The sequence below is a fragment of the Acomys russatus genome, chromosome 19, assembly GCF_903995435.1.
Source record: "Acomys russatus chromosome 19, mAcoRus1.1, whole genome shotgun sequence".
Lineage (NCBI taxonomy): Eukaryota > Metazoa > Chordata > Mammalia > Rodentia > Muridae > Acomys > Acomys russatus.
The window spans coordinates 34,419,776-34,562,660 of record NC_067155.1 but is presented as its reverse complement, the minus strand read 5'-3'; the positions used below and the strand labels follow the sequence as shown (position 1 = coordinate 34,562,660).

Sequence of the window (142,885 nt, the reverse complement as noted above, 5' to 3'; positions counted from 1 at the left end):
TTCAGGAGAGGGCTCTGTTGGTACGGTGCTTGCCACACTAGGATGAAGAGCTGAGTTCAAATCCTTAGCACCATGTAAAAAAGCCCTGCGTGGAGAGTGAGATCACAACCCTATCAGTGGAGAAGTGGAGACACGGGTATTATGGGCAATCCCTCACTGGTTGCCTAGCTAGCCATTCTAGGCAAGAGTGAACTCCGGGTTCAATGACAGACCCTATCTTGAAAAATAAGGTAGGAAAATGATAACGAAAGATACTTTAAGTAAAACTCTGGCTTTCACCACACACACACACACGCACACACACACACTCATGCACAGAAAGCCATATGTATGATTTTGGTGGGTCCTGAAGTTATGACCCAAAGGGTGTCATCTGAGGACTATAGATGAAATCATTGGATGAATCCTGGGATACAAGAGATAGGATTACAGCTGAAAATGTCCCATCCTAGGGCAGAAGGGTGGCACAAGGAAACTAAGCTGTGTTTAGTGTAAACAAAGGTTTATAGTCATTTCTGAGTGAGAAGCACCTTGCTCATGTTACCTTAATTTTCCTTTATTTTCTCCTGCCTCAGCCCTGCCCATGAAGATCCTACCTGAGGATTTATACATAAGCTGAAAGTGTGACTTTCCTGGGGGGATATAAAGAAATGTCTATTCACCCTGAATAAAAAAACAACAACACACTAAATGAATTATTCCACTCAAATCTATCTTAGTGAGCGAGCTTACTGGGGCTACATACAGAACACAGAGGACTCAAAGGCAGCTATATCACTACAAAGCTCACCCCAGCATGAGAGACAACTCCCGAAAGCTGCTTCCCTGGGACTCTCTATACAACTTTCAGGCAGCTCAGTCAGATGGAGAGTCTCATTCCCTGGCAATTGTTGCTGCTTACATAACTTTAGGAAAAGGAACTGTGGGTCTTGTAAGTTTTAGGAACTTCTTAAGACTTGTACGTTGTGTTTACTTCTGGAAGTTTTAGGTGCCTTCCTCAATTCCAAGGAAAGAACTCCACACATGGGTGATATTGATAAATTATACTGTGTTGTTTAAGCCTGGGAGCTTAGAGGGACCAGTATGTTCAAGTGTTCTTCAAGACCCTAGGTTCCAGAAGGTAAAATATTTTCAATAGAGGTTACTATTGCTGGTTCCATAATATAAAAAATGCCTGAGGTGGAGAAGAGAAGGCGTAAGCTCATCCATGTTGAAAATGGTCTGCTCTGCCTAGAACAGCCAGTCAGGAATTCAAGCTGACTGTTTCAAGGCTTCCCAGCTGTTTCTGCTGGTTGGCTCTAAGGGTCTACTTCAGGATATTACCTTGCTGCTTTTATTTGTTCTTGCATTTGGAAGCCTCACCCAAGGGGACACTCTGCTCTGCTCCACTAGGGACTCCCTTTCAAAGAACTCCAAAAGGCTGTTTCAATGGGCTTCCCCAGGCAATTTTGCTGGATGTTTTTAAGCCTCTGATATGATCATGTTGCCTTTTGTTTGCTTTCAGTTGGGTCCTCTTGTCTCTCTGCGGGATGTGGTAGGGACCTGATTTGATGTTTTGCAATCCATCTGCTGCTTATATCTGTCTACTCTTTGTTCTCCATTCTTTTACTTTTGCTTGCTTAATAAATTACTTAATAAATGTATTCATTTAAAACTGAAAACATTATTGTCATAGATAATTTTCTGAACCACACAGAACACATGTTTCAATTTACTGTGTGTCCTAATTTCATCTGTTGCTGTGACAACTGCTATAACCAAAAACTGCCTAGAGGAAAAAAAAAATATTTACTCGCCTTACACTTCCAGATCACAGATCATCGTTGAGGAAAAGTCAGGGCAAGAAATCAAGCCTCTTCGATAGGGGATTCTAGGCAGGGGCTCTACCACTGAGCCATGCCCCAGCCCCTCACTGGGGGATTCTAGGCAGGGGCTCTACCACTGAGCCACACCCCAGCCCCTCACTGGGGGATTCTAGGCAGGTGCTCTACCACTGAGCCACACCCCAGACCCTCACTGGGGGATTCTAGGCAGGTGCTCTACCACTGAGCCACACCCCAGACCCTCACTGGGGGATTCTAGGCAGGGGCTCTACCACTGAGCCACACCCCAGCCCCTCACTGGGGGATTCTAGGCAGGGGCTCTACCACTGAGTCACACCCCAGCCCCTCACTGGGGGATTACAGGCAGGGGCTCTACCACTGAGCCACACCCCAGCCCCTCACTGGGGGATTCTAGGCAGGTGTTCTACCACTGAGCCAGACCCCAGCCCCTCACTGGGGGATTCTAGGCAGGTGCTCTACCACTGAGCCACACCCCAGCCCCTCACTGGGGGATTCCAGGCAGGGGCTCTACCACTGAGCCACACCCCAGCCCCTCACTGAGGGATTCCAGGCAGGGGCTCTACCACTGAGCCACATCCACAGCCTCTCACTGAGGGAGTCTAGGCAGGTGCTCTACCACTGAGCCACACCCCAGCCCCTCCCTGGGGGATTCTAGGCAGGGGCTCTACCACTGAGCCACACCCCAGCCCCTCACTGGGGGATTCTAGGCAAGTGCTCTACCACTCAGACACACTCCAGTCCTTCACTGGGGAATTCAAGGCAGGTGCTCTACCACTCAGACACACCCAAAGTCAGCAAAATATTCAGAACCCAAGAGCATTTCTAGGAAATATCTATTCATCCATCCAATGCCATGCTAGACAATCCTGAATATTGGCCATTCTATTAAACAGCGCAAGGAGGATTTGAAGAATGTGAGCACTTAAGATCATAGAAAGAAATATGATTCAATCTTTAGCTCCAAAGACATCTTGAATTTTAAATATTGCTATCAACTAGTCAATTATTTCTCAAGCAAGTACTGAATGGGGGCACTCCAATCCAAGCAGGGAGACTGAGGCAGAAAAATCATAAGTTCAAACCCAGGCTGGGTTTCATAGCACAAGTCTGTCTCAAAAGGAAGAAGATGAGCTGGGAAGATGGATTAGAAAGGGTATTCACTGTGGAAGCTTGGGGACTGGCCTGAGTTCAAATCCTTAGCACCCATGTAAAAAGCTGGGTGTGGCCACACACACACACACACACACACACGTCTACAAACCCAGTGCTTTTGGGGACAGAGACAGGAGACCACTGGAGCTTGAGAGCTGCCACCTACCTCCTGGTTCAGTGAGGGATCCTGTCTGAAGAGAATAAGGTAAAGACTGGTGGAGTAGGTCACCCAATGTCTTCCTCTGGCTTCTACACACACACACACACACACACACACACACACACACACACACACACACACACTATAAAGACAGAAACAACAACAACAAAAATGCTGGACCTGCAGGGTGGGTGGAAGCAGGAAATTTTTTTACTATCCCAGAATTCACATTGAACTGCTAGTGAATTAATAATAATAACAATAATAATAATTTCAACCGTTGCGAAGCTTGCAGCCACTGAGCTGGGTATGAAACGCCCTTTATTTCATTACCTTCCTTATTATTCCCAAATCACCAGTAAAGACACTGAAGCACAGAGAATTTAAGTATCCGTGTCTCCCAGAAGCTCTTTTCAATTGATGATTCATTTTTCTAACATTCAGAAACATTTTGGAATATTCGGACTCATGATGGCCTTTTTCTTCTTGGCTGTTTGTCTGCCCATTCTGACATCACTCCTCCCCCGCCCCAGCAAAGGTTCCCGGGACACGAAAGGTTAAACAGAATATTGGATAATGGTCATACATTTCCTCTTGGGCTGCTGATAATAAATGAATATTTTTTTTTTAGAATTAAAACTCTTGCCAAGGTCACACAACTTATAAGTGGCAAAGCCTAGCCTCAGACCTCTGCTGCTCAGATCCATACAGCCTGTCCTCTTGACCATGACATTTTCTAAATTAATCACATAAAGGCAGTTCACTGCAGCCAGAAACCCAAGCTTGCTCCAATTAACAAGAAGAGAATTGAAGGTTCTGACTCCATTCTCTCTACCCAGCTCCTGGGTCACGTTGCAGTGTTGTAGGCTAATATTTTTTAATAAGTGCTCTCTTTTTTTCCCCTTTCTTTGCCTGAGAGGGTGGGTGGTGGTATGCATGTATGCATGGGGGGGGGAGTGAGGGCGTAAGCTCACCTATGTAGGTTTAGGTGGAAACCAAGAGTTCAACATTTGGCCTCTTCCTCAGTCACTCTCCTCCACATTTTTTTGAGTCAGGGTTTCTCACTGAACCCGGAGCTCATCATTTTGACTAGACTGGCTGGAATGTGAACCCCAGGATCCTTCTGTTTCTGTCTGATCTCCCCAGTGCTCTACTCCATAACCAGCTTATCCTATAGGTGCTGGAGACCCAAGCTTGGACCTTCTTGCTTGTACAGGAAGCACCTTACCCACAGAGCCAGCACCTTGGTGCCCTTCCCTCTTTAATTAGATGAAATTCATATAGCATCTAGTAAAAAAAATTAAAGTATGCATTTTGGGCTGTTGGTATCTACAGTGTAATGCAGCCATCACAGTGTCTAGTTCCAGAATGTAACTGGGCCACCTGTTCTTTCCTTCCACTTTGTCTGTAAAGCCTCACTGAGGAAATGATGAGACATAACTGGGGGGGGTGAGGAGGGTGGTGGACAGAGTTTTGCATATGCAGAATCCGGATTTAAATATATCCATATGCATCAAAGCAGAAGGGAGGACCTTAAGGGGAGAGAGTAGTCTAAGGGGAAGGGCAAAAGCAGTACAAGGGGAAGTAATGGGTTTGACTGTCAGCATGATGGTTTGAATGTTGTCTCCAACAGCCTCAAGCATCTGAATGTTTGGCTCTGGTTGGTGGTGATGTGTGGTGGGCTTAAGAGGCATAGTCTTGTTAGAGGCAGTGTGTCAGAGGAGGTGGGCTTTTAAGGACTCATACTGTGTCTAGTGCACCCTCTTTACTTGGTACTTGTAGTTCAAGATGTGAGCCCTCATCTTCCTGCTCCTGTTGTGAGGACTTAGTTCTGCCATCATGGACTCTTCCGGAACCATAAGCCCAAATAAACTCTTTGTGCTGTAAAGTGCTTTCCTTGGTCATTGTGTTTCACCACAGCAACTGAAAAGCAACCATTTAATGTCAACTTGACTCAATGTAGAATCACTTGAGAAGGGAGTCTCACTAAGGAACTGTCTAGATTAGGCTATAGACATGTCTGGAGGAGGTATCTTAATTGTGTTATTGAGTGGGAACCCCACCCTTAATGTGAGAGCATCACCTCACAGGCTGGGCCCAGGACTGGATGAAAAGGAGAAAGGGAGGGTGGGGTGTTGAGCACCTGCACCCATGCATTCATTTCCTCTAGCTTGATTGTGGGATGTGTTGTGACTAGCCACTTCGAGTTCCCGCAACCTTAACTCCTCCTGCAGTGATGGACTGTAACTTGGGACCGTGAGCCAAATAAACCCTCTCTCCTTTAAGTTGCTTTGGTGGAGTGTTTCATCACAGCCACAGGAAAGAAAGAAAGACTCTCGAGTTTTCTTTCAACTGCAATGTAGATGATGGAAATGTAGATGCTCTGTGTGTGTGTGTGTGTGTGTGTGTGTGTGTGTGTGTGTGTGTGTGTGTGTCTGTGTCTGTGTGTGTGTGTGTGTGTGTGTGTCTGTGTGTGTGTGTCTGTGTGTGTGTGTGTCTGTGTCTGTGTCTGTGTGTGTGTCTGTGTGTGTGTGTCTGTGTGTGTGTGTCTGTGTGTGTGTGTGTGTCTGTGTACCTATAGATGATACATATGTACATATAGATGACTTAGATATGACGTGGAAGAAGAAAGGCAACTATTTCAGAGCAGAAAGGGAACCAGCAGGACAGTAAGAGGAAAAAGAGAAGGCAGTGGAGGCAGATATGGGACCATTTTGATACATGTTTGAAAATGTCGTCATGAAACACATTAGTTTGTATGCTAACTTTAAAAGTTAGTTAAAATAAATAATTCCTCTAAGCATGGCTTCTCTCTGGGGGTAAAGCTCTTCTAGTGTACCTTAGGTGCTAGGTTCTACTGAAAAGAGAAAGGGAAATGGAAGAGGGGGGAATCGAGAGGAATAGGAAAAGGAAAGGAAGAAGGAAGGAGAAAAACAAGTAAAGAATAAAGAATGAGGGAAGGAGAGAGAGAAATGGGAAAGGAAGGGGGGAAGGAAGAGAGGTGAGAAAAGAAACAGGACAACTCTCTAGATTGTGACGCACTTTGGTATTGGTTTTGGTTTGTTTTTTGTTTGGTTTGGTTTTAGTTTAGGTTTTGGTTTTTGGTTTTTTTCAAGACAGAATTTCTCTGCTTTAGCACTGGCTGTCCTGGAACTCACTTTGTAGCCCAGGCTGGCCTCAAATTCACAAAGATCCGCCTGCCTCTGTCCCCTAAGTACTGGAATTACAGATGTGTGCCACCACCCAGCTTCACTTCGGTATCTTTGTGGTTTGAATATAAAATGTATTGAATGTTTGATCCCAGGAGGCAGTGCTGTTTCTGAAGGTGATGGAAACATCAAAGGAAGTGGGACCTAGCTGGAGGAAGTAGGTCACACATACTCAAAAAAAAAAAAAATCATAATAGCTGGCCTGTCTGATGACACTGTAATTCCTGACACTGTAATTCCAGCACTTGGATGTTGAGGCAGGGGGATTACAAGTTTGACACCAACCTGGCCTAACTCTAGCAACCCCTCAGAAAATAAATAACAAATAAAAACCACAGAAGTATACTCCCCCCAAAAGTTAATTTCACTATAAATAAATTATATCTCATTAAAAACTAACATGTTAAAATAAAAATAAGTCATTCTTTTTTTTTTAAAACAGTCTCTATTCTAGTTTTATTTGTGTTGCTATGATAGAAACACCCTGACTGGGAACTAGAGAGAGAGATAGCACAGTAATGAGAAATTCATGCTGCTCATGAAGAGGACTCAAGGTCAGTTTCCAGTACCCACACTGAGCAGTTCACAACAATCTGTAACTCCAGCTCCAGGAGATCCAATTAATAACCTCTCCTGGCTTCTACAGGCACTGAACACATTGGTGAACACATGTGGTGCATAAACACACACACACACACACACACAAACTTAAGAATAAAAACAAACAAGCAAAAACTCCAAGCCACCCTGGGCCAAAAGCAACAAAGAAAAGAAAGGGGTCTGTTCATCTTACAATCCCAGACCCATTACCCTGGGGAAGTCAAGGCAGGCACATAAAACATTCCATCTACAGTCAAGAGCAGAGAGAATAAACTCATGGGTTTTTGCTTGCTGCTTGCTCTCAGCTCACTTTCTCCACACAGACAGTTCGCGATGCCCTGTCTAGGGAATAACGCCGCCCAGAGTGGGCTGTGTCTTTCCACCTCAGTTAACAATCAAGACAATCCCCCCACAGTCACGTCCATAGGCCAACGGATCTAGACAATTCCTCATTGAACATACTCGTCTCAGATGATTCTAGATTGTACCAAGTTGACAATTAAAACTGTCCTGGCCTCTTTCCTTTTCCAAGGCGCCTTTTCATCTTACACCCATTTCTTTTTTTTTTTTTTTAAGATGTTATTTATTTATTATTTATACAGTATTCTGCCCTCACGTGTGCGTGCATGTCAGAAGAGGGCACCAGATCTCATTACAGATGGTTGTGAGCCACCATGTGGTTGCTGGGAACTGAACTCAGGACCTTTGGAAGAGCAGGCAGTGCTCTTAACCTCTGAGCCATCTCTCCAGCCCCTCTTACACCCATTTCAAATGCTGCCAGTATAACCGAGGACGGGCACAAATATTTCTCTCCTGTTCCGTTTCCACCTCTCTCTGTTCACCAATTTTCTTTTGCCTTCCCCTCAGCATAGCCTTTCCTCTCTCCCCCTAACAGCTTCAGTCCCCTAATCATTCTGTTCTTTCAGCGCATAGGTTTTATTTCTAAGATGTTCACCGACGTGGCTTGCCGCATGACACTTTGATTCCCAGTTCCCTGATCACGGATTTTACAATCCTCCAGTGTGAAGAGGATCTTCTATTTTGGTAATGCCTCTTTTTATTCTCTGTCTGATGTATAAAGGGGTATTTATGCAGGCATTTTCATATCCCTTCGGGGTAGGTAGAGAAGGAAAAAGAGGGGTTTTTTTTTTCCAGATGGAAAAATACCTAGCCATGAGAGTGGCGCAGTGTGGAAAATAACCAGAACTGAGAATGGGGTAAGTGTACTGGGTTTACCTGGATGAAATTATGGGCTCTCTCTGGGTATCAAATGCAACCACATGGTATATCCACCTCCACCACCCCCAGCGACGGGTGCTGGGCCAGTGCCTACCACCACCACTGCCTCAGATAACTTAGTCCAAGCCAGAAAGCAAGGCAACACGGTGCCTTCACCCTAGAAACACAGGCCCTCTGTGTTGTTGGATCTGTCTGATGTTCCTCTTCTCTGGCAGGTATTGCCACAAAATACACTGTGCCCCTTGTCACGGAGCAACCTCCACAGGACTCAAAAGTCTCCTCCAGGGAGAGAAAAGCGAAGCTGAACCATCTGAGATTCACAGGGGCCCCTCCCCAAGACTCTGGGAGAGCAAACCAACCTGCTAGAGCTGTCTGTGATGTGACCAGCCACACTGGGGAGAGGAAACTCTGAGGCCCGGCAAGTCATGCAGAGAGTTCCAGGTTGCAGCTGTCACCCCAAGATACTCATCTAAGCATCCTTGTTAGTAACCCCAATAAACTCTCTGGTTCCCCAAATCAGGGCTTATAATCATTGCTTTTGATTCTGTAATAACTACAAAAAATCATTTGTTCATCTGTGTGTGTGTGTGTGTGTGTGTGTACATATATATGTGCACGTGTACACATGTGCTGCCTGTGTGAGTGGGTGTGTTGCTTACATGTGTGCATGTGTGCACATGTGTGCATGTGTGTGTAGCTGTGCATGCATGTTTATGTGTGCATGTGCACATGTGCGCACAGAGTAGATGCCAGAGGACAATTCTAGTACCTTTCCTTCAGGCTTGGCAGTCGCTTCAATAGTAGAACATGGTCCTCTGAACAAAGAAGCCACCATCTTCATTAGATGAGGGGGCCCACTTGCAAGAGTTCATAGGATCCAGCCTTTGGACCACTGGCATTCTCTCATAGAAGGACACAATGGGGAGGGTGATTGGTCAGTCACCTGAGACACACACACACACACACACACACACACACACACACACACTCCAACATTTGTATGCGATTCTCCCCTAATTGTACATGTGGCCTCAGGGCCTCAGGAGGTGCTAGAGTCTACTGGCTGCTGGGGGCTAATGAAAGGAGGCCATCTAGGTGGATTTGGGAAAGCCAGCATCCATGCTGGGTAAAGGGAATCCCATGCCGGTAAGTAAAGGCTAATGGGTTCTCTGGGAGTGAACTGTGGTCAAATGTACTTTGCTTTGTTGTGGAGTGGTGGGGAAGGTTAGGAGGAGAGGTTGGATGTTGTTTACATCCCCCGGGAGGCGATTCTCTACACACTTTTGAACCACCCCACATCAGCTCTTCCTAAAATGAAACCTTGATACTTCTCCTACGTAGCAAGGAGCCCTTCCACCCTTGAAGCTGGCCAGTCCTCTGTGACCACACTGACCAGTACAGCAAGGGGGAAGTGGCGCTTCGTGACTTCTAGAGACAGTAGGTGTCACCAGCCCAGAGCTGCTGAGCCGTCATGCTGCCTGAAAGCCCGGGGCTGTTTATACGGTTCTGTTCCAAGCCACCACCCATTCAGACAACCAGCCTCCACCAGACATGCGAGCCAGCAGGCCTGCTGGCAGCTCAGGCTCCAGACGTCACAGAGGCTGAGGTCCCTGACACCATGGGACTGATGTCTTTTTCCCATAAGTCCTCTTCTCTCTCTCTCTCTCTCTCTCTCTCTCTCTCTCTCTCTCTCTCTCTCTCTCTCTCTCTCGTTCTTTGACTCTCGCTCTCTCTTGCTCTCTCTCTCTTGCTCTTTCTTGCTCTCTTGCTCTTTCTCTCTCTCTCTCTCTCTCTCTTGCTCTCTCTCTCTCTTACTCTTTCTTGCTCTCTCTCTCTCTCTCTGGCTCTCTCTCTCTCTCTCTCTCTCTCTCTCTCTCTCTCTCTCTCTCTCTCGCTCTCTTGCTCTCACTCTCGCTCTCACTCTCGCTCTCACTCTTGCTCTCTCCCTCTCCCTCTCTCCCTCTTCTGCTCTCTTGCTCTCTCTGTTCCTGTCCCACAAACAATCCATTCAGTGTTCAACAGTTATGACCACCTGCACAACACTGAGCCCATCAATATTATAGTTGAAGGAAGAGAGGCTACAGTCAATAGCAGAACAGGCTCCTGAGAATCTGCACTTTGGGGATTTATAGGGAGTTAATGATTTCTGAAGAAGGGAGAGACATTTTCTTCAGTGGTGAACCCTGGTAAATTGCCCATCATGCTCCTGTAAACAACCCCTCATCCATGCTCCTGGATGCAATTTGACCAAACTCATTGGGTCATCAGCAAAGGGGCCTGGACAGGCACCTCAGTGGTTCAGTGGGCTGAGTGTTCTGGCTGAGGACCTGGGCTCCGTTCCCAGCACCCTCATCAGGTGTCTCACAACCATCTAGAACTCCAGCTCCACACACAGCCTTGGCCTCCTTCCAGCAGCTCCTGTGAGGGTGTCCTTGGGCTTCATCTAGTCAACCAGCCATGCAGCAGGTTTTCCCCACAAAGCCCCGCTGGAGGCTGACCACATCCGTTCACAGCATTACCACCACAGCCATCCACCGTTCTCATGTGGAGTCCTTCAGCATCCTCCTCCCTGGCCTGCCTGCCTCCCGGCAGACCTCCCCACAACTACCATCATGATCCTCCTTAAAACATATGGGCCAATCTCATCACTGCTCAGCTGAAACAAACAACAACGAACTCCCTTCGGAGTTCAAGCGTGTCTGCAGGCAGTGTGGCAGGCGGCTATTGCTCAGCTCTAGTGGAGCGCCTTGCACCCACTGTTGTACACCTTACCCATCCCTCTCGCTGTATCTTAACATGCACCCCCATGCCTGGATAATGCAATGCTGGGACCGAAGCCAAGAGCCTCTTGCAAGAGCAAGGAAGGTCTTTAAGAAAGGGCTTTTGTAGCCCAATTACACCACACTGTCGTATGTGCAGCCATCGGGTGGAGGCTGAAGGCAGCCCCTCCCAGAGCAGCAGGGCTGTAGGACCTCACCCTCACTGTGCACCAACACCAGTTGTGATGGCTGCTGAGTGCTAGCTGACGTGTTGCTCAGAATTATGACAGCAATCTCTGGACAGATACAGTTGGCACAGCCTCGTGGAGCAAGTCCTGCCCACCTCTCTGTCTGCTGCATACGTGCTCATGCAGGCCACCTCTACCTGGTGCTTCCTGGCCAGACAACTCAATGAAACCCTCTGCTGAAGGGGAAGTCTGCCACACTACTCAGGAAGAGAAAGCTCTGCCTCCTTACCAGAAACAGTAAGAGAGTAGTGTGGTATATGTCAGGGCTTGTAAGTATTTTTTTTTCCTACTTGTCATCCAGTTTGCCAACATTTACTGATAATAGATTATAAAGACACTTATTTTAAATGATTGGTTGTTGTGCATGCAATTTTACCATTTATTGAAGACACAAGCAAATTTGCATAGTAATAAAAAATTTTTAAAGGATTTTTGGATTTCGGGCACACGTGTGTGTGTGTGTGTGTGTGTGTGTGTGTGTGTATGTGTGTGTGTGTGTGTGTGTGTGTGTTATGCCTGTGGAGTTCCAAAGAGGGTGTTGGATCCCCTGGAACCACCATCTGGGTGCTGAGAATCGAACCCTGGTCCTCTGTAAGAGCAACAAGTGCTCTAAACCATTGAGCCATCTCTCCAGCTCCAGGACTTTTTTTTATTAATTTATTCAAATTACATCTCAATTGTTATCCCATCCCTTGTATCCTCCCATTCTTCCCTCCCTTCCGCTTTCACCCTATTCCCCTCCCCTAGGTCTGTGACTGAGGGGACCCTCCTCCTTCACTATATGGTTATAGGCTATCAAGTCTCATCTTGGTAGCCTGTTTATTCTTTCTCTGAGTGCCACCAGGCCTCCCCACAATGGGGAAGTGGTCAAATATGAGCCCCAGGACTTTTTTAAAAATATAGTAGAAATATTGAGATGATGGGTTTGAGCCTAAGAAGGGGTGAAGCTGGAGCAATCCGCCATTCCCATGGTCCCCACGATGCTCTCTCGGCCTGACCTTGGTGCTCCAACAACCGCCGGCAATCCCTATGCCCCAAAATCTCCCTGCAGCATCTGAGCCTTTGTACATGCTGCTCCTTTGCAGTAAATGCCACGCATGCACACAGGCATGCACGCACCCGCCCTCCGTCTAACTGTAACTCCGACCCTTTAGGAGTTGGCTTGAGTCTTACCAATGTTGAGTGGGAGCATTGTCTGACACACATCTCTCTAGCAACGCTGACTTCTTCCTCATCTATAGTCCTGTTTGACTTTGTCCCTCACATACACATCCGTTCCTCCTCTACCTTGGGCCCAAGGATGCTGAGGCCACACAAGATGTGAATGGCTATCATCATGAAAACACATGAAGGACCAGTGAGATGTCTCAGCAGGTAGAAGAGCCTGCTGCCAAGCTGGATAGCCTGAGTTCTATCCCAGAGATCCACATGGTGGAAGGAAGGGACTCCCTGAAAGTTGTCCTCTGACCTCTATCATGTGTGTACGATGGCAGGCATGTGAACATGTGTGTGTGTGTGTCTGTGCGTGTGTGTGTGTCCTACAGTTACAGACTGACTGCTGTGAGGTGCTGGGAATCTAGCCCAGGTCCTCTGGAAGAACAGGCAGTACTCTAACCACTGAGCCATCCCTCCAGCCCCTTATTTACTCTGTGGGTATGTTCAGAACAAATGTGTGCTGTGGTTTTAGTTCGGAGGTCAGAGGACAACTTTCAGGAGAGTCGGTTCTATCCTTCTACCATGTGGGTGGGTCCCAGGAATCGAACTCAAGTCCTCAGACTTGCCAATTAGTGCCTTTACTGGCTGAGCCATCTCATCTGCCCATCTTTCTTTTTCCATTTAGTTAGTTAGTTAGTTAGTTAGTTATTATACAGTGCCCTACCTGCATGTATGCCTGCAGGCCAGAAGAAGGCATTAGATCACATTATAGATGGTTGTGAGCTACCCCTCTGGTTGCTAGGAATTGAACTCAGGACCTCTGGAAGAGCAGCCAGTGCTCTTACCCTCTGAACCATGTCTCCAGCCCCATCTTTATTTTCTTAAGAGGACAAGTTCTCATTCTCACAAACAGCTGCTCCCATATACTACAAAATGATCACCTTCCTGTTGCTTAAGTAAAGCTTTTATTGCATCTAGCTGGCAGATGTCTTCAGTTCAGGGCTCCTGTGCAAACAACAGCCCAGAGCCAAGATGTTAAAGTTCAGCCACACCCTCAACCAGCCAGTCTCTGCAAAGGCAGCTGGGAAACTGGGGAAAGACAAACATTTGGCTCTGGCCTCCACTCTAGATATAAAAATGATGTACCTTCCCAACAGCAAACACCCCCCACCCCACCCACCCTCACCCTACTCTCCCCCGCCTTGCTTTTCAACCCTTGTGCTTATAGAGCTGGGAAGATGTTTCCGTTGGTTCATAAGCATGAGGACCAGCTGCGTGTCTCCAGAGCCCTGTGAAAAAGACAGGCATGGTGGGGCTGGGAAGGCGGAGACAGGAGGATCCCTGGTGCTTGCTGCCCTGAGGTACTTGTAAGCTCCCAGCTGGTGAGAGACCCTGCCTCAAAAAGCACGGGTGGTGCCTAAAGCACGGTAGTCAAGGCTGTCCTCTTGCCTCCATACACACACCTATGTGAGCTGGTATGCACACACACACATACACAGAGGGAGAGAAAATGGGCGGGGGGGGGGGTGACATAAAAAGAGAGAGAAAGAGAATGTGTTGAGTTTATGAAGCATCTAATCCCGCCAAAGCACTTTCTCACGCCAAGCCGATTTGTGCCTCACCACACCCCTGCACGGTGTGAAGGCCTGTAGATCCCATAAGATACTGGTTAAGACCTCCAAGTCAGGACAAGACTAAACCTATTCCAGCAGGAGTGCAGGCCAGGACGCCTCTCCGCCATTGCCAGAACCCCAGAGGACCTGAGACACGGGGGGGGGGGGGGGGGGGGGGGGGGGGGGGGGGGTAAGGTTGGGATAAGGATAACTTTAAGAAGCCAGGCATGTGCGTCAAGTCTGCAGGCATCTGATGATGGCTCCGGGTAGGAGACGACCCAATCGCAGATGATGCACAGACAGCTTGGCCCAACCCACCTGAATCCCCGCGCACCTCCAGATCTAGAACTCAGATGTAAAGCTATACGGAGAAAACCCAACCGGAGCAGGGAATGCCACCTCCCCGTGTGCTGCATCGAGTCCCAGAATCTTGTGAAAGGTGCCACGTTGTGAGTGGGGAAGGGGGGAGCTCTACGAGTGAACGCTCCACCTATGAAGGTCTCAGAACTCATGGCATCAAAAAAAAAAAAAAAAAATAGACCCTCTCTCCCAAAAAGGCGTGGAGGATCGCACGTACGGTACCAACACCTTTGTAACTACGAACCCAAGCGTCTTCACTTACAAGGTTCAGCTTTCTTTTTCCTTTTTTCTGTTTTTCAGGTGTGGGTGTGTGTAGTATGCCTGTTTGTGTGCTTGGATGCACTGTTTTGCGCTTTGTTGTTGTATACACGTGGGGTGCACGTGCATAGGTGTTGGCTTACTTTTACAACGTATTTTACCAGGCATGGTGGCCCACGCCTTTAATCCCAGCACTCGGGAGGCAGAGGCAGGCGGATCGCTGTGAGTTCGAGGCCAGCCTGGTCTACAAAGTGAGTCCAGGGAAGCCGAGGCTACACAGAGAGACCCTGTCTTGGAAAAAAAATGTATTTTTCTGTTGGGTTCCTTATATCTCTTTCTCCCTTTTCCTACCAAATACCTTCCAACACCCCAATACCAGGTACAGGAGAAAAGTTAGTGGGGAGAGGGGATGTAGTTTTCTTAGCTGCTTCCTGCTGTTTAGGGCCTTCCAGTTCCTTGGATCAAGTCCATTTTTATTTTAGGATGTCACCAATTTCTTCTTGCCACACTGCATCAACAGCAACCAGGAGCAGCAGGGGGAAACACCAGCTGCTTCTTTTTTCTCAGAGCCCCTAGTCTTGCTTTGGGTCTGGCTTTTATCCCTACTAACAAAGACCACATTCCCCCAGCACCAGGTAGTTCCCAGCTGACAAACATCAGGAGCCCTCTCAGGAGGCAGGTATCAGCTGTGGACACGCTGGACCAGCCCCCATAGCCCACACATGGGATGAAAAACAAAGTTTACACAGAACCCCTCAAACTTCTACAACACGTAGGTGCTCATGTGCACGGGTTGTCTTAGGTTACTACTCAGGGATGAAACTCCATGACCTAAAGCATGGGGGGCGGGGGAGAGTTTATTTGGCTTCCATGTCCAGAGTCACAGGCCAATGAGGGAAGCTCAGGCAGGGAGTCAAACTGGTTAGGAACCTGGAGGCCGGAGCTGATGCAGAGGTCATGGAGGGGTGCTGCTTGCTGGCTTGCTCCTTCCAGCTCCTTCAGCCTGTTTTCTCATAGAATCCAGGACCATCAGCCCAGGGATGGCACCAACTACCGTGAGCTGCGCCCTCCCCCAATTGATCATTAATTAAGAAACTGCCCTACAGGCTTGCCTACAGCTCAATCTTATGGAGGCATTTTCTCAATTGAGGCTCCCTTCTCTCCAATGACTTTTAAAGATTTATTTATCGCCAGGCGTGTTGGTGCATACCTTTAATCCCAGCACTCAGGAGGCAAGGCAGGCGGATCGTTGTGAGTTCGAGGCCAGCCTGGTCTACAAAGTGAGTCCAGGACAGCCAAGGCTACACAGAGAACCCCTGTCTCAAAAAAAAAAAAAAGGAAATGAAAGATTTATTTATTATTCATATAATATTCAGCCTGCATGCCAGAAGAGGGCACCAGACCTCATTAGAGGTATTTTGAGCTACCCTGTGGTTGCTGGGAATTGAACTCAGGACCTTTGGGAAACCAGCCAGTGCTCGCAACCTCTAAGCCATCTCTCTAGACCCTCTCCAATGACTTTAACTTGTATCAAGTTGGCATAAAACTAGCCAGCACTTGGGTGTACAAGGTTGATGGCCGGAATCATCCTCCATCGATCCCTCTTCCACCTTGTCCTGTGAGGCAGGGGGACTCACTCAAATCCAGTGTTCAATCATGTGGCTACTCTCCCTACCAGCCTACTCTGGGGATTGCCCGCCCCATCTTCACCTGGTTAGGCTGGATTACAGAGGGGTCTGTCAAACCCACCAGGCTTTTATGTAGGTTCTGGGGGCCCAAATTCAACCCTGCAAACTTCTGCAGCGACTGCTTTACCCACTAAGCCACCTCCCCGGCCCAAGGGGATCTGACTCTAAAGCCATTTGGCAGAATGTAGATTGATATAAATGGATTGTTTCGTTACACAGCCATCTGACATGGATCCTGGGAACAAAGTCCAAATCCTCTGTCAAGGCTGTGACCACAATTTGCGCATGCCTGCAACATTGTATCAGCTGCTTCTCTCATTTTGGTGACGAAACCCCTGACGAAGGATTTTTTTTTTTTTTTTAAAGAAAGGAAGGAGGGGTTGATTGTGGCTCACAGTTTGAGGGCACACAGTCCAGCATGGTGGGAAGGCAATGGCAGGGGCACAAGACAGCGGCTCATATGGCATCCACGGTCAGGACCCAGCGAGAGATACATGCTGGTGCTCAGCACTCTTTCTGCTTTTTATTCAGCCCAGGACCCCAGCCATTGGGATGGTGCCATTCGCGGTGGGTCTTCCCACCTAGGTTAACCTAATCTGGACCGTCCCCTCACAGACGTCCCAGAGGTTGGTCTCCTAGGTGATACTAGATCCTGTCAAATTGATGATCACTACTAACCACCATAGGCATCAGGCAGGGAGCATAAATAAGGAGAGAACTGGCCACTATATTGGCATCACACAGGTCGAATTCTCTATAGCCGTTGGCAACCGTCGTGGAGTTGGGAAGCAATAGGGCACGGCCAGGACTAAGGCTAATCAGAAGACATGTGGATTCTCTTAAGTATTATTATTATTTGGGGACAGATGACTTGACAAAAGCAGGGTGGCTCCCTGGAAGTGGGAGCAGGTGACTGGCACTCCTCACCTCCTCACGTTTTAGCAGAACCAGGAGCAGAGACAGGGTTGGAAGTGGCGAGGAGAGCTGTAATCCCCAAGCCCCCAGGGGCTGCCTCCTACCTTCCCAAAGAGCGCCACCTGCTGGGCAACAGTGTTGAAACACATTCACCTGTTTTTCAAACCCTAACAGTCAGCTTCACACTAAAACTTGTACATGCTCCTGCAAAGCAATAACCCTAATTAAACTCACTGGAACAGCACACGCATGCACACACACACACACATCACGGAGGGGTGAGAGAGGAGAGAGAAACACAGATACAAACACACACACACACACACACACGATGTTCAAAGGGACTTTGTTCATAATAGTCAAAATCTAGAAATCACCCGATGGATGCCCCCCCCATTAAAACTATAACATCACACCGTGAATGCTTAGCCCTGAGAAGAACAGACCATGATACACATAGAAGCACTGATAGGTCCCAGGGGAATTATACAGAATGCAGAGAAAGCCGGTCTCAAAGGGTTATACTCTGTATTACTCCATTTATATAACAATCCTTTAAACGGCAAAAGTGTGAGGATGGAAAATGGATTAAGGGACTGTGGGGTGAGGGATTGAGGGTGGAAGCCTGTGCAGCCATAACTCGTGTGGGAAGACCCATCCTGAATGCAGCCGGCACAATGACCCAGGCCAGAAGCCTGAGCATCAGGTTGGTCTCTCTGCTTCCTGACTATGGATGCCAGCTGCCTCGCACTCCTCATCGTGAAAGCCAGCTCTCAAACTGGGCTGACACAAACCCTTCCTTCCTTAAGTGCCTTTTGTCAAGCATTCTGTCACTGACAAGGAAAATAAAAAAGAACCAATACACCTTTCCTGCTCAGAATAGCCCGCCTTATACCCACGCTCCAGAGAAACACTTGGGGGGCGCATCTCTGAGGTCACATATTCTGTAGGAATAAAGTCATGCCTCCACCGTTGTCTGTATACCACTACCCACCCAGGGGCGCCCACGGCTGCACTTTGGGGTGGGCAGGGTCTCACGCCCTCTGGTAGTTCCTTTTCTCAAGTAGTTGAAGGGCACCCGAGCCCTGAGAGGTCTCGCCTCTCGGGCCTCTCTTCCCTGGCAGTCTGCGATAGAAAAACGCACAAGTCCTTGGGGGTCATAGCTCAGTGAGGTTGGAGCATGTTGGAGACACCCGGAAGCTGCTGTGCTGTATGAACAGCAAGAATAAGACAGGAGATGGCTCAGCGGTTAAGAGCACTGGCTGCTCTTCCAGAGGTCCTGAGTTCAATTCCCAGCAACCACATGATGGCTCACAACCATTTATAATGTGATATAATGCCCCTCCCTCTTCTTGTGTGGAGGCGTACATGCAGGCAGAGCACTGTACACATAATAAATAAATAAATAAATCTTTAAAAAAAAAAAAAAGAATAAGACAAGCCGGGCGTGGTGGCGCACGCCTTTAACCCCAGTACTCCGGAGGCAGAGGCAGGCGGATCACTGTGAGTTTGAGGCCAGCCTGGTCTACAAAGCGAGTCTAGGACAGCCAGGGCTATACAGAAAAACCCTGTCTCAAAAAACTAAATAAATAAATAAATAGAATAAGGCTGAGCAGTGGCCTGGGGCAGCTGTAATCCTTAGCAGCTACGGAATGTACCACGCTGCAGGGGGAATTCCTAACAGGTGCCTCTGACGAGACTATGGTCGCAAGCCATTGGTTCTTCTGTCCCAGCCAAGGCATGGGTGTAAGGTGAGTTATTGTCCTCAGGTGATAAAGAAAGATTGACTGCCACCTACCACGGAGTGTCCTTCTTTCCTCATCTTCGCCACCCTGATGCCTAAGTTCTCACCAAAGCTGGTCTCAAAGGGTTACACTCTTTTTTTCTCACCTAGAATCCCTCGGTGAGGGAGGGGGCGTGGCTTGTGGGAGATGGGCTGGCGTGACCTGCTTGCACCTGGGCTGGATTCGTCATCCCTTCTAGGCTGTCTGACTTGCCTCATCCTAACTGCTCTGCGGTGGGTTTTACTAGTTGCTAAAGGCATAGGCTGATAGTTCTCAGCCAGCACCAACAATTAGGGAGAGGCCCCGCCCCTTCCGCTCCCCAAACCTCAACTTCTCACCACTCATTTTCAAGCACTTTTACCTAGGTAAGGTAAGGAGCCATAGACCTTCTGGTAGGTGCTAACATCCTACAGAGGAGCAGCTTTGCCATCCCCACTCCATCCCCACTGTGTCCTGTTGAAAGGAAACAGAGGATTCGCAGCTAGGCGAGGAACGATGTCCCATAAGCCTCACCTGGACCCCCTTGGATACTCCTTTAACGGCTGTCACCTCAGCACCTTTCATAACCATTAGGAGGATAGAAGTCACACACGAAGGACTCAGACCGACACAGAGGCACTTGCCGAACATTTCTGAGACCCTGCAAAGAGCGATAGGCAGGGAGAGGAGGATGGACCGCGGTATCACATCTCAAGAGCTAGGAAACAGAGGGGCTCCAGAGGTGCCTGGGCAATTCAGAGCACACGTTGCTCTTGTAGAGGACCCAAGTTTGGTTCGCAGCACCTGTGCTAGGCAGATCACAACTGCCTGAAACTCCAACTCCAGGGGATCCTTTTGTTGTTGTTGTTGTTTTGAGGGGGTTGTTTTGTTTTGTTTTGTTTGATTTTTCGAGACAGGGTCTCTCTGTGTTAGCCTTGGCTGTCCTGGACTCGCTTTGTAGACCAGGCTGGCCTCGAACTCACAGCGATCCACCTGCCTCTGCCTCCTGAGTGCTGGGATTAAAGGTGTGTGCCACCACGCCCGGCTAAATAGACTTTTTTTCCCCCTAACTCCGGGGGATCCAACGCCCTCTTCCAGTTCCTGTGGAGACCCAGACACATCCCATACATATGCTCATAAACACAAATTTTTTAAAAGAGTTTATCCAAAACTGGGGCTACACACATGCAAACATGAGGATGCGAGTTCATATCCCAGGAACTCACTCACAAAACTGGACATGAACTAAAAGCGGGGTGTGGCCATGTATGGCCACTCACCCCAGCAGTGGAGGTGGAGACTGGTGGATCCCAGGAGCTCCCTGGCTAACCAGCCAGTGCAAAACGGTGAGCTTCTGGCTCAGAGAGAGACCTGTCTCAAGGCATTAAGGCAGAAAATAATAAGGGGAGACATTTGATTCCTCCTCTGGCTTCTGCACCTATGGAGGGGGGGATGGGAAAAAGCAGGAGGAAGAGGAGGAAGAAGGAAGAAGAAGAAGAAGAAGAAGAAGAAGAAGAAGAAGAAGAAGAAGAAGAAGAAGAAGAAGAAGAAGAAGCCAAAAGCCAAAACTATACTCAGGGAGTCATCTTGATTACATGACACTTCTCCTGAGTGCCTCTGGTTATCATCAGTCACTGATGTTGAAGGCAAGCCACACCCTTGCCTGGAAGCTGAGCTACAGGTTAGAACAAAGAGAGAGAGAGAGAGAGCATACAAGCCTGAAACAGTCTCTGCTTGGAAGGTGTGCTGGCTCCTTGCTCTGTCCTGATTTCAGAGAAACTGCCCTTTGGTCTCATAACCAGGAGCAATGACTCCACTCCAATTCATTAAACTTTTTCTTTTTGGGAAACTGGGCATGGTGGCTGGCATATGCCTGTAATCATAGCCCTGAATATGTGGAGACAGGAGGATCAGAAGTTCAAGGTAGTCTTCAACCACATAGTATATTTGAGAGCAGCCTGGGATACATAGGACCCTTCAGAGAAAAAAGAAAAAACAAAAAAACTTTTGGGAGACAAGGTCTTGCTATACAGCACAGTCCAGACTCCAACTCAGGATCTTCCTGTCTCAGCATCCTTCCATGTGCATCACTATGCTAAGACAAAACATCCTTTTATAGCCAGGCATGGTGGCATACGCCTGTAATCCCAGCACTCAGGAGGCAGAGGCAGGCAGATCTCTGTGAGTTCGAGGCTAGCCTGGTCTACAAAGTGAGTACATGCTAGCCAAGGCTACACAGAGAAACCCTGTCTGGGAGCAGAAGGGGGGTACAGGAAAGCCATCCTTTCATATTTATTGATTTGATTTGATTTGTACGAGTGTTTAGCCTGCATGTATGTATGTGCACCACATGCACAGAGGTCAGAAGAGGTTCTTGAGTTCCTGAAACCCAAGTTGGGATTATTGTGAGCCACCATATGGGTGCATGGAACCGAGCCCAGGTCCTCTGCACGTGGACCTTAACTGCTTAAAAGCCAGTAAACTTCCCTGCTGGGCCATCTCTCCATGGTATAAAACTTTTTCTTAAAAAAAGTTATAATTAAAAAAAAAAACAGAGCAGATTTAGAAGCACAAACCTAGGACCCCAGATTTCCAGGAGTCTGAAGTAAAAAGATCCCAAATTAAAGGCCTGCTTGGGCTACAAAGTGAGTTCAAGGCTAGCCTGAATAAAGAACTTACTTAGAATCCCCCAGTGAGGGCTTGGGGATGTAGCTCAGTGGTAGAGCACCTGCCTAGAATCCCCCAGTGAGGGGCTGGGGTGTGGCTCAGTGGTAAAGCATCTGCCTAGAATCCCCCAGTGACGGGCTGGGGTGTGGCTCAGTGGTAGAGCATCTGCCTAGAATCCCCCAATGAGGGGCTGGGGTGTGGCTCAGTGGTAGAGCCCCTGCCTAGAATCCCCCAGTGAGGAGCTGGGGTGTGGCTCAGTGGTAGAGCCCCTGCCTAGAATCCCCAAGTGAGGGGCTGGGGTGTGGCTCAGTGGTAGAGCCCCTGCCTAGAATCCTCCAGTGAGGGGCTGGGGGCATGGCTCAGTGGTAGAGCACCTGCCTGGAATCCCCCAGTGAGGGACTGGGGTATGGCTCAGTGGTAGAGCACCTGCCTAGAATCCCCCAGTGAGGGGCTGGGGTGTGGCTCAGTGGTAGAGCCCCTGCCTAGAATCCCCCAGTGAGGGGCTGGGGTGTGGCTCAGTGGTAGAGTGCTTGCCTAGGATGTGCAAGGCCCTGGCTTCCACCCCTAATACCACAAAGAAACAAGGGTGAGAAGAAGGAGGGGGAAAGAGGGTTAGAGACGATGATGCCAGGCTAGCAGTTCACCCCTTTGAGAGAGTTCAAGTGTCTGCGTCCAGAAGAGTCCTGCCCAGCCGTCCACCTAAACAACAATAACAATCCTGCTGGGTCACATAATGATGAATGGAATAATCCTTGATGTGGAAGATTTGAGGTTCCTAGAGACAGAGAAGCCATCCATATAAAGATTGGACAAAGTCATTAAGGTTACTAATCAAAGGATTATGGGAGAACCAAGAGTGAGTCTCAAGGTAACAGCTGACAGCTGCAAAGATGGCTCAGTCAGTAAAGCACTTGTCTCAAACATGTGGGGACCACTTAAGAGCTGTGTGCCTGTGATGATGGTGCTTGGGAGGGGGAGGCAGGCAGGTCCCTGAAAGCTCAGTTAGCCTGGCCTACGTGGCAAAGTTCCAGGCCAATGTGAGAGACCCTATCCCAAACAAAAGGAGGGAGATGTCTAAGGAATGACATCTAAGGTTGTCCTCTGCCTTCCACACGTGTGCCGTGCACACATACACACACTCATACACACTCACACTCATATACACACTCACATGTGTTGTGCTTAAAATACCAGTAAGACCTAATAATGTTTATTATTAAGCCTATAATTATTATTACGATAGTATAACCTGATAGCAATTAATCAAGACACAGACATCTGTTATATTTTAAAATAGCCTTAGTTAACCTGGGGCAGGGCAGATATGAAACCCTTAAACTACTTCCCGTAGTGGGGCAGGTATGGGATGCCTGCCCCAATCCCATGCCGTCTACTTCTAGTATTTTCTATCAAGCTACCTCCCATCAATAATCCCAAATACTTGTTAATGTCCTTCATCTGGGCCAAATCTCCATCCATGCCAGCCATGTGCTTCTCCACTTAACCCAAGGTGGCCTTCTCCTCTCTTCTCCTTCTGTCTTTCCCAAGATTCTCTCTGTCTCTCCAAGCCCAGGAACCTTAGCCACGCCTATCTCATTTGCCCTGCCCAGGTGTGATGGCTTTTTATTAATTAACATCAAAATACATCAGTCCAACTCCCAGCGCACATGCATGCACCCACACATGCACACGCACATGCACACGCACATGCACACACTCACACATGCACACACACACAAATAGGATCAGTGTTGAGGTCTTGCAGAAGTGACACTGCACCAGGGGACAATGAAGACAGAGCTTTAGAAGGAATATGAGACTGTTGTGAACGCCCTAACAAATTTTAGTCTGTGTGATTTTTGAGGCTTTTCGGCAGAGCAATAATATGTTCTTATCACGGCCACAGAGCAGCAAGTAGATTGCCCCAGTGGGAGAGATTAAAGGCTATGAAACCAGAGATATTTTTGTAATCGCTCACTGGGATACAAACTGCCTTTGAGGTCAAGAAGTCAGGGACACTATGAGAAACCACATTTCAGGGGACTACACCAGGCAGGTCTTGATGAATAAAAGGAACCCAGGAAGCTAAAGGACTGGGGAGACGCTCAGTGGCTGAGAGCTCTTGCTGAGCAAACCTGAGGACCTGAGTTCGAATCCCAGCATCCATGGAAAAAAACTGGGAGCCCAACACTGTAGAGAAACCAAGCCATGCCAGGGCTTGCTAGCTTCCAGCCTCCTAGCTCCAGGATCAATGAGACACTGTGTCTCAAGCAAGTGCGGAGGCACGTGATAGAGTAGAGCCCTCAACAGGCATCTCTGGCCTTCCCACATGGTCAAGCACCTGCGCACACACACACACCAAAAGTACTGTGGTGGTTTGAATGAAAATGCCCCCCCCCATAGGCCCATAGGGAGTGGCACTGTTAGAAGGTGTGGCCTTGTTTGAGGAAGTGTGTCACTGGAGGTGTACTTTGAGATCTCAGATGCTCAAGTCAGACCCAGCGTCTCACTCTCTTCCTGCTGTCTGGCAATCCAGATGCAGGACTCTCAGCTTCCTCCCCAGCATCACACCCACCTGCATGCCACCATGCTTCCCACCATGATGGCAGTGGACTGAACCTCTGAACCTGTAAGGCGGCCCCCAATGTAACCCATGTGTGAGTGTGTGTATGTGTGTGCGCATATATGTGTGTTGGGAGTTGGTCTGATGTATTTTGATGTTAATTTGTTATAAGAGTGGCTGTGCCAGGCAGTGGTGGCGCATGCCTTTAATCCCAGCACTCGGGAAGCAGAGGCAGGTGGATCGCTGTGAGTTTGAGGCCAGCCTGGTCTACAAAGTGAGTCCAGGGCAGCCAAGGCTACACAGAGAAACCCTGTCTCAAAAAAAAAAAGGAAGAAAAAAGAAGGGTTGCCGTGGGCATGGTATCTCTTCACAGCAATGGGGCACTAAGAAATGTAGTTACAACATATACATGAATCACATGAATGAAATAGAGTAAGATTAAAATGAGAAAGGAACTAATGCAAGATCTGTGCTATTAATAAAGTAGCAGATGCAGGATTGACTGGGGTCAGGAGAGCTTTGGGGGGCTGTAAGAACCTCTGGCAGGCATGGTTCACAGCTACCTGGAACTCCAATCTCACATCTAAGGAAGAGAACCAGATGAAGTGACACACACCTGTCATCCCAGTGCTGGGAAGATGGGGGCAGGATGACTGTAAGTTCAAGGCCGGCCTGGACTACGTATCAATACCTTATCTCAAAAATTAAAAATAGGGCTGGTGAGATGGCTCAGCTCATCAGGGTGCGTGCCGCCAGGCCTAGCAACCTGCACATGGGGAAAGAGAGAGCTGAGTCTGAGTCCCTCAAGTCGTTCTCTGACTGCCACATGTGCACACGCGCGCGCACACACACACACACACACACACACACACACACACACACACATACACACACACAAAGAAAAGATAAGAGTCTTTTATAAAGAGAATATCTTGTGTATTGTATGGATACATTACCTGTCAATTAAAAAACCTATAGCCTATAGGAAAGGATAGAATAGAAGGTGAGACATCTGGCAGGCAGAAAGGATTCTGGGATAGAGCCAGGTGAGGAAGATTAGGCCAGGAAGATGTGAGGAGGACAGACACATGGTACCCAAGCAGAGGTAATCAGCCATGTGGCAGAATGTAGATTGATATAAATGGATTGTTTCGTTACACAGGGTCTCTCTCTGTGTAGCCTTGGCTGTCCTGGACTTGCTTTGTAGACCAGGCTAGCCTCAAATTCTCAGAGATCCTCCTGCCTCTGCCTCCCAAGTGCTGGAATTACAGGTGTGCACCATCACACCTGACTGAATGGAATGTTTTAAACTATGAGCTAGTCAGAGAAGGGCCTAGCTATATGGCCTAGGTATTTGTAAATATATTTTGAGTCTCACAAGTCATTATTCTGGAAGCTTGGGGCTGGGAGGAAAAACATGCACCCTACTACATCAAATATTTTTAAATCATCTTGCTGGAGCTTCAAGGCCAGCCTGGTCTACAAAGTGAGTCCAGGACAGCCAAGGCTACACAGAGAAACACTGTCTTTAAAAAAAAAAAAAAAAAAAAAAAAAAAAAAAAAAAAAAATATATATATATATATATATATATATATATATATATATATATATATATATATATATATATATATATATATATATAAATCCTCTAAAACATTTTTTCTAATTAAATTAAATTCTAAACAGAAATGGAAGCCGGGGGTGCAGCTTAGTGTGTAGAGCACTTGGCTAACATGCACGAAACCCTGGGTTCCAACCCTGGCCTTGCATAAAATCAGGTGGGATGGTGCACTCTTCAATCCCAGCACTCAGGAGGCGGAGGCATGAGGGTCTGTTCAAGGTCACCTTTAGCTACATCTCCAGTTGGAGGCCAGCCTTGGCTACATGAGATCTTGTCTCAAAACTAGTAAATAAGGAGCTGGTAAAATTGATAACTAGAGCCGGGCATGGTGGCGCACGCCTTTAATCCCAGCACTCGGGAGGCAGAGGCAGGCGGATCACTGTGAGTTTGAGGCCAGCCTGGTCTACAAAGTGAGTCCAGGACAGACAAGCTACGTAGGAAACCCTGTCTCGAAAATTCAAAAGACAAAACAAAGCAAACAAAAACAATCCACTCTTTAGCCAAGGTGACAGTCCATGCCTGAAATCCCATCTCTGAGAGGACTGAGGGGGGGAAAAGGTGTGAGTTTGAGGCTAGCCTGAACTACAGAGCAAGGCCTTGTCTTTAAAGAAAAAAGAAAAAGAAACCTTCCTAAGATCTGCCCCCTGCTGCCTTACAGATAGTTCTTAATGGTGACCTCACATATCTGGGTAATGCTTAGTCACCATTCGTTTTCCGCATTGATTCTGTGTCACCAGCCCTTAGCAAGCTGCCTGTCACACCGCAGGAGGTGATCGATATGTGTTGATCCCCGGTGATCAGATGATTAAATGAATGTTCTCCCTCTACAGCCCACAAATACCGGTGTCCACACCACAGCCACCCGAGCTGTGCTTAGAGAGTCCCTCAGGACAGGGCCTACTCCGGGTGCTCCTTCTGTCTGCTCTGGGAGCCGGAGGTCAGGGCAGAAGCCTAGAGGATGCAGGCCAGCTGCCTAGGGGCCACCGCGTCGGCCTAGGGTAGGGCTCAGAGGAAAGCCGCTGAGAGGTTCCGCTTTGCTCCCACCAGAACCCAGGAGCATCTTCAGAGCAAGCAAAGCTGCTGCCGACTCGCTTTACAGAGGCAGAGCGTTGCAGTCCTGATGACGCTTCGGATCTGATGGAGACAACCAGCGGACACAGGACAAGTTCCATTGCTGGGCCTCAAGCAATCCCCACTTTGTTGTTTGAGACAGTGTCTCTCATTGGCCTGGAACTTGGCCAAGTAGGCCAGGCTAGATGGCCCACTAGCTTTGAGGCATCTGCCTGCCCATCTCTACTTCTCATCCCCCACCATTGGGATTACAGGCATGTGACACAGAGCCTACCCTTTTACTGTGAATTCTAAGGATCTGCGAGGCAAACTCTACCAATGGAGCCATGCCCACAGTCCTTCCCAACCTCTTTTGTAAAACAAGCAACAAGGTCGTGTTATCCACTCCTGAGTGGTGCTAAAATACCCAAGATTAAGCCGGGCATGGTGGCACACACTGTAATCCCAGCACTGGGAAGGCAGAGGCAGGTGGGTCGCTGAGAGTTCAAGGCCAGCCAGGTCTACAAAGCGAGTCCAGGACAGCCAAGGCTACACAGAGAAACCCAGTCTCAAAAAACAAAACAAAACAAAACAAAAATATGTATCTTCTGGGGCCTGGAGAGATGGCTCAGTGGTTAAGAGCACTGGCTGCTCTTTCAGAGGTCCTGAATTCAATTCCCACAACCACATAGTGCCCTCTTCTGGCCTGCAGGTGTACATGCAGGCAAAACACTGACTAGATAATAAATAAATTACTTCTCCCCACAAAAGCCAGCTCACTCCAGGGATTTGCAGTCTCCGGTTACTGGTTTTTGTTATTTGTTTTTCTTTGTATTGAGGCAGGTTATTGCTATGTAGCCCAGGTTGGCCTTAAACTCAAGGGCTTCCGTTCTCAGCCTTCCACAGTAACTGGTATGACTGGCATGCGCTATTACAGCTGCCAGGTGGGTTGTGAGTCCTAGGGTCCCACAGGAGCAATTCCTAGCCATCCCCCTGTTTCAAGTGACTTGTCCCCTTGCCAACAGAGCTCTGCACCAGGCTAGGTTCCAGCCTCCCTTGCAGTGAGTGTACCACAGAGATCTTGTGAGGCATGTCCAGCCAAACGTAATGACAGCATCTTGGGCTTGCGAGCAATTTCTTGCCATGGGGGGAAAAATGCTTGGGTGATGTCACGTGACGTCAGTGGCTAGGAAGAGAAGGCATCTTAATTGAAACATCTTATCTGTGAAAACTTAACCTTTCCCCCTATAAATTCACAGTGTGTTCAGAATTCCTAAAACTTATTTGGGGGTGGGGGTGGGGCTAAAGAGATGTCCTCCTCTAGAGGGCAGAGGTCACCACTGCCTGCTGTTCCTGAAGCGCTGTCCACCTTGTGGTTTGAGACAGGGTCTCACTGGCTGTAGCTCATCAGTGAGACTAGACTAGCCAGCTGGCCAGTGAGCCCAGGGATCTTGCCAGTCTCCTTCTTCCTAGGGCTGGGATTACAGGCGTGCACCATCATGCCTGGCATTTTTCTGTCGGCTCCAGGATTAAGCTTGAGTTCTCAGTGTTTACATGGCAAGCTCTTTCCCAACTGAGCCATCTACAGGGAGCCACTACTACACCCCGCTCGTTTCTGTTTCTTTGAGACAACGTATCACAGACCCCAGGCTGACCTCACTACCTATATACTCAAGGATGGCTGTGAAATCCTGACCCAGCCTCCCGGCCTCTACCTCCCATGTGTCGATATGGCAGGCATGCACCAGATCATGCAGGGCTGGGGCTTGGAAGCCAGGGCTTTGTGCATGCTAAGCAAGCACTCTACTGACTGAGCTCCAGCCACAGCCCTAGTGTTCTGATGTTTTTTGTCGTTTGTCATCCTGAAGGTCCTGAGCCACCTGTGGATATGAGGTCTGCTTTGATCATCCAGCACAACTGAACACTACCTCTGACTCACGACAGGTTGGGCAGAGGAAGACAGAGGGTCGTCATCAGGGAAGGACAACCCAACCTATGGCTTGGAATCCAGGCTCTCTCTCCCTAAGCCTCTAGTTCCCTTCTGTAACATGGGCCTAAGGGATGATGTACAGAGCCCTGGGACCTTCTATAAACATCCTTGCATGTGCTCCGCAAGCTGCTGTTAAAAATACTGAGCTGCAGGGCGATGGTGGCGCACGCCTGTAATCCCAGCACTTGGGGAGGCAGAGGCAGGCGGATCTCTGTGAGTTCGAGGCCAGCCTGGTCTACAAAGCAAGTCCAGGACAGCCAAGGCTACACAGAGAAACCCTGTCTCAAAAAAACTAGATAGATGATAGATAGATAGATAGATAGATAGATGATAGATCGATACATAGATAGATACATACATACATACATAGGTAGGTAGATAGATAGATAGATAGATAGATAGATGAATAAATACTGAGCCTGTACAGTGGATTTCTCATTCAATCTATCCCCTCACCCGCTCAAGCACCTACTGAGTCCTGGCTGGAGGCCAGAGCCTTCACTGGCTGCTGCAAATATAAGCATTAATAAGATAACTAAAGCCAGGCCCAAGGGTACAGGTCTACCACCCCAGCTACTGGAGGGCCTGAGGCAGGAAAATTGAAAGCTTAAGGTCTGCCTATTCTCCAGAGCAAGTCCAAGGCCCAGGCTGGGCAACTCAGTGAGATCCTGTCTCACAAGGGGAAGCAGAGAAAGCAGCTGGGGAAATGGCTCAGTTAGGAAGATGCATACGAGGACCTGAGTTCCATTCCCAGCACCCATGTAAAATACAGCTTGATACTAGGAAGGCTGAAAAGGGGGCAGGGCGGGGCGGTGTCCCTAGAGCTCATTGGCCGGCCAGCCTGCCCAGACAGTGAGCTCCTGGTTCAATGAGAGAACCTGTCTCAAAAACTAAGGTGGAAAGAGAATGAAGAAAACCTCTGGCCTCCCCATGTGTGCGCATGTGCATAAACTTACACACATACATATGGGGCGGGGAGGGGGCAGCGAGAACATTCTAACCACTAAGACTGACATGCGGGAAAAGTCACAGTGAGACCTTCCTGACATCCCTTCTAGTTCCCCATCGGCACCCGGCACCACCAGCCAACCTTGGGAAGGCGCCATCTTGGATGCCAAGCCCTACCCGGCTTTCAAACACCCACAACATCTAATAACCATTATAAGACTCTTAAGAAACTCTCCGGCCATAATCTTGTGATTCAAACAGAGTGACTGTTGTTTCATCCTGTTACACTGGGGTGCTTTGTCACATGAGGCATGCCTCTGGCTGCCTTGACGTCTCACCACCACCCTTTTCCTCACATGCCCTTCCACTTGACCTTTCTTTCTGTCCCTCAAAATCACCGGGTGATCCCAGACCTAGAGCCTCGTAGACTGGTTGCTTTCTCCAAGGAAACCCTAAGGGAAACCTCCAGCCCTCCCTGCGCTGTCTCCTTGTGACACGTGACACTGGTGTCAACACAAAGAACAAGCAGGCTCGGTAAACTCCTCACCATCTCCCGATCAGGTACAGACACTGACAACCTGAGTTCAATCCTTGAGACCCACATGGCCGGAAGAACTGGCTTTTCCAAGTCATCTTCTGACCGCTATAATGCGTGCATTATGGCACATATGTGCCCCCCAACACACACACACACACACACACACACACACACACAGGACCAACAACCAGATATGAAAGTTGATGTTTAATGGAGAAGGAATACCTTCTTGAGAAGGCACACACTTAAAAAACAAATGAATAAAAGTTGAATTAAGCCGGGCATGATGGCACACGCCTTTAATCCCAGCACTCGAGAGGCATAGGCTGGTGGATCGCTGTGAGTTTGAGGCCAGCCTGGTCTACAGAGCTAGTCCAGGACAGCCAAGGCTACACAGAGAAACCCTGTCTCCAAACAAAACAAAACAAAACAAAAAGTTGAATTAAAACCACCCTTTCTTCCTGCAGTCACCATTTGACAGTTTTCTCTGTCTTCAGCAACAATGGCCTCTCTACCAGGGTAGAAAGTCCATGCAGGAGAGTCCTTACCTGTGCGGGTCACCTACCTCCTTGCATAATACCTAGTGTTTAGTAAGCAGGGACACATACCAGAGATGGTGGAGAGGGGTGGTTGCTGCCCCAGGCTGTTGTTTTGGAGGTAAGAGACTAATGTAATAGAGGCTGAAACTGGGTCCTGGTTAGGGCTGGAGGGAGTCAGACTGACACAAGGTGACAGAGTGGTGGCAGCCTCTTAGCTCACAAAAAGGATGGGTATTGTCCATTTCCCAGGGCACAAACTCCTCACCTGGCCTATGGAATACATGTGGGAAGCTTCGCGATCTCTCTTTTGCTGTAGTCCAATCTAGCCTTGAACTTATCCTTTTGTCTCTGTCCTCAAAAGCTGGGATTACAGGCATGCACCACCACACCTAACTTAAGCGGTCTTGGGGTGCATTCTAAGCGAAGACTCAAGCCACTAAGCCACAGCTGGGACACCTTAACCTAAGCACAGTCTTGTGGCGGCAGTACATCCACACTGTTCAGTCAACACCACCACGCATGCCCAGAACTACTAACTTCCCAAGAAGGTACTCTGCCGGTGTTAAACACTTTCATTTTCCCCCTCTCTAATCCCTGAAGCCACCTTTCTCCGTCCTATGTATGACTGTTACTATTCCAGGGACCTCATATAAGCAGGCTCATGCAGAATATGGCTGGTCTCGAACTCGTCATCTAGGCTCAGCATCCCGAGCTGCTGAAATCAGAGGTGCGTGCCTGCCACCTTTTGCACACCGTCCTCAAGGCTCATCGTATAAGTGTTAATTTCCTCCCACTTTCGAAATAAAGCATATGTAATATACGCTTCCTTCCTCGTGTTGCATTATTGATCGGATGCTTCAGCTGCCAGATTCGCAGTGTCCACTGGGGGGACACTATGGTTAACGATGGGAGAAGGATTCTGACAACTGCTGGGTATTTTAACCTTCCCGGACCCCCACTTCCCGAAAGAGTTAGAGACATTGCGCAAAGACGCACTGGGCGGGGACAGCCACTCGCCTCTGCCGGGGCGTAGCGCATGCGCGGAGGTAGCCGTGGTTGCGCATGCGCGGTGGCTCCGTTCCCCCTGGGTTTGAATCCAGCGATCCGGGGTTTCTCTCCCACCGGGCGTTCTGTTTATAAACACACCGCGCGACCGGCGGCGAGGGATAACCTTAAGGCAGTGAGGTCGGAGGTCAGAGGTTAGTGGGCACACGGGCGCAGACAGAGGAGAACGGCTTCTGCCACCCACGCGAGCTGTGGGCTGGCCGACAGGGCGACCCTGACACGGCCCCGGGACTGCCGGGCGCCACGTGGTACGCACGTGGTCCCGCGCGGCGGCGGCGGCGCCGCGCCCCTCCCCCACGGCGCCCGCAGTGCCCCCTGGTGGCGCCTGTGCCTTCCTCCGCGCATGCGCGGAGCGCCGCGCCAGGCGTCTTCCGGTATCCTGGCTGAGAATGCATGTGGTTGCCTGACCCACGCGGGATGAGGGAACCGTGGTTCGCGGTCCCATGTGCGGCGGCTGCTGCTGCGGGGTGGGCGGGGCCTCGGAGAAAGCCCTACCATGCCAAGGAGGGACGGATGGATGGATGGATGGAGGAGCGAGCGCTTTGCGGTTCCTGAAGGCCCAGGCAGCAGCCGGATTCCACGCTCAGTACACGTTCAATCATAAACGAACGGTTCAAAGAGGAAGTTATTAAAACATTACAGGCGCCTTATTATAGCACTTAGTCTTTTAGGTGGTGTTTATGAGATCCTACTGACGACTCGGCTGCTGTCCAAGCATTCGATGCTGATTGTTAAATAGGTTATTGGTTCTTAGGTTGCTGCCCTTTTAAACTCTATGCACTATCCTAATGTTTTTAACGTTTACTTACTAGCTACTGCGGATGTGGAGATCAGAAGACCACTTACTAGAATCCGTTCTCTCCTACCATGTGAGTCCCATTGGCAGGCACCTTTGTACTAAAAAGACTTGATGTTTCCAGAGATAAGCGAGTATTCCAGGCTTGGTACTACACCTGCAATCCCAGCACGTGGCAGGCTGAGGCAGAGGATCGGAAGGAAGTACATGGTTAAGTTATCAGCTACCTAGCAAGAGAGGCAAACCTAGGGTATATGAGACCCTGCCTCCTTTTGTCCCGTCTCCCAATCTCTTCTTATACCAGGCAGGTTGGATTAAGTCACTGTGGTGACGTCACCTTCCCTGAATCACTTCTGGGATAGACCGTGTCTCCAAATGCGCCCATTTAGTAGACTAGGCTCCCTGGCTGGTGAACCTATCATGATTGGCAAGTTCCAGGGCCAATGAGACAAACTGTCTTTTTTTTTTTAAAAAAGGTAGGCGGTCCCTGGGAAAGGAGACTTGAGACATAGGGCATACAATTGTCCTTTTGTCTCTATCATATGTTGTGCTGGCTGGTTTTGTGTCAACTTGACACAGGCTAGAGTCATCAGAGTTAAGGGAGCCTCAACTGAGAAAATGCCTCAGGCTATGGGCGAGCCCATTGTGGGTGGTGCCATCCCCTGGGCTGGTGGTCCTGGGTTCTATAAGAAAGCAGGCTGAGCAGATCACTAGGAGCGAGCCAGTAAGCAGCACCACTCCATGGCGTCTGCATCAGCTCCTGGCTGGCTTGAGTTCCTGTCCTGACTTCCTTCAGTAATGAACAGTAGTGTGGAAGTTAAGTAAACCCTTACCTCCCCAAGTTACTTTAGTCATGGTGTTTTATCGCAGTCCTGGCCTTCACTAGGTCACAAATACACACATTTGTAAGCTTATGTGCGCCCACACACATACAAAAAGCATGCAGTACCTAGGAGATGAGTAAAGGACACCTCCCTGAGGGTGTTCCCAGAGGACACACAGGAGAGCAGCTGAGGGAGGGGCACACACCCTGAACACAGACAGGATTCTCAGTCTACAGGCCAACAAGGAACCACAGTGCACGAAGGAGCCGAGGCTGGCACAGGTCTATCAGCTCAGCTCTTCAAGAGGTTGACACAGGAGGATACTAAGTTCAAAGCCTGCCTGGGTAACTTAATGAGAGCATGTCTTAAAAGAAAAGTAAAAGAGGATTGGGTTGTAGTTCATTAGTAGAGGCCCTGTCTGGAATCCCCCCAGTGAAGGGCTGGGGTGTGGCTCAGTGGTAGAGCACCTGCCTAGAATCCCCCAGTGAGGGGCTGGGATGTGGCTCAGTGGTACAGCACCTCCCTGGAATCCCCCAGTGAGGAGCTGGGGTGTGGCTCAGTGGTAGAGCCCCTGCCTAGAATCCTCCAGTGAGGGGCTTGGGGTGTGGCTCAGTGGTAGAACACCTGCCTAGAATCCCCGAGTGAGGGGCTGGGGTGTGGCTCAGTGGTAGAGCACCTGCCTAGAATCCCCGAGTGAGGGGCTTGGGGTGTGGCTCAGTGGTAGAACACCTGCCTAGAATCCCCGAGTGAGGGGCTGGGGTGTGGCTCACTGAAGAGCATCCACCTGGCATGCCAGAAGCCTTGGACTCAATGTCAGCACTGTGAAAAGAACTGAGAAGAGGATAAAAAGAAGAAAAGAAAAGGAAAGAAAAAAAAAAGAATTTTTAAAGTGTTCCATTTGATGGGTGCTTTCATAGGTCCATAATAACCTTCTGGCGACCCCTGTTCCACTTCCAGGAAGCACATTTCACACACTTGTTGGGACCCATCCCATCTGCTGACTAATGTCCCCCTTCCTGTCTAATGCCATTCAATCTCATCACCTCTCATGAGCCCCCACAGCTTCTGTTGTGGGATTAGGTGAACCTCATACCCTGTCTGAAGGTTAGCAGCCGTGGAGCCCTGTGTCCTGCATCCTGTTCATAGGCCTTCCTCTTTTCTGGCACACTTCTATCACAGAAGGCCAGGGAAGAAGCCTGTTGTCCCCTTTACCCAGGACTCTCATGGTGACCAGCCCCACCCTCCCACATGATCCTCCCTCCGCAGGCTCTCACAAAAGAAATCCAGAATCCCTGTGCTCCAGCCCCAGCCCTGACCCTCCCAAGCTACTCAGGTCGTGAGATTGGCCCGGCACAGACAGAATGAGGACCTCAGATTGCAAGCAGGCAGCCACCAAGCCTTTATTGCAGATTTCAGCTGAACAAAGGCCTGGCCGGCCCTGGGAGTTCATGCTGTGGCCCTATTGAAATCTCGAGGTAGCCTTCTATTAATCACTCCCCCTGTGCCTCAGACACCAAAAAAGGGAGACGCACAAAAACCCTCTTTTCTAAGCAGGAAGAGCTTTGCAGAGACCCAGGCAGAAAGATTTCAGCCCCACAAGCCCGACTCTCTTGCCAACAGGGGGGTGGAGGGTAGGAGGTAAGCAACAACCCTGGGAGCTCCAGGAAAGCAGTGCGGGTGAGGGAGAGCCCTAGCCCGCACACAGCCCCTCCCTTGTCTTTTTAGAAATCAAAAAGATCTGATTGAATGATTTTTAGTGGGGGGGGGGGGAGGGGTTAGGTACACAAAGAGAACATAGGCAAAAACAAACAAAATCCTACTTCGTACAGAAATGAAGACAGGGAAAAAATTTTAGAGATCGCAAAAATAAAGAAAAATAAAATAGAAACAGAAATTCCACTCCTTTCTTCTTTCTTCAGATTATAAACTTAAATCACAGCTTGTCTTTGGCTCTCCCGTGTTCAGTATTAACTAAAATCTATTATTGCTCAGTCATCAATAAATGTTATGTTTGTAGGGAAATGAGGAGGTGTGCATCTATACAGAGGCCAACATCCAGTGACTTCTTTGTCTTTTGGATTTGTGTGTGTGTGCACAACACACACATACATATATGTATATATACATATACATACATACATACATATACACATATATATGCATATATACATATAAAGAGAGAGACAGAGAGATTGGTTATTTTAAAGACAGGGTTTCTCTATTTAGTCTTGGCTGTCCTTGAACTCACTTTGTAGACAAAGCTAGCCTGGAACTCAGAGAGCCACCTGCCTCTGCCTCCCGAGTGCTGGGATTAAAGGCGTGCGCCACCACCGCCCAGCTGATTCATTTTATTTTTAATTTATGTGTATATGTTTCTGTCTACATGTGAGTTTGTGCACCTGAGGACAGTGCCTGCAGAGTCCAGAAGAGGGTGCTGGATTCCCTAGATCTGGACGGCAGCTGGTAAGCCTCCCAGTGTGGGTGTTAGGCCTCAGGTCCTCTGCAAGAGCGGTAAGTGCTCTCTTAACCGCTGAGCTATCTCTCTGCTGTTATTTCCCTTTCAGCAATGGAGCCAACCTCGGCTAACTCTTTTCATTTTGCCACAGGAGGTTGAGACTGGAGGAGAAAGGAGAGCTGGGCTCCTGCCCTGAGCATGCCTCAGCTTATGCTGATTCCTGGGCCAAGTGCCTTCTTTCTGAGATGCCTCTCACGTAGACTCATGAGTTTTCCAAAGCCTCCAACACCTGGGAAATTCATTCTGTGATAGTCTCATGAGCCAGCGAGGTAGCATGTGCTCAGCCTCCCACAGGCTTGCCGGCCCACGGCTTTCTTGAGAGCTCTCTTTGTCCACCTTAGTTTTACAGCCCGGCTTTTACCTCTCAGTCCTCACAGTGAGTCTGTAAACAGGGAAATGGAGAGCAGACAAACTCACTTCAGACAAAGCCACTGGCTTCTGGTGATTCCAGTGCTGGCCTGAGAGACCACTTCTGTTGTGGTCTTGCCTGTTTTGTTGTATTTACTAGGTTTGGTGGCTCAATCGAGTGCCAGGTATGGTGGTGCACACGTAAAATCCCAGCACCTAGGAGGTGGAGGCAGGAAGATCAGGAGTTCAAGGCCATTCCCAACTGCTTATGGGTCTCAAGAATAGCCTGAGCTACACGAGCCCTTAGGTCAAAAGAAAATGTCTATCTCACACATACATACATACATACATGTGTGTTTGTACTATTACATAAATATGCCATTATTTTAATGACAACAATGGGACATACAGAGAGGAAGAAGGACAGGGCATATAGCACTCAGGAGATGGGGGCAGAAGAGTCAAGGTTATCCTCGATGACCAGCTACATAGTGCATTCTGGTCTGGCCTGGGCTACATGAGACAGTGAGAGGGGTGATTAGCTGCTAAAGGTGCTTGTCTGGCAAGGCCAATGACCTGAGTTCAACACCAGAGCCCACCTAAAAGTGGAAGGAGAGAAACCATCTACAAAGTCACCCTATGATATCCACACACAAGCTGTGGCATGTTCCATGATGATGATGGTGATGACTGAAAAGCAGATAGGAAGAGGTTTATTAGAAAGATTGGCTCACATGACTGTGGTGACTGGAAAGTCCCACATCTTCCAGTTGCAAGGCCCGGGGAAGCCCACGGTGTAGAGCCAAACTGAGTCTGAGGCTTAAGAACCAGGGCCACAGATGTCCCAGAGCAAACAAAGATGCCTGGGTAGGGCGAGAGGGCGCACACCTGTAACTCCAGCACACGGGGGGTCAAGGCAAGACAGTGATGGAGAAAGATCCTGTCTGAACACAACAGTAGGGGCTAGAGAAATGGCTTTGTCATCTAAGAGCTCACTGTGCAAGCACGAAGGCCTGAACTAACTCTCTCTCTCTCTCTCTCTCTCTCTCTCTCTCTCTCTCTCTCTCTCTCTCTCTCTCTCTCTCTCTCTCTCTCTCTCTCTGTCTGTGTGTGTGTAAATATTTAGAAGGTGGTTTGACAACACATCCACTTCAGAAAACAACAGTAGGCGCTTCTTCCTAGGGCCTGTGACTTCTCTGGCCATGGCATTTGCCATTCTCCAACATCTGTTTGCAAAGTCAGGGGCAGAGCATGTGTCAGTGACCCAGCCCCGGGAAGTGGAGCTGGACAGCCAGCCCAAGCAGCCGGCAAAGGCCAGGCTGAGGGAAAGACACTTTCAAAAATAAGGAAGGGGCTGGGAAGATGGCTCAGCGGTTAGGATCATTTGGTGCTGTCAGAGGACCAGAGTTCTGTTCCCAGCACCCACATGGGGCAGCTCACAGCTGCCTGTAACTCCAGCTTCAGAGACTCCAATGCCCTCTTCCAGCTTCTGCAGGCATCAGCACCCGCATGCACACACACGCACGCGCACACACACGCACTCAGAGAGAGAGAGAGAGAGAGAATAATAAAATAAAAATTAAGTCTAAAAAATAATATAAAGAGCAATTAAGGGAAACATACAACGTCTTCCTCTGCCTACGACATATATGCATTCGCACACGTGTATGGGCGCATACACACACAAACATGCACACACACACACACTAAAAAAATAATTTACAAATCAACAGTAACAACAAAGATGGAGGCGTGTGCTCAAAGAACACCTCATCATTTCTCCACCTGCCAGCCGCGACGAGGCTGGCAGTAGATTACATAGCATTTGTCCACAGTGACGACACTGGGCTCTCAGCGGTCTCCTCATCTGCTCATCAATGACGCTTTAAGAATGGCCAAAGGCAGTAGGGCAGTGGTGGCGCACACCTTTAGTTCCAGCGCTCAGGAGGCAGAGGCAGGCAGATCTCTGTGAGTTCGAGGCTGCCTGGTCTGTCTACAGAGCTAGTTCTGGGACAGCCAGGGCTACACAGAGAAACGCTATCTTGAAAACCAAAGCTAAGGAGGTCAAAGGCCCTGGGAAGGAGCCGCTACTGTTTTTTTGAAATAGGTATGTCATCGAACTGCCTTCTGAATATTTATGTTTATATACATTGGGGTTGTTTGGAAGCTGTCCCCATAGTCTCAGGTGTTTGAATGCCTGATCCCCAATTAGCGGTGCTGTTTGGGGAGACTCGAGGACGCATGGCCTTGTTGGAGGAAGCATGCCACTGTGTGCAGTTTTGAGCGTTCTCTCTGCTTCCTGCTTGCTATTAAAGATATGAACCCTCAGCATCTGTCCCAGCTCCCCCCCACCTCCCACCCCAGTGATGGGCTCTGGAACTGTAAGTCAAATAAAGCCTTCATCCTGTAAGTCACCCTGGTCATGGCATTTTGTCACAACAATAGAAAAGTAACTAAAACACTTGTTGGTGAGTGCTGCTCTCAGCGGCGGCCAGGGAAGCTCCTGTCTGCAGTGGGCAGCAGTCGATGCAGAGACAGAACCGGTCCAGGTGCTGAGAATGGCCGTTGAGTTCTCTTCTCTAGATGGGACATCCATATCCGCCTCCTCAAGACTCAGGGAGCATCCCAGATGTGGAGGCAGAAGAGATGAAGAGGAGAGCGTGTGATGCTGCCTTCTGAACATGACATGCCTGTCACACTCATGAACTACCTTGTCACCTTCGCAAGCCCTGCACAAGACCAAGCCGACTAGATTAGACGGCATCCCAGCTGCCCAGTAGAGTCCCTGGGTATCTTAGTGTGACTAAGAGGAGACACTACAACCAAGGCAACTCTTAAGAGTGAAAGCATTTCATTGTGGGGAGGGCCTTGCTTAACGTTTCAGAGGGTTAGCCCATTCTCATCATGGCCGGGAGCATGGCGGCACGCAGGCAGACACGGCGCTGGAGAAGGAGCTGAGAGTTCTACATCTAGACCCGCAGGCAGCAGGAGGAGACACTGAGGCTGCCTTGGGCTTTTTAATCCTCGAAGCCCCCCCCCACCCCCCACCAACACATTTCCTTGAACAAGGCCACACCTCCTAATCCCTCTCAAGTAGTGCCACTCCCTGATGACCAAACATTCAAACATATGAGCCTATGGGGACCATTCATATTCTAACCACCGCAGTGGGTTACAAAAAAATAGGGAAAGGACATGGAGGAGGGGGGGTGAACGTGGAAAAGAGCTTGTTGGGGGGAGGGGGAAAGAGAGAGGGTCAGAGCAGAAGGGGAGTAGCAGGCCGAGGAGAAGGGAGTGGGATATATTGTATATATGTATGATTTTTTTTAAAAAATAGGGCCCCACTGTCTGGCCTGGAACTCACTATGTAGCTCAGGCTGGCCTCGAACTCACAGAGATCTACTGCCTCTGTGTCCCAAGTACTGAGATTTAGAGATGTGAGCCATCATCCCTGGCACATATACAAAATGCTCAAAGAACAAATAAAAGTTATTTTTAAACACTAATCGATTCTACAGGGACAACACACAGAAATAGTGTTTTACCAGGTTAACTGGGCTGTGGGGTTGGCACACAAATTAACCAACCCGGATGTGTGCATGGTCTGTGCCAGCATGTGCTGGGTCAGACAGCAGGTGAACATCCTGCCACACCCATCCAGAAGTTCCCCCTGCTGCCACAACAGGAGGCTCGAGATCCAGTTCTCTTTTGTGTCTACTCTCCTGGTTTTCTCCAGCGAGCACACGCTGATTCTCGCTGAGAGAAGTGGAGTGTTTCAAAGTGAAATTTCACAGAAACTGGACTGGCTCTCAAACATGGTTCCTCCCCATTTAAGCTCCTTTTATCCCATCCTTGACATGCCAGCTGTTGCTTGGTAACAACCAACCATCTTTACTAAGGCCTTTCCCTCACTGGTACACTTCAGTGGGGCCTCATCTCAGAGCAAGCCGGCATCACGTGACTTCAGTCAAAACTCTCAGACCTTCTGAATGACTGCACACCACGGCGTGGGTGTGCCTGCCCACTTCCCCAAACATCACACAGAATCAATGAACAAGAAAGGACAGTGGCTTCAGCCTCTCTTGTCTCCTCGCGGTTTGCTTTTACACCCATCTGAAGAAATCTCTCCTTCCACTGCTCTCACACACCGACTGTCCTTACAGTTCTGTACATTGCTCCATCACAGAAAATCCACTAAAGTGCTCGCTACACAAGCACAAGTCTGAGCTCCAGCACCACTTTTTTTTTAAGGGGGGAGGGGGTCGGGCACAGTGGCCCATGTTTGTAATCTTAGCACTCGGCAGATAGGGACAGGTAGATCCCTGGGGCTCATGGCCAACCAGCCTAGGGTAAGCAAGTGCCGGGGCTCAGTGACAGAGCCTGCCTCAAAACAAGGTAGACAACTCCTGAGGAACTACATCTGAGAGTGACCTCCAGCCTCCAAGCGCACACATGTGCAGAAATACATATGTGCACTCACACACACATGAACATGTATATACACATACATACAATAAAATAAATAATTTTTTTCAGAGACCTTTCATGAAAGTACAACAAAACCTGAAAATTAAACCAATGAAGTGGCAGAACTTGGGAGGCACAGCGCACCACTGCCTGTAAGGAGCTGTCTTCCGCCTCTTCATGTAACTTCACTGAGAAAACAGCTCAGATGGGTGCTGTCCCAGCAAGCCTAGAACTCCACAGTCCAACCTCAGAACTGCCAAATAACAGCCTGGACAGCTAAGTGGTGGTGCACGCCTTTAGTCCCAGCACTCGCAAGACAAGAGGCAAGCGGATCTCTTGAGTTCGAGACCAGCCTGGTCTACAGAGCGAGTTTTAGGACAGCCAGGGCTGTACAGAGAAACCCTATCTCAAAAAGCAAAGCCAAACAAAACAACAGCAGTAACAAGAAAAGACCTAGAATATCCGATAGAAAAATCAGGCCAGATTTTAGGATAAACCCTTTATGAAACAGAAGTCCAAATGGCCTAATTGCAAAGCCATCCGAAAACAATGGGAATCCTAAGTATCCGTGAGAACTGGAATGAGGGAGCTGTATTTATAGCCTCCAGAAATGGAAGAAAAAAAAAAAAGAGAGAGTCAGTAATGAAGAGCAAGGGGGACTTTGATGGACTACAGGCAGGTGCAGGTTGGCCCAGTGACCCTGAGGATTAGTTTGTCTAGAAACTGAACTCCAAATATTGCACGACACAGCGGACCTGCTTCTAGACACGTGGCTCCGAACAGTGGGGCCAGCTTACAGCCAAGCCTGACCACTTGAGTTTGGTACCCCAGGCCCTACATACACGGAAAAAGAACCCCAGTTCTTACAAGTTGTCTTCTGACATCCACATGCAAATATATGGATGCCTGCATGCATGCTTGCGCGTGTGCACGCGCACACACACACAGAGACAAGTGCAAAACAGACAATTTCAAACGTCATTTGGGCCGCATGGTAAGAATACTATGGAAAGAAACGCAAACATTGGCAGGCTGATTTTCCGGTGCAGAGTCGGGATCATGCCAGTTAGCTGCTGTTGCCTCTCATGCTCTGCTAGAGAAAGGTAGCCAGGCTGGATAAGGAGGAAGCCCTCTCTGTTTCCTACTTCCTCCCTTTGATTCTCCACCTGTTTCCTGTCCCTCAAGATTTGTGGTCCTCACAAAACTTTAGCCTTGCCTCATCAGTTCCTTTCTGTAGCAGCAACTAAATCTTGCCTGCCATTTTGCTATACTTGGTAGAAAGCAATCCTGCTGTGGCCCCTCACAATTGTCAGCAACAGCCAAAACCTCCCCCCCAAGAATTCCAGGTTCCTTAATTCCAATTTCCCCTCCCCCGCTTTTTTTTGTCTACTCCCATCAGCCATGACCAGAGAACCCTGTCTGCTTCATCTAATTGCTATGCCTAACATACAGCCAGAAAGTTCCCTTTGCGGACCCGAGCATGAGGCTCGGTTGTTTGGTGGCTTGGTTGGTGGGACTGGTCCTTTGCCAGACCAGGAAGTGCCCTCACCAGATGAGCCATCACTCTGTCCCCCTGTACAATTCTGGGTGAAATCAGAGCTCTGTTAACTAGGGTAGGGAGAAGGGTACTTTGGGTTCTGTCCTTGCGGCTCCAGTCACCACTGACTGCTCACTGCACACCTACGATTATCCAGCCATCACCCAGAGTTCTGACCAGAGGGGAGGGTTTCTCTGATGGTGGTCTTCCTTGGGACAAGCTTCCTATATTTGTCACTTGAGCAATGATTTGTTTCTGACAAACTAGGGAGGCGTATCAGATAAACCCTGCAGGTGCATGACCCGTATACCTGTGAGTCATAATTTCTGACGTTCTGAAAAAAGAGGGACTACTGATTTGTCCTGTGTGACTTTTTCCTGGGAGACAAGATGACAGACCAAAGAAACAGTTTCCCCCAAAGTCCCGTCAGAGGACCAATGCGTTCATGGGGTTCCTCACCGAAGCATGGGAGACTCAAAGGAAAGGCAACTGCGTCACTGAAAAGTCCACACCAGCATAGGTGAATGAAAAGCTGCTGGCCTGGGGGGCCCCGTGCAACTTGTAGGCAGCCCCCACTGAAGAATCTTTCTTTTCTCCCTCAAAAGTCTTTACTACTTATCTAACCTTGTGAGTACTGTGGGTTTCTTGAGCTTCCTGAGCCGTACAAGTTTCCTGTGAGTTTTCCGAGCCTCCTCACCCTGCTTTTCTCTATGAGAGATTTCAGAGGAAACAACTAGACAATGTTGGGGGGGGGGGGGAAGCTGGGAATAAGAGGTTTCAGATCCAGTGAATCTATACATCAACTCCCTTTTGCTTGGCCAATTATAGCTGGGGGAGTACACTTAGTAGTGCTTACATAGAATTCTGGGTTTGAGCCCCACGCGCCGCCCCCCCCCCACCCCCGCCCAATCAACAGTTGTTTTAGCTTCATGGCATTGACATACACTTAAAATAAAGAGGTCAGGGGCTTGGGAGGTGGCTGAGTGGGAAAGAGTGCTTACTCACAAGCATGAGGACTTGAGTTCAAATCCCCAGCGCCCATGTAGAAAAGCCACACATGCTTGTAACTCCTGCACTCCCGAGGATGGAGCAGAAGGATCACTGGGGCCACCTTGCTGCCAACTGTCCTAGTTTGCGCTCTATTGCCATGACAAAACTGCATGACCAAAAACAACTTGGGGGAGGGGGAGGTTTAGTTGGTTTATAGCTTATATTACAGAGAGAAGTCAGGGCAGGAACTGGAGCAGAGACCATGGGGGAGTGCTGCTTACTGACTTGCTCCTCGTAGCCAAACCCAGGGGTGGGGGGCATCACCTCCCATATCAGTCACCAATCAAGAAAATGCTAGCAGAGGGTGATGGCAGATGCCTTTCATCCTAGCACCTGGGAACAGAGGAGGTCCCTGAGTTTCAAACCAGCAAGGTCTATAAGCAAGCTCCATGACCGTCCACACTCAAAAGGGTGATCTTGTCTCAAAAACAAAAAAGGAAGGGCCTGGCGTGGTGGTGCACGCCTTTAATCCCAGCACTCAGGAGGCAGAGGCAGGTGGATCGCTCTGAGTTCGAGGCCAGCCTGGTCTACAAAGTGAGTCCAAGACAGCCAAGGCTACACAGAGAGACCCTATCTCGAAAAAGACCAAAAGAAAAAAGAAAAAAGAAAAGAAAGAAAACAAATGTCCATTGAGAAAGAAAGAAAAGGCCAATAAAATGCATTTTCTCAACTGACAGTCCCTCTTCCCAGATGAGGTTTCTACTTATACCCGTGGACACACTTGTGTGCCTACACCCCCACACTACCCAAAAAGGAATGCTAGATGACATCATAGCAATTTAATCTTTTAAGTTAAACCTTATGAGACTCTTAGCCAGCTTGTTCTCCCCTCCCTTGAAGCAGCAAAAAATATGACCCCTAGGTACAAGACATCCTTGGCAAATCTCGCCTGCCTAGCGCAGCCTACACACACACACACACACACACACACACACACACACACACACACGCACGCACGCACGCACGCACGCACGCACGCACGCACGCACGCACTCGCGCGCGCGCGCGCGCGCTTGTTCCGGACTGCATTTCACAGGGACCAGGCAAAGCAGGAGGCTGCACCTCATCTGGTTCCAATTATCCCAGCACTCTGTGTGTTTAGCACAGCTCTGCCGTTTCTAAATGGCCAAGAGCCAGGCCAAGAAACCAAGCCGTCTCAGGTTCCACTTCCTTCCCAAGGCGACACGTTTCTTCCCAGGAGTGAGCATCTCTGTGGGTTTCCTGCTCGCTCCAAAATGGGGTGACATTTCTATGTGTGTGGTGGTGCACGTCCGTAATCCCAACACTCCAGGTGGGGGAGGCAGCTGCGGCTTTGGGTTCAAGGCCAGCCTGGGCTACCTGGTTAAGGCACTGTCTCAAAAATACAAAAGGGAGCGGTAAGAGAAAAGGTGCTGCTACCCGCGGTAAGGAATGCATTAACTTCTAACTCGATCTTCCCACTGTCCCTAAAGCTTTCTTTCCTGCCTCCAGATCTCACTCAATTCCCCTCCCTCGGGTCCTGGTCTTTTTATGCTTAACTCATTTTTAAATGTTTATTGCCTTTTATTTCTTCATTCGATATGGTGGTGGGAGCACACGTGCCAAGGGACATGGGTAGAGATCTGAGGACAGCTTGCAGGAATCGGCTCTCTGCTTCCACCCTGCAGCTCCCAGGAATCAAACTCGAGCCATTGGGTGTGGTGGCAAGCTCCTCTAAGCCACGCAGTCACTAGCCGTCCCTCCCATTCTTCTAAAACTTAAGTTTTGGTTATACACTTAGGTTAAGTGGCTCGAAATTAATGCTGGGAGCCGGGCGTGGTGGCGCACGCCTTTAATCCCAGCACTCGGGAGGCAGAGGCAGGTGGATCACTGTGAGTTCGAGGCCAGCCTGGTCTACAAAGTGAGTCCAGGATAGCCAAGGCAAACACAGAGAGACCTTGTCTTGAAAAAAAAAAAAAAAGAAAGAAATTAATGCTGGGTAACCACACTTGACCGCTCTTGCTGCTGTTGCTGCTTTGACACAGGATCTTTCCGTGTAACCAGGCTGGCCTCAATTCACTATTACTCAGCAGTGGTCTTAAACTCGTCATCCTCCTGCCTCAGCCTCCCAAGTGCTGGCATATGCTCTCATTCCCGGAGAGTTACGCATAGGTGAACAACAGTTGTTTCAGTTTCGAACGAATAAATAGTATGTATATTATGAACTTGCTTACGCACACTGGGAATACTTAGGCTTCCTAGTCACATGACATCATTACTCTGGGAGAATTACTACAAGAAATTGAGAGACTGGGATATCCAAAAAGACTAAGTAACATCTACATTGTCCTGTGGGTAGGGAGGACCCTGGAACCCTAGGTGTCTGGTTCCAGAATCTGTCTTGCACCCTTACACCAGCACAGGAGCAGCCAAATTTGTCCCAGAGATACACCTCTGTGATCCTCTGAGTGCATCACAAAGCATCAAGGCAAAAAGACCTGTGATTCCAGAGAAGCAGGATGCTGAGGCAGGAGGATTGATCACAAGTCCAAGACATGCCTGGGCCACAGAGCAGTTTCAAGACCAGGCTACATAATTTAGTGGGACCCTGTATGCAAATAAAAGGTAACAAAAGTGCTCAGTGGTAGAGCACCTGCCTAGAATCCCCCAGGGAGGGGCTGGGGTGTGGCTCAGTGGTAGAGCCCCTGCCTAGAATCCCCCAGTGAGGGGCTGGGGTGTGGCTCAGTGGTAGAGCCCCTGCCTAGAATCCCCCATTGAGGGGCTGGGGTGTGGCTCAGTGGTAGAGCACCTGCCTAGAATCCCCCAGTGAGGGACTGGGGTGTGGCTCAGTGGTAGAGTACCTGCCTAGAATCCCCCAGTGAGGGACTGGGGTGTGGCTCAGTGGTAGAGCCCCTGCTTAGAATCCCCCAGTGAGGGGCTGGGGTGTGGCTCGGTGGTAGAGCACCAGCCTAGAATCCTCCAGTGAGGGGCTGGGGTGTGGCTCAGTGGTAGAGTACCTGCCTAGAATCCCCCAGTGAGGGACTGGGGTGTGGCTCAGTGGTAGAGCCCCTGCTTAGAATCCCCCAGTGAGGGGCTGGGGTGTGGCTCGGTGGTAGAGCACCTGCCTAGAATCCCCCAGTGAGGGACTGGGGTGTGGCTCAGTGGTAGAGCCCCTGCCTAGAATCCCCTAGTGAGGGACTGGGGTGTGGCTCAGTGGTAGAGCCCCTGCCTAGAATCCCCCAGTGAGGGGCTGGGGTGTGGCTCAGTGGTAGAGCCCCTGCCTAGAATCCCCCAGTGAGGGGCTGGGGTGTGTCTCACTGGTAGAGCACCTGCCTAGAATTGCCCAGTCATGGCTTGGGGGGTGTTGCTCAGTGGTAGAGCCCCTGCCTAGAATCCCCCAGTGAGGGGGCTAGGGTGTGGCTCAGTGGTAGAGTACCTGCCTAGAATCCCCCAGTGAGGGACTGGGGTGTGGCTCAGTGGTAGAGCCCCTGCCTAGAATCTCCCAGTGAGGGGCTGGGGTGTGGCTCGGTGGTAGAGCCCCTGCCTAGAATCCCCCAGTGAGGGACTGGGGTGTGGCTCAGTGGTAGAGCCCCTGCCTAGAATCCCCCAGTGAGGGGCTGGGGTGTGGCTCAGTGGTAGAGCCCCTGCCTAGAATCCCCCAGTGAGGGGCTGGGGTGTGTCTCACTGGTAGAGTACCTGCCTAGAATTGCCCAGTCAGGACTTGGGGGTGTGGCTCAGTGGTAGAGCCCCTGCCTAGAATCCCCCAGTGAGGGGGCTGGGGTGTGGCTCAGTGGTAGAGCACCTGCCTAGAATCCCCCAGTGAGGGACTGGGGTGTGGCTCAGTGGTAGAGCCCCTGCTTAGAATCCCCCAGTGAGGGGCTGGGGTGTGGCTCGGTGGTAGAGCCCAGCCTAGAATCCCCCAGTGAGGGACTGGGGTGTGGCTCAGTGGTAGAGCCCCTGCCTAGAATCCTCCAGGGAGGGGCTGGGGTGTGGCTCAGTGGTAGAGCCCCTGCCTAGAATCCCCCAGTGAGGGGCTGGGGTGTGTCTCACTGGTAGAGCACCTGCCTAGAATTGCCCAGTCAGGGCTTGGGGGTGTGGCTCAGTGGTAGAGCCCCTGCCTAGAATCCCCCAGTGAGGGGGCTGGGGTGTGGCTCAGTGGTAGAGCACCTGCCTAGAATCCCCCAGTGAGGGGCTGGGGTGTCACTCAGTGGTAGAGCACCTACCTAGAATTCCCCAGTGAGGGGCTGGGGTGTGTCTCACTGGTAGAGCACCTGCCTAGAATCCCCCAATCAGGGCTTGGGGGTGTGGCTTAGTGGTAGAGCCCCTGCCTAGAATCCCTGAGTGAGGGGCTGGGGTATGGCTCAGTGGTAGAGCACTTGTGCTGTGAATTCCAGTACTGAAAACAATCAGTATGTTGCTGGACTTGTTCACATATACAAATCACAAATCAGTTTCTCTCTCTCTCTCTCTCTCTCTCTCTCTCTCTCTCTCTCTCTCTCTCTCTCTCTCTCTCTCTCTCTTTCCCCCACCCCCCGTTCTGTCTGTGTGTGTGTGTGTGTGTGTGTGTGTGTGTGTGTGTGTGTGTGTGTGTGTTTCCAGAAGCAGTCTGAGCCCTTTTGCTGTGTGTGTTGGGTTTGGGGGAGCCTAGGATGAAGGACTTAAAGAACAAATTTTAACTGAGAGAGTCATTCAGCTGGGAAAAGTTCCCAGGGACAGTGGCTTCCAGCCCCAGAGGAAAGGTCACAGATAAGATCAGAGACTGATACAGAGTGCGGGGCACTAGAAGCAGCAGGACCTGTGTTCTGCTCTCTGACTTCTTACAATTTATTTTAGGAGACTGGAGAGATGGCTCAGCAGTTAAGAGCACTGACTGCTCTCGTAGAGGACCTGAGTTGGGTTTTCAGCACCCACAAGGTAGCTTACAATTATCTATAACTCCAATCTCAAGGTGTCTTGCGCCCTCTGCTTGCCTCTGCAGCGACTTCACACATGCAGTGCATAGACTTGAATGCAAATAAAAATATCCATTTAAGCCGGGCATAGTGGCACACGCCTTTAATCCCAGCGCTCAGGAGGCAGAGGCAGATGGATCGCTGTGAGTTCGAGGCCAGCCTGGTCTACAAAGCGAGTCCAGGATGGCCAAGGCTACACAGAGAAACTGTGTCTGGAAAACCCGGAAAAAAAAAAATCCATTTAAAATTGAAAACAATTTAACTATGCATAGGGTGTGTATTTATTTATGTGAGTGCAGGTACCCATGGAGGCTAGAAGGGGGCTTTTTATTTAACTGCTAAGCCACCTTTCCAACCCCACGGCTCTAAAAAAGCCTCTCCAAGGGACGAGATTGATGGCTCCGCCATTAAGAGCCCTTATTGCACAAGCATGAGGACAAGAGCTGGGGTCCCAGCACCCACATAAGAAGCCAGGCATCCTGCACAGGCCTGTACCCCAGCATTGCGGGGGGCAGAGCTGGGGGTGAGGGGAGCAGGCGGGAGAGCAAGAGGCCTTGTTGGCTTCCAGCCCATCTGAAGAGCCTAAGACCAGGTTGAAAAAGAGACCCCGCCTCCAAGGATGAGGGTGGGAAATGATAGAAGAAAACAGTAGATGCCTTCTTCTCAGCTCTATGTTGGGGAACAGACATACACACTAACAGGCACACACACACACACACACACATACACACACACACACACAAATACACTCACACTCACACACATACACACACACACATACACACACATACACACACACACACACATACACACACACAAATACACTCATACTCACACACTCATGAATATACACACTCACGAATACACTCCTCACACACAACAAATACACACACAAATACACTCACACACATGACTACACACACTCATATACACACTCACACTCTCATGAATATACTCACACTCATACACACACAAATACACTCACACACACCACACCAATACACACACTCAAGAATACAAACAAAAGAGCCTCTCAGAAGAGAACAGGCAAGGCTTGTGAGGTGGCTTGGTGGGTAAAGGCACATAGCACTAAGACTGATGCCCAGAGTTCAATCCTCAGGACCCGAATGGTGGAATGCCAACTCTCACAAGTTGTCCTCTGACCTTTGCATGAGGGCATGGCACATAAAAAGATAGATAGATAGATAGATAGATAGGAGTGTTTTTATGGGACAGGGACACATGAGCTGGCCCTCATGAGCAGGACTCTGCCTCCACCCTGAGATTCTTGTATTTGAGCTTTTCCATGAGCTTGAGGATGCTCCCCACCACAGGACCCTTTCGGCCTCTGACAGGAGACAGTTCAGCCACAACCTGTGAGCTAAAGGCTCCAGTCTCCTCCAGCACATTCTACACAGAGCGACATGCCTCTGGGAAACCCGGATCAGAGATGGACCGAACCAACAGTGCCCAGAACTGGATTTTAAACCACATTTGGCGCCCCAAGGAGTGGATGAGTGGAGGGACACTTGCCTAACACGTGACAGGCCCCGGGTCCTGTGCTCAGCATGAGCCATACAAAGAAAGAAATCTGTGGGTCACAGTGGTACACACGTGTAATCCCAGGACTCCAGAGAGGGGGAGTCAGGAAGATCAGGGTTCAAGGTCATCTTTGGCCACACAGTGAATTCAAGAGTAGCCTGTGCTGCGGGAGCCCGTATCAGAAAAATAGCAAGGGAGAGAGAGAGAGAGGATGACCTCACCTGAATTCAGTCCCTCAATTCTACATGGTAGAAGGAAAGAACCGTCTCCAGCAAGCTGTCCTCTGACCAGGACATTTGCACTGAAACACGTGTACACACACACACCACATACACACCACATCACACACACACACCACACACACATACACACCACATCACACACACAAACACACACCACATACACACACACACCACATCTCACACACACACCACATCACACACACAAACACACACCACATACACACACACACCACATCTCACACACACACACACACACACACATACACACAGTGTACGTAAATGCACATGAGGAAAAGGAAGAAAGGGGGAGTCCTATATTTTGCATAAAGACTATAAATTCCTCCTCAGGGATCCCGCCAACAAATCCTTTCTGAGAACCCACTGTGAGCCAAGCTCACATGCCAGGGCCTCTGGAACAAGACAGCAGGAACACGCCTTTGCTCCTGGGCCTCTTAGCCTCATGAACGCTGCAGCTTTTACAGATCACTGGACACATGTAGAATATGGCAGTCATTGAACTCCGGGTGGGAAACGTAGACTTTGAATCAGCCACGTGTTTCAAGTGATGGAGGAACGCCAGTGCTTTGGAGTGGAAAGATAAACTCGATGGTTAAAAGCATTTGCTGCTCTTACAGAGGACCTGAGGTTTGCTCCCAGCACCCATGTTGGGCAGCTCACCACTGGGTCTAAGTAGAGCGGATCCATCTTCTTCAGGCCTCCATGGACACTGCGATCATGTGCTCAGGTGCAAGCATACACACAAAAAGAAAACAAATCTTAAAGAAAAGAGAGAGGGAGGCAAAAGGAGAGAGGAAAGGAGGAAGAAAGAGGCTTTCCTTATGAAGCCAAGGCTGGCCTCAAATTTACTTTGTAATCCAGGCTGGCCCAGAACTTACTCTTTATCCCAGCTGGCCTTAACCTCTGGCTCCTCCTGTGATGATGGCCTTCTAAGTGCTGGGATTGCAGGAGTGCACCACCACACCTGGGATGGGCTAGACGTTTGCTTTTTTTTTTTTTTTTTTTTAACTGCTTTACTTTATCTCCTTACTTATGGAGGCTCACAGGTGGAGGTCAGCAGAACACTTATGGCAGTCGGCTTTCTTTTTCCAGCACACAGGGCCAGAGGATCCAACCCACGTCTTCAGACTTCGAGGCAAGCACCTTTACCCACTGAGGGGCCATATTTCTGGCCCAAACGTTCACTCTGGTTTTGTTTTGTTTTGTTTTGTTTTTCCGAGAAAGGGTTTCTCTGTGTAGTCTTGGCTGTCCTAGACTCGATTTGTAGTCCAGGCTGGCCTCGAACTCACAGCGATCCGCCTGCCTCTGCCTCCCGAGTGCTGGGATTAAAGGCGTGTGCCGCCACGCCCGGCTGCCAAACATTCACTGTGAAATGGAAACCCATGGGTTAATAACCTGTGGGACAGATGTAGGACAAATGATGTGGCTTCATCTCAGCCAGCTCTGTTCAGTAGAAACAACGCCTAGGCCAGGCTGGTCTGGAAGTCCGTATGCAGCAGAGGATGACTTTGAACTCCTGATCTTCCTGCATCTACCTCCCCAGCAGAGAGGATTTGGGGCCGTGCTGCCAGAGAGAGCTCATCTTGTTTTTCTCTTAGGGACAACAAGAATCTGGTCGCGGAAATTTCCCCTCCTTTGCTGGGCTCAGAGCTAGAACAGCTGGACGTGTCTGGAGGCTTTGGGACTTTACGTTTTGTGCCGATTTCATCCGCAGATTAATTCGGGTGTTGTCAGTGATTATTTACAAGTTACCCAGTTTCCTTTTACTGGGTCTGCTTTTATTTTGTTTTATTTTGCTGTGGTACATAAGTCTGCATTAGTTTCCAGAAACCTTCTTTATATAGCAGACGCTGTGAGATAATCACCATAGTCAGACTGTGGGAAACTCTAATGAGCAAATGACCCAGTTTCTTAAATAAAATGAAAGGGTGTGTGTGTGTGTGTGTGTGTGTGTGTGTGTGTGTGTGTGTGTGTGTGGAAATGGAAGAGAAATAGACTCAAAGGGATTGAGAGAATGTTGGCCCTCCACTGCTGAGAATGCCACAGCCTGCAGCCACTAGGAAAACAGTGTGGTTAGTCCTTTAATGTTAGCCATACATACTTAGCATGTAACCTAGCCATTCCACCCCAAGGAGTCTGCTGGAGAGAAACGAAAACACATGTGGAGGCTCCACACGGCATGACTCACAAAGCCAGCACTGGAAAGCGATCCATGCATCCATCAATGGCGGGTGGATGGTTTTGAGATCTGGGAAAGAGGCCCTCTGGGGAGATGGTTCAGCAGCTAAAAGCACTAGTGTGTAAGGCAGGGGAGTCTGTGTGCTGCTTGGGACCCACCTATTGACGAGCTGGATGCAGTGGTGTGCATCTGTAATCCCAGCACTCCTCAGGCGGGCCGGGAGACAGAGCACAGGAGATGCACCAGGAAGCATCAGGGCCAAATGGCCTGGAACACGCGTTGCCACTGCAGAGAAGAGTTGTGAGAGCTGTCTCTGGGCGCACTCACAAATTCATGGCCACCGTGGTCTCTTGCACAAGACCTGGACAAGATGGGAGAAGGGCTCTGAGGCCCGCTCTTCCCTCAGGAGCTATTGGCAGTTAATGGCTGCTAAAGCTGGGGCTGGGGCTAGGGTTGGAGTCAGTCAGGGGATGTGGGTAGTAAGCTGTATTCCTCTGTGGTGTAGCCATGGTAAGTTGCCTTTGCTGAAGCAACTAACCCCCAGCCCATGCTTATGTCAGCAATCCTAATTAAATGCACTGAGCCGAAAATGAAAGTCAGAAAGAAGAAACAAAAGAGAGAGATTTGGGGAGGTGAAAGTGTTTAGTGAGAGGGGGAGGGGGGAACAGAGGTGTATATATATGTATGAAACTTGGAAAAAGAGCAACTTCTTAAACCTGTGGAATATTCACTCAGTATTCTCAGTGACACGATGGGTTAACTGCAAACACATGCAACATGAATGAGTTGCCCCTCCCCCCAAACCGTGTTCTTAGGAAGCAGCCAATAAGGCCAGGTGTGGTGGCACTCACCTTTAATCCCAGCCCTTGGGAGGCAGAGGCAGGTGAGTCTCTCTGAGTTCGAGGCCAGCCTGGTCTACAGAAAGAGTCCAGGCCAGCCAAGGCTACGCAGAGAAACCCTGCCTTCAAAAACAACAAAGCAAAAACAACAACAAAAAGAAAACAGCCATTAGGGGGCTGGGGAAATGGCTCAGTGGGTAAAGTGCTAGCATACAAGCATAAGGAACTGAGTTCGAACCCCAGCACCCTCGTAAAAAAAGAAGAAAAAAAAAAAAAAACAGGAAGGTGGTACATGTCTACATATCTGTCAACCCAGCATTGGGGTGGGAATGGAAGCAAGTGGATCCCAGGATCTTTAGCCAGCCAGTCTAGTTGGCTAGTGAGCGCCTCAGTGAGAGACATTGTTTGAAGTGAAGTGGTGGGGCTGGGGAGAAGGCTCGTCCATTTAGAACATGCACTGCTCCTGCAGAGGACGCGTCTGTCCTTTCGCTGTTTGTCCTTTCACCTTCATGTGCATCCTGGGGATGGAACTGAGGTCATTAGGCTTGCACGGCAAGTGTCAATACCCACTGAGCCCCCGCTGGCCCTCTGGCATATATGTGTGTGATGTCTGTGGGGTGTGTGTGTGTGTGTGTGTTTGTATTTTTAAGTGTTCCCACCTCTAAAGGTTTTAAGAGATGAAGTTAAAAGTCCTAGAAACGAAGACAAAAGACAGTGACAGGCTCAGCACAGGTCACCAAGGGAATGTAGTTGGAACAAGGCTGTGGCCAGCCTTTGCTTTTGCCTGCTCAGCACTCCCTCCCCCACCCCCACCCCCCACCCCCTTCAGCTAACAGCAACCAGACTTTGTTTTGAGGCTGGGCCAGACCTCTGCGTGTAGCCCGGAGGGGCTGCTTGCCAAGGCGCCTGTCCACCTTCCACCTTGGGAGGGGTCTGGCCTCCACCGAGAGACAAGCAGCCGTTCTCCCCTAGAGACCCGACGCAAAGAAAGGAAACCAAGAGGCTGATGAATCCCAGAAGGGCATCCTTAGTGGCCAGCCAGCCGTGGGAATTGCTGCTAAAAATCTCACAATAAGCCTGGCTCCTGTGTCTTCTAGAACCTGCCTGTTGGCTCTTCTGTTCTGTGACTACTCAGTATCGGGCCAATGAATTCCCTTTTTTGTTTAAGTTGGCTGCGCTTGGTTTCCATGGCTCAAAACCAAGGCACCATTCAGCCATCCAACGGTCCATGTCATCTTCTCTGTCTTCACCTCCCATTTAATAAGCGTGTGTGCACACGCACGCACACACACAGAGACACACACACAGGGCCCAGGGGTGGGGGAAGAGTATCCAAATAAACTCAGGGAAGCTGGGGGGTGTGGGTCAGTTGGTAGAGCACTTGCTTAGCATGCATAAATCCCCGAGTTCAATCCCCAGCACCTACACATCTGGCACGCTGAGAAGACGCTTGTAATCCCAGCATTCAGGGAGGTGGAGGCAGGAAGATCCAAAGCTAATCCTCAAGCTATGCCCCATACATCATGAGTTCAAAGCCAGCCTGGGCTACACAAAACCCCGCCTCAAAAAAAAAAAAAAAAAAAAGAAAAGAAAAGAAAGGAAGGAAACAAAATACGGAATAAAATGGATGCAGATCAATCTGATTTTCTCCCAAAGTGAAGAACATATCCAACGGAAAGAAGCTAACTGTTAAAATACAAATTAAGAGACGAACAAGACAGAAGCATGGAACAAGACAAAGAATTTTCACTGACTTATACCTGCACTGCCCATTAGAGATGGATGGGCTGGAGAGATGGGTCAGTGGTTAAGAGCACTGGCAGCTCTTCCGGAGGACCAGAGTTCGAGTCCTAGCACTCACGTGGTGACCAACAACCATCTGTAATGACAGTTCCAGGGATCCAATGCCCTCTCCTGGCTTCAGCAAGCACTCCACACACATAGGGTGCAGACACACATGCAGGCAAAAAAAAAAAAAAAAAAAAAATCATATGCATAAGATAACTTTTTTTAAAAAATCATTTATTTTTATTTTTTAAAATGTAAACTATATACACTGAGGAGCCAGAACAACTGTCACAGAGTGTGGCTGATGGTCCAGCTGTGAAGCTGCTGACTATACTCCTTGGCGTGGTCTTGGGTGCTTCTGGAGGAGGTGGGGGTCCTTCCCCCAGCTTCACAAAATAGTGGCAATAGACCTTCTCCGTGATGCCAAAGCGACCTCACCATGGTAACAGATGCACTTTAGGCACTGGCCCCGACCTGAGGTTGACTCAGCTACGTATAGGTTGGATCTGAATTCCACGTTAGGGTCTCTCACAGCCATGTCTTGTGCTGCTCAGAGAACCTCTTTAATTATTTCGGCCCCCTTTTTATCATTGAACTCCAACTGAGCCAAAGCTTGATCGATGGACTTGCCTCGTGTCAATGCTGCCAGACACCGCATCTTGTCCTTGCTGTATCTTATCTGCCTCTGACAATGGTAAATTTCTGCTCGTCTCCGAGGTTCGCCAGGCAGTTGAGGTGGTTAGACAATCATATTCTTCTTCTCCCACTTTTGAGAAATGTCAAGAGAAGCATTTGTGTGGGTACATGACTCGGGCAAAACTCGCAGCGTCTCTGTTGCCCACATCCTCAGGTTAAGTACCCACAGTGCACCCAACTCTCGCAGCACAGCAGCCGCCATGTTTGGCCCTACGGAAGCCCCGGAGTTCAAACTGTGTAAAATAACTTTTAAAAAAGAAGGTTATGAGCCGGGCGTGGTGGCACACACCTGTAATCCCAGCACTCGGGAGGCAGAGGCAGGCAGATCGCTGTGAGTTTGAGGCCAGCCTGGTCTACAAAGTGAGTCCAGGATGGCCAAGGCTACACAGAGAAACCCTGTCTCGAAAAACCAAAAAAAAAAAAAAGATCTTGATTCAACTCATTGCTAGACTCATCTAACAGGTCCTTCCTGAGTCCCTGAGTCACAGGGACTGTGAGATGATAAGTATTTACTACTTAAGGTTTTTGGAGCTGAATGTAGTGGCTTGGGAGGAAGAAGCAGGGGGGAGCCAACTTAAGGATACCCATGGCTCTATGAGACCCCTCCTGGAAGGAAGAGAAGAGGACCGGAAGGAAAGAAAAGCTCTCTTATTGTTTTGTTTTGTTTGACAGAGTTTCACCATGTAGCCTTGGCTGGTGTGACCTATCTATGTAGATCAAGCTAGATCGAACTGACGAGACCTGCCTGCCTGCCTCTGCCTCTGCTGGGATTAAAGGAGTGCTTTACCGTGATTGGCAAGCTTGCTGTGATAGCATGTACCTACTCTCTGAACACTCAGAATGCAGAGGCAGGTGCATTGAGAGTCTCTGACTAGCCTGTGCTACATTTCAAGACCCAGTCTTAAAAAGAAAAAGAAAAAAAAAGAAAGAAAGAAAAGAAAAGAAAGAAGAAAAAAAAGAGGGCCGGAGAAATGGCTGAGTGATTAAGAGACTGCTCTGGCAGAGGACCCAAGTTCAGTTCCTAGCACCCACATCGAGTGGTTCCCAGCTCCCAGCTCCTGGGGCTCCAATGACAAGAGCGCGCATGCATGCGCGCGCGCGCGCACACACACACACACACACACACACACACACACACACAAGGGTGGGGTGGGGGAGGGGGACTTTGAGCCCTTGCATGGTAAGGAGGCACCGAAGCAGAGGAGGGTTGAGAATTTGAAGCTGAAAAAGCAGAGAAGGAAAGCAGACGGAAATTGAAGATAACTGTCACACAAAAACCTTGGCACACAGTCCTCTTTTTCTCTGCGTTCCAACATATTCTGGCCAGAGTATTTTTGCCTCATGCCTTGGTTTGCACACATTTCCTGTGGGGTTGGAGTCCGTCATCCCTTCTCTTGAGCCAGTGTCTCAAAAATATATTTGAGTTCTAAATGGCAGGGTAACCATAGAAGAAAGCAGGTGGGTGCCAATGTGGAAGCAAGCCAAACAGAAGGAATTCTCTCTTGGATTTTCAAAATATTCTCAAATAGGTAAGAAAGCATTCTGGCAGGTGGTTATTCTGTTTTTCACATACCTGGTGGGGTGTGCGCGTGCGCGCGCGCGCGCACACACACACACACACACACACACACACACACACACACACTTTTGGTCTCTGCCTTTTGCAGTGACACACTGGCCAGCCCTTTATGGAAATGATGACCCTTCTGATCTTTGTGTGACGTGACATCGTAGGGGCTCCCTGACCAGCCAGGAAGCAGTAACTGCACATGACAGAAAGTTCTGAAAAGGGCAGAATAACAGCAGGACATGACATCTAGCAGAAAGGAAAAGAGGGGGGTCAACAAGAAGGCTGAAGCTTGGTCTCAGGTCCCCATGCCATTTAGGGTGAGAGTATGGAGTGGCAGCATCTAAACAGGGAGGGTCCAAGCTGGGAGTGCAGCTTATTGGGAGGGTTTTTATCTAGCATGCACTGGGCTCTGGGGTCCCATCCCTGGTAACACACACACACACACACACACACACACACACACACACACACGCACGCACGCACGCACACACGCACGCGCACACACACGCACATGCACACACAGGGGCCGGCACACACATGCATATATGCATACATGTACACAAGCATGCAATCCTAGCAGTCAGAGAGGCTCAGGCAGAAAGATGGTGCATTCCAAGCCATCCCAGAGCTGCCCAAGGAGTCTCTGTCTCAAAGAGCCAAAAAATAGAGGCTGGGGAGATGGTTCAGTGGGTTTGAATCCCCCACCCCGGAAACAACATGTGGAATGCCAGCATTTGGAAGTTGCACGCCACACTGAGTGACTTGAGTCTTGAACAGGTCACACTAACAGAGCGCTGACGACAACAGGCCAAAAGAACCGCTTCAGCCTTAGTGACGCAGTGAGTTCACTGGGCTTCCATAGAGGACTGTGGGCAAGGTAGGGGTTCCTTGCAAGGACCTGGATGGGGGTCTCGTCACAGGAGCCTGGGTAAAAGGTTCCTCACAAAAGCTTGGGTGGGCCTGGGTAAGGGGGCTCTCATAGATACATGGGTCCTCATAAAAGCCAGGTGACTCAGGCAGCCCAGTCCCCAGCCCTGGGATCTGGTGTAAGCTGCAGGTGGCTTTCTCCAACCCACCCTGATCCCCACCCCCACCCCCACCTCCAAGTATTCTCTGCTTATTATGTAAGGTGGTACCAGGGAGTCTGGTACCATCCCTGTCAGTTTTGTGAGTCTTCCCACTATCCTCTACACATGAGGAGTGCCTCAACATGAAGAAAATAGCTTTGCAACATGGAGACAGGACGCTCCTGAGCTCCAGGCCAGCCCACCATAGGCAGACAAACAAAAAGGAAGAGAGCCAGGCATGACACATTAATCCCAGCACTCAGAAGGCACAAGCAGGCAGATTTCAGTGTGCTCAAAGCCAGCCTGGTCTACACTGTGAGTTCCAGGCTAGCCAAGGCCACACGGTGAGACCCTGTCTCGAAAGGGGGGGGAAGCGGGAAGGATGTGGCTTGGCTTACAGAATGCTTCCCTAGCCACACAAACTACTGGGTTTGATCTTAATTGTATGGTGGGCATGCCTGCGGTCTCAGCACTTAGGAGGTGAGGGCAAGGGAACCAGAGACTCAAGGCTACATAGCAAGTTGGAGATTAGTCTGGGCTGTACAAGACTTTGTCTCAAAAATAAAAACAAAAACAAAAAACAAAACAAAACCCCAACATGTGTGTGTGTATACACATGTATGTATGTATGTATGTATGTATAGAAGGGAAAGGAATATAGGAAGAAAAGAGAAGGAGAACAAGGGAGGGAGAGAGGGAAGGAGGAAGGGAGGGAGGGAGGGAGGGAGGGAGAGAGGGATGGAGGGAGGGAGGGAGGGAAGGAGGGAAGGAGGGAGGGAGGGAGGATCACTCAGTCTGGTGGAACTTTGTACACTGACAGACCCCTTTTTATTTGTACGGACCACTGACCATGTGGCCACTAGTCATAGGATCTAGTGCACATTTGAAGTGCTGTGGGGAAAATGGAATTGTGATTTCATTCCATTTCAATTACAATGGCTTGTTTTGTTTTGTTTTTTTCAAGACAGGGTTTCTCTGTGTAGCCCCGGCTGTTCTGGACTCACTTTGTAGACCAGGCTGGCCCCAAACTCACAAAGATCCGCCTGCCTCTGCCTCCTGAGTGTTGAGATTAAAGGTGTGTGCCACCACGCCTGGCTCTACAATGTCATTTTAAGCAGTGCTTTGTGGCTGGTCACATGTGAACTTGATAGCATGGCCCTTGAGCTTGATTTGGGGTTTATCAGCACAAACTCTTTGGACCCTTAGAAAAAAGTTAAATGAAGGTGAGATTTAAGTCACATTATTTTATGTGTTTGGCTTTTTGTTTGCTTTCCTCTCTCCCCTCTTCCTTCCTTTCTCCCCGCCCCCACCTTCTTCATTTCGGACAGGATTTCATGAAGCTAAAAACTTCCTTCAACCTTCTGATACTCCTGCCTCCACCTCTCCAGGGGTGGATTACAGGCGTGGCGCCACCACATCTGTTTTATGCAGTGCTGGGGATCGAACTCAGGACCTCATGCATGCCAGGCAAGCACTCTACCCACTGAGCCACATCCCATCCCTAGTAAAATGCTTTTTAGTGCAAATCTCTCCCTCCCTACCACCTCTCTCTTTCTCTCTCTCTCTCTTCTCTCTGAGGGGTGTGCTTGTGTGTAGGGCCGGGCCTTGAACTTAAGACCTTGTGCTTGCCTGATAAACTCGGTTCTCCCTGTGACGGCCATACAACAGAGGCATGTGATTGTCATCATGGCTATCTCTCTACCCCCACCTGCCAGTCCCTAAATGTCACGTTGTAGTCAGCTTGTCCTAGACCTCCAGCTGCTGCCTACCTTCCTTTTATGTCCGTGTTGTCTTGCTTCTACCAGAAGGTCACGGAACCACACAGGGTTCCCACAGGAGTCAGCCATGTAGTTCGATGAATCCATATTTCCTACCGTACATCCCATTGCGTAATATGGTGCTACACTTTGAATCCATCCCCCTGTTCAGATGCAGTTGGGCTGCTTCCTGTTTGAGGTGATTATGAGTTAATAGTAATTTCAAGAATCACCTGCAGGTTGTTGTGCCAATGTATGTGTGCTTGCTTTCCTTCCTCCCTTCATTTTTTGTAGTGCTTATGAAAGAGGCCAGGCAAAGCAAGAAATCCGATACAGAGCCACACCCCAGCCCCTCACTGGGGGATTCTAGGCAGGTGCTCTACCACTGAGCCACACCCCAGCCCCTCACTGGGGGATTCTAGGCAGGTGCTCTACCACCGAGCCACACCCCAGCCCCTCACTGGGGGATTCTAGGCAGGTGCTCTACCACCGAGCCACACCCCAGCCCCTCACTGGGGGATTCTAGGCAGGGGCTCTACCACTGAGCCACACCCCAGCCCCTCACTGGGGGATTCTAGGCAGGGGCTCTACCACTGAGCCACACCCCAGCCCCTCACTGGGGGATTCTAGGCAGGTGCTCTACCACCGAGCCACACCCCAGCCCCTCACTGGGGGATTCTAGGCAGGTGCTCTACCACTGAGCCACATCCCAGCCCCTCACTGGGGGATTCTAGGCAGGGGCTCTACCACTGAGCCACACCCTAGCCCCTCACTGGGGGATTCTAGGCAGGTGCTCTACCACTGAGCCACACCCCAGCCCCTCACTGGGGGATTCAAGGCAGGTGCTCTACCACTGAGCCACATCCCAGCCCCTCACTGGGGGATTCAAGGCAGGTGCTCTACCACTGAGCTCACACTTTTTACTTTTTTAAATTTTTAGAGATTTTATGTATACAAAGTTTTTATGTATACAAAGTTCTGCCTGCATATGTGCCTTCCCGCCAGAAGAGGGCAGCAGATCTCATTATAGATGGTTATGAGCCACAATGTGGTTGCTGGGAATTGAACTCAGGACCTCCGGAAGAACAGACAGTGCTCTTAACCTCTGAGCCAACCCTCCAGCCTCCATTTTAAATGTTTTGATACATATTTTCACTAAGTTACTCAGTCTAGCCTTGAGTTTGTTACCCCGGTTTAGCCTCCTAAGGAACCGAAATTTACAGGCCTGTACCAACAGGCCTGGCTAAAATACAACTTTTTGTTTAATGAGACAAATATCTTGAAAAGTGAATGTTGTTTTTGTGTGTACGCGCGCACGTGTGTGTGTGTGTGTGTGTGTGTGTGTGTGTGTGTGTGTTTTCTGTGTGTATGGTTTATAGCCATATGCTCTACCACTGTCTACTTTCTTTCCTTGAGAAGGTCTCTCACTGAACCTGAACCGAGGCGGGCAGCTATTAATCCCCAGGGCTTCTCCTGCCTCTATCTACCCTGGCAGCACTGGGGTTATATGGCCACAGGCAACTTTTTAAATGAGGACTGGGGATTCAAACTCAGGTCTTCAGGTTTGCACAGAAAACACTCTTATTCACTGTCTCCTCAGTCTTGGACTGTAGTTTATAAGAAACGGAGAAGCTGTTTTCAAAGCTGCTCTGCCTCTCTGCGTTGCATCAGCAATGTGGGAGAGTTCCAGTTACTCCACAGTCTCAGCACCTGTGAGTGACGTCAGTTTTGTGGGCTTTGGAAAGCAATGTGGAGAGGTGTGTAGTAATACCGATTGTGCTTTTAAGTTGCTTCCTAGTGATCTTAAGCATCTTTAATAATTTCTGTTCAGATTTTAGTTTTTATTTTATGTATATGAGCGTTTTTATCTCTATGTAGGTCTGTGTGCCATGTACAAGCAGTGCCTGAGGAGCCCAGAAGAGGGCTTCGGATCCCCTGGGACTGGAGTTACAGATGGTTCTGAGCACTATGTGGGTGCTAAGGAATCACACCCAGGTCCTCTGGGTGAGCGGCCAGTGCTCTAACCACTGGGCCATCTCTCCAGCCCTAGAATCTTTTCATATGATTTTGCTGTTGTTGTAACTATTTCTTCTGAAAAATTTAGCATGTGTGCCCGCGTGCATGTAGGCACACACATGCCATAGCACACATGTGGAGCTCCGAGGGCAACTTCTGAGGAGTCAGTTCTTTCCTCATACCCTGGAAAGGAAGTTGTTCTCTTGTTTCTGCGGCTTCCTGGCCGGTCAGCCAGCTGCCGCCCGGTTTTCCTGTCTCTGCCTTCCATCTTACTAGGAATGTTGGGATTAAAGACCCACATTACCACATCAGGCTTTTTGATGTGGCTTCTAAAGATGAAACTCAGGTGCCCAGGCATACATGACAAACGCTCTTACCCACCTCGAATCCTTGCTTGTTACCCAAATAGCTTCCTCCAAGGCGAGCCTGTTCATATCCGTTGTTGTTGTTTGATGGATGATTTCTCTAGCGATTTTGTTTTGTTTTTGTTTGTTTGTTTGTTTGTTTGTTTCCGAGACAAGGTTTCTCTGTGTAGCCTTGACTGTCCTGGACTCGCTTTGTAGACCAGGCTGGCCTCGAACTCACACCACCACCGCCTGGCTTCTCCAGCGATTTTACTACCTCTTTGACCCAGCCTCAAACATCTCCCCGGGCTGGGATGTAGCTCCGTTGATAACAGTACTGGGTTAGCATGCACAAAGCCCTAGGTCCAGCCCTAGCATCTCATAAACTGGGTGTGGTGCTGCACGCCTGTAATCCCAGCACTGAGGAGGTAGAGGCAGGAGAAAGAAGAGGTCAGGGTCCTTCTTGGCTACATAGCGAGTTTGAAGACAGCCTAGGCTACATGAGATCCTATCTCAAAGACGTGAAAATAAATGAATAGATGCTAAATAAATATCATCTGCCAGTTAGTACCGTTTTTTCTGGCGGATTGCTCTGTGGCTGGAGTTCCGTCCATCTGCTTCTTTTGGGCCCTGCTGTGAGCTCTGAAGGCTTCTCTGAAGAAGGCAAGGTGCTGGGCATTGTGTGGGCTCCTTTGTCGGCGGCAGGCTTTTTCTCTTTTCTTTTGTAGAGTGCAAGCTTTGTGAGGCAGCTTAAGCAGGTCCCCTCTGGACCTGAAGGGATGAGGGAAGAATTCAGCTTCCCACATCTTCATTGTTCAAGGGCCCTTTTAAAAAACTGGCTCTTTTCTTGCCCTCTCTATGGTAGCTGTCAATATAGCCAATGACTTGCTGCTTAAGGAAAAAGGAATCGCAGACAATGAAATAGATGTCTAGACTCGCCAAGCCAAGGTCAGGGTGAGCTGACTTTGCGAGCTCTTGATAGCATTACTACGCAGATTCTTCCTCCTTAGCAGAGGAAGAAGAGAAAGAGAAAGCCAGAAAGCAAGAAAGCTTCCCCCCACACACACCCCCGCTTTGGCCCCTAATGTTGTTTAGGCTCAGATCCTAATCATAACTTGTCATGTGAGCCAGGCTAGACTGGCTTTGAACTTCTGGCCATCCTCCTGCTTCTGCCTCCCAAATACTAGGATGGCAAGCATATACCAGCACATCCAGTCCCCCAATGCACCCCTCTTGTCCTCTTCAGCCTTGCCTAGTTCAGTTATATGCCATATTGGCCACGTTTAAGTGTGTGCATTCCCATGACACTGTAAATATTCACACTGGGACTAGGGAGGTGGCTCAGTGGGTAAGGGCATTTGCCGTGCACAAGTACAAGGACCTGAGTCCAAATCCCTAGCACAGAATCTCGGCATGGCTGGACACACACTTGTCACCCAGTATTATGGGGACTGGGGCAGGAGGTGGCTGAGGCTTGCTAGTCACCCAAGCCAGCTCCAGGTTCAGTGTCTCAAGAGACTAGGGCTGGAACTAACATAGCAGGACACCAGATGTCTTTCAATGGACTCTTCCTGTGAAAGGGGGAGGGGTAGTGCACACCTACACACGTAGGTGCACCTACACACGTAGGTGCACCTACACCATCCCCCACACACAAATTAAAATTTTAAGTTCACATTGTTATACAACCATCAGGCACAGTGGCCTGTAATTCCAGCACCATGGAGGCTGAGGCCGTGAATTCAAGGCCAGCCTGAGCTACAAGAGGAATTCCAGACTGGCCTGAGCTATAGTGTAAGAGCCTGCCTTAAGGAAAGTCAGATAGCAAGCAAACAAACAACTACTGTGCAGCCTCCATCCCTGTCCATCTCTAGAACTTTCTAGCCTCCCCCCCCCCCTTTTTTTTTTAAGATTTATTTATTTATTATGCATAAAGTGTTTTGCCTGCACATAAACCTGCAGGCCAGAAGAGGGCACCAGATGTCATTAGAGACGGGTATGAGCCACCATGTGGTTGCTGGGAATTGAACTCAGGATCTTTGGAAGAGCAGCCAGTGCCCTTAACCTCTGAGCCATCGCTCCAGCCCCCTTTCTAGTCTTCTAAACTGTAGCTCTGTCCCCACCGAAACACTCTTTATTCCTCTGTTGTAAACCCCTGAATGCCACCGTTCTTTGGGATTTCTGTAAGTGGAACAGTAGGAGCCAGGGATGTGGCTCAGTTGGCAGAGTGCTTACCCATCATGCCTAAAGACCTGGGTTCAATCCCCAGCACTGCATAAACTCGGTGTGGTGATGCGTACCTGCAATCTTAGCACTCAGAGGGACAGAAGGGTGAGGAGGGCCAGAAGTTCAAGGTCATCCTCAGCTACAAAGTGAGTTCCAGGTCAGCCTGGGCTACAGGAGACCCTGTGTTCTTTCAGGCCTGGCTTATTTCACTCAACATTGTGTCATCAAGATTCAGCCCTCACGATGCAGCAGGTGCCAGGTGTCCCCTCCTTTTTCCAGGCGGACTAATATTCCTTTAGATGTATGTACTGTGTGTGTGGATTCCATGAACGATGGTATGGAAGTTTCTCTCTCACGTCTTGCTTTCAGTTCTTTTGGCTATGCCCAGAAATAGGATTCTGTGTCCTGTAGTAATACTAAATTGACGTTTTCATGTGCATATGTATGTACACATGTATGTACGGGTGTATGTATGCGCACATACAATACAGAGACAGGAAGACAACCACAGGCATCATCTTTACGCATAACGTTCACCTCCCGTTGAGACGGTCTCTCTGTTGGGCTAGACTGTTCAAGTCCCGGGAATCCTCCTGTCTCCACCATCCCAGTGCTGGGGCTACAAGCTCATGCCAGCACGGAGGCCTTTGGCTCTCTATTGGGTTCTGGGAATTACACTCGGGTCTTGGTGCTTTCACAGTTCACTGACTGAGCTATCTCCCCGCCCTTTTGTCGTTGCTCATGGCAGAGTCTCACTATTTAACCTGGGCCGACCTTGTACTCTTGGGAGATTCTCCTGCCTCTGGTTACGATAGAACTGCAGGGGTATGCCACCAACCTGTCTCATGTTGAACTTTAAAAAAAAAAAAAAAAAAAGATTTATTTATTTATTATTAAGTATACAATGTTCTGTCTGCATGTACACCTGCAGGCCAGTAGAGGGCACCATTATAGATGGTTGTGAGCCACCATGCTGTTGATGGGAATTGAACGCAGGCGCTCTGGAATAGCAGTCAGTGCTCTTAATCTCTGAGCCGTCTCTCCAACCCCTTATGTTGAACTTTTTAAAAAGTGGTGTGTGAATGTGTGTGTGTGTGTGTGTGTGTGTGTGTGTAATATTTCTGGGACCCCTTGGCTTTCCCCCATCTTTCACCTTAAGTCAGCTTTACCTGGTCTATCCAGCAGCTTCCAAGTCAGCCACCCATGGCCACTTTGATCCCCTATTTCAGCCAAGCCCCATGGCATCCTGGGTGAGTCCATCACAAGCACACGGTGTACTTCTCCCAGCCCTTAGGGTCCTACACAGATCCTCAAGGGTCCAACATGGTCCTTCAGTCATCTGGTTCAGACGACTGGTTGCTCTTCTCTGCGTCAGTGACCTTCTGTCCATCTCTCCCGGGCACTGTACTTCTAGCGTTTGGCACCCACGTCCCTCAGCTGGAAGCTGCCCCCGCATCCCGCACCCCCCCTACCCCCCGCCCACACACTCAGCCTCCAGCCCCAGCTAGTGCCAGCTCATCCTCTGGACTTGGGTTCTAGGATCCTTACTTGAGAAAGAGATGCTCAGCCTGCTCTCACAGTCGGTTCCCTCCCCTCCCCACCCCCACCCAAATCTGGTTCTTTTGCCACAGTTTCTCAAAGACTGTGTCCCTGAGCCAGGGCTGGTGGCTCCGGCAGGTCATCCCACCCAGCTACTATAAAGGCTGAGGCAGGAGGATCTCAGGTTTAAGGTTTGTCTGGCTTGCAGCCTAAGAATAACGTCAGTCTGGAGAACTGGGTGAACCCTGTCTGAAAACGGGAAATACCAAAGGTGGTGGCGGGCTGGCAGGATGGCTCGCAGTGGTTAACGGTGCTGGCCGCCAAAACAGGACTGAAGTCTTATGTTCCAGTCCCCAAATGGTGAAAGGAGAGTGGCCCTCCAACCTCCACGTACATAATAAATAAATACAATATTATTTATTTTAATAATATCTTAAATAGTTGAGGCATAGCTCAGTGGCAAAGCACTTGCCTGCACAAGACCCTGGACTCAACTCTAGTACTGAAAAAATAAAAATGAAAACCTGAGCAGGGCATGGTGGCTCACATCGTTAATTCTGTCATTCGAAGGCAGAGGCAGGAGAACCAGGAGTTCAACTTCAGCTACATAGCAAATTTGAGGCTATCCTGGGCTACAAGAAACCTAGTTTCAAACAAATCGGAAGGGCCAAAACAAAACCAAAACTAAATGAAAACAAAAAGCTTCTGTCCTTCCCTGCCTCTCAAACATATTTTTTTCTAGGTGTAGTCTTATAAAAGTGGTTCTCAAACTGTGGCACCTGAGCCCTTGAGGAACTGAGTATCAGATTTTTTAAATTATTTTTTATTTATTTATTTTTTGTTTTTGTTTTTTGAGACAGGGTCTCTCTGTGTAGCCCTGGCTGTGCTGGACTCACAGATTTTTCTTTATTTTTATTTTTTTAGTGTCTGATTTTTATGTCACAATTCATAACAGTAGCAAAATTACAGTTACAAAGTAGCAACGGAAATAACTTTATGGTTTGGGGTTCCCACAACACGAACAACTTTTTTGTTTTGTTTTGAGACAGGGTCTCTCTGTGTAGCCTTGGCTGTCTGGGACTCACTTTGGAGACCAGGCTGGACTCGAACTCACAGCGATCTGCCTGCCTCTGCCTCATGAGTGCTGAGATTAAAGGCGTGTGCCACCATGCCAGGCAACACGAAGAACTATTAAGTGCCGCAGCATTACAAAGTTTGAAAACCACTGCCAGGACAGCCAGGGCTATTACACAGAGAAACTCTGCCTCAAAAAACCCAAAAAAAAAAAAAAAATAAATAAAAATAAAAAAAAAAAATAATAATAATAATAATAATTTTAAAAGTTCTTTTGTGTGTATATGAATTAATGTTTACACGTGTGCGTGTACTTGCATGCACGTGAATGCACAATTTCATCGTCCTATCTACCTGTTGTATTAGTTCTGTTTTTGTTCTGTTTTTGTTTTTGTTTTGAAACTGGCTAAGAACGTGGAGCTCTCTGATTGGCTAAGCATCTGGCCAATGAGCTTCAGGGATCTGTTTGCCTCTGCCCTCCAGGGCTGGGATTATAGAAGCTCTCAATGGGTTTTAAAGTCGGTGCTGGGGAGTGAACAATCCCCGCGGATAAATAAATCGGGCCTTTACTTACTGAGCCAGCTCCTTCATAGTCATTATTAAATGTGAGAAATCGTGTGTGTGTGTGTGTGTGTGTGTCTGTGCGCATGCTAGTCTCTCGAGAGCCCAAGCACTTTGGTCCTAGGGGAAGACTTGACTGAATTAGCATCCCAGCTCAGGACTTTGAAGTTCTCAAGGGATTTTCCATGGTGCCAAATTCACCGTTTAAATGTTTTCAACTGCCGTCCATCTCCAGGGTGTCTACAGTCCCTAGGAACCAGCAGAGCTCTTAACCCTGAAAGTAACAAGGGAAACCAGGTGTGGTGGTGCACACCTGTGACTCGAGCAGGAATTTGGGGCCAGAGCCAGGTGGGTCATCAGTTGGAAGTCAGTCTGAGCTACATAGCAAGAGACCCCCCTCCCCTGTCTTAAAAAAACAAACAAAACAAACAAAAACCCAATCAATTAATTTAAAGGGCTACGCTGGGTGGCACATACTTGTGATACCAGCATTTCAAAGGCTGAGGAAAGAGGAACTTTCAAGTTGACCTGTGCTATGTATGTAGAGAAAACCTTTGCCTACACACACACACACACACACACACACACACACACACACACACACACACACACACACACACACACACACCAAGTGCCCATGCAAGCAAACTGAGTATGGTGGCTCTTGTCTGTAATCCCAGCATTTGGGAAGCAGTGGCTGGACAATCCGAAATTCAAGGCCAGCCTTGGCTAAACAGCAAGTTCAAGGCCAGCCTTGGCTAAACAGCAAGCTCAAGGCCATGGGGTCTCAACAAACGGAAGGGCTAGACTTGGTGGCACACACCTTAAAAGCTGCACTCGGGAGGCTGGAGCAGGAAGATCATGAATTTGAGGCCAGCCTGGGCATGAGCCAACGAACAACAAAATCAGTAACCATCAAGATGGTTCTGTAAGTAAAGGTGCTTGTCACAGAACTTGGTGACCCGAATTCCATCTTCAGAACCCACGGTGTAAGAGAGAATAGACACCCGAAAGCTGTCCTCTCTGACCTAAACACACACACACACCATGTATGGTGGTGGAGAACCACAAGTAAATACATGAATGAATAAAATGTAATTTGCAATATTATTGTTTTTAAAGCAAAATAAAACATAAAACACAAAAAGAACAGCCGAGCAGAAGCGATCAGCGAGGAGCAGAGACCATCGGAAGCATCTCTGGGCAACTTTGACCTGCAGCCCCAGTAAAACACCCCTAAAGAGGTGGTGAATCAAGCACCACCGCGCGTACTTCGGGGTTGGAGGACCGGGGCTCAGTGCCTTTCCTCACCCGCCCGCCCCGAAGTGGAAGCTGCGCGCGCAGCGCGAGGGGGCGTGGGGGGAAGTCCAGTGGCGCTCCAACTCCGCGCCGCGATCCAGCCCGGGTTTCCGCGCGCGCCGCCCCGCCCCGCCCCGCCCCGCGCCGCCTCGGCCGTCGCCGGAGCCGCTCGGAGCTGCGCGAACATGGCCGAAGTCGGCGAGGACAGCGGCGCCCGCGCCCTGCTGGCGCTGCGCTCGGCTCCCTGCAGCCCGGTGCTATGCGCCGCGGCGGCCGCCGCCGCCTTCCCGGCCACCGCGTCCCCGCCGCCGCCGGCGCAGCCTCCGCCCGGGCCGCCCGCGCCGCCCGCTGTGCCCGGCCCCGGGCCGGTGCCCTCCACCACCGCCACCACCACCGCCACCACCTCCGCCACCTCCGCCACTGCCACTGCCGCCGCGCCCGCCCTGGTGGCCGCGGCCGCTGCCTCTGTGCGCCAGAGTCCTGGGCCAGCCCTGGCGCGCCTGGAGGGTCGGGAGTTCGAGTTCTTGATGCGACAGCCCAGCGTCACCATCGGCCGCAACTCGTCGCAGGGCTCGGTGGACCTGAGCATGGGCCTGTCGAGCTTCATTTCCCGGCGCCACCTGCAGCTCAGCTTCCAGGAGCCTCACTTCTATCTTCGCTGCCTCGGCAAGAACGGCGTCTTCGTGGACGGGGCCTTCCAGAGGCGTGGAGCGCCCGCCCTGCAGCTTCCCCAACAGTGAGTACGGCGCCACCCCCTGGGTCATCTCTCTCTGGACCTGGCCTGACCCTTCCGGCCACCTCCTGATCTCGACCCCGCCAGGCCTGGCCTCTTGTCACCCTCTGATCTCGACCCTGCCTAGCCTGAACCCCCTGATCACCCCTCAGCTCGACTCCGCCTGGCCTGGCCCGGCCCGTGGGTCGTCTCCCAAATCCCATCACTGTCCGGCCGGGTCCTAGCCTCTGGACACTCCCTCCCCCATCTCGACCCTGCCAATCTCCACTCGACTCCGCCCGGATTCCCTAGCCATCTCCCAGTCTTGACCCCACCTACCTCTGACCCCTGGTTCCTCTGATCTCTAACCCACCCGCTCTGACCCCCTGGCTACCCTGTTTGTCTACCCAGCTAAGCCGGATCCCTAAGTTACCGGTGATCTCGACCTTCACCTGGCTCTGACCCCGTGGTTACCTGATCTTAATCACGACCCAGCTAACCCTGACCCCCTGCTACCTCACTGGGCCCTGATCCCTGACTAATTGGCCCACTCAGCCTGAAACCCCATCACCCCGACCCTGGACAGGCCTGAATGCTGGGTTCCATTCTAATCCTCCTTCCCCCGACCCCCCTACCCTACCCCGTATGGCTTCCACCCCTCCCATATTGGAGCCGGTTGTCTGTGATGTCCATGAACCCAGGTTACCCCGATCCCACCGGCCTCAATACCTGGGGTCATTCCTGACTCCTATCTTACCAGCCAGAAGCAGTTACCCCTGACTTTACTTAATCCGAAGGCCCTAGGACCACCCCTAACTCTTATCTCACCCTGCCTAAGCTTCTAGAAGTCATCTCTGACCGTCCTGATGGCTTGAGATCATCACCTCACTGCGATCCCCATCTTTGCTAGTCTGGACTCTCTGGGTACCCCCTGACCCTTCCCTTTCCTGGCCAACCCTGGCATGGTGAGACACCCCCCCCCCCACTCACAGCCGGAATACCACCACTCCTTCCTCACCAGTCACCCTCAGCCCAGAATCCCCAGGGTCACTTCTGACCCTTGCTGGTCTGAACAGCCCCTGGTACACTCACGCCCCAGACTCCATAGATCCGGACCCCAATATTCACTCCTTTGGCCTGGACCTGCAAGGACTGATGAGCTGTCCCACCCCTCCACCCCCCCCTCCACCTGGGAGGCTGTTCCCCCCACCTGGGAGGCTGTTCCCAGGGAGGTGTATGGTCCAGGTGTATGGTATGCCTTGGGGTTTGAGGGGCCGTCTGTGCTTTAAGGGTGTGTCTGGGGTGAGGGGCAGGCAGAGGCTTTCAACGTGGTAGCAGGACAGGAAGTGCCGTGCCTTAGTTTATCCCCAGAGCATGGTGGGAAACACAGGCTTGTCCCTAGCTTGGCCCCGCTCCCAGGGCACAGTACCCTGTGGCATTTGAACACCATGCCTACTTCACCCTCTTCCGAGCTTGTATTAACCCAGTTCTCTGTCACCCTAGAGGTCCAGGACCTTTAAGATCTTACACACTAGGAGAAGGCCACAGTAATCACTTCCTTCCCAGCAGTTTCTTTTTTCTATTCGGTAACTGCTTCTAACCCTCACTAGCGTTCCTTTGACAGGTTCGCGCTCAGGTGTGTCTGTCTCTATTTACAAGCGCCCTTAGTGTGGAGTTTTTGCTTGGGGCGGGGGTGGTGGGAGGGTGGGGGGTGGTGTCACTCTCAGGTCTGGTGTATTTGGTGCGTATGTCTGCCTTGCCAGGAGTCCGGACATGTTACAGATTCCGTACGGAATAACTTTGAACCCCCAACAGTGGCTTATCTAGGGAGGTTTGATAGAGAATTCGACCTTCATTTCCCAAACCTGAAAGCTGTGTCTTTTTGAAAGCGTACAGGGGCTGTGAATGCAGCTGGGTGGTAGAGCGCTTCTCACTAGCTCATGGGGAGCTCTGGGTTCCATCCCCATCACTGAAAGGGAGAAAGAAAGAAAGGAGAAAAGGCCAGATTGCCTGGAGGGACAGTTGTTAGGTCAATGGGTCATTAAATGCATTCCTGGGCCTGAGAAATTAACCGATGATCACTCTCTTCTCCTCCTCCCCGGGCGGGGGGAGCGGGCTCCTTCTGAAGCTCCATGTTCTAGAGACACCTCAACCCCACAGTCCTCTTGGTAGGGTTCTCGTCCCAGCCCTCCCCCCCCCCCCCGATACAATCTAGCTCTTGGTGTCACTGGGGATAGGGGTGCACATTCAGAAACCAGAGGAAGATGCCAGTGGGTTTCCTGCTCTCACAGCCTCCACCTGATTCCCGGAGGAAGCATCTCAGCCCGAACCTGGAGCTAGGTTGGCAGCCAGGGAGCTACAGTGAGTCTAGTGATTCAGTCTCCACCCCCACCACACTGGGGCTGCAGCATCGGGAAACCACGCCTGGTTTTTTGTTTTGTTTTGTTTTACACGGGCTCAGGGGATTCAAACTCACAACCTCGCGCTTGTGCAGCCAGCGCACTTACTCACCAATCCATCTTCCCGGCCCTGCTCACAGCCTTTTGAGTAAAAAAGGCTTCCTGTCACACAGGATCGTCTCTCCACTGTGGGCAAAGTTTCACTCCACAGGGTTCCTGCTCATCTACCCAATAGGGGCCGAGGCTGGTAATTTTGAAATGATGTTGGTGGGTGCAGTGCCTGGGAATCGGCCTCTCAGGAGCCGGCATGTGTAGCAAGCAGGTGCGTGTCTGAGCATGGTGGCTTAGCTGGCGGGGAAGTGATTTATCATTGAGGCTCCCAGCCCTTTAGATGGGTGCAGAATTTGTGTGGTGTGTGTGTGCGCGTGCGCATGCGAGCAACTCTTGAGTGTATATTCATCTGTGGAGGCCAGAAGTCAACTTTGGATGTCTTTTTTGAAACAGGGTGTTTCACCAAACTAGATATCTAGTCTAGATTGGCTGGCTTCCTTTCCTCCTCAGCGCTGGAATTGTGATCTCTTACCAGCACATACAGCTTTTTTTTTAAATGTGATTCTAAGAATTGAACTCAGGTCTTCTGCTTGTGTGGTGAGCACCAGCTGAGCCATCTCCCCAGGCCGGCTGTGTGTATTTGACTTTAGGTGTGTTTTTGAGCATGAGTCATATCAACAGTTGTAACCAGCGTGTGCAAAGAAACCCAGCCAGTGGATGTTACGTCTGTCCTACTTCAGAAAAGCGTGCCAGCAGCACCTCTGAGCAGTTCTGGGGCTCTCCTGCTGTTTTTGACCAAAGGGAGCTCTAAAAGAAACAGTCTTTGAACCACCAATCAGAGGGCATCCGTGGGATGGTTGTAGGCCCCACCCACATATATAACACGTACAGGTTGGTCCTCATGTGGGACCTCTAACAGGAGCCTGGGCTGTCTCTGACTCTGTTGCCTGCCTTGGGCTCCCTTTCCCCTAACTGGGATGCCTTGTCCAGCCTCAGTAGAAGATGATGCACTTAGTCCTGCTTGATTCGCCAAGGCGGGTTGGTGCCCATGGGAGGTCTCCCCTTCTCCGAGAAGAAAAGGAGAGGCACAAGAGGAGGGAAGGGGAGAGGAAGGGACTCTGGGGAGAGGAGGGAGGGGAACTTCCTAGCAGGATGTAAAGTAAATAATTAATTAGTGTGTGTGTGTGGGGGGGGGAGAAACAGTCTTGTGGATAAGACAGGATGCTGTAAGTTCTGGGTTGGAGCAGTGCTTAAACGTGTCAAGTGAGTTCAGAAAGCAAGGCAGTTGTAGGTATACTGTGTGTGTGTGTAGGGGGGGAGTAGTGTCCATGCGCATGTGCGCAAATGTTGGGGTCAGAGGGTGACTTCCAGTATCACTTTTATCACTCTCCATCCTGTTTTTTGAGACAGGGTCTCTTATTGAACCTGGGACCTGCTGGTTTGGCTACACTGGCTGGCCAGCAAGCCCTGGAAAACCCTTCGGCCTCTGAGTCCCTGGGGTTACTGGAGTGTAACACCCCACCCAATTTGTGCTTGGGTGCTGGAGAGCTGAAGTCAGGTCCTCATGCTTGTGGGCACCCATCCCACCAGCAGAGCCCTCTCTTCAGCCCCGAGGCACACATTTTTTGTTTTTGTTTTTCAGTTTTTAATCTTTTAAAAAATTTTTTTACATATACATTTGTATTATTACACGCATATGCCATAAACTACCTACAGCAAGCAGTTTTTATCTTGAAATGAAAAACTCATTAGCCATTTGGAAATAGTGGCAGCTTTTTCTGTGCCCCTATGTCTTGTTTTGTTAGCCTGTATTGACACTAATTTTGGGGGTTATAAGGCCAGATGTGGGGGATGCACACCATAGCTGCAAATTCAACCGTTGCATTACAGTTCCGTTGACTTAACCATTGGCCGCCTTCAGCAAGCTCCAGTAGCTCCAGGCTTGGCAGTTTTGTCCCCTGTGGACGCCTACACTGATTCCCAAAGCAGCTCCAATCCTCAGCTGCCTTCTGCCCCACCCTCAGGATGGGTGACAGTGACAGCCATATGGGTGACATTTGCACACACCACACACTCTTCTAGGCGTCTCCCACACGGGAGGGAAACCAGAACTCAGCTTTGGTTATTGCTAGAAGTGTGTCTTTTCAAACCTCAGTACTCTCAATTATCAATGTGGTGGAGGGGGGCATCTCCCGACACAGCTGGCCTCGATACATTGCTTTTGATCCTTGGGTGGAGAACCTCCCAGAGCTGCCAGGCATGTAGGCAGAGAGTGTGCCTCTGTGGTACTGGGGATCAAACCTAGGGCTTTGTGTGTGCTAAGTAAGTGCTCTACTACTGAGCCACGCCCCGACCCTAGCCCCTCACTGGGGGATTCTAGGCTGGTGCTCTACCACTGAGACACACCCCTAGCCCCTCACTGGGGGATTCTAGGCAGGTGCTCTACCACTGAGACACACCCCTAGCCCCTCACTGGGGGATTCTAGGCAGGTGCTCTACCACTGAGCCACACCCCCAACCCCTCACTGGGGGATTCTAGGCAGGTGCTCTACCACTGAGCCACACCCCCAACCCCTCACTGGGGGATTCTAGGCAGGTGCTCTACCACTGAGCCACACCCCCAACCCCTCACTAGGGGATTCTAGGCAGGGGCTCTATCACTGAGCCACACCCCCAACCCCTCACTGGGGGATTCTAGGCAGGGGCTCTACCACTGAGCCATACCCTCCATCCCTCTTCATTTTTTTATTTTGAGACAAAGTTCTTACCAAGTTGTCCATGCATGCCTTGAACTTTCAATTTCCTGTCTGTTTGCAGAGTAGCTGGGATGGCAGGCTCACATCACCAGGTCATATTTGTATCTTGAGTTTGATTCAGCCTCCTCCTTGGGTGGGCTTTAATGTGCATACATGCATGCGAGTGTGCGTGTGTCTATGTTGGTAACGGTGTCTGTATGTTTCCCTTTGTCATTTCCTTTGGAATTAATTGTTGAACTTGAAAGATGCACTTGCTGCCACAACAGAGCGCTTCTCTAGAGCCCCCTGCCTCAGCTCAGTAAGGGGTCAGGCTTGATTCCCAGCACTGAAGAAACAAAGTAAAAACAAAAACGCTAGAGTACTGAGCATCCAGGCGCCCAGCACTCAGCATCCACAGTTGCTGTCAGACGGCCACTCTGTATCTTCCTCCCCAGTTACGCCTCCTCTAGAAGCAAATCACAGGTATCGTGTTGCCCTGTGAAAGATAAGGAGCCTTTCAAAAGAACAGGAGGGACACCTAAGTCATAGTAAGCTCCGTCAACAGCACCCACTCAGAGCCCCACTGCCTCACGCCATTCTGATTTCTCTGGATTTACTAGAATCAAAGTCTAAATACGGGCCAGGCCCGGGCTCTCTGTCTGTCTGGCTTTATCTCTTCTATGCATGTGTCTATGTGCTTATGTGCACATGCGTAGGAGTAGTGTGCGGGACAGAGATCAACTTTGGGCGTCATTCCTCGGTGGAGTTGTATGCCTTTTGTTTTTCTTTCTTCCTTCCTTCCTTCCTTTCTTTCAGTCAGGTCCTCCTGCTCACGCAGTAACCAGTGTCCCCACTGAGCCTCCTCCCAAGCCCTGAAGGGTGTGTGTCTTCTGTCTCTCAATCCACAGGCTCCTCGTGTCTCATGTGCTCGCTTGCTGAGCAACACATCAAAGGACCAGGGTCATTTGTCCCACAGCTCCTCTTCAGATTGAATTCTAGAGACACCAGCAGACCTTCCCTTTATCATACCTGCAAAAGGGTGTTGGGCCCAGAGATTGGATCAAATTTCAGTTTGATCTTTATCTTTTCTCTTTGGTCAGAACTGCCTATTACTGGTGTTTGATACAGCTATCAGGAGACAAAACTGCCTTTTTTTTCTTCTTCTTTTTTTATCAGATTAGATTCTGTGTGCACATTGCGAACATGTTTAGATGCACAGTGCGTGCTTTTGTGCGTGCATGTGTGTGTGTATGAATGTGTAAGTGTGTGTGTGTGTGTGTGTGTCTGTGTGTGTGTGTGTGTGTGTGTCTGTGTGTGTGATGGGGAGGCAGTAGGGGACCAGGGTGGGTGGTGGGACTCCAGGAGAAGAGGAATGCTGTGACCAGCCCTGGAGTCAGAGGAACCGTCTGTCTTCATAAAGTAGGGCATTTTTCAAATGGATTTTAACATGGCGTTCAGCCACTAACTAGTTGCTCTGTGACTAACTGCTAACTGGCTACTTGTCAGCTGGAAACAGCAAAGCGCTGTTACGTATCTTTTCATTAGGTCTAAAGCAGTTAGTTCCCTGGGTAGCGGAGTGGCCATGACAACCAGCTATGTTGTTTTATCAGGGTGCGAGTCTAATCGCTTGATCTGTAACGTCCTCAGGGAGCAGGAATGCCTCCCTGAGGCAAAAGCCCTCCGTCCCTCGGCTCCCTGACGCTGGTAGCCAAATAAGCCGTGAAAGCTCAGGCAGTGACTGTGAAGAGCTGCTGCTAACAGGGTGCCACACGCCTGTCGCCCCAGGCACAGCACGTGGAGGTGGAGGAGGCAGGAGGATCAGGAGTTTGAGGCCAGCATAAGGGAATGACATGGTGAGTTCGGGGCTAGCCAGAAGAAAGGGGCGTGGGGGGCGGGTGGTATAGCTCAGCCAAAAAAGCCGAACAGGCATGTGGACCTGAGTCTGATCCCCAGAACCCGTGCATAAAAGCCAGGCTTGGCGGCACGTGCTTATAATCCCCTGCTGGGGAGTCGGGGAAAAGGACTGTCCCTGCGCGGGCCCCCCCCCCCCCCCACCACCCCTGTCAGATGGCCTAGCCTACTTGGTGAGCACCAGGTTCAGTGACAGACCTTGCTTCCAAATACAAGGTGGAGAGCTTCTGAGGAATGATACAGGAGGCTGTCTTCTGACCTACGCACGCACGCGCACACACACACACGCACTGTGCATTTGAACATGAACTCACATACACTCACACACTCATACACACACACACACACACACACACACACACACATTCACACACTCCCCAGGGAGCTGCTGGGTGGCGGCAGGTTGGTCAGGGTGTTGGTGCACAGCTTTATCTTGCCCAATGCTATAAGAGTGGTTGTCAGATCAGACCGTCTCCCGGCGTCAAAGCTGGACAATGTGGGGACCAGGGTTTTGTTTAATCAGTGCCTGCGTGGAGGCTACGTGACGTAACATGTAACACGGGAAGGGAGGTGACTGGGATCATCGCTGGGTGGACAGCAGAAGCCAGACACTAGGGAAAGGGGACAGTCACCAGGGTCCTGGGGCCTCGGAGCGGGGGAAGATCCAAGTGAGAGATCTGGGGACAGGAGTGAGGTGGGGTGGGGTTTGGGTTCAGAGGAGAAGGGCTGGAGTGTAGCATGCTGGGAAGTGGGGAGGGAGAGCGTTGCCTGGGCGATTCTGGGGTCAGCGCTGAAATACAGGCCCCTTCCAGGGAAAGGCTTCCTCCTGTTTGTTGGGAGGCACCTGCTGCTGTGTGTCAGGCCCGTCACTTCTGCCAGACTGTGGTCTGGTTACAAAGTCTGTGGGGGCCTGGGGCTGCAGCTCTGTCAGCGCTAGTGCTTGCCCGGACGTTCCCTCCCGGGACTGCATAAAGCCGGGTTGTGGCGCACACCTGTGACCCAGCAACTTGTGCGTGGAGGCAGAATCAGAAGCTCACGGCCAGCCTTGGCTACATGGCGAGCTAATGGCCAGCTAAGGCTACAGGAGACCCTTTCTCCAACAAAACAAACAAGACAGTTTGTAGGGGTGCAGTGAACTGGGAGCGGGCACAATGATTCTGTGCTTGGGGGCTATCACCTGAGGGACAGATTTTTATGAGCTTGCTTTTGATAAAATGGGGTCTCACGGGGCCCAAGCTGCCTTCATTTTCCTTTGTAATAGAGGATAACTTTGAGCTGGTCCACCACCTCCTAGCTGCTGGGATCACAGATGCGCACCACCACAGCCAGCCGTTCATATCTGTCTGTCTATCTACATAACATACATAGTAATTAGACAATATGTAATTTGACCATCAGCCCATAGGAAAGATGTTGTTTGTGAACTTGTCCCTTAACTGAGTTTGCACTGAGCATAGGGAAGCCTTTTTGAGCTTGTAGAGCATGCGGAGCAGAGACATAATAGGGGAAGTGGGGCACGGGGAGCGGAGACCTGGCTCTGCTTTACAAAGCAGAGATGAAAGTGGAGGAGCCTGGCCGAGTGACTTGCTGTTTGCTGCTTTAGCACCTCACTGGGTATCAGGGGATAAACTTGCTAAATTAATGACAACTCAAATTGCAGCCTCATTTCCATAATTACCCTACATTTAAAGCATTTCATATGAAAATGAGAGGGTTATAGAAAAAATGCTTTTACTTTGATTTCCTGGAAATGGGCCCTGGTTTGGAGATTTCTGTAGTCAGTTTTCAGAGTGTCATTTCTCCCAAGTTTCTAGCTTCCTGGTTAAATGTTGCTGGTTAATTGAGGTTGGGGGGCCAAGGAAGGGAGAGAGAAGAGGGTGAGGGGGGAAGCACTTGAGGGAGCAGGGAGCTGGACAGAGTGGCAGGGCCCTGTAATCCCAGCTCTGGAGAGGTAGAGATAGGAGGACACCACCCCTGACTACATAGCAAGTTGGATGCTGACACAAGCTACTCGAAACCTTGTCTCAGACAAAACAACCAACAAACCAGGGCACACCCGCCCCATCCCTGGCCAAACCCTAAACCTATATTTGGCCAGATGTGGTGGGACATGGCGGTTGCCTCATCACCTGGCTAGTTGAAGGAAGAGGATCTTGAATTGTGGTCCAGCCTGGGCTCCATAGAAGAGCCTGTCTCAGCAGAACCAGCAGTTAAGAATGAGATGTGCTTTTAATTTATTTTTTATTACTATTGTACATGTGTATGTTCGTGTATGCGCGCGCGCGCGCGTGTGTGTATGCGCGCGCGCGCGCGTGTGTGTGCATGTGTGTGTGTGTGTGTGTGTGTGTGTGTGTAGGGTACATGCCACAGCACATGTGTGGAGGTCAGAGAATAGTTTCCAGCATCACTTTTCTCCTTTCACGCTGGCTCCTGGCAATAGAACTCAGGTCAGGAAGCTTGCAAGGTGAGCATCTTTTTTATTTTAACCTGGCGAGCCACCTCACCAACCTAGATTATTACTTGAGGTCATCGTAAGCCTCTTGAGTGTCTAACATAACAAGCCAGCTAGACTGACAGCTGCTTCTGCCCTCAGCCTGCTGCGTTATGTTATTTTGGCTGAAGGGCCTGAGAAAAATTTGGCCCCAAAGCACTGTAACTGGAAACCAGAGGAGCATTCAGGTGACTTGCCAGATAGTCACACCCGCCTCCAGGCCTTTCTCTCTCACCAGGACTTGACAAGTGGCCTCTTCAGGGCTCACTGCAGTGCAGGCCCTGAGCCACGTCTGTGGGCCAGTGTTCAGTTGACGCTCACTGGGTCTCACACTGGGAACCACTCCTTCGCCTTGCTTGTCTTGTGATTTTATACACTGGCCGTGAGAAAAAACCTGGACTGAGTCATGCAGACCTCATAGGTCTGTACGTCTAGCTGAGTAAAGAAAAGACTATTTTACTCTTAGGTTCCTTGCATAAACTTAGTCTCCATGTGGCCAATAAGTCATGATTTGTTTGTTTGTTTGGTTTGGTTTTCGAGACAGGGTCTCTCTGTGTAGCCTTGGCTGTCCTGAACTCACTTTGTAGACCAAGCTGGCCTCGAACTCACAGTGATCCGCCTGCCTCTGCCTCCCGAGTGCTAGGATTAAAGGCGTGTGCCACCTTACCCAGTGACTTTTTTTTTTTTTTAATGTTGATCTTAATAGCTCTTTGATCCAGCCTAGGCTTTGCTGTTCTTTCTGAGGCAGGGTCTCCTGTTGCCTGAGCTGGCCTCAAACTTGTTATAAAGTTGAGCCTAACCTGGGGGCTGAGGATGTGGCTCAGTGGTGGAGTATGCACTTACCATAGAGAAGATGCTTTATTTAGTCTGCGCCACTGGCTTCCCTGTGGCTAAGCTGGAGCTGTGTGTAGCCTACACTGTAAGAAGCACCATGACAAAAAAGCAAGTTGGGGGAGAAAAGGGGTTTATTCAGCTTACACTTCCAGATCCTAGTCCATCCTTGGAGGAAGTCAGGACAGGAACTTGAACAGGGCAGGACCCTGGAGGCAGGAGCTGATGCAGAGGCCGTGGAGGGGTGCTGCTTACTGGCTTGCTTCCCCTGCTTTCTTATAGAACCCAGGACCAGGAGCTCAGAGATGACACCTCCCACCATGGGCTGGGCCCTCCCCATTGTTCACTGATAGAGAAAAGAAAATGCCTCACAGCTGGATCTCATGGAGGCCTTTCCTCAGCTAGGCTCCTTCCTCTCTGGGGCCTCTAGCTTGTGGCCCCAAAGTCAGCCAGAATGAGGGGGCTGTGTGGGCCCAAGTGGTGGCTGTGAGAGCACTTACAGTTGCCTCCAGGTCCTGGGAATCGGGTAGACCAGACTGAGAGGCCACACAGAGTGCTGGGACCGCTCAGAAGTGCCATCTCCACCATGTGACTGGCAATGGCCGTGTAACACATGAGGAGCCTCCTTGTGTTACCAAGTGGCCTTGGCTGGAAGGCAGTGATTGAGAGGCTGTTGGGAGCTGTTGAAGAAGAAGCAGGAATGAGGCTGGAAGCCACCTTGGCCCAGGTTTGCAGAAAAGGTTACCCTGCAGAGATGAGGGGATCTCCCACTCCCTACTCCCTAGGTCCCTGGTCCCTGGGAAGTGCACAGATCCTGCCTGCCTCACAGGTAGGCCCTTCCTGCTCCGGAATTGAGGAGTGGCTGACAGACTCTGGAAGCAAACACCCTTCCCACGAATACCCAGGAACATCCAGGCGCCTTGGGGTTTCAGGCGCATCAGCCATCAGCGGAGAAAGGCTGGCTCCCTGCTTTGGTCCCCGCACATTTGGTCCAAGCTCAGTGCTCACTTTCTCTTTCCCTGGCATTTTTCTTTCTAATCACGGAGTGGCCGCATCTCCCCAGCTCACCTGCCCTTAGTTTGGCTAGCCAGGGATGCCTCGGGGAGTCTAGGACCTCCTCCAACTACACTGAGCTACATTAAGGCTTTTCTGTTTATTTTTTTTTTGTTTGTTTTTTGTGTGTTCGCTTGTTATTTTTTTTTTTTTCTTTCTGTTCAGCTTTTCATTTGCACTCGAGCAGCCTCAGGTGCAGGCTGCTCCCCAGCGTCCTGCAGGGCTGCAGGTCCCTCAGCTCCGGAGCGCAGCCACTGCCTCAGTTTGTCCGCATCACGGCAGAAGTTTTCTTCGGTGTGAGAATTCTTCTGTTTCGGTCTCTCATCTCCTCAAAGGGGCTCTAGAATTCAAGGTGCCTTCTGTCCGTTTCTGGCTTTGTGTGAGTTCTGGGGATTCAAACTCAGGTCCTCACATTTGCACGCCAGTCACTTTCCCATTGAACATCTGTCTAGCCGGGAGTTGGTTTGTTTTTGTTTTTGTTTGCTTGCTTGTTTGTTTGCGGTGGTGTCGCTGCTCGTCCTGAATATCTTAATTCCATTTGAGTCCAGCTCCTCAGCATCTCTTCCCTGTCCTTGGAGATGGTAGATTGTGAGTCTGCCTGTCCCTGTCAGCCTTTGGTACCAGGTGCGTTCACCTAACAAGCTGTTGTTGTTTGCATGTTTGGTTTTTAGGTAGTGTCTCTCTGTGTAGACCAGGCTGGCCTGAACTCATGAGCCTCCTTTATCTATCTTCAAAGTGCTGGGCTGTAGGTGTGCACCAGCATGCCCAGATGCCTGACAGCCTTGCACTGTGCCCTTGCTTTTAGCTCACTAGCCCTGCCACCACAGCAGGTGAGTAGGTGCAGGGATGAGTGTTGGCTGTTGCCTAAGAGTCTCTTGAGGTCAGAGGCTTGCTGTGTCTGGAGATTGCACCAGCCCCACATCTGGAGATTGCACCAGCCTTCACTTGCAATTCAGCGGACTCCGGCTGGTGCCCAACAGAGGGAAGAGAGTGGCCAGAGGTAGCCGTTCTCACTTCCACCCGTGACTGTGGGCAGAACTCTGTCCCCAGCCTCTCCAGGGAAGGGCAGCATGCCCAAAGCGAAGGAGTCAGTGGCTCACTGACAGGGCACCCAGCCAGTCTATCTGAGCTCAGGGTGGCCAGCTGCAGCCTGCAGGCCAAAGCCAACCAGCTGCCTATGTTTGTAAATAAAGTTTTAAAAACAGGCATGGTAGCGCCTGCCTGTAATCCCAGTGCTTGGAACGCTGAGGTCGAAGGATGTGAATTTGAGGCTAGCCTGGGCTACAGGGTGAGACCCTGTTTAAAACAGACAGCTTTATCAGTACACACTGCCTATGAGTTTTTAGACTGGCTAAGGTTGCTTAGCAGGAAGGGCCCTGTGGCTTAGGAGACTCAGCTCTTTAGGCTCTGCTCCTGACTACCCCCATGGCTGACCCTGACTCCACCCCCTGCTTCCCCTGCCTCCACCCCCTGCCTCCCTGACTCCACCCCCAGGTGCCCATGACTCCACCCCTGTCAAGAGACACTTCCCTTCAGGCCAGGCCATTTCACTGAGACTGGAAAGGGTGGAAGTAGCAGCTTTCTTTATCCACAGCTCTCAGTTCTCTTGTCACACTTACAGCCAGGTGCTTCGCTTGTTGGTTCAGGGACATGAATGCATCTTTCATTCCCTCATTGGTTTTCTCTTTTGTTGCTGTTTTATTAAAAACATACTTTCCTTGCGATTATACTTAGTTTAGTGTGTGTCACCAGAGGAACATGTGTGTGCATGCGTGTGTGTGTGTGTGTGTGTGTGTGTGTCTGTCAGAGGACAGCTTTCAGGAGTCAGCTCTCTCTTTCCATCTCGTTGGTTCTAGGGGTTAATCTCCCGTCATCAGGCTTGGTGTCAAGCGCCTGGACCCTTCCTCTGAGCCGCCTTGCCGACACTTTTCTCTTCACTTTATTACCGATGGCTCATGTTCATGTGTAGAGAAGGGAGGCGTCTGTGCGCCCTTTGGTTTGTCATAATGCTAGTTTACCCTCAAAATGCTGCGTTTGAAAACCTGAGTTTACAGAGGCAGGTGTAGGGCGAGCACCCCTCACGCCCTTGCGTCACCTGCCAGGGTTTCTCCATGCGCGGCTTCTGCCTCGTGTCCTCGCGCCACTTCCTGTGTGTGCACAGCCAGGCACTCTGTGTCTGGTGCCTCTTTTTCCTCCCACTTAACATTGCAACAGATTTTCTGTTAGAATTTTTATAGAACTTGGAGAAGTTGAATGCTGGTAGGAAACGGTGACCCGGTAGTCCCTATAGCAATCTTTTTGGCTGTTTTGCTAGTAGGTATCAACTGTCCACTGTATTGGGTCATTGCGACGTCTTCATGCCGCATATAATGTATTTTCATATGGACCCCCCAGCTCCCACTCTTTCCTCTTCCACCTGTCTGGATCCCCCTCCTCTTCCTATGCTTTGTGCCTTTATTTTATTTTTTTCTATTTTTTGGTTTTTTGAGACAAGGTTTCTGTGTAGCTTTGGCTGTCCTGGAATTCACTCTGTAGACCAGGCTGGCCTCGAACTCACGGATCTCCGCCTGCCTCTGCCCCCCAAGTGCTGGGATTAAAGGTGTGAGCCATCACCTCCCGGCTTAGTTTTTGTTTTTTTGTTTTTGGTTTTTTTTTTTTTTTTTTTTTTTTTGCAGTGACCCATTGGGTCTCATTTCTGTTTTCTGGATGAGCAGTTGTTTACAAGAGCGTGGGTGCCTTGCCAGTGGCTGCACCACTGAAGAAAATGTGCCCCCCCCCCCTCAGGCAACCAGTAACTGTGAAGATCTCAAAGAGGTGGGGACCTGGTGAGCCCCTCCCCCACTGTGAACTAGACCAGGACAGAGAGAGAGAGAGAGAGAGAGAGAGAGAGAGAGAGAGAGGAGAGAGGCGAGAGCGAGAGAGCGGAGGAGAGGAGAGCGAGAGAGAGAGAGAGAGAGGAGAGCGAGCGAGGAGAGGAGAGAGAGAGAGAGAGAGAGAGAGAGAGAGAGCGCTACTGTGTTTGTGAATTTATTCATTCATTTATTTGTAGTGCTAAGGATTGAACCCCAGACCTCCTGAACTCTAGCCAGGAGCGGCATAACTAACTGAATGGCCTCTCTGTGCTCCTGGAATGTCAGGCCTGCACCCCTGGGCTTGGCTAAGTTGTATTTACTGTCACATCCTTCTGACCCTGTAACCCACAGCAGATCCTCAACCTTTTCATCCTCACTGACCGTTAAAAAAAAACAAAGGGCCAGATATTTTGTAGGATTGCCCTCTGTGTCCGTTTTTTTCTGAGTTGATAAAAATGCTGATTAGGACCCGGCTGAACATCTTTGAGGACGAAGAGACCACACACCTTCTCAGGATGTGACTGATAACCCTGGAGTTCATCCCTGGCTGCAGGAATGCTCTCCCTTTCTGTAGCCGGGTCACTGTGTGGTCTTTGGTAGTTAATCAGTGATGTTTCCGCAGCAGCCTAGTGCAGGATAGTCTGCATCTTGTCTGGTCACAGTTACTTGCTTCTAGTAACAGTTTTACCGCCCCCTGCGTGTGTTTCCTCAGCTCTATCTGCAGACAATGCTGTTTTGTCTCTTTCTTCCACGCTTGCTTTTGGTTGTTCTGGTTGAGCGGGCTGGACTTCCAAACTCCCTTTCGGTAAACAGCCTGGGATAAGGGGCCGGCTGGAGAAGGAATGCATGGAGGGGGCATTCCACAGCTAGCATGCATTTCATGGCTTAAAATCCGCTTCCTGGCCTGGCTGAATAAGAAGACTCAATGGGTAACTTACTGCAGTGTATAGATAGATCCCCAGAACCCACGGGAGGAAGTTGGATGCAGTAGTGGGTCTGTCACCCACTGTGGGAGGCAGAGGCAGGAGAATCTCCAGAAACTCATGGGCCAGTGCGGCTGGCATAGCACTGAGGAGACCCCGTCTCAAACTGGCTAGAAAGGAAAAGACCAACCCGCAAAGGTTGTCTTCCAACCTCCACATTGAACACATATACCCACAACTAACACCCCCGACACGCACACTTAATTAATTGTTTTAAAAGGACTTCCTAAACATGGCTTGGTGGCAGGTGAAGCTAATATGACCCCAGCACTTGGAATGTGAAAGTTGGAGGATCAGGAGGTCAGGGGATTGATTCCCTTTGGCTACAGAATGAGCTGAGGTTAGCCTGGGCTACATGAAGCCATGTCTCAAAAATAAAAAAATAAAAAAGAAAGGAAGAAAGAAAAAGAAACAAAGAAGGCTAAACCAACAGACAAAAAGCTCACTTCCTAGTCAGTTACAGTGTAACACATCCTGTGTCCCAGCGGCTCACAAAGCCAAGGCATGAGGATTGCCTGAGGTCGGGGGTTCAAGGCCCTTCAGGAAGCCTTTGGTGAGGTGCCATGCCTAGTAATGCCTGTAGTTACGGATGTCTGATGCCTGGTTCCACGTGGGCACTGTTAAAGGTCTGCAGTTTTCTGGTCCACTCCGGCAGCCTGAGCATTGGCTGGTGTGCATGGGTCAGTACTCCACAAATCCTCATCGACAGGGTGGTGAACAAGGAGAGCTGAATATGCAAGCTTATCTGGGAAGTTGTTTGAGGTTAATTCACTTCCTTCCTTCCCCCTCCCTCCCAGACATGGATGGTCTGGTAGCCTAGGCTGTCCTCATTCTCGATGTTGTAGCCCAGGCTATCGGTGATTTCCTGTCTCCATCTCCCAGGTGTTGCAAGGTCCAGCTCGCCAAATCAGGGAACATCTGGGAGAGAAAGGCGCTGGAGGCCAACCTGGATGGCCCAGCGGGTACCAGACCAGCCAGAGCTGTGTAGCAAGACCCTGTCTCAGAAAACCAAAGTGATCCAGGTTCAAGCCAGACGCAGTGGTGACACGTGCCTATAATCCCAGCACTCCGCAGCTAGAGCCTGGGCTGTGTATGAACAAGATCTTGTCTCAAAATAAAATAGTAAAAACCGAACCATGGAAAACTCTGTGCTGCAGATATAGTTCAGTTGGTAGAGAGCCTGGATAGTCCACGCTGGGCTCTGCGGTCACCCAGCACCTCATTCACTGGGCAGAGAGCGTGTTGCTGTAGTCCCAACACCTGGGCCGTGAAAACAGGAAGATCAGCCTTCAGCTAGTTCAAGGCCAACCTGGCCTATGTAAGGAAAAAAGATTTGGCTTAGTTGGGTAAACTGGGGTGTCCTTGGGCAAATATCCTTGCTTCAGAGCCCCTGTTTCCCCATCTGTGGGATGGGCACACTGTCAACTCTGAAGGCCATTACAGGAACTGAAAGAAGTATGTTAGAAATACTCTTGTTGGGGGCTAGTGAGATGGCTCAGCAGTTAAGAGCACTGTTTGCTTTTCCTGAAGATCCGGGTTCAATTCCCAGCACCCACATGACAGCTCACAAGTGGCTGTAACTCCAGTTCCAGGGGTTCTGACACCTTCAGACCAATGCACATAGAATAAAATTAAGTTGTTTTTTTTTTTTAAAGAAACATTCTTGTCCATGCCTGGTATGTATAAAGTGCAGCACTCCCCTGCATGCATCATACTCTTGCCAGCCTTGTCCTAATGCACCAGGGGTGCATGGGTACGTATGCTGAAGTCAGGTCTGCTGTAATGGACAAGTAGCCATACTGAGTGTGTCACCATGGGAGACCATGAATCAGCTGACATGGTGTCTGTGCTGGGTCAGGTCGAATTCTTGGACTTCCTGAAGGATGGGCTGGGCTTCTCCAAGTTCCCCCCTGGCCTGGAAGCATATCAAAGCCAAAGAGGCCTTCTGCTTCCTGGTGGTTCTGGGGCAGCTTATCTGGAGCCTAAGGAATCTGAAAAAACTATCGCAGGTTTAGGCTAAATTCTCTTGAAGAGCTTCTCAAGGCCTCCTGGACTGTGGTGGGGCCTGGCTGGGATGGAGAGGAGAGAGAAGGCGGGTACTGCAGCCAGGCCACCCCAGAGGGTTCTGATAGGCACGTTCTGAAGGGAATGTTGTGGGTCTGAGACTGAACCATTCCTGTCTGTGTGAAGGCATTTTAAAGCCAGCCAGCAGACCACAGGAATAGTTTAATGACTCCTGATCATCTGCTAAGAGCTCATGCGGACTTGCATGCATGCGTGTTTGTCAAGCCCTTATTTTTTGTTCTGGTGTGTCTGTCTGTCTGTCTGTGTGACCCGCCTGTGGGCCTGGAGACCAGACGGTGACCTTGAAGAGGTGTTTCCTTGCACTTTTACATGGGTTCCAGGGACCCAATTCAAGTTGCATAGCAAGTACCCTTACCTGCCGGGTGGCCATCTGGGTAGCCCAGGCTTGCATCCTTGTTTCCTCTGTAATTGCGACCATCTGTCTTCTTCCAAGTCTGACTCTTTGAGGCCTTTGCCTCATGCCAGGGCTCTGCCTCCATCTCCTGAGTGTGGTGGCTCCCAGCTACCTCTTCGTAGGAACCGAGCAGACTCAAACGGCTCTGTGCTCCTCCACCCTCCCCTGCCAAGGATGCACAGTGCACGGGCAGCCGAGTCCACCTGGCATGTGCTCCTGGGACAGGAAACACGGGCACTGTGTGCTCTTAATGGGGATTTCAGGGTAGGCAGGGTTGGCATCTTTGAGGAAGTGGTACTTCAACTTGAGATTTTAGTCACCATCCCGAGCCCTTGATAAGGGCATCAGAATAGAGTGCCAAGGTCAGGGCCACGACTCAGTTGGCAGTGTGCTTGCCTATCATGCACAAAGCCATCCCCAGTCCCTGCATAAACTGGGTGTGGGGGTACTCACCTCTAATCTCAGCATTCTGCTTGTGGAGGCAGGAAGAGCAAAACTTCAGGGACATCCTGAACCCCCTGACACTCTGTGTCTCATAAAATAGACAAAGCCGTACCATAAGTGGAGTGTACTTGTATAAAAATAGGAATAAACAGGCACAGTACAGGTCTGTGATGTGGGCAGGGAGATCACGAGTTTCCGGCTGGCTGGGCCACATGGGGAGACCCTTCCTTAACAACCCAATTAATTGATAGGAGTTCCATGGGATTTAATGACCTAGAGTTTAACCAAGGAGGGAAAAGTGGCTGGGGGCCAGGCACAGAGCAGTTAGCACGTGTGGAAAACAACGCCCAGCCTCCATGAGCTCATAGAACGCAAACACACTGCAGGAAGGCCTGGTGCGCATGCATTTAGAAAACTCAGTGCAGGCGTCATAAAGTAGCAGGGTCCTGTTACTTGGCCCCTGGTGTACCGCCTCCCTGGCAGGTCGGCCCCTGGTGTACCGCCTCCCTGGCCACATTCTGGAGTTCACCCTTGCTGCAGCTTAGTGCCTCTATTCCAGAGCCATGGGAGACGCTGGCCTTGTGTCTTCATCTGCTCCCAATTCCCCTCCTTCCGGCACATGTGTGGGGACCATAGGATGTACAGAGAAGATTCTGAGACTGTTCACAGGGAGGGTGGCATATGGTCCTGTGACCAGAGTTCTAAGAGCACAGCTATCTCGACCCTGCCGGCCCTACCTGTGCGCTCGCTCGGCTCCCTAACAAAGCCAAAGAGTGTGCCTTGCAGCTGGGTGCAGTGATACAGGCTGGAGGATGTCACCTCCGTCTCAAAAGAGAGACTGAAGACCAAGACTCTACTTGAGAGCTGTCCCCTACCCTACAGAGAGAGTGAGGAGCCATTCATTGCACTGTAAAACTCAGGGAGCCAGGGTCCCTGTGGTGCTCAGGCAAGCAGGAGTGTGTGTAAGGGCCAGCACCGCCACACAGGCCGGGGATGCCCACCCTGAGTGTACAGGAAGCTACACAGTGCCAGAAGGTGAAGATGCGGTATATTCTTGGCTTATCAGGCATGTACACTTCAGCCAAATTCTCCTGTCTCAGCCTCCCATCTCACAGTAGAGGTACTAGTGTGTGTGTGTGTGTGTGTGTGTGTGTGTGTGTGTGTGTGTGTGTGTGTTGCTCGTGACTGAACCTAGCACTAAGCACGCGCTTTATCACAGAGCTACATCCCTCCGCATTGCTTTTATTCAACAAGGTCTCTCCTTGTGCGGCCCAAGGCTGGCCTTGAACATCTCATGATCCTCCTGCCTCAGCCACCACCCCTGTCCCCCTGTCCTCCTGCTGCTCCTTTGAAGAAAGACCTGAACCCCGGCCCATTATGCTCATCCTCTGTGCTTCAAGGCTCCTGGGGAGCAGTCGTTGAGGTGGAACCTCAGCTGCTTCAGAAGCTCGCAACCTCTGTGGCCATGGCTGTTTGACATTTCAAGCACAAACCTATATAGGCTTTCTGCCTGTGTCCATGGAGATGCCACATGGAGACTCGGGGCCTCCAATAAGAGTGGGACAAGATAGAGGACCTGAAAAATGTCGGGGGGAAAAATGATCTTCTAGGCTATAATATCCAGGTACCCATTCTGTACAGGACCACCCAGTGAGGTGGGAACAGACACTAACCTACAGGAGGGTCCGCAAGAAATATTTGAGCATTTACGGGAATTAGTGGTGGGTACTAGTAGACAGTCTCTGGCTAGGGTTTTTCACACCAGTATTATGGGTGGAATTCAGAGCCTCTTAATGGGGGTGGGGGGAGTCTAGGCAGGGGCTCTACCACCGAGCCACACCCCAGCCCCTCACTGGGGGATTCTAGGCAGGTGCTCTACCACTGAGCCACACCCCAGCCCCTCACTGGGGGATTCTAGGCAGGTGCTCTACCACTGAGCCACACCCCAGCCCCTCACTGGGGGATTCTAGGCAGGGACTCTACCACTGAGCCACACCCCAGGCCCTCACTGGGGGTTTCTAGGCAGGGGCTCTACCACTGAACCACACCCCAGTGCCTCAATGGGGGATTCTAGGCAAGTGCTCTACCACTGAGCCACACCCCAGCCCCTCACTGGGAGATTCTAGGCTGGGGTACCCATGTTTCCAGCCCTTAGTTTTACTGGTTTGAGATGGGATTTTATTAAGTTGTCTAGGCTGGCCTTGAACTCTTGGTCTTCCTCATTCCTCAGCCCCCCTAAGTAGCTAGTTTTACAGACCTGCAGGCGTCTGGAGCTGTTTTTATTACAGAGCAAACCATGCTGACTAATGGGCCATCAGGGATAAATCACAGGGCCAAGGATGCGATTGACATAACGGTTAAATGGAGAATCGCGCCAGCTCCTCCCCAACCGATTACTCAGCGTTATTAATCTGCTTTATGGCTCAGTTTCCCTAAATGGGTAATTGTTCCTTCATAGTATTAAAACCTATTTAGAAACCTAGGTACCTGCAGGAGAGGGAAAAGGCTTGACAGCTGTTGCTGAAAAGAATTCCTTTCCCTGGCTGCAGGTCTCCTTTAGCCCAGGTTAGCCTCACACTGCAGTCCTTGTCCCTCAGCCTTCCACACCCTGGGATTCCCAGCATAGGGCACCATGCCAGCTGTGGGTTTGTTTAGTCCATGTGCCTCTCCTTGCTGTGTTGTCTCTCCTGGTTCTTCTTTCCTTTCACAATACAAATTTTCTATTCATTTTGTTTTTCTACAATTTATGTATGTATTGCCTGGGGGAGGGGGGTGGGCATCATGGTTAGGGTATGGAGATCAGAGGACAGTTTGGGGAGGCTTGTGGCTTCCTGGACTCTTAACACCAAGTCACCTTACCTGATGGCTGATCCATCTCGCCCATCCTGGATCTTTCTAGGCCATGTGGGTCTGGGTAGCATCCTGTCTTGCTAAGGTTGCAGAACTGTCCCTTGGTACTGGTTCTCAGGCTCAGGCCTCTTTGAAATTTGGGTACAGGTAAGGGCTAGCTGAAGGTGAAGCAGCCCAGGGCCCCTGTGGGACCAGCTGTCATTCCCAGGAGCTCCACAGGTGATGCTGTGGGAGAGCCTGAGGTTTAAGCCAAATAAGGGCTCTTTCAAATTCCTTGAGCTGATAAGAGATTCCTTTGTCTTGTTTGGGTCTTGATCTGGGCTGGTGTAGAGGTCTCTAAGCTGGAGTCCCTGCTGCTTTGTAAACATCTCTGGCTGCCAGCTGCTGCCTCCTCCCTCTGGAGAACAGGAAGCTTGCCCTGCTTTTGATCAGACCTTATCAGTGGCTGCTGATGTGTCCCACCAGCCTAAGGGCAGGATAGACCTGGAAGAAAGGTCTCTCCCTCAGGGGAGCGGCTGGCTTAAACCAATCCAGACTCTAGAACTAGGTTATGCACTGGGCCTAGCCTTGTGGGTAGGTATGCAATCCCCACACTGGGGAGGCAGAAGAGTAATACAGATTTGAGGCTAGCCTGGGCTACATAATAACTTTGAGGCCAGCCTGTAACTATATAGTAAGACTGTCTCATAACACACACACACACACACACAAAGAGAAAGCAACAAATGTTTAGAAGGCCCTGTTTCCTAGTGGGAGGGGCCAGAAGGTTACAGTTCTGAGATGTGTCAAGGGCTGAGATTGGCTGCTGACTGTGGTCACAGCTCTGTCACCCTTCTTGCTTGATCCCTCTGAGAATGTGGTAGCTGCTGCCTCTCCGCACGCCTGGGGTCTACAGGCTTGTCTGTCCCTAAAGACCCCGTATCTGACTTCAACTTCTCTTTCAGTGGGTCCTTGAGTTAGGGATGGAGTATCTAATATAAAGAAATCCATTTGTTTATTGTGTGTATGTATGTGCACACACATGGGTGCGTGATATCACAGCACATGTGTGGCAGTGAGAGAACAGCTTGTGGGAGTCAGTGTTCTCCCTCCACCATATGGGGCCCGGGGAAACCCTCTACCCTCCAAACCATCTCTCTCCATCTCCTTGGACTTCAAAGACGTCAGCGCTGCCAGCGCCCTGCTAGGTGGCTTCATGCTCAGGCAGATGTGCCTGCCTTGCTCCTAGAAGGAGGAAATTGAGGTGGTAGAGCTGCTAAGCTTGCAGTTGGGGGAGGTGCAGGTTCCAGGTCACTGTGCACAGGGCGAGGCCACATTTAACAGACACTGGGCCCTGGAGGAGCCCCAACCCCACACATGAGCCCATGGCAGGCCCACGGCCTACGTTTCTTTTCTTTATGCCAGTGGTACTTGTAGGACTGTCCCTGATACTCTTTCTGGGTACATGCTCCTAGTTTGTTCATTCGTTCATTCATCTATCCATCCATCCATCCATTCATCATTGTGTGTTGGGGGGTGAGGGTGGGTGGGCGTGCGTGTACCACGGCACCATGCAGAAATCAAGAAAACGTCAGGATTCAGTTTTCTCCTTCCACCATGTGTACTAGGGGATCGAGCTTAGGCCGTCAGGCTTGGTGGCAAACATCTTTCTCTCCCTGAACTATCTCTTTTGGAATCTAACCTCAAACTCACTGTGTAGCCAAGGATAACCTTGAACTGATCCTCTTACCTCTGCCTCCCAAATGCTGGGATTATAGACCTGAGCCACCAGGCTCCATTTGTACAGTGCAGGGTGGGGTGAGGGGGGCGGTGGGATGGGACCCAGGGCTTGATGCACACCGGGCCAGTACTGCCCCAGCTGATCTACATCCATACTCTGGGCCTTGAACTTGGGATTCTCCTGCCTCCGGCTCTTGAGTAGTTGAGTAGAGAAAATTAGCCAGCCTCTACCACCATGTAAGACTGCTGCCAGAGTCCCTGGGTAGCCTGCAGTCTTGAGAACCTTCTAGTCTGTGGTTTAAATGTGCCCTCAGTTCCTTTTCTCGCCTCAGGGCCTGCTACCCTTTCACTTTGCTGACCTGTTGAGGTGGGGACTTCGCTCTGTTTATGTGTCCAAGCACCTTCAGGTCCATTGACGATTAAACCCTGTACAAACAACCGGGGCAGGATTCCCGACAGGCGCATGGGCGAGGCCGCTGCGGGGCTAGGAGTGCGGCAGGTGCGGCAGGCAGCTCCTTTCCATCTGTTTGGTTTATTTCAGGTGGATGAAAAGTGCTATTTAGAGACAGGCAGGCACGTGCCTTTCATCCCAGCACTGGGAAGGCTGAGGCAGGATGGTCACAGGCACAGCAGTAGCCTGTCTACAGAGTGAGACCCGAGTTCAGAAAACAAAACCCAGCATTGTGGGATGGACTTGAGCACGCCCAGAGCCCTGGCCCCATCCCCAGCACTGCATTATCAGATGCCTGTGTGGTAAACCCTTTACCTGCTACGCCAGTGTCCCAGCCACCCTCCCCATCCCTGAGGACAGAGGGAAGTGACCCTGACACAGCTCATTCTGTCACTTTAAACTAATGAAAACAAAGGGGCATTTTGTTTTATTTTATATTTCATTTTACTTCCGTGTGTGTGTGTGTGTGTGTGTGTGTGTGTGTACGTACATGTGAGTGGACATGTCTGTGCATTCACAGAGGCCAAGAAAGACCTTGGATACCTGATCTGTCAATTGTCTGTGGTCATATTTTCTTTGAGAGAGGGTCTCTTACCAGGCCAATGGCCAGGAAGTCCAGTCATCCTCCTGCCTACACCTCCCATAGTGCAGGGGTTCCAACCACGTGTGCATGCCATGCCTTACATTTTATGTGGGTGCTTGAGTCCCATCTCGGGTCTTCCTGTTTGCCTAGCATAGTGTGAGTCCTGCCACTGATCCCTGAGGGTTTTTCTTTTTTCTTTTTTTTAAATACATGTACTTACTTTGATATGTGTTTATGGTTTGTTTGTTGTTTTGGGGGTTGGTTGGTTGATTTTTCTGAGATGGCATTTCTTTATGTAGCCCTGGCTATCCCAGATCGTATTGGTATTAAAGGTGTGCACTATCACTGCCCAGGCTGTTGTGTGCTTTGGGGGGGGGGCAGTGGGGGATTGCATACCATGGCGTGGATGGGCTTACAACTTTCTCCTTCCACCACGTGGGACCCAGGAATCAAACTCAGGTCATCAGGCTTGGCAGCAAGTGCCTTTACCCACTGAGCCATCCTGCTGTCTCTTTCTGTAGCCCAGGCTGGCCTGGAACTCACTAGGTAGCCCAGACTGGACTCGTAATCACTGCAGCCCTCCTGTCTCAGCCTCCCAGTGCTGGGGTTACAAGCATCTGTCACCATGCCCACTGAGAAATGTTGCTCATGTGTGGCTATTTCTGTTCTGTTGTGCCCTGGCCCCTTGGCACTGTATGGAAAAAACTAAGGCAGGAAAGAACTAGAACATAGAGCCAGGCACAGCGACACACATGTCCACCCAGGGTTTGACTAAAGAGATTGAGTTTGAAGCCAGCCTGGGCTAGTCAGTCTTCCTAGCCCCCAGCCCCCACTACCCACTACTCACACATAGATTTTGGTGACACCACCAGAATCAGTCAGTCACCTAGAGTGTCAAGCTGGGCGTGGTGGCGTATGCCTGTGATCCTAGCACTCGGAGGCAGAGGCAGGCAGATCTCTGTGAGTTTGAGGCCAGCCTGGTCTACAAAGTGAGTCCGGGACAGCCAGGGCTACACAGAGAAACCGTGTCTCGAAAACCAAAAGAGACAGACAGACAGACAGACAGACGGTGTCGTGGCAGCTGTCCTTCCTTTTGAAGCTTGCCATCTCCGTTTCTCTTCTTTTTTCTTTTCTGTGAATGGTTGGCCTGCCTGCACGTCTGTCTGTCTGTGTATGACATGTATGCCTGGTGATCATGGAGGCCGGCAGAGGGCGTCAGCTCCCGCATGGCTGTAACTGCAGGTGGCCCCTCTCCAAATCGCTGAGCCCTCTTAAACTATTGAGATATCTCTTCAGCCCTCAGCAAGACCCAGGGACCCTCCTGTGTCTGCCTCTCTGTTGTGATTATAGGCAGGAGCCAGCCTCACCCATTTTTTTTTTTTTACAAGAGCTCTGAGGGTCTTGGGTACTCCTGCTCACATGACTGATGGGGCCACCTCCTAGCAGTGTGCTTTTGTTTAGAGAGGTTTTAATTTATTACTGTTGTTGATGATGATGATGTTGTTGTTTGTGTGTGGCAGGGACGGAGGGATCGGAGCACAGTTCTCTCCCTCCTCTCCTGCTGAGTTCCAGGGTGGAACCCTGGCCATCAGCCTTGTATAGCAAGAGTTTCTATCCCCCCAGCCATCTTGAGGGCTCCGTTTTGTGGTGAGTGGAGACCACACCCTAGAGGCCAGGTTGACCGGCATTCTCCAGCCTCTGCCTTCTAGATGTTGAGATTTCAGGCCCTTGAGCTCCGCGCCGGGCCAGCTGTGGTGTCGCCCGGCCGGCTGTGCAGTTTTCACTAGCAGACCCTACACGCAGCAGCCGGAACACTTTCCGACTACACCACTCATTCCCACAGTTCTCATGTCCTATGCACAGCACAGGCTTTTTTCTCACTTCATCCCACTTGCCTTCCTCGGAGAATCTGATTTCTGCTGCCTTTCTTCTCTGTGGAGAGTCGGTCATGGCCTCTCACCACAGGAGGTGTGAGTGGGTGTGGAGGTAGATGGCCTTGGGGTAGGTGGGGCCACACTGGGCGCCAACCCTGTGCCTGGAAGTGACCTGGAGTGTGTGATGGCTAACCTTGGGTGTCACTTTAGTGGGATTTAGAAGCCCTGGAGGGCTAGGGCTGGGCTCAGTCGGTAGCTGGCTTGCCTGGAATTCAGAGTCCCTTACCACATACACCCAGTGCAGTGTCTGTCATCCTGTCGTCACCCTGACACTTGGAAGGTGGAGGCAGGAGGATCAGGAGTCCAATATCATCCTTGGCCAGCCTCGGCTACACGAGACCCTGTCTGGACAAACAACACAAACAGCAGGACCACCATGGAAACAGCAGGCTTGTCCACGAGGGAGTTCCCACAGTTGTTAGCTCAGAGCCACCACAATTGAGGGCCCTCACTCCATAGTCTCCAGGCTGGATGAGACCAGATGGAGAGGCTGAGGTCAGCCTGAGGGCACCTACGAAGCCGCAGGTCCTGGGGAGACCTTGGAGTTGGCTCTGACTGCCCTGCCTGGGTTTTTTTGGGGCCTTATCCACTCATGATCTGTAGGTCAGTCTTTTCTGTTGGTGCGGTCAGCTTTGGAAATTTTTTAGCCACCATTTCTCTGGCTAATTCACTCCTCACTTTCTGACTGTGGATGGCAAGTCCTTGGGGATAGCCTCTTAGCACTTACTTGTTAAAGGAACTTTTATCCACCTGTTTCAGTTGTTGTCTGGGAGGCTTCCTGTCTTTGTCTGCTAACCTAGGCCTAGTCCTGGAAGCTCCTGGCCTCCGGACAATCTAACCTAGGCCTAGAATGTTTTCAGCCTCTGAGACTTAACTGCTGAATAAGCTCACCCTTTCTTGTTCTTACTGAGCTCTGGGTTGGCTGGTTCAACTCAGCTGTTCTGGCTCAAACTCTTCTCCCAGCTGACTGATTCAGTCTGGCTTCTCTCTTGGCCCCTGAATTTCTCTGCCTGGCCTGAAACTAGCTCAGCGGTCTGCTCTAATTTTCTGGCTCCTCATTCTGTGGTCTACTTGGTCTTCACCTGAGTTCTCTCTCTGCAACTTGTCTATTACTGTCCTGGTGAAACTGCCCCCCACCCCGGCCCCTTAAGTAGCTTTCCTGTCCTCTCTTTCTCGTGAGAGTTGAACATATCCCATTCTGTCAAGTCTTTATCTGACTTGTCACCTTTTCTGCCACTCAACTAGACATCACTTTCAAACATGGGTGCTTCCTTCTACAAACTAACTTTACCTTCATTGTTTGGGATTAAAGGCATGTACCGCAACACCTGAACCTAAGCTTTTCTTTACCTGATACTTGCTCTATACCAGGCTGGCCTTGAACTCAGATCTGCTTGCCTCTGTCTCCTGGATTAAAAGTGTGTTTGTACTGCAGCTGGATCACACAGACCTAGAAGGTTTTGGATGTGATCTCTTGCCAGATGAGCCATGTTCTGAATTAAAATCACTCCACACTTACTTTCCGTTTCTTTGCTCTGTTGTCAGGGCTGGGTGATTTTATCGTGCCAGCTCCAGACTCATTACTGGCCCCTCCTCTTCTTCCTCCCCCTCGTCCTCCTCCTTCCCCCACCCCCCCTTCTCCCTCTTCCTCCATTTAACATGTATTTATTTCATGGGTGTACACATGCCACAGCACACATGTTTAGTCAGAGGAAAAGTTGAAGGCATCAGCTCTCTCCTTCCACTGTGTGATTTAGGCCTTGAGCTCAGGGCATCATGCCTGGCTGGAAGTGCCCTTAAGTGCTCAGCCACCTCGCTCACCAGCCCTTTGGTTGTGGCTTTTGTTGATTCGGGAACCCAAGGCCACTCCCAGCTCTCTTCTGGGCTGCTCATCCTACTTGAGGTCATGGTTCAAGTTACTATACCTTTTTGATTGTAAGATTTCCCTTCAGGTCTTTCTTCTTTTTCTTCCTCCTCTTCCTCCTCCTCCTCCTCTTCTTCACTGAGTTTTAAACAATTTTTTTTTCTTAATTCTGTGTGCATGAGTGTTGTGCTTGCATGTGTATAACTGTGCCTGGTGTCATCTCTCAGAGATTTGCAGAGTTCACAGTGTCTACTTGAGGGTCTGTGCGCTGCCCCGCGAGCAGTGCGCCCGGGGCAGCATGTACTGGCAAACTCTCTTGTTCGTTGAGCTCTCCCCTCCTCCTCAGAAGGATGAAGAATTGTTAACTGATGCCCAAGACTTTGGATGTTATTGAATGTTATACTCCAGTGGCCGTGGCCATCCTCGGTCACCTGCTTCATCCTGCTTTGTGCTCACGTAGGACTTCGCTGCTCCAAGGCTAGTCTCGGTTCCACATACTGTGCTCCTGATTTAAGGGAACAGCGTCACCTGTGATGCCTCCTGGGCTTCCACAGGGTCATCCTCCCCCAAAGCCAAAGACTCCATAAAAGTTAGACGCTAAGTTTTCTAAAGCTTTCTACCTGGGCACACCTTCCCAACCTGTTGAAATTTTGGAAGGGAGCTGTTTGTTTACAGTCCTAAGAATGTGTCCTATGGCCTCTTAAATGCCAGGAAAGCTGTTTGACTGCTAAGCCACACCCTTGTCCCTCACTGGGGGATTCTAGGCAGGTGCTCTACCACTGAGCCACACCCCAGCCCCTCACTGGGGGATTCTAGGCAGCCACTTTACCACTGAGCCACATCCCAGCCCCTCACTGGGGGATTCTAGGCAGGGGCTCTACCACTGAGCCACACCCCAGCCCCTCACTGGGGGATTCTAGGCAGGGGCTCTGCCACTGAGCCACACCCCAGCCCCTCACTGGGGGATTCTAGGCAGGTGCTCTACCACTGAGCCATGTTCCCAGCCCCTCACTGGGGGATTCTAGGCAGGGGCTCTACCACTGAGCCACACCCCAGCCCCTCACTGGGGGATTCTAGGCAGGGGCTCTACCACTGAGCCACATCCCAGCCCCTCACTGGGGGATTCTAGGCAGGGGCTCTACCACTGAGCCACATCCCAGCCCCTCACTGGGGGATTCTAGGCAGGGGCTCTACCACTGAGCCACACCCCAGCCCCTCACTGGGGGATTCTAGGCAGGTGCTCTACCACTGAGCCACATCCCAGCCCCTCACTGGGGGATTCTAGGCAGGGGCTCTACCACTGAGCCACACCCCAGCCCCTCACTGGGGGATTCTAGGCAGGGGCTCTACCACTGAGCCACACCCCAGCCCCTCACTGGGGGATTCTAGGCAGGGGCTCTACCACAGAGCCACACCCCATCCCCTCACTGGGGGATTCTAGGCAGGTGCTCTACCACTGAGACACACCCCATCCCCTCACTGGGGGAGTCTAGCAAGCATTCTCCTGCTGTGAGTTATACCCCTAGGGCTCTTTTCACCTTTCATTGTGAGTCAGGGTGTCACTAAGACTGCTGAGGTTGGCCTTAAACTTGCACTGTAGCCCAGGCAGGCCTTCAATTTTCTATCCTCCTGTATCAACTCCCTGAGCCACAGGCATGCTGGGCATTTGCCCCCAGGCCCAGCTTGGGCTTCTCTGTGTTGGGATTGGAGAGGTGGACAGCCTCACGCATCTGCAGCAATGGTTTTACTGCTGGCTGTTATTTCTCCCCTCCGCACGCTGCTGCTTTTGGACACTGCTGTGAAGTGAATCTGGGTCTACTGTGTGTGATTTGTTGTAGCATGCATGGGTCATCTTGAATGTCATTGCTGCCATAGCAAGTCCCGATGCTGGACAGCTTTACCAGATTCTGCCAAATTCCCCACTTGGCCTGTGAGGAGGAGGCACAGGGCTCCCAGCATTTCCTGGTCTGTTTACTGATGCACACCATGGCTGGATTAAATGGCTTTAGTCACCTTAGTCTCAAACTTTCAGGTGTCTTCAACCCTTAAGTGACACAATGAAGTTTCTTTAAACATTCATTCACTCTGGAGGGTGGGAGTGAAATTAGAGCAACCATTGTGAAAATCACTTTAGAGATGTCTTTAAAAATTAGTGCTCACCTGGGCGTGGTGGTGCCCGCCTTTAATCTCCCAGCACTTGGGAGGCAGAGGTAGGTGGATCAATGTGAGTTCGAGGACAGCCTGGTCTATAAAGCGAGTCCAGGACAGCCAAGGCTACATACACAGAGAGACCCTGTCTCAGGGGAAAAAAATTAGTGCTCAGCTGTTTCACTACTGGGAGTATACCCAGAGAACTTCATACTCCGCTGTAGAGATACTTGCAACCCCATATTTCTCGCTGCTCTGTTCACTATAGTAAAGAGCTGGAATCAACATGGTGTGCATCCACAGATGAACGGATAAGAAATGTGGTAGACACACACGCACTGGAATCCTATTCCACTCCAAAGAGTAATGAAGCCAAAAGCATTTGCAGGGAACCGGCTGGACATCGAATCTGTACCCTTAAGCAAGGTCAGGGAATTTCAGGAGCATCTGCATGCTCTAGCTCATCAACACATTCATATATGTAGACTAATGTGGGTGCTGTACACCATGAGGAAAGAGAAAAGAGAGGCTGCTCTGTATCCGGGGATGGGGAAGGTTGGATGGCAAAGGGCGCGGGAGATGCAGGCGACTGTCTCTCTAGTTCTGATCCTGGCATGGCTGTCCGCCTTAGGTGTTGGGAAAGCGCATAGACCAGTTAATCCCGAAAGCATAGAGTTTAACGTGAAGCACGCCACGGCTTTTGCCCTGAACCCCTTTCTAACTCTCTGGAAGCTGGTTGAGTTGGGTAGAGTTTGTGTCTGGTTAATTTTGGTGTGAGATATTTTTATTTATTTGTAAGGTTTTCTAATAAAGTTTATAAAATCACAAAACATGAACTCTTAGAAGTTTAATCTTAATATCTGCCAGTGTTGTGGGGTGCCGTGGCCATGAGGTCAGAGGACAACTTTGTGGAGTTGGTTCTCCCCGTCCACCCTCAGGTGGTTCTGAGGTGCAGGCAGCAGGCTTGCAGAGGAAGTGCGTTTCCCTGCTGAGACATCGCGCTGGCCCTCTTAGACACTACGCACGTGAGGAATCCCAGCCTTGCTCCCATAAGAACTGGATGACAGTGGAAGAGACTGATGAGTCTGTGTGCTTAAACCTGGGCCGGGGATGGTAGTGATGGAGGCAGAAACGGGTCCTTGTGCTAACAGAGGACCAAGGCCAGAGGGCAAGATGGAGGCAAAAGGATATGCCCAAGTGTGTCCAGGGAAGGTGATGCCACTCTCAAGGAGGAGGGACAGGTGCCAGGAGAGATGGACCAGGGGATCTGCTGTTGACCTGGTCAAGTGTGTGGCTCCAGCATTTGTGGGGACACACAGCAGACACCTGGAGAGGGCAGGGGTGCAGTGCTCCTGCGGGATAGTAGCGTGCTATCACACAGGACTTGCGAGTTCATGTTTTCTTTTTTCAGATAGGGTCTCATGTAGGCCAAGCAGGCCTTGAACTTGCTATGTTTCCAAAGGATGACTTTTAATCTTCTGGTCCTCCACCTCTCAAATGCTGTGGTTCCGGGCGTATGGACAGCTTTTCCCTAGCTTTGATATGATTCAGTTTCCCTCCGACGAAAGCTGGAATGTGGTGGTTGCTTGCTGCTTTCCCTCTACCTTAGAGGAGTGCTTGTTAAATGTGAAATATGCACACCACGCCACATACCTGCTATAAGGCTTATTGTGAAGCATGGGGAGAGAAGGAAGGGGGCACCAGGGGGACAGAGAGGGAAAGAGGAAGAGTAAAAGAGAGGGAGACACACAGGAGGTGGGTTTGCCGTTTTTTTTATGTCCTCAGCAGATAGCCAATCTAGTGGCAGGCAGATAATGACATCATAGGTTGCTAGGCAGACTGGGGGCACTCTGCTAAGAGCACCCAGAATCCCCATGCAGTCCTCTCTTTTCAATGAAGCAGGAAGTAAAAAAAAGATCCTGAGCCTGGGGAGGTGGCTCGGTGGGAAAGAGTGCTTGTTATGCAAGCAGGAGGACCCGTGTTTGAATCCCCTGTACCCACCCAGCGTAACAGCTGGGCCTGGCTGCACATGCCTGCACCCCAGCCACAGGGGGAGTGCAAACAGCCTTGTTGGCTGCTAGCAGAGCCCCAGGTTCAGTGAGACACCCTGTCTCCAGGGCAAGAGGTAGTGAATGATGGAACAGGGCACCCTTATACCCTTCCCGCCTCCTGCCCACACATGGACACATGCATGTGTGCACACACCACATCCGTCCATGTGCGCATACACACGTGGCTCTTGGAAGCTTCGGCTCCTGCAGGAACAGTAAGTACTGCCTCTGCTGGTGTGCAGTGAGGGGATGACATTCGTCTCCACAGAATGAAACTCATTTCCTTATTGTCAGTGGACCTCTGCCAACAAGGCAACACTGCCTCCCAGGAATCCGTTTGCTTTCTCTTTGCCAACTGCACCCACCTTTGCCAGATAGGACTGGGTGGGGCTGTAGGGAGGGACTGAGCTGCCTGCTGAAGCCAGCCCTGTCCCCACTCACCTGGGTTCCAGCTCCCAGGCTGGGCTGGACCAAGTCTGGGCTCTGGGCAGTTTGTTGGGCCTGGCTGGCCTTTCCCTATTAGGAAGGCAGGCCTCGCTGGCCCAGGGCTGCAGAGAGGAAGTTCCCTGGGAGCATTGAGCTAAGCTCTGCCTTGTTTGGGTCAGTGGAACTGCTGTTTTTGAAATAGCAAAGCCTTCTTGCTCTTTAGATGCGACTTAGGGAGATAGTAGGAGTCTCTGGCAAAAAAAAAAAAAAGCCTTGTCTGGCCTGTGATGCTGAGGTAGGGCCAAAGGCATCACATGGTTCTCCCAGAACATCGGAACATTACAGTTCCAGGAAATGCTGTTCTCATTCCAGACTGACAGGCTCTGGCATTGGCTGCCCTCTGGGCAGTTGTGAGTGGAGGATGCCTGCCTGGCCCTTTCTGGGGCTCTTCCTGGTTCTGCCTTCAGCTCCCAAAGGGGTTTCCTGAGCCAAGTTGGACAGATCAGTCCTGGGCCTGTGGAAGTTGCCAGAATGGAGGGATTGAGTGGAGTGCTTGTTTCTGTCCCAGCTCCTCCATCCAAGGTTGCATTGATGCTTTGTCCTGGTCCCCTCTTTGGCGGCCTGGCTATACAAGAGTGTGGTGGCTTTCTCTGCAATATTCTGAAAAACACATGTCGACCTAGAAATATAGCATGGGATTCCGAGAGCTTGTGTGTGCTCACAGCAGATACTACAGTCAAATAACAGCAGGCGCTAGTTTTGTTTTTATAGTACTGAAGTTTGAACTTGAGGTGCCAAACAAGCTGTCTTAGTGAACACCTCCCTCCCCTCCCCCGCCCTTATCCTCTGTTTTGAGATGGGATCTCACTAGTTGCACAACCTGCCCGTAAACTGGCCCATAAGCCCAGGCAGCCCCTAAACTGGCCGTTCTCCCCTTCCAGTATCCCAAGGACTTGGAAGGACAGGCCTGCACCATGAGGCCCAACTAAATACTAGTTTAGAACTATTATTATTTTTGCATGAAATTCAAGATTTGGACAAACGATCCTTGGTTTTGCTAATTGTTCTAAAATGCAGTGTGAGCAGCTTCATTCATAAGGAGGGCTGAGTGCTGAGGCGAAGTCCAGGCTCCACCGGAGCAGCTCAGCATCCTCACGAGGAAAATGTGCTTCAGCCAGGTGACATTAGCTGGAGAGCTAGCTCTGCAGCCCCGGGGTTCTTTGAGCCCTCCTGAGTCCTGGGTGTGAGTCTCAGATTAGCATGGAAGGAGAGAAGCCGCCCACAGTGTACCTGGGGGACCAGGTTCTTTCTGTCTGCCAAATGTCCAGTGAGTCCATTAAGCATCCCCATACATTCTAGGCTAGCCCGGGTTTGCGTGTGGCGCACATGAAGCCCGGCATGGTGGCACACACCTTTGATCTCATTGGTAGGGAGGCAGAGGCAGGTGGGTCTCTGGGAATTTGAGGCCAGCCTGGTCTACAGAGTGAGCTCCTGGCCAGCCAAGGAAATGCTAGAGAGGTGTTGTCTCTAATCACATGTATGTGCATGTGAATGTCGGGCCTGTGTGCATGTATGTGCATGTGCGTGTTGGGCCTGTATAAATGAATGTATGTATGTATGTATGCATGTATGTGCATACATGTGCATGTGTCAGGTGTATATGCATGTATGTGCATATGAGTGTTGGGCCTATGTGTATGTCGAATGTGAGTGCTGGGCTTGTATGCATACATTACATTTTGTGCCTGGTGTCCTTAGTGCTTGCAGTAGGGTGTCCGATCCCCTCTGCCTTAGGGTTACAGAGTTTGTCAACCACCATGTCATGTTAGTGATCAACCTGGGTCCTCTGCAAAACAAGTGTTCTCAATTCAGCCCCAGTTTCTCTGTTTTTTAAAGTTCCAGAGGGCATCAGGTGCAGACAACCCCCTTTTCCATGTTGTAATGGACCCCACCCCACCCCGCTGGTTTTCCGCAGTGCTGGGTATAGCACTCTGCCAGCTGAGCAACATCCTAAGCCCTTGCTTCCAATCTTCCTGACTGTTTTAAGCTATGGTCTCAAGCCTAAGCCAGCCTCAAACTCACGGCAATCCTCCTGCTTTCTGAGTGATGGATTGCAGCATGCATAGACCACCATGCCAGCCTTTCACCTTCAGTGTGCCACCCCCGCTGGCAGTTCATAAATGTTCCTGAAAGCATGCTCTCTGGAGGAGAGTCCCTTGCGGGGCTGTGGGTGAGGGATGGGGTGGGGGCTGCTAAAAATGCAGATCCCCAGGGCCACCCTGGGGATCAAGAGTGAAGCTGCTGGTGTGATAACAGATCCGCAGGGACCGCAGCACATGAGACCTCAGGCCAGAGCTGAGCCTAGCCACAGTGACCTGCCAGGGTGTGACTCCTGAATGCTGGGCGGATGCACACTCTCCCTCCCTCCCCTCCTCTCCCGCTCTTCCCCCTCCACCCCCCCCCCCCCCCCGTTCATGTTTCTTGGGTGTGTATGCCACAGCACACATGTGGAGGTCAGAGGCCAGCTCTCTCCTTCCACCTTCTGTGGTGGGCTTTAGGAACAAGGGGCTTTAGGAACCAAACTCTGTTTGCTCAGCAAGCATGTTTACTCGCTGCCACTGCCGTTGGCCAGCCCCATGTGGTTTTCTGGGGAGGGGAGCATATAGGTCCTGTTACTGTCTGACACTTGGAAGAGCCAGCTGCCGACCAGTGGGGACAGTGGCTGGGAGCAGTGACCCGTCCCCCCAGAGCCTGGACCCAAAAGGGCTCTTGCTCCTCCTGATCTGAGACTATTTCGTCATCACTCTTGGTGCCTAGGTCCCTCTGGTTTTAGTCTTTCCTGCACCCTTTCGTGTTGTGACTCAGCCCTGTGACCCCGTGGTACCATGGCTCATCTTTCCAGTGTTCTGGCAAAATGGATTGCCTTTTGTGTGCACGTGTGCTATCTGCACAAGCATAAAGGGTGCATGTGCACATTTGTGTGCACATGTGTAGAGACTACAGGTTGACATCAGGTACCCTCCTTTGTACTCTCCACCCTATATTTTGAGGCAGGGTCATTGTCACATTGTAAGAATAACTGAAATGAGGCTTAGGCTCCCACATGGGGGAAGGGATGGCTACCAAAAGGTCCAGTGACCGGGGAGGGTCCTCGGTTTCCCCAAAGTTTTCAACCAGGAATGTGTGTGCGTGTGGCCTGAATGAACTCGGTAAGTAGCTGAGAATGACCTTGACCTTTTTCTGAGCCTCCTGCCTTCGCCTCTCAGTCCTGGCGTGCCCAGCATGCACCAAACACCCGGGTTATGCTCCTGCTCTTTGCCACACAAGGTTTGCCTGACCACAGATCCCGGCTCTCAGCTGCAGCCCATCGGTCACTGGGTGCTGTCTTTTGATTCCATCAGCCCGTGGCAAACAGGCCTGCCCTTCCTTGGCGGGTCAGAAGCTGGAGAGCACCTCTGCTAGGCTTGCTGAGCAGTTCATTCCATGGGGTGAGACCCTTCATGTTTACAAGTGCTACTCATCGTGGCTAACGCAGCGGCTGGAAGGTGCCAGCATCCTTTAAATGGCATGGTGACCCCACTCTAGAGAACCCTCCCACAGGGGCTTCTCTGAACATACAGAGTTCGCTAAGCCAGTTTGTACTGTATTGTTTTTTTTTTTTTTCTTTTTTTAGTATTTGTTTGTTTAGCGTGTGTGTGTGTTTATACTTCTGTGTGTCTGTGTGTGTGTGCAAATCTGTGTGTGTCTGTGTGTCTGTGTCACAGAAGAGATGAAGAGATCAGGCTTCCTGGACCCAACAGTCATCAGGCTTGGCAGCAAGTGCCTCTACCTGATGAGGTATCTTGGCATCTACTTTGTTGGTCTCATACTGCTGAGCTTATCTTGAACTTTTGATCCTCCTGCCTCCACCTCCCAAGTGCTGGGATCGAACTTGTGTGGCCACCACTCCAGGTACAGTTTATTTGAAGGACAATCTGAAGTTCTGAGAATCCCCCAGCAAGGCGGATCTTGGTTTAGTTCCCGAGGCCTCCTCTGTCAATCACTGATCCATTCTTACCTGGACAGCTCTATGCTGTGAGGCCTTCTCAGGTCGATGCTTTAGAAATTCATGTGTCAATTACAACATTTTTCCTTATTTAAAAAAAAAAAAAAAAAACCTTAAGGCCAGGCCACATTTATTTGTTTGTTTGTTTGTTTGTTTTTATGTATACAGTGCTCTGCTTGGACATAACACCTGCATACCAGAAGAGGGCACCAGATCTCATTACAGATGGTTGTGAGCTACCATGTGGTTGCTAGGAATTGAACTCAGGACCTTTGGAAGAGCAGTCAGTGTTCTTAACCTCTGAGCCATCTCTCCATCCCAGTGATGCACACCTTTAATCCCAGCACTTGAGGAGCAGAGGCAGCCAGAATTCTGAGTACCAGGACAGTTAGGACCACACAGAGAAACTCTCTTTTAAAAACAAAGAAAGAAAGAAGAAAAACAAAATTTAGAGGCAGGAGAGATGGATGGCTCAGTGGGTAGCAACACCGACTGCTCCTCCAGAGAACCTGGGTTCAACTCCCCGCATCCACATGGCAGCTCACGGGCAGCTTCCACTTCCAGGGGACCCAATGTCCTCTTCTAGCCTCTGGAGGTACCAGACCCACTAGTGACACTCAGACATGTGTTCAAGCAAAACACCCATCCATACACATACAATTTTAGAAAGCAATACAGTAAAAAGGGGAAATTTAAATTGTGTTTTGTCTTTTGAGACAGTCTCTACAGTCCAGGTCAGCCCTGAACACGCTCTGTAGCCCTGCTCCTCCTGCCTCAGCCTTCTGAGTTCCCCTCCTGGAGGACTGACAGGAATGTGGAGAGTGGGGTGCTCAGGCCACTGCCACCATGGGTGGGGAGTGGACATACCTGTCCTCCAGGTCTGAGATGTTCCGCACACATGGGAGGTCACGGGCGGCCTCACTGTCTGCAGCCTCTCAGGCCAGGAGTCTGTCTTCACCTGTGCAATTATTTCATGTATCCCACACCCACCCCAGCTCACTGCCCCCACCTCGAAAGTGAACGCTTGGTCCTGAGGGGATGGAGAGTAGGCATGGCGAGCGGCTATGTAGGGGAGAGGTGTCCTGCGGCTGAAAGGACGTGAAGTGTCGTTCTTACTGACAGCTTGGCAGCTCCCTTGTTGGGGGCAGGTTACCGGATTCCTCCTTCAAAGATGGAGGTGAAAGGACGTAGTAGGCAGGCTTCAGGCTAAGGACTGACTGGAGTTCAAGATCTGCCTGGACTGCAGAGATCTTAGTGCCTCAGGCCACTGAGGCTGTTGCTGTTCTGTTTTAGTTTTTCTCTGTGAATGAGTACAGCGCAGGCAGGTGTGTGGGGATCAGAGGACAGCCTCAGGTGTCAGTCCCTTCCTTCCACTGTGTTTGGTCACCCCTTCGTGCCTGCCGGCCAGTGGGCCCCCCTCCCTTTCTTTCCCCACGGGAGCACTGGAATCACAGACACGCTGCTGTGTCCAGCTTTTATGTGGGTTCTAGAGATTTGAACTCCGGTTCTTGCATTTTGCCATGCCGGCGCTTTTCCCTCTGAGCCAGCTCCCCAGCTCCAACCAAGGCTGTCATGGTCAAGGCAACTGCTTACTGACTCTGGACAGTGTTCTCACCTCCTGACAAAATCATCCTGTCAGTCCAGCCACTGTCATCCAGTCATGGTGGGCCTCAGTGTTCAGCTTCCAGCCTGCAGGCAAAAACTTTGCTATAGTTTACTGGCCACATTACTAGTCATTTAAGTCTCCCCATTGAGTGGCTAGTGCTAGAATAGAGTTCCTGTTTACTCCCAAGAAGCCACACGCCTCAGCGACCAGGGCCAATCCCCAGCTCTTTTCTGTCCCCTTACATTGTGTGTGTGTGTGTGTGTGTGTGTGTGTGTGTGTGTGTGTGTAGGATGGGTGTGACAGAAAACACCTGTAATCCCAGCACTCCGAAGCCTAAAGCAGGAGGACAAGGAGTTGGAAGTCAACCTGGGCTATGAATAAACACCAGAGACTTAGAAGGTAGCCGCCAAGGCCCCTGAACGTAAGAGAGGCGTGATGGAAGATACTGTGGGTGCCCTGGGGAGATGGCTCTGCCAAGCCAAGGAGCGGCTTGGCACTTTTCTCACCCGCTCCTGCTGACAGGGCGGCTGCCTAGGGTTGAATTTTGAAGAGTGAGTCAGGAGCTATCCCGGCAGGTAACCTGAAGATGACTATCACCAAGCGTTGCCGATGCAGTAGGGTGTGGTGCCGCAGAGGACCTCAGCCCAGGATGGCCAAGATCCTGAAGAAAAGAGCCGCCTCACCCCTCCTTCCCTCTCTCCCTCCCTCCCTCCCACGGTGCTGGGGATCCAATCAGATGTTTCTAATGAGCACACGTGATCCCCAGCAGCATGGAGGGAGGAGGGAATTCATCTTGGGTTTTGATTTGCTTGGCGGTAGTAAAGGTAGAAGCCGGGGCCTGCTTGTACATGCTGTGCCTGTGAGGTCCCATTCTGGCCGCTCAGCGGAGGACCCTGGGCAGGGCTTCTAGCACTCAGCTCTACCTCTACCTCTTGGAATTGTGGTTGTTGGGACCAGAGAGGTGACTCAGAGGCTAAAGCGCATGTGCTGGTCTTCAAGAAGCCGGCAGCTCAATTCCCAGAGCCCCCATCAGGCAGCCCACAACCTCCCATGACTCTCCAGATTTAGGCTGGAGTTCTTCAGCCCGAGGTCAGCCAAGCCCGGGTCCACGGGCTTATTCTTCTTTTGCGCGTGGGGGTGGGGGGTTTGGTTTTTCGAGACAGGGTCTTTCTGTGTAGCCTTGGCTGTCCTGGACTTGCTTTGTAGACCAGGCTGGCCTCGAACTCACAATGATCCGCCTGCCTCTGCCTCCCGAGGGTGGAATTAAAGGCGTGTGCCACCATGCCCGGCTTCACAGGCTTATTCTTTTCGCACCCACACCATGCTCTGGAAGATCCCTGTCAGCTGTGATCACAGGCATAGGCCGTGGCCACACACTCTGTCTGGTCGCCATGATGATTCTAAAGTGACAGGCTCTCCCACCAGTGAGAAGTAGCATGTTGTCTTCCCTGTTCCCTGTGGGCTGAGAGGGAGGAAGAGACACGTGGCAAAGAACTGGAGGAGATTTGTTACCGTGACAACCATCCTGTATAGCATGGGTTGACCAGGTGCGTCACATGCATGCACATATGCACTCATGCACCACGTGCTCCCTGTTCATCTAGTATAGGCCGTCTCATGTCACTCTCAGCCAGCACAGCTTACTGGGTGGCAGGCCCCACCAGTTTGGACACACCCAGCCACCATCAGACACGTGCTAGATGGCTGGCCAAAGCTTACAGGCATGCAGAGCTGACTCAGGGCACAGATGAGAAGGCATCTTAGCAAAATGCCGGATGGACTCTCCAAGTACAAATACTGACGGAGGGGCTGGGGTAGACAGCTGGGTGGGTAAGTGCTGGGTGCCTAAGCACAAGGATCTGACTTGGAGCCTCAGAACAAAACAAAAAACAACCCAAACAAAAAGAAACCAAGGCAATCCCACTGCTGGAGAGCTCACTGGCAGCCAGGGGAGCTTATAAAGCAAGCCTAGATCCCCTGAAATAAGGTGGGGCGTGTGCGGGGGATGGCACCCAAGGTTGACATTTGCCTGCCCCATGCACGTGTACACAACTACCCCCAGGTATGGAGAAGTGTTACTGGGCTGTGAGACTCTGAATAAAGTAGCCGTGATAGTGGATATGTTCTGGAGATAGATTTTGGTGTGTATCCCAGACTGTCCTGAACTCATTCTGTGGTTTATGTCAGCCTCAGATTCTTTCATCTTTTTTTCAAGTTGTGTATATTTGCTTCCTATGTGTGAGAGCACAGAGACACGCAGGTCCTGAGCTTCCCGGCCAGCCAGTCTGGCTGAAGTGTCAAGCTCCGGACTCAGCAAGAATTCCTCTAAGATTCAGGTGCAAAGTGACACTCAACGTGACACACACACAGAGTTAGATAAGGTATATTTTCCAAGTAGTGCCCATTTCTTAGAGAAATGCATGTGGATCAGACTAGTTTGTTTGTCTATCTGTAACTCACTATATATGCCTGACTCTAGGCTTGCAAGCCTCAAGTTTAGGGAAAAGCCAGTCAGAGAAAACACACAGACACACAGACACACACACACACACACACACACACCTTGTGTGGTGGTCTTTGTTTATACCTTGAAGGAATCTGACTTTAAATCTCAGCATAAGGTGCACGTGGTAGCACATGCCTGTCAGCTCAGGAGGAGGAAGGGCCAGTCTGAACTGCGTGCTGAGCTGAGGCCCTGCCTTCTCCTGATGAGTGAACAGACGAATGCGCGAGAGTGGATGGGAGAGTGAAGTGGGTGGAGTCTGTGCGCGGCGCTGCAGGGTCCTTCAGCTGTTTTTTGCTGGATAAGTAAATGAGTACATGAGTGAATGAGATCTATGCGCAAATGGTCGGGGTCCATTTAGCTGTTTGCCCCTGTGGGTCAGGAACGACAGTCATTGTCACCGCTGCAGCCCTGGTGCATGGAGGCCCCGTGGGTGCATCCTCGCGGCACCTGTCTGAAGATATTTATATCTCCCGTTCACAGGCCGAGCACAGCTGGGGCCAGAGTAACCCCATGTTTGTGTTCCCAGGGGTCCCATCGTGACCCAGACACGAGCCCCCCGCAAGCCTGCGCCACATGCTGCTCCTGCCGTGTGGGTGGTAGGACTAAAGCTCCTGTTCCCAGTGACCTTGTGCCTGACCAGCCACTGTTCTCCCTTCACAGATGCACCTTCCGGTTCCCGAGCACGGCCATCAAGATCCAGTTCACGTCCCTGTACCATAAGGAGGAAGCCCCAGCATCCCCCCTGCGGCCGCTCTACCCACAGATCTCCCCACTGAAGATCCACATTCCGGAGCCGGACCTCCGGAGCCTCGTCAGCCCCATCCCTTCCCCGACCGGCACCATCAGGTGAGCGTCCTCCCCAGCCCAGGCTCCTCTGAGTGCACCAGGGGCCTTGAGACAGAGCTAGACCCTGGGAGATGCTCCTGCATGGGGGAGACCACCCTCCAGTCACCACCTCTCCAGGTTGCAGATTTATGACTCAGGGCCTCCTAAAGCAAATAGGGAAATGGGTGTGTGGCCCAGTCCCGTTACCCCAGCACTCCAAAGGCTGAGGCAGGAGGGTCTTCGGTGCTCCACCACCCAGGGCCACATGGGCATCTAAGGACATCCCTGCCTCTTAGTGAGAGAGACTTTGTCTCAAGAGCAAACAGGCTGGGATGTAGCTCCGTCTGTAGAGTGCCAGCGTGGGTCCTGGCTTCTGTTCACAGTATGTCATAAATGGGGCATAGCAGTGATCCTGGAGGTGGGTGAGGGAGGGGGAAAAGAGAAGGTCATGAGTTCAAAGTCAGCCTAGGCTATATGAAACCCTGTCTCAAAATAGAGAGGGGAGGGGGATTCGGGTTCTGACAGGTGGTTTTCGGGGAAACCGACTTACTTCCCTTTCGCCGCCTGTCATGTTTCTGATGTTTGTGAAGTGCCCGGCCACCCATCAGGTGCTGGGGTCATGGTGACCCTGAGCCCTGTGGCTTCCACTCCTGCTTGTGGCACATGGCACAGGCCAGCCCTGTAGAGATAGCAGACTGTGGCCCATACTGTTGTGATAGTGGCATAGTCGTGCCATGCTCCTTAGGGGCAGGACTCTCCAGTGGACCCAGAGTTGTGCTGTCCCCCAGCCCTGGCCTGGGTCACTCCTGTGGGCACCCTCACTCGGTCCCCAAAGTTATACCTCCTGCTTCTCCAGGGTGACGCTTGATGCTAGCTTTTATTTAAATTTTTTTTTTCCAGTGCCAGGAGTCAAACCCAGACTTCTACACAAACTAGGTGTGCTGGTTGGCTTTGTGTCGGTAGAGTGGTTCTGTGTTCCAGAGGTGGCCAAGATGGTACTTGGTGCTGGCAGCCAAACTTGGTAGTGTGTAAGAGTCACCAGGTGGTACTGGTTTTGAAGGCATGAAGGGGCCATGGCAAGCAACTGAGGCTTGGCACTGTGAGAGGCCACTGGTGAAGGCACAGCCTCGGTGGCAGTTGAAGGCGTGGGACTGAAGGGGCCTTGCAGAGAAATTGAGGCTTGGCACCAGGAAGAGAGCCTATGATGGGCTGTTGATGCCCATGTAGCCCAGTTGTAGCTGAAGACGCCAGCAGTTTTGGAGATGCCAGTTCTATGGGACGACCACCAAGCCCAGCAGTGGTGGAGTGGAGCCAGCCAGAGCCCAGAGGACAAGCTGTGTGTGCTGCAGAGGGCGGAGCTGGAGAACTGACCAGGCTCATTGGAGGAGCCCAGAAGGTCCTGAGAAGGTCCCCAGAGGCCAGACATTGAGTTATTTATACTGTTGGAGTTTGGTTTTCTTTGGTTCTGATTGCCACTGTGGCCGCTTCCTCCCTCTTGGAGAAGATACTTAATTTCATTTTGAATTTTGCTGAAGCCCACATCTGAAAGACCTTTAACTTTTAAAGAGATTGTGGATTTTTAGAGAGATTGCATCTTTTAAAGAGACTAGAGTTTTAATGTGCTTGGATTTGTAAAGACTGTGGGACTTTTCAAGTTATTTATGTTTTTAGTGTGAGATCTTGGGGCTGAATAGGAAGGGAAGGGCTGTGGCTTAACAGTGATGTGTTTGTGTTAGGTTGACAAGGGGGCGGCTGTTCTGACTCTTTGTGTCAACTTGATCCAAGTTAGAGTCTTCTGAGAGGAAGGAGGTACGGTTGAGGAACTGCCTCTCTGAGATCCAGCCTCTAGGGCATTTTCTCAGATAGTGATGAAGGGGGCGGGGACGGCCCAGCCCATTATGGGCGGTGCCATTCCTGGCCTGCTGGTCCTGGGATCTATAGGAAAGCAAGCCATGGGGAGCAAGTCAGTGAGCAGCACCCCCCCATGGCCTCTGCATCACCTCCTGCATCCAGGTTCCTGTCCTGCCTTTGAGTTCCTGTCCTGACTTCCTTCAATAACAACCAGCAATCTGGAAGTGTAAGCCAAGTTAACCCTTTTTGCCCCAACATGCTTTTGGGTCATGAAGTTCCGTAGCAGCAATAGTAACCCTAACTAAGACACTAAGACACTTTTGCTGTGACAAGACACCACGACCAAAGCAACTTATAAAGAAAGTATTTAATTAGAGGCTGCTTACAGTCTCAGAGGGTGAGTCTGTGACCATCATGGTGGGCGACATGGCGGCAGGCAGGCAGGTAGGCAGGTATGGTACTGGGGCAATAGCCAGAAGCATAGGCAGAGGTCGGGGAAGATGACTGAGCCTTACATGGGCTTTGAAACTTAGTGACATCCTAGTCTTTCCTAAAGACTCCACCAGCTGTGAACCAAGCACTCAAATACATGAACCTATCTATGGGGCCATTCTTTTTCAAACCTTCACCCTGGAGAAGGGCACTGCCACTAAACCACACCCCAGCCCATCATTCTAGGCAGCTACCCCTGTGCCACATCCCTGGCCCTTAGTTACTTGACATGGAAGCTTCTGGATGCCCAGGCTGGCCTGGAACTCTTGACCCTCCTGCTTTGGTCACCAGCTGCGATCACAGGTGTGCAGCACCACCCCTAGCTGGAGTTCGCTCCTTCTTTTAAGTTAATGAATAAGGGAGATTTTGATTCTCAGGTCTGGGGGGGGGGGTGTCACATCTGAGGATGCCCTTCCTACTGGTGGAACCCTGGGGTGGTTAAAAAATAAATGTGAGTGCGTACAGTGGAGGGGGTGGTTTATCACGGGCTTTAACCCTTGGTTTACCTCTGTGAGCTTATTTTGTTTCCCGCTATGAACTGTATGCGCATGGGTTCCTTGTCTGGAGTAGATGTCTGTCCTCTTTCCTGACAGCAGCGAGAAGCACAACCTGGGAGCTCGCAAGCCCAGAATGGTCCTGGCCACGTGGACGATGGCTTGTGTCGTTGGGTGGGTCACATCATAGCAGCTCCCACAGCAATGGCAGAGCCCTGGGGAAGGTGGAGTGAGAGTTGACAGCCCTCCTGTGCCCAGCACCCACCTGTGTCCTTCAGACATGTCACTTCATGAGTGATACACCCCCACCCCCACCCCGCCGCATTTCAGGCTGGGAGTAGCCCTGCCCCTAACACCCACATTCCATGTTCACGGTCTATCATTGTCCACGTAGGGAGGCTACATGTGTAACTTGTTTTGATATTGTTTCATTTTTTTCAATTATATTGATTTATGCGTGTGTGTGTGTTTGTTTTTTTTGTTGGGAGTCTTCTCTTCGCCCGTGTGGATCCCAGGGATGAGTCACCCAGGCGGTCAGGCTCCATGTGGGCAGGCACCTTTACCCTCCAAGCCAGCTGAGCCCCTGATTCGGTTTTGGAGACAGGGTCTCACAGTGTAGCGAGGCTAGTCCAGAACTCAAAATGTAACCCAGGCTGGCCTGAAACACGCAGTAACCCTCCCGCCTCAGTCTCCCAAGTGCTAGGATTACAGGTGCAAATGCAGGGGAATGATTCGGTCGCTGTGAGACACTGATGGTACCTCATAAAGTCCCTCTAGTCCAGTGGCTTTTGTTGTGTCCTCCATCCCCAGGATCATGGCCCACGAACAGTTAAGGAAAGTGCAGCCTTTATTTAGATGGGAAATCAAAGATGCTTAGATGGAGGAACAAGTGGGGCAACCTCGAAACCATGATGCTAGGAAGAGCTTATGTTCCAGGCCAGCCTGGGCTACCAAGTTGGACCAGAACTAGCCTGGACAACTTAGTGGTACCTTGGCCTGTAATAAAAAGAGGATTAGGATGAGTTCAGTGGCACAGCACTTACTTACTTAGTCTGGAAAGGACTCTGGGCTTAGCCAGGCTGGATGACACACACCTGAAATCCCAGCACTCAGAAACAGGAGCCAACCTGGTCTACATAATGTGTTGTCGACACACCAGGCCTACATAGTGAGACCTCATCTCAGAGGCTCTGGGTTCAGTATCTGGTACTAGTATATATGATTGTGACGTTGAATAGGGTTTTTTTTTTTTTTTTTTTTTGAATTATTTATTTAGCTCATTTTACTCTATGTGCATTGGTCTGAAGGTGTCAGAATCCCTAGAACTGAAGTTAAGACAGTTGGGTGCTGTCATGTGAGTGCTGGGAATTGAACATGGGTCTTAGGAAAAGCAGACAGTGCTCTTAACCGCTGAGCCATCTGACCAGCCCCCTATTTGTTTTTGAGACAGGATCTCCCTGTGTAGCCCTGGCTGGCCTGGAATTCACTACATAGACCAGGCTGGCTCTGATCCTCCTGTGTCTGTCTCCCCAGTGCTGGCTTCCTAGAACATTTTTTCATTAACAGTCCAGATAAAAACAGTAGTGAGGGGCTGGGGGCATGCGCGGCTGGGTCAGTAGTGTGTTTGTCTAGCCAAGAACCCCTGGGTTTGAATTCCCAGTATTGCCCAACACCAGGCGCAGTGGTGCCAGCCAGTCCCAGCACTGGGGATGTGGAGGCCGGAGGATCAAAAGCTGTGTGTCCTCCCCTCTCCATGGAGAGCTTGGCCCAGCGTGGGCTCATGAGGCACCGGCTCAAAAACAGAACAGCAGCCAGCTGGTCAAGACACTGGGCGAAGGTTGGGGTGCAGAAGGCGCTTTGTTTGGTCAGGTGGGACAGTGGCTGTAACGACCTCTCTGCCGAATGGCTGATGCTTTGGTGTCCCCAAGGCTTCCTTGGAGTCTAGTCTACCACATTCCTGATGCTGCCAGGAGGGGCCAGGCCCTTGTCCCCTCAGAGTTCCCTAGGGGTCCTTGGTCACATGGGTTCTTGGTCTCCTGTTGATGAGATGGTGGCTTGGGACCTGCCCTAGACTCCCTAGGCCTTTAAGTGTCATAACAAAAGATCTCTGTTGACATCCGTTTCTCTCCTCACTGTGGAATTCCATTGAGCTTTTGTAAAGCTCGTAGGTCTGAGGTTCCCTGCCTGCCAAGACTTTCTCAGTTTGAGTTTCTGTGTAGGGGTGGAGCCCACATGTTTACAAACACGCCCTGCCCTTCCTCTCCTAGGCTGCGGGAGCCAGGGCGGGGCAGGCTTGGGGAAAGGGCTTGACTTCCCAGCCCTGTGGGTGGGCCCCGCCCCGAGCAGTCAGCTTGCCTAATTTGGTGAGCTTTGCTAGCGGGTCCCTATTGGCCAACCTGGGTACCGAGGCCAGGGGACCTCCCAGCTGGGGCTCCTCCTTCCCCAGAGCAGGTTCCAAGGCTTGGTACCTGCCCCACGTCCCCTGGCCTCCACTCCACCCCCACCAGGCCCTGCCTCTGCTGTGCTGACCGACCTGGGTGGCTCCGTGTTTCCCAGGGCCAGTTGCTCCACTTGCGGTTTTAAGTTATGTGTACGTTGGGGTTTTTGGGGGGTAGGGGGTAGGGAATGGGGGGCCCCTGTCCCAGTCTGCAGGGCTCCACCCAGCAAATGAATGAGCTCTTTGAGGGAAACCGGAGCTTAGGCAGTGTTTTGACCTTTCTCTGAAGAGCAAGTGGTGCAGGAAAGCCAGGAGCTGGCTAATCATTTGCCGACGTTACTCAGACCAAACCAGGCTCCTTGCGGCTATACTTAAGCAAGCTGCCGTGAAAGCAGCCTGTGTATCCCCCCCACCCCCCGCATAGTGCGCTTGGGGAGGCTGAGGCAGGAGGATTGCAAACTTGAGGCCAGTCTGGGCTGTATATAGTAAACTCTTTGTCTCAAGCAAACAAAAAGGTCTGGGGAGGTGGCTCCATGGGGAAAGGATTGCTGTGGGTCCCCCTGGGAGCTCAGGGTTCAGTGATAGACCCTGCCTCAAAGATTAAGATGGAAAGGCTGGTGAGAGGGCTCAGTGAGTAAAGGTGCTTTGCCGCCATGCCTGAAGACCTGAGTTCGAGTCCCAGAATCCACGTGGCCCCAAGGAGGGAGCTGAGTCCTGTCTTCCACACCCATGCTGTATAGTGCTGTGCCCTCCCCCTACATCTAAACAGCAAAGGCTAGGAGTAGTGACAGGAAAGAAGGAAGTCAGACTGCATCCGAGTCCTGACCCCTTTCATCACGTATCTTTAGCACAGTGTGTGCTTCATTGCTGGCTAGCTCAGTCTCTTCTATCCAGTCTGCATCAGAAGTCTGGTGCCCCACCCTGCCCTGCCCCGCCCCCAGACTTAGTTTCACTTACTTGTGGTTTCAGTTACTCACAGTCAAAAATATCAAGTGGAAAATTGCAGAAAATGAGCAACTTACACATTTTCAATGGCGCGCAGCTCTGAGTAGCTCCGCCCCTACGTGTGACCCTCTGCCCAGGGTACCGGTGATGGCTTGATTGCCAGATCTGCACCAGGGGCTGCAGATGCAGTTCGGTGGTAGAGCACTTAACCTGGCATGCCCAAGGCCTTGGGGTCCAGCAGTACTGGGGGGAAAAAGAAATCAAACAATCTGTTTTACTTAACAAAAAGCAACAAAAATAATGCTGAAAATTCAGGTGCGCCCAAGACCAGCAGCAAGCTCTGCTGGTGAATGACAAGGTGGCACTTTTTCAGGGTGGGGGAGGGGGTGTATGAATGTAGGAAGCAACAGTGGGTCTAGGGCTCAGTGCCATTTGTGCATGTGCACCCTGGAAAAGGAACCAGCCTCATGTATGCTTGTCTTCCTAGCAAACTTTGGTTCCTCCTTCAGGGCGTTTAACCTTCCCGTGTTTTCATTAGAACTTCAAGACGGCTTTGAGTGTTCGGTCTGGACATTTATAGACTCTGAGGTCTGCCGTGTCCTGTTCCCGTGTGTACCTACAAGCCCCACCTTGTTCCTTTCCCGTCTGAAAATGTGTTGGTTGCTGCTCCCCACCCACACACACACACTAGAGGGTTCAGGTCCTCTGCATCCCTTTGGCTTTTCCCTATTGTCTGCATCTCCTCTGGGACCATCTAGGGTACTGCGACATTGAGTTTGGGCTCAGGCATATGGGGACCACCCCGGTTCTCCTGGGATCACACCCTGGTGCTCCTGGGATCATAGTGGGTGCATCTGAGGTACACCTGTGTTGCCTCGCTTGGGCTGTGTCCGGTAAGCCTGCTGTGTACTTCCGTGTGGTCACTTGGGAGCACAGTGTGTGCACTGGACAGCCCTCCCTCCCTCCTTCCGCAGATCTCCCCCTGGTGGGGTGCCTTTGCAGGACACAGAACTGGCCCAGTGGAGGCCAGAGGGGCTGGATCCAGCATGAGACCCCACAGAACTGTGGGGTGATTGCTCCCCTGTCCTGTCTTAAGTCAGGCTAAAAGTATCTAATACTGGGCTGGGTAGATTTGGGTGAGATGAGGACCTGAGTTTGGATCTTCAGAGTCCGTGTGAAGATAGATGCCATATGGGCCAGCTAGCCTAGCACCAGTACCCAAGGTCATCCTCCACACATGCACAGTGGCACGTACATACCTGCGCTCACACACATGAACATGCATGCACACATGTGATGAACAGTTTTCAAGACAGGGTTTCTCTGTGTAGCCTTGGCTGTCCTAGACTCGCATTGTAGATCAGGCTGGCCTCAAACTCACAGGGATCCGCTTGCCTCCGCCTCCCAAGTGCTGAGATTAAAGGTATGTGCCACCACGCCCGGCAAACACATTCTTTTTTAACATGTGTTTATTGGTGTGTGCACATGTGTGTTGGAGTTGGTTCTCTCGTTCTCCCATGCAGGTTCGGGGCATTGAACTTGGGTTGTCAGGTTTGCCTGCAAGCACCTTTATCTATGGAGCCGTCTCACCTGCACAGAGCGCAAACCGTCTTGAAGATAAGACTAAGATGTTTGCCTCTGAAAATGTTCCTTCCACGTCCTCTCGTTTCCTTCAGACTCAGCAGTAAACGGTGATGTTATGCCATTCTCACCGTGGAGGGTCTCCCCCAGGACCCCCCTCTTCTCGCCACAATGCCTGCCCTTTGCCAGCACCCTCTGAGTCATGGGTGGGGGTGACTGTCCTTTCTGTGGTTTTAGCTAATATTTGGACTTCCTACAGGGACATTCAGATTCCCTTTTCCTCTCTCACCCCAATAAAATTACATCATCCCTGGTTCAGCTCCTGTCAGCATGGTCGTATTGTATCTGTGTCATAACTATGGGCCAGCCATTTCCTTCCTTGTACTCAGCCTTGCTTCCCCCGTCTTACGGTCTGTAATTCCTCTTTTCTGTTCTGTTCAGCACGCTCTGTGTCCTGCACCCTTCTCAGCAGGCTGCTGCCTCCCTGAGCCTGGACCTGGCTCTAAGCCCTCTTGACCCACGAAGAGTCATCCCAGACTTCTCAGGAGGAAAGGGTACCTTACTGGACTCGGCTAGCTTTCTCTTTCCTGATTTCCTGCTTTGTTTTTTCTATTAAAGGAACATTCTTCATTTACTTCCTGAGAAAGGATCCAGGGAGACCTTTAGGAAAAGACTCAGTCCCTTCTTAAAAACCGTGTTGAACCCAGGGTTTAGCGCACATTAGACAAGCACCTTCTGTAGGCTGGGCTTGAACTCGCACTGTAGTCTAGTAGGCCTTTAGCTTTATTTTCTTAACTTCCTGAGTGCCTGGGATGACAAGCCTGTGCCCAAACCTGTGTGTATGGTGTCTGTCTGTCTGTCTGTCTGTGTCTGTGTCTGTGTGTCTGTGTCTGTGTGTAGTTTCATATACACATGTGTGTGGGGATCAGAGTTCAACCTCAATTACCATTCCTCTGGTGCCCATGGTGACTCTCCCTGGCCGAGAACTCACCAGTTACCCTGGGCTGGCTGGCAGGGAGTCCCAGGGATCCTCCTGTCTCTACTGCCCGAGAGCTGGGATTACAAGTGCGAGCCCTCACGTCCCGCTTTTTGATATAGATCCCCATACTTATGTGACCAGCGCTTTTCCAGCTGTGTCACCTTGCCAGCCCTGGCCCTGGCAGTTCTTACAGGCTCTAACAACACCCCCCCCCCCCAATTCTGTCAGTACTATTCCCCTGAACCCAGCAATTCTAGGCTCTCCACTCTGGCTGTGGGGCTGGCACTGGAAGGAGGTGACCAGAGAGTCCCTGCTACCCAGCATTGTCAGGTGTTGACCTGAGGGTGTCAGGAGGAACAGCAGTGAGCCCAGTTTATCTTGAGCAGGGCTTGGGGTGGCATAGGGTGCTCTGTCAGATTTGTTTCCTCAGCTTGAAATCTGCTCACAATAACAGGCAGAAGTGTGTGGGCGAGGATGGGGGGGTGGAGATGGGAGGATCAGGGGTTCAAGGGCTCCTTCAGCTGCACAGCAAGTTCAAGGCCAGCCAAAGAAATAAAGGAAGGCAGTGGCTTTGGCAGCACACTTGCTAAAAGTGGAACAACACAGAGAAGATTATAAAGGAAAGAAAGAAAAGAAAGAGAAATAAAGTAAAGACAGGTGACCGTGCCCCCGCAGGCTGCCTGTGCCTGTTGGAAGCCCTGGACCTCTGCACCAGGCAGGGCCACTTCTTGGCACGTCTGGGGAGTCCAGAGAAGCAACTTGCAAGCCTAGCTCCAGGGTGTGGCCCAGGCTGTCACAGAGCCAGCAGGAGATTATCAAGGTTGCTGCTGGAACAGGCCAGGGCCAGGCCAGTCCCCAGGAGCAGACTGATTGATGCACAGAGCCTTCAAGCTTTCTCACTGACTTCAGAGTGTGCACACCACCAAAGCTGGCAATGTGTCTTATGTATTTGGTGTCACTTGTCTTTGCGTGTGTGTGTGTGTGTGTGTGTGTGTGTGTGTGCGCGCGCGCGCGCGTGCGTGCATGTATGTATGAGTGTATTTGTGTATTGTGAGTGTGTATGTGTGTGTGTGTGCATACAGGCATAAGTTTCTTCATCTCTGCTCCCAGATCTAGCCCCTCGATTCAGACTCCATCACACCCTCCACCAAGTCCTGGCTTTCTTCCTCCAAGGTGGGGAGCCAGACACAGGCAGACTCCTCCACAGGGAAGAATCTGCCCCTGTCTGGGAGCAGAAAGCGCCTTCTGAACCTGACATGTGTGTCCTTCACTGCAGGGAGGGACGAGCTTGCAGGCTCCTTCAGGGCTTTGCTTTGTTTCTGTGAGGACAGTGTTTAAGGGCAGGTTTCTTTTGGTTTGGTTTGGTTTTAAAGGCAGACTGTTGCTGCACTAGGCTGGTCTGCAGCTCTCTACCCCTCTTTGCTTCTGGCACGCCTCTTCTGGCACGCCTCTTGTAAATTTCTCTTTCCGACTAGCTTTTCCAAGTCCCTATAAATGTTCTCAGAGGCTGGGAAGTCTGGGAATCACCTGACTCCCAGTGGACACAGTGGGTTGATTTAGGGCCCTGAGACCTGAGCTCCAGCAGCAGCGTTGGCCCTGTCTCAGGCGCAGCTCTCTCCTTGCAGCCTGCTTACAAGGATGGTTCAGTGGGCTGTCCTGAGAAACAGGCTGCTCTGAGGTTGGGAAAAGATGAGCGATCAGAAGCATGGCTGCCCTGGGTGGGTGCGGGGAGGGGAGGGCTGAGAAACTGCCATCACTGGCTGCCAGGCTGAGGCCACATGGGGATCACTCACTGGCAGGAGGCAGGCTGAAGAGGCTGAGGTTGCTTTCTCAAGATGGACGGGGACACACACACACACACACACACACACACACACACACACACACACCGGAGCCCAGAGTCTCACATGTGCCAGGAAAGTACTCTAGCCCTGAGCCACACCCCAGCCCCTCACTACCACTGAGCTACATTCTTAGATTGTTCTGATTTTTTTTTTTTTTTTTTTTTTTTAGGCAGGGGATGGGAGACTGGGTCTCACTTCGTTTCCCAGGCTGGGCTTGAACTCCTTCTACTTGTTCTGTATCCCAGACCAACCTTGAGCTTTAAGCCCCCTGCCTCAACTTCCCCAGCAGCTAAAATGACAGGCCTGCAGCCCTCAGGTCTGGCACGTGACTCTTCCCATTTCTAAGATGGGCTTTGCCAGACCTTATATGCTGCTTCCGTTTAACCATTCTGTAGGCCCCAAAGACGTCAACCCTGGGTTTTACACTTGGGAGCAAAGGTGTGCAATTCCTTCCATGGCTCTGTGTGCCACCCATCACCCTGTGCCCTCAGAGTGGGCAGGGAGACTACACCCAGAACAGACATTTCCGTCACCTCCATGGAAGCTCTCCCTCAGTCCCCTCCACCTATGTTGGGTGTCCATGGCTTGTCACTAGGAGATGTACTGTGTCCCATGGTCACCAGGGAGACTTAATGTCACTTGTCACTTGGGCCAACTCTAAGTAATTGGCCCAGGTCTGAGGCAGGGTGCCATGCACAATGCAGGTGCCACTGCGTGACGAGGCCCCATGCCACATGCCTTTGCTCTAAGTCTGGTTTTGAAACCTGGTTCTTAAAAATCTTTATTTGTTTGACTGGCTGGCTGGCCTCGAACTCATTATGTATAGCATTCTGTCCTTGAACTCACAGAGATCTGCCTGCCTCTGCCTCCCATGTGCCGGATTAAAGGCGTGCTATACTACATGCTTTGAAGCCAGGTGTTTGAGTGTGAGAATGCCTCTCGCAGCCTCCCCACCCTGTACTTGGGTTTATATTTTAGACTCAGAATTAAATTCCATCTGGAGTGGTGAGCATGCCTGAAAATCCCCACACAAGCCACACGGAAAGTTCTAGTCCATCCTGGGTTTCATAAGAAATCCCGTCTCAAGAGAAAGAGAATTCAGTTCAAGCCAGACATGGTGGCTCCTGCCTGTATTTCTAGCACTCAGAAAAGTGAGGCAGGAGGATGGTGAGTTTGGGACCAGCCTGAGCTACATCACCGGGCTTCCTCTAAAAAGGGAAAGAGCCCCAGGAAAGTTGCCTTTTGTTTCCCTCCTTTCAGGCCCTCACATAGTTTGCTGATTGAACTTTATGTAGTAGCAAGGCCTCAGCTGGTCCCAAGGACCGGCGGGGAGGAGCCCAGGGTGCCTGTGGGAGGAGAGCTCTACGAGCTCAGAAATTACTACATTTTGAGGTGGTCAGAAAGAGAAGAGAACCTCAAACTAGAGGTTTTAGGATTATGTGTGCTGTGCGCCCCTCCTTCCAACAGAGGGGTCGTGACCCCGGAAGGAATTCATCCTCCCACCATACCTCAGTGAGCTTTTGCTGGTCCCTTGCTCAGTCCTGAGCAGCAACCAGGAAGAGGGAGATGGACCCCCACCCCGTCCCGCAGTCACCCCAGGGTCACATCCCAGGCCTGAGGGCCACTGTCTGTGCAGGTGGAGGCAACAACTCGGTGAGTTTGGAGAGTCAGGAGACTTTGTTGCAGGAGAGGTAGCTCCAAGGTGAGGCAGAAGACAGGCATGCTAGAGAGCAGGGACCTGGGTGTTCCCACAGCTGGGGGCAGTGGAAGAAAGCGGTGTCCTGACTGACACTCGTCCTCATCCAGCCACGGGTTTGGGTGGGTGTGCTGTCACAGGCTTCTGCAAGGAGGGCAGAGGCGGGGTGCAGGACGCTGACAGGACCCCACGCCGTCAGTGTTTGATCACTTTTCCCTGTTTGAAAGGTTTTATTTTTTAACTTTTCATTTTTATAGATGAATTTATTTATTATGTATACAGTATTCTGCCTGCACAACAGAAGAGGGCACCAGATCTCATTATAAGATGGTTGTGAGCCACCATGTGCTTGCTGGGAATTGAACTTAGGACCTTTGGAAGAGCAGTCGCTGCTCTTAACCTCTGAGCCCTCTCTCCAGCCCTTATTTTTTTAACTTTTACATTACATTGTATTTGTGTGTGTGTGTGTGTGTGTGTGTGTGTGTGTGTGTGTGTGTGTGTGTACATGCCTACCATGGTGCAGGTGTAGAGTCAGGACAGCTTGTGGGAGGCCATATTCTTCTTCTAACATGTGTGTTCTGGGGACCAAGCTTAGGAGAGAAGTGCCTTTGCCCACTGAGCCATCTCACGGGCCTCTGTTTTAAAGGAAAATCTTTTTTTTTTTTTTTTTTTTCTTTCTCCTTCCTTCCAAGACAGGGTTTCTCTGTGTAGCCCTTGTTGTCCTGCAGCTAGCTCTTAGACCAAGCTGTTCTCGAACTCACGTGATTCTCCTGCCTCTGCCTCTGAGTGCTGGGATTAAAGGCGTGTGCCACACCACCCTGCTGAGGGAAATCAGTTTTACAACTAGGGCTTTGATTGGAGAAGGAAAGCCTGTCTTCTTACTATTTTAAAGGTTTACTTTTTTTTTAACATTGTCGGGTGGGGCTGTGCATGTGAGTGCAGGTGTACACAGAAGCCAGCAGGGGGCATCAGATCCCCTGAAGCTGGAGCTATAGGTAGTTGTGAGCCATCAGACGTGGGTGGTGGGATCTGCAAGTGCTGTATCTGCTCTTAGCTGCAGAGCCATCTCTTCAGCACTTTGTTTGTTCATTCATTCATTCATTCGCGTGTGTGCCTGCCTGTTTGCAGCACAGTACACATGTGCAGGTCAGAGGGCAACCTTGTGTGTTAATTACATTCTTCCACCATGTGGGCAGTCTGCCTTGGCTGCAAACATCTTCGCATGCTGAGCCATCTCACTGGCCCACGGGAGCCTGTCTTAATCAATTAGCCAGCCATTCCTCCCCAGCCCTGGGTCTAGGTGGGCCTGGCCGGGTCCTCTGCTGCACAGCTCACAGCTGTGCTGGCATTGCTGGTGGTACGTCACATTGGAGCTGATGGCCCAGACCAGAGAATACTATGTGCCCCCTCTTGTCCCTGCCAGCAGCAGGCCCTGCCACCTCCCACAGCATTTCTCTTTTAACTTCCCTTTTGTGGAGTCACTTGCAGACTAAGCCTGTTCTTAGAGCGCCATCTTGTGGTCACCTTCACACTAGCCATGTCCTTACAGCCCGGAGCCACTTGCCTTTGCTGCAGCACTTGGGGCTACTGCTTTCCTGCTTAGGATCTCTTGGCCTTGGGGCTTGGCTTCCTGCGCCTTTGGTCTTGGCCTCAGAGAGAGTAAAGCATGTTTGTCCCCTCTTAGGCTTCTGGTTGTGTTCCTCGGGTTTTCTGAAGCTGGTCACCCAGTGATATCGCCAGGAAGGCAGGAGTTAGACCCTCCGTCCATCATCCATGGTTGTCCAGAAACGGCGTTCCCTCTCCAGAGTCAGCCTTCCCAGGGCCTCAGACTGACTGTGTTTTCTTCTTCAGCGTCCCCAACTCCTGCCCAGCCAGTCCTCGAGGAGCTGGGTCCTCCGGTTACCGCTTCGTCCAGAACGTGACCTCAGACCTTCAGCTGGCTGCAGAGTTTGCAGCGAAGGCCGCTTCTGAGCAGCAGGCAGACACATCTGGCGGGGACAGCCCTAAGGTATGAGCGTCAGATGTGTAGTCACGTCATGGTGACCAAGACCCCGAAGTAGGGTTCCTGAGGGTGGCTCAGATGGGGTGCACCACCTGGCTGCATTGAAGGATGATCTATCTGCCCCTGTGTCATTCCCCAAATGATGAGCCGTGCCATTTGTGGTCGGCCAGAGTCCTGTCACACACCCAGTTACTTCTTGTCCCAGCCACTACTGCTGAGACCATTTTAGCGTTTAAAGGCACATGATTTTACAAGACAGGGTTTCTCTGTGTAGCCTTGGCTGTCCTAGACTCACTTTGTAGACCAGGCTGGCCTCGAACTCACAGCGATCCACCTGCCTCTCCCTCCCAAGTCCTGGGATTAAAGATATGTGCCGCCGCCACCAGCACATTTTTATTTTCTACCGACTACCCACTACCCACCTTTTTTTGGTTTTGGGTTTTTTTGTTTTTTGGCGGGGGACAGGGAGTGGAGACAGGGTTTTTCCATGTAGCCCTGGCTGTCCTGGAACTTACAGAAATCCACCTGCCTCTGCCTCCCAGTGCTGAAATCAAAGGCAATGTGCCACCACTGCCCAGCCTGCCCACCACCCTCTTGTAACAGTACTAGGAATTGAACCCAGGAGCAATTTGTCACTGGGATATTACCACCAACCCTCTTTTTACCTTTTTTTTGGGGGGACAGAGTCTCAGTAAGTAGCCCAGGCTGGCTTTGATCTTCTGAGTAGTCACCAGGCCAAGCCATATTTCTTGTTATAACGGCGTATCTCTGTTCCTTTTTATCTGATAGCTGACAGTGTGCTGGGCAATAAGAAACTTTAGAATCCAATGATTCAAACCCTGTTTTCTCAGGCCTGGAGGGATGGCTCCACAGTTAAGACCAGCGGCTGCTTCTAGAGAGGACCCAGGTTCAATTCCCAGCACCCACTTGGCAGCTCAAGACTGTCTGTAACGCTAGCTCCAGGAGACTCAGCACCCTCACGGATATACATGCAGGAAAACACCAATTTAAATAACTCATTAAAGAAAAACAAACCCAGTTTCTGTCCTGTGAGGTGGGACTTGGCATATCTTTTCTGTTCCCCAGCCCTGTGTGTCCATCTGCACACACATACATACGTGCAGCTGTGCTAGCCCTCACCGTGTCTTTCTCAGTTCTTTTCCACCTTATTTTTTGAGGCAAGGTCTCACTGAACCTGGAGCTCACCGTTTAGTCTAGGCTGGCGTCACTAGGGTTACAGTGAGGTATACCATATCTTGCATTTCTCGTGGGTGCTGGGGAACCACACTTGGGTCTTCATGCCTGCCCGGCTAGCTCTTCATGCGCTCACCCATTTCCCCGGGCCCTCTGTTTTGTTTTTTGTTCTCTGGTATTTTGAGAGATTCCTGTAGCTGAGGCTGGTCTGCAATTCAGCAGGGGCTGGGACTCCAGGTACATCCCACCTGGCCACTCTTCTGACCTCTTTTTCTTGGTGGTATTTAGGGGTTTTTTTTTTAGACAAGGTCTCAACCATAACCCAGGCCAACCTCAAAATCAATGTCCTCCTGCCTCAGCCTTCCGATTGCTGGGAGCAGGTGCGTGCACTATTGCTCAGAGCTTAATGTAGGGTGAGGCAGGCTCCCAGGTCTGGGGAGTGGGTGGCCTGGGTGGGGAGATGCTAGCCTAACCACCCCACCCCCCAACCTGTAACTGCCTTCTGTGACCCTTGCCCTCCAGGACGAGTCGAAGCCACCGTACTCCTATGCGCAGCTGATCGTGCAAGCCATCTCCTCGGCCCAGGACAGGCAGCTAACACTAAGTGGCATCTATGCCCACATCACCAAACATTACCCTTACTACAGGACTGCAGACAAGGGCTGGCAGGTGAGGCCCCGGGGGCCTGGGCAGTGCGAGGAGGAAGCTTCACGGGAACAAACGGCAAAGAGACACCTGGGTGTTTCTCCAGGTGCTCTCTGTGTGCCACAGCCATTAGGGAGCTGTTTGGGTTCTGTTTCTGTGAATAGGTCTCATGTAGCCCAGGCTGCCCTCGAACTTCTTCTGTAGCCAAGGATGACCTCCTCTTCCTGAAGTGCTGGGATTGCAGGCGTGCACCACCACGCCAAGTGTGTGCAGTGCTGGAGGTGGAGCTCAGGGCTTCATGTGTGCTAAGCATGCACTTCCAACTGAGCCACAGCCCAGCCCAGCTGTGGTCTGTTTTACTACTGTGCTTCCATGCCTGGTTGTAACTCTTTTTTTATTTTGTTTTGTTTTGTTTTTTTTGTGTGTTTTGAGACAGGGTCTCTCCGTGTAGCCTTGGCTGTCCTGGACTCACTTTGTAGACCAGGCTGGCCGTGAACTCACAGTGATCTACCTGCCTTTGCCTCCCGAGTGCTGGGATTGAAGGCGTGTGCTGCCACACCTAGCTTTTTTTTTTTTTTTTTTTTTAATTGTTTTGAGACAGTGTCTCATTCTGTAGCCCAGGCTAGCCTCAAAATAATGGCAGTCCTCCTGCCTCAGCCTCCTGGGATCACAGCCACCTTGACACCTACTTACTGGTGGTGTCTGTACTTACGGTGGACTGTAATACCACGTGACTGTAGCAGCGCACTGCACACACTGTTCAACTCCGCATGAGTTCTGTGCACTGTATCTTTCTTGGAGGGTGTGAGACCCCTGCATCACACATAATTGGCACAGGTTGTACCAGTTTATTCTTTTCTTTGTAATTAGCATTTTCCATTGGTTAGCTTATCCAGAGGAATCTTTTTTTGTTTGGGTTATTTTGTTTGTTTGTTTGGGTTTTGGTTTTTTGTTGTTGTTGTTGTTGTTGGTTTTGGTTTTGGTTTTGGGTTTTTTTTTTTTTTTTTTTTTTTTTTTTTGTTTTTTTTTTTTTTTTTTTTTTTGTTTTTTATTGTTTGTTGGTTTCTTGTTTTGAGGCAGGGTCTTATGTAGCCTGATTACCTGAAACTCCCAATCCCATCCCATCCCATCCCCCCACCACCCACCCCACCCACACACACATTCCTTGAGTGCAGAGAGATTACAGGCGTGCACCAACCACATCTGGCTCCTGTGGTGCTGTGGATGGAACCCAGAGCTTCCTGCAAGCTAGGCGAGCACTGCACCAACCGCATAACTCCAGCTCCACAGGGAGCTTTTCTGAGCTCACTGTGTAGCCCAGGCTAACCTTGAACTTGTGATCCTCCTCCTGCCTCGGCCTTCCAAGCACTTGAATTGGCAGGGTGATCTCCCACACACACAGCTTTCAAGATGTGCTTTGAGCCCGGCCACCCTCATCCCTTCTCCGGTCCTGACGCGGTGGATCTTACAGTGTGGAGTTCGCATAGGAGACGCTACCCCGTGCCACATGAATTCCCCAGGCAGGGTGGTCACCTGCCGCCACGTGCCTGTGGCCAGTTCCTGGTGCATCTGTTGTGAGATCTGCCCTCTGGTGGCTGTGACCCACAGATGTCTCTCTCTGTCTTCTACAGAACTCTATCCGACACAACCTCTCCCTTAACCGTTACTTTATCAAAGTCCCTCGGTCCCAGGAGGAGCCTGGGAAGGGCTCTTTTTGGCGGATAGACCCTGCCTCCGAAGCCAAGCTTGTGGAACAAGCATTCCGAAAGCGGAGACAGAGAGGCGTCTCCTGCTTCCGCACCCCCTTCGGGCCTCTGTCCTCCCGGTAAGCTCCCCGTCACTGCCTCCTGCTCCTCTGAGAAGCTGGATTCCCTGGGTCCCACACGGCGCTGGGATGGGCTTAGCGCGTCAGGACTGCATCCGCTCTCAGGCCATTAAGCTTCTCTCTTCGCTGCTTTTTTAGTTTCAAGACAAGGTCTCACTTTGTGGCCAGGTCGGCCGTGAACTTGTGGTATCCCCGCTGGGCTTGCAGGCATGCGCTACGATGCCCAGTAGGATGCTCAGCTCTCACACTTGCATGCTGGTTGGAGCAGTTAGTGAGGTAGTCCCTGGCTCCTTCTGTAGTGTGTGCAGGAGGCTGAGCCAGCCATAACCAGTTCAAAGGTCCTGAGCTTCACTGATTGGCCAGGGGCTCTCCTGCTGATGTCGGGACTTTGAGCGCCATCTACCCTTAATGGAGCCATGTTGGGAGTACAACTTGTCTGCCGCCAGGCGGGATTGGATGGATGGATTTTATCATCAATAGCTCCACTGGGCCCTACACCTGCCTGGCAGGAAAAGGCCATTTGGACAGTTGTCTCTAACCACGTAGTAGAAGGTACCACAGAGCCAGCACTTCTATAGACAGCTGCCTGTGGTCGCCTGCAGATGGTCAGGTAGCCAGCGAGAGGCAGGTACTCTCAGGAATCCCTCCACATGCAGGAAATCAAGGCCTAGTACTTCTGTCCCTGTGTTACCCTGAGCCTAGGAGGGGCTTCTCAGCGGAAAAAATGTCCGCGTCTGTAGTTCTCAGATACCACAGTTGTTCTGCTCATCCAATAGCAGTCTGGGTTTTTTTGTAGTGATGGGGAGTCAATGAAGGGCCTCATCCTGCTAGTCAGGGCTCTACCACTGAGCCACACCCCAGGCCCTTGCTGGGGGATTCTAGGCAGGTGCTCTACCACTGAGCCACATCCCAGCCCCTCACTGGGGGATTCTAGGCAGGGGCTCTACCACTGAGCCACACCCCAGCCCCTCACTGGGGGATTCTAGGCAGGGGCTCTACCACTGAGCCACAACCCAGACCCTCACTGGAAGACTCTAGGCAGGCACTCTGCCACTGAACTGTACCCCCAAACCTGTTTGTTTTGCTTTTCATTTTGAGTCAGGATCTTGCTAACTTGTCCAGACTGGCTCACTCTGTAGCCCAGGCCAGCCTTGAATTTGTGCTCCTCCTTCCTCTGCCTTCCAAGTAGCAAGGGTAGCAGGCCCACACTGTCACATCTGGCTACAAGCCTTTTCTTCTGATGTGGGCTGAGCTGCTTCTGGAGGGTGGGGGGACCTTTTAAGGCAGTTCATGTGCAGGATGTGCAGTTGCTAGGAAGCAGACCGTCCTCCTCCCCGTCAGCCCGTTTAATGGAGCACCTACCTAGCTAGCTCTCCACTGTGTGCAAGTCACCAGGGACCGTTAGAGCTGGGAAAACCTCAGGGCAACAAAAGAGAAGCCCCAGAAGTATGGGGCAGAGACACGCGAGGTGCTCCCTAGGAGTTCTTGGGCAGAAGTGGGGATGGGTAGGCTGTGTTCCTGGAAGGAATCACTGAGTTAGATGTAGGGGTGGGTGTGGGATGTATCCTAGGGATTGTTGAACAGAGGTGGGAGTCGGGGTGGGGGGTGTCTTTCCCACCTCCACCACTGTGATGTTCCACTTTGGTGTGACCCTTCCTCTTCCTTTCAGGAGTGCTCCAGCTTCCCCCACCCACCCTGGACTGATGTCCCCTCGTTCCAGTGGCCTGCAGACCCCAGAGTGCCTGTCTCGGGAGGGCTCCCCCATTCCACATGACCCCGACTTGGGGTCAAAGTTAGCCTCTGTTCCAGAGTATCGTTATTCCCAGAGTGCCCCAGGTAAGGCACGGGTTCACCCTCTTCCCCGTAGGACAGACTGGGTGGCACCCGCCAAGTCACTATCCTCTGTGTCATCCTGCAGGCTCCCCTGTCAGCACCCAGCCCGTGATCATGGCTGTCCCTCCCCGACCGTCCAACTTAGTGGCTAAGCCTGTCGCCTACATGCCAGCTTCCATAGTGACCTCCCAGCAGCCCCCAGGCCACGCCATCCACGTGGTGCAGCAGGCCCCCACCGTCACCATGGTGAGGGTAGTTACCACCTCAGCCAACTCAGCCAATGGGTACATCCTGGCCAGCCAGGGCTCAACTGGGGCCTCCCACGACACAGCAGGCACAGCCGTGCTGGACCTGGGCAATGAGGCAAGAGGTAATGTGGCTGTGCAGCTTTCATTGTTAGGGGCTGTGAAGCCTGGGCCATAGGCTCAGCGCCCACTAAGCGGGTGGGGTGGTGAGTCTTAAGTTAATGCCTCTTCAGACAGCGTGGCCTCTCCCTAGGTACTGAGCCTTTTGATGCGCAGGTCTGTTTGCGTGAGTTTTGTTTCCATTCAGGTTTCAGTCTTTTTATTTATTTAAAAGATTTGTTTCCAGCAGGGCGTGGTGGCGCACGCCTTTAATCCCAGCACTCGGGAGGCAGAGGCAGGTGGATCTTTGTGAGTTCGAGGCCAGCCTGGTCTACAAAGAGTCCAGGACAGCTGAGGCTACACAGAGAGACACTGTCTTGAAAAACAAAAAAACAAAAAACAACAAAAAAAAAGATTTGTTTCATTATTATTTTGTGTATATGGGTGTTTTGCGTGTAGTATCTGTACCACACATGTGCAGTGCCGGAGGAGGCCAGAAAGGGGCATCAGATACCCTCAAACTGGAGTTGACAGTTGTGAGCCACCATGTGGATGCGCTTAACCACCATGCCATCTCTCTAGCCCCTATTTATTTTTTAGACAGTGCCGTATGTATCCCTGGTTGAGCAGGCTTCAGACTCTGTCATCTCGCCTCAGCAGTGCTGAGATTACTGGCATGCAGCCATGCCCACTTCCAGAAGAGGCCTGGTCCTAGGGAGCTTCTGGTGTAGATGTGGGCGGTGCGCTCGATTCTGTGAGAGGCAGCAGTAGCTCTTGGTTGTCGTTCCCACTGGGGACTTGGGTTCCATGTTATCTTTGTTCCTTAATGTCATCATTACTGGAAACAGGCCTGACCTAATGGCATTGGTCTGTTTTCCCAGCCCCTGGGGAGGTGGAGGTTCCCTTGGGCTGCACAACAAAGCTCAAGACCAGCCTGGGTAACTTAACTAGATTTTGTCTTAAAAAGAAAAAAATTAAAGGGGGGCGGGCAGTGGGGCTGGGATGTAGCTCAGTGGCAGAGACCCAGCACACACCCAGCCTTAGTTAGAATCAGTCGCTAGTAGCGCTGGCAACAACAAAGGACTAGCAATTGTGATCACAGACATGACGTCACTGCGAAAGAGACAGTCACAGCCCTAAAAGTCATTCCAAACAATACACTTTGCCTCACAGATTATGGTCAAAGGTATATATATATATATATATATATATATATAATTTTTTTTTTTTTCCATTCTGTTTTTGGTGTTTGCAACAGTCTTATAAAGTTCATACTGACCTTGAACTTGAACTCGCTATGTAACCAAGGATGACTTCGAACCCTTGGTCCTCCTACCTCCACTCCTAGCATGTTGTTTGTTTGTTTGTTTGTTTGTTTTTCGAGACAGGGTTTCTCTGTGTAGCCTTGGCTGTTCTGAACTTGCTTTGTAAATCAGGCTAGCCTCGAACTCACAGAGATCTGCCTGCCTCTGCCTGCCAAGTGCTGGGATTAAAGGCGTGTACCACCATGCCGGGCTAGCATGTTCTAAAGCCCTGCTTACTTAAACATACTGCCAAGGATTTTCTTGGGAAGCTCTCTCTCCCAGTGCCACCCCAGTTTCCGGCCCCCTCAGCCGATCCGTGGCACTGGTGGGACTGGGTGGCTAGGGCTCTGTGCGGTTCTGACTGGCTGCCTGACCTACAGGTTTGGAAGAGAAGCCCACTATAGCATTTGCCACAATCCCCGCAGCCAGCCGAGTTATCCAGACGGTCGCCAGCCAGATGGCCCCTGGAGTCCCTGGACACACAGTCACCATCCTACAGCCGGCTACACCAGTGACCATCGGGCAGCACCACCTTCCAGTCCGGGCTGTCACTCAGAATGGGAAGCATGCTGTGCCCACGAATAGCTTGCCTGGCAACACTTATGGTGAGGCCCCAGGCTGTCCTCAGCCTAAACCTGGTGCCAGGGATCAGCCCGCGGGCAGTGCAGCTTGGGAGAGCGCCAGGCACTGAGACCACGCTCGGGAAAGCACACTGGCAGGGATACCAGATGTCAACTAGGGTGACAGTGGAGGTCAGAGGAGGAAGTCGGGCAGCCTGAAGGGTGGGGTGCTGGTGGCTAGACCTCCGTAGACCTGAGTCCCAAAAGCAGCTTAAGGAAGGCAGGACGGGTTTCCTCTGGCTTGCTTTGCAGCTACAGTCTACCGTGGCTGAGAAGGCTTGGCGGCAGTCAGGAGGCAGAGGGAGAGGCAGCTCCTCCTTAGGTAGCTTACCACAGTCCGGCACAGGACGGTGTCCCCACATCCAAATAGGTCTTCCCTCGCCATGACCCCATCTACAAACCCTCACAGACATGCCAAGGGGTTTGTTTCTATGATGCTTCTAACCCCACTGGGGTGACAGTAAAAAGTAGACATCACAGAGGCATAAGAGGGTAAGAGGGGGGTGTCCTCAGGGTAGCAGAATCAGCAGGGCAGAGGGGACCCAAGCTTGCCGTGGGCAAGGAGAAGAAACCTATGTGCGGAATGGCAGAGACAGAACTGTTGCTCTGCCCTTACTGCCCAGGTCAACGAGTGGCCAGTTAGTGGTGACCCTTAAATAACCTCTTCTTCCTACTCCCAGCCCTCACCAGCCCCCTGCAGCTCCTGGCCGCCCAGGCGAGTTCATCCACGCCAGTGGTCATCACGCGGGTGTGTGAGGTAGGGCCCGAGGAGCCAACAGCAGCCGTCTCAGTGGCAGCCAATGCTGCGCCGACCCCAGCCACCTCCACCACCACATCTGCCTCTTCCAGCGGGGAGCCCGAGGTCAAGAGGGCACGGATAGAGGAGCCCAGTGGGACAGCCACCACACAGCCCACGGCAATGGCAGCCACCGGCCCTCAGGGCCCAGGTACTGGCGAGTGAAATTGCCTGCAGGAAGGTGGAGTGGGACTCACGCCACAGGAGCCCAGTGGCCAGCAGCTGCACACAAGGACCGAGAAGAGAAGCTCACAGCTACCTGCAGTGCGTGCCACAAGGGTGGCTGCCACACTCGGACAATTTCCTTTTTATCTCCTGTCCTCCCATCGTTTGAAACAAACACATAAACACGTTCAGACAACTTGATTGTATGAATCTGGGGGTTCTGTGTGTTTTTCTTACCCCCTTCCTCATGCCATCGCCTCTCCCGAGTTCTTGTGGGAGAAGGTCTAGCCCAGCTCCTCAGGAACTGATCCCAGCCAGCACCCACAAGAAGAGCCTGCACCCCAGGACTGGACAGAAGCGCAGCACCAACCCAGGCTGCTCCCTTTGGGAGCCAGTCCACAGACTTCCTGTTTGTAACTGATCGGGGATAGAACAGAGACCTTCCCAGCCACAGGCTGGGTTACAGAGCCCTCTCCCCAAAAGTGGCATAGGTTGTGGCATTAACTGGAGTCAGGGAGGTCTACTTTGCCTTTGGACCCTAAATGTTTCTTTCAATTAAACATGGAATTCGGCCTCCTCTCAAACCTGAGAAACAGAAGGGGCCACGTGTCTTTCGGACTTCCCTTGGTAGCCAGCTGAGCAGCGACAGGCCCAGGCACTCACCCCCGGCAGCCCCTGGTGAACCTGCCGCTCTCCCTGATAACTCCAAGAAGGATCGGCGGCTCCCTTGTTAATGTTGCAAAGTGCTCTGGGTGGAAAACCAGCCCAGGGCCGTGCCCATGGCATCCGTTCCCACGCACTGGCTGAGGCCAGAGCTGCAAGGTGCAGCAGGTAGCCCCGAACACGCCGTCAGCTCCAGGGAATGTCAGCCAGCCCCTTGCTCGTCAGGAAGGCTGTTGGTATGTGCCAGTGGAAGACAGCAGTGGACACATCCTGCGTCCCTGGAAGGCAGTGGAGGATCTGTGTGACAGTCTTCTCACACTACCTGCCCCCCACATTCCAGTTTCCTGAGTACCCTAAGACCTGTCCAGTTTGAAAATGGAAATCCTCTCTTCTACCTAAAGCTGGGGGGGGGGGGTGGCCATGGCCGTTATCCACCGGAAAGGAAACGACCTCTCCGGACACAGCAGTTGGTGCCAACTTTGATTACAGTGTGGCAAAAAAACCAAAGTACGAGGGTCATCCGAGGATTCCCAGGGAAGGTCCCTTTGCATGCGCACATGCGCAGACAAGCTACCAGCAGCACTTTAACATACGCCAAGTCACATGAGCAGGCGCCATTGAATGGTTTCTTCGGCATGGCGATGAGAGTTGGTTCTGCAGAAGCAGTCACGGCAGCGGTGCGACAGGAGACTTCAAGGCAGCCAGAAAACTCCGCGCTGGTCCTCCTGGAGGGTGGTCCGCAAGCATTGGCAACAGCTTGGGCAGAGTCCCCTGAGCAAAAAGCAGGCACCCCAGGGAAGGAGGGGGCCACGGCTACACAAGCTGGAAGGGATGCCAGTCAGTGACCTGGAGGTCACATGGGAGCAGATCAGGTTGGACCCCATGGAGTCCAAGCCCCGCTGTATGGCTGACGCCACTGAAGCCACCCTCCCCCCCCCACCCCCCAACAACAACATCAGGGAGCAATGCAGAGCGCTTGCCGCCTCTCTTGAGTTATCTTCCAAGCTCCCCAGCCAGCGGTGTCTGTAGTACTAAACCTCAGGCTGGAAGTAAGCCGTGTCTTGAAGGCCTCCTAGTTGCCTGGGAGGTTTCAGAGAAGCAGGGCTGGGGTGATGGTGGGTGGGAAGGGTTTTCTAGATGGAGCTGTCCCTTAGAGTGGGCAAAGGGCCATATCCCACAAAGGCTCCTCTTTGTACCTGGCATGAACATGTCTCTGTGTGCCTGGTGTGAGCATGGGGTTAAGGAAGTACGAATGCTGTGGGGCTCTGAGTTGCTGTGGGGGCTGAGGTAGGCAAGGGACATTGGTGCCACCTGCTGATCTTCCCTTCTGTCACCATTTACCCCAAGGCTGTGCATGGTCACCCTCCCAGGCAGTTTGTTTGTGGATTGTCATGGTAGGCCCTGTGAGCTGTCCCTGCATGGAATTTTGGGTCACCATTTGTCACATCTATCATCAGGCCCCCTTAGTCTGGCCCTGAGCAGTTGGCTCTCCTGGCTCCTGAAGCATCATGGTCTCCATCCTCTGTAGCAGACCCTCTCACCATTAACCTGTGTTCGGAAGGACATGGAGGGCGAGAGTGGGAACACGCGCTGTCCCAGTGTCCTGCGTGGCCTTAAGGCAGAGGGGTCCTGTGTCCCTGCTTGGACAGCCTGAGCTAGAGAGGAGGAGGCTAGCCTGGCACTGGTGCTCTGAGAAGTAAATTTGGTCATCTGCTAGGCAGCAGCCCTGGCTTGTACCATCTTTTACCCATAGCCTTAGATTTCAAGTAGCCCGTGCTCAGAGCAGAACCACACAGCCAGCCGGACCGTGTAGCTGCGGAGCTCCAAGCCATCATGTGGCGTTCAGCTAAGCTATCCATGGACACTAGAGCTTGCATCAGGAGCCAGGAGGGCCACGACCATCCACTGTGTGGATCCTGGCTGGGAACGCTGGAGGACGCCACCAAGCCCTGGGGTGGGGGAACAGTTCAGGCACAGACATGAAGCCTGGAGACCTGGGTTTTCAGGGCCTGCAGGGGCTCCCGTCTCTGGCATGCCTTCAGCTGAGCTAGTCTTGTTTTGGTAAGTGTTCCCTGGTGGACCTGGCTGTCCACACATCTACTCTCTCCTACTTCATATGTGGCACTCCCCAGACTCAGACACTGTCAGATGCTGCAAGCGTAGGAAGTCACCATGGTGGCTGGAGGTGAGCAGACCCCTGCCTGAGAACCTGCCCGCCTTCTCACTCTCTGTCCTCCTGTCTCTCCGTTCCTTCCCTCCCTCCCTCCTCCTTGCCTCTTCTGTCTTCTCCCCCGCCTCAGCTTTCAGCCTGGCATCCCGGGCACCATAAACATGTCTGTATCATCAGCTCTTGGAGCCTTGCATTTGTGTAAGGGAGTCCGGGGGGGGGGTGGTATCTGACCCTTCTGCTTTGTATATCCCTACAATCTAGGGACCTCCTGCCTCCCCACACATCCTGTGGCCCTCCCTGCCCCTTGCCAGGCCTGCCATAGGTTTGAGGTGATAGGCACCACTCATCTTCCTTCTGAAAGGGGGAGTGGCCTTCTGCAATATTCTGTGAGAGCTTGATGGGGTCAGTGTCTTCCTTTATAGAGACAAGGGGGGCCCTTTGGGCAGTGGTAAAGCAGAGCAAGGTGGCAGCAATAGTTAAATGAGAGGAGACTTTTCCCATAGAGACGAACAAGTGGTAGGATGGACTGTTAACTGCTCTTCCTCAAAAACCTCAGGTTCCATTTTGCACCCATGTGATGTTGCCCACTCTAGGGTGGGCACCCTACCCTGCTCACCCAGCCCCTGCCTCCCCATATGAATAGCCCAGTGCCTGCTCAGAATGAGTCAGAAGGGGACCTGAGTCTTTGTTCTGGTGAAAGATCCCTTGTGTGGGGAGCATCCCATCCCGGTCACTAGTGGCAAAGGCACCGCAGGTGGCCACAGGGTAGGCCCTTGCTTTGGCTCAGGGTCACAGAGCAGTCGCCTCTGTCCTCGCCTCCGGTCGCTCAGAATACCTCTGCTTAGAAGCAATACTATAAAGGATCAGCCAGGTTGTTCCAAAGATTGCCACTGCGGACACCAGCTTCCCTCCTGACAAGCACTTTGGCTCTTGGGGAGAGGGCGGGCTGCAGAGAACACAATAGCCAAGGCTTTCCCCCTGCCTCAGTCCTGTGCCCTAATTACCAGGCCTTGAATTCAGGGTGGTTCTTGCAGCCACCTACTTGCTGGGCCCTGGGATTTTTGTCTTGTTTTGTTTTTACTTGGTTTTGCTCTCAGTTTTTGTTGTTTTGTCCTGTTTCTTGCCTGTGCAGGAGATTAAACTCAGAATTAAGCTCTGTGCGTGCTCGCTGAGCTGCTAGGCAAGTACTCTACCGCTGAGCCGCACCGCCAGCCCTTTTGAATTTTTTTTTTTTTTTTAAAACTTGAGACGGGGGCCACACAAAGCTGCCCAGGGTGGCCTTGAACTTGCATTCCTCTTGTCTCCGCTTCCTGAACCGCTGGGGTGACAGACCTATGTACCACCATGGCCCAGCGCTGCTTGTAGGTTTTGTTTGGGTTTTGTTTCCTGTACCAAAAGCTGCTACCTTGGTGACACAGAGCAGGGTGTGGCCTAGATGCCCCCATTTCCCACAGCTTGTAGTTTGAACAGCTTTAGGACTATCCAAGAGATTGTCGTTCTTAGGTTTGTTGCTTCCCTTTTTCCGCCCTCCCCATCACTAACCCTAAGGTGACAGCTGCTTCCATGTGGACTTTTTTTTTTTTTTTTTTTTTTTCTCCCAAGACAGGGTTTCTCTCTCTCTCTGTAACCCTGGCTGTCTTGGGCTTGTTTTATAGACCAGGCTAGCCTAGAACTCACATGATCCGCCTGCCTCTGCCTCTTGAGTACTGGGATTACAGGCACATGCCCCTCACCCGGCTACATATGGGCTCTTTTACCCCAATCACAGGTGTTTCCGTTGAAGCACAAACCCATTTCACTGACTTTGTTTAGAGAAAATAGTTTTAAAACACAAGTTACTTGAGTGGTTCTGGCTGCTCCTCTCTGCCCCTTTTCCATCCTCTAGCAGGCATCAGCTCTGCTGCTGCAGGGATTGTTCTAGAACTACCCTTGAGGTCGAGGCACAACATCCTGGATAGGGATGCCCCACGGATGAGGCCAGCTGCATGCCTTACCCAGAGGTACAGCTGGGCACAAGGCAGGACAGAGGGTCCCCAACATGGCAAGAGCTAGGGGAAGGTGACTAGCCGGACTGGAGGCTGAGGGCCCCCCTCACAGCTGGTGCAGGCTGAGGTAAGGAAAGCAGATTCCTTCATCTTGGGCCTCTCTCTCTCTCTCTCTCTCTCTCTCTCTCTCTCTCTCTCTCTCTCTCTCTCTCTCTCTCTCTCTCTAAGAAAAGCTTTCCCTCAGAGGGCTTCAGACTCCATGAAAAGCAGCTTGTGTGTTTCTATGCTTGGGCTAAGCTGTCCAGCACAGGTTGCCTAGGGCCCCCAGGAGCCCTTTCCCCAGCCCTCGCTTGCCCCCCACCCCAAGGCCCACCTTGTGACAGAGGACTGGAAGAGCCTGCTGCTCTGCTTCTGGGACCCTTGCTCCTTGGACTACACACAAGGCGGACAGTGTGGAGGAACCTGGGCCCCAGGAGCCAAGAAGTTTGAGTATGGGGAGGGGCCAGGAGTGGTCCACACCCCCTGCATCTGAAGCACTTGCTGCCATTGGAGGACCCTTGGCGCTGTCCCCTGAGTCCCTGTGGCCGGCTGGCCTGCCCCCACAAGCCCCGTGATCCACTAAGTATTCATGCTCTTTGTCCCGTGTGTATCCAAATGGCACCTTGGCTTCTCAGTCTGAATTAGCTGGTCTAGATGGTTTTTTCTTTTACTTGGTAAAATTGGGAATTCAAAAATCTAATATTTTCAATTGGGCTCTTCTCTCCCTTTTTCATGTCCTTCCTGGGCGGAGGGGGCATCTAGGATCCCTGATAGTACCTTAGCTTGATTCCTGGGTTGGGGAAAGGTGGTGAGGGCGGGAAGGAGAGACCCTACGCTGTCTTCCAGGTCTCTCCTTAGATTCTGCTGTGTCCTGGTAGGGGAGGGCGGGGACACAGCAGCTGTGCACGTGAGGGAGGGGCTAAAGCCAATAGTGAGGTGGTTCTTTTTCTTAACTGAATGATAATTCTGTAAAAGTAATTGGGGGGGGGAGGGTGTTCAGGGAGTGTGTGTGTGTGTGTGTGTGTGTGTGCGCGCGCATGCGTGGTTTTGTTTTTGTTTTTTACAGTGGCTGTCTAAAGTATTTTCATGATATGTTTAACACGTAGTGCTTTAAAAGCAGTGGTATCCTATGCGCTGGGAATCCTACTTCCAGAGATGGGATGTGCCCCACCTCAGTGGGCAAAGGTCCCACCCAGGAGGCAGGCGTAAGAAAGGCCTGCAGACCCACATCCTAGGCAGCACCACCTGGGCGGTCATTTCAAACAGGATACAGTATTTTTTTATAACAGAACCATCCTTTTTTTAAAAAAAGAAAGTTTTGACACCTGAATGTGATTTCTAACTATTATTAGACGTTAATGTTTTAAAGCTATAACAAAGTGGAAAAATTCTACTTTCTTTTTCATTCATTTGAACTGTTCTTTTTATCTATTCGGTTGTTGTATGTGGGTGGGGAAGCTCTGTTTTCTCCTCTTAGCGTTTGTTTCTATAACCAGAAATAAAAATTATATATTAAAGAGATGTACCCAAGGGTGTGAGTGGTCCCTGTTGAGTGGGTGACTATGGAGGGCAGACAGGCCAGCAGATGGCCTGGACATACACCCCTGGGATTGAGAGACCTGAACCCCAGGTGCCTCAGGCATGGACGGGAAATGACTTGGGGCTCTGCCTCCTCCCCTGCTTCCTGGGTGTCACGTCCAGGAAGAGTCCTGCAGGTGCCTGAGATCTGGGACTCGGAGTCCCCTGTGAGTCATCTGAGCTCCAAAGATGTGCAGACGGTGTACACATGGCAAGAGCTAACCCATCTCTCCCTGACCCTTGACACAGGTCCACAGTTAGGCCAGGGGCTGTCCGACGGTTGCTGCGAAGAGACACCATGACAAAGGCAACTTGGAGGGTGGGGGCACCTAATTAGCAGCTCGGAGTTCCACAGAGTTAGTCTGTGACCCGTGTAGCAACAGAGAAGCAGGCGCGGTATTGGAGCAGAAGCTGAGAGCTCACATGTTGAGACAGCAACTACAAGGCACAGAGTGGGAATGCTGTGGGCACTTGAAACCTCAAACCCGACTCTGGGGACACATCTCCTTCCAACAAGGCCACGCCTCCCAATCCTTCCCAAACACATCCACCAAGTGGGGACCAAGCAGTCATGTACATGAGCCCATGAGAGCCACTCTCATTCAAAGCAGCACACCATGGCTGCCTCGGAGGCCCTGCAGACAGCTGACAACAGCCAGGTGAGACACCAGCCCTTCCTCCTGTGTGTGTGTGTGTGTGTGTGTGTGTGTGTGTGTGTGTGTGTGTGTGTGTGTGTGTGTGCATGTTCCTGTGTGCGCGTCTGCATGGAGGCAGAGGACAGCCTCAGCTGTTGCTCAGGTGGTGTGTGCGTTCACATGTGGAGACATAGGCATGCACTGGCCACAGGAGAAATGCAGACATGTCAGAGAACAACATTCTGTGCCCGCCCTCACCTTCCCACCTTGTTTGAGGCAGAATCTCTGCCACTGCAGAAGCCAGGCGAGCCGGCCCTCCAGCCTCAGGAGATTCTCCCGCCTCCTCCATCTCCTGTCTGTGCACTGGGGTTACAAATGCTTACACTATCATGCACTGCTTTGATGTGGGTTCTGGGGACCCAAAGTTGGCTTGTCAAGCTTGTGTGGCCGTCCCATGCATGGAGTCTTCTTCCCTGCCCCCCCCCCCCCCCGATTTTTGGTTTTTGTTTTGTTTTGGGACAGGGTTTCTCTGTGTAGCCTTGGCTGTCCTGAACTCACTTTGTAGACCAGGCTGGCCTCAAACTCACAGAGATCCACCTGCCTCTGTACCCCACCCCCACCCCAGGTGCTAGGATTAAAAGCGTGCGCCACCACGCCTGGCTCCCACCTTGTTCTTTGAGACAGGGTCTCTCATTGAACTTGGACTCGCCAAGTAAGATAGGCTGGCTGGCCAGCCAAACCCAGGGATACTCCTGTCCCCACTTGCCAGGTGCTGGGATTACAAGTGTGTGCTCTACTAGTGCGCTGCCACCTAGGGACGCTTCTGCTTACAAAGAAAGCACTTTGCTCTGAAGCCTTGCTCAATCTAGGTCATAGGCACTAGGCCTCCCAACACAAATGAGTCAGGGCCGCCTCATCGCAAAACCTAAGGCTAGGCAAGACACTCTTTTTGCAGCAGAGTGCCTCTGATAAGAATGTAAAAATCAGGCCGGGCGTGGTGGTGCACACCTTTAATCCCAGCACTCGGAGGCAGAGGCAGGCAGAATGATGTGAGTTCGAGGCCAGCCTGGTCTACAAAGCCAGTCCAAGGGCACCCAAGAATACACAGAGAAACCCTGTCTTTAAAAAAAAAAAAAAAAAAAAATTTAATTTTAAAAAGAAAGGAAAAAAATTAAAAATCATGGCTGCCACACAGGCAATTTAAAGGAGTGTGTGCCTGCACCTGGTGTCCCAACCGACTCCCGATACCACACACCCCTTCCCGCCCCAGGCAGGGTTTCTCTGTGTAGCCTGGACCTGGAACACACTCTGTAGACCAGGCTGGACTTGAACTCACAGAGACACTCCTGTCTTTGCCTCCCGAGTGCCAGGATTAAATGAGTGCGCCACCACGCCCTGTGTGCCTGCATACTTTTATGTGGTGCTGGGAACTCAAGCTCTAGCCTTCCTGCTTACACAGCAAGTGATTTACTGACTGGGCCATTTCTCCCGCCCTATCTTTTATTGATTTATTTGTTTTAACTTAGACTATTTTTCGCCAATGAGACCTTCAAATAACCTGCTACAGATTTTAAGAAACAGGTCAAATATCCATGGTAATACTGATCAGTGACGGTGTGCATGTGTGTGTAGAAAAAGGGAAAATGAATGATCCATGCTTGGCACACATA

At 51.0% G+C, this 142,885-nt stretch overlaps 1 protein-coding gene and 1 pseudogene across 1 annotated transcript; one reads left to right on the top strand and one right to left on the bottom strand.

The window, feature by feature from the left end:
• Window positions 1-55,288: 55,288 nt before the first annotated feature.
• LOC127202491 (39S ribosomal protein L22, mitochondrial-like) lies at window positions 55,289-55,898 on the bottom strand (annotated as a pseudogene).
• A 13,436-nt stretch (window positions 55,899-69,334) lies between these two features.
• Foxk1 (forkhead box K1) lies at window positions 69,335-134,734 on the top strand. The gene is made up of 9 exons (XM_051161110.1): window positions 69,335-69,885; window positions 110,934-111,119; window positions 125,269-125,425; window positions 127,136-127,282; window positions 128,890-129,083; window positions 130,753-130,919; window positions 131,002-131,286; window positions 132,945-133,169; window positions 133,865-134,734. The coding sequence occupies exons 1-9, from the start codon at window positions 69,335-69,337 to the stop codon at window positions 134,143-134,145; spliced, it is 2,193 nt and encodes a 730-aa protein (XP_051017067.1). The 3' UTR covers window positions 134,146-134,734.
• Window positions 134,735-142,885: the final 8,151 nt, after the last annotated feature.

Excerpts from the sequence above, each read along its gene's own strand:
- Foxk1 (XM_051161110.1), top strand. The coding sequence starts at position 69,335 with ATGGCCGAAGTCGGCGAGGACAGCGGCGCCCGCGCCCTGCTGGCGCTG. Across the intron at positions 111,120-125,268 it reads TCCCCGACCGGCACCATCAG|CGTCCCCAACTCCTGCCCAG; the intron begins GTGAGCGTCCTC and ends TTTCTTCTTCAG. Across the intron at positions 130,920-131,001 it reads TTATTCCCAGAGTGCCCCAG|GCTCCCCTGTCAGCACCCAG; the intron begins GTAAGGCACGGG and ends GTCATCCTGCAG.